At 45.1% G+C, this 144,179-nt stretch overlaps 2 long non-coding RNA genes across 3 annotated transcripts; both read left to right on the top strand.

The window, feature by feature from the left end:
• Positions 1-24,684: 24,684 nt before the first annotated feature.
• On the top strand, positions 24,685-92,327 carry LOC138721812 (uncharacterized). The gene is made up of 3 exons (XR_011337620.1): positions 24,685-24,788; positions 91,283-91,348; positions 92,247-92,327. It is a non-coding gene; the product is annotated as an uncharacterized lncRNA (long non-coding RNA).
• Positions 92,322-96,159, top strand: LOC138721811 (uncharacterized). 2 transcript variants are annotated; one of them, XR_011337618.1, is made up of 4 exons: positions 92,322-92,397; positions 93,202-93,261; positions 93,866-93,916; positions 96,002-96,159. It is a non-coding gene; the product is annotated as an uncharacterized lncRNA (long non-coding RNA). The 2 variants fall into 2 exon arrangements; XR_011337619.1 differs by lacking the exon at positions 93,866-93,916.
• Positions 96,160-144,179: the final 48,020 nt, after the last annotated feature.

Genomic DNA, 144,179 nt, shown 5'->3' on the forward strand with positions numbered 1-144,179 from the left:
AGTGATAAGTGATAGGACAAGAGGGAATGGCCTTAAGCTGTATGAGGGGAAGTTTGGATTGGACATTAGGAAAACCTTCTTCACAGAAAGGGTTATCAAGCACTGGAACAGGCTGCCCAGGAAAGTGGTTGAGTCACCATTCCTGAAGGTATTAAAAGATGGGTAGATGAAGTGCTTAGGGATATGATTTAGTAGTGGACAGTTACGGTTGGAGTTGATGATCTCAAAGGTCTTTTCCAACCTAATGATTCTATGATTCTAAATCAAATGTACCTAGTAAGTCTATTGGCACAGAACATCCCATTTTAATTTTTTTAAACTTAGTCAGCATTCAAAGTGAAGGAAGTTGCAATTAGCCTGTTGGAGATGGGTCTTTCTAGGAATTGCTTGGGATGGTTCTTGTCGCATGAGCATAAACCAGCCATGGACTGTTCTAATGATCTAAAAGTGTGGCTCATTGAGTTCCTTCACTAGCAAGGAACATTATCTGGCCCCGCTTAATTTATTAATGCAGATGAAGCCAGAAATTGCAAGAATCCTATCTTTTTTCCTCCCCTCTTGCTTGGTTGGTAAGAAAAGCATGTCCTCCATAGAATATCTTTGGAAGAGCTAATTTCTATTCTGGTTCACTTAATTTCTGCCTCTCACATGGCATGGTAGAATATTCAACTTTTTTTTCTTAAATCCTTGTTTCTGGGTATAGCTCCTAGATGCAAATTGTCTATGTGGTAAGACAAAGTAAAATTGTTCTGAAAGACTTTGAGAAACCACTGCAGAAGAACCTGCCAACCAAAGCACGTGCAGAAAAGATGCAAGGTCATGGCCAGGTATATAATTGCTAGCTTTTCCTTTTTCAATCCTACTTGGACCACTTGGCATAAGGGAAAGGGTTATATTCTAGTTTTTAGTCAATTTTCAGGCCATCGTCTATTAGTCTTCTCTGAATCCTTCATCCCTGACCCATGCAAAGGCGTACGTAGGAAACCAAGCAGTGATGGACCAAGAAACTGACTGAAACAGGACTGGCTGTTTAGCTTGAGTGAGCTTTTTCCACTAGTGTGGAAAAAAACCTTCTATCCATCTTCCAGTGTTTCAGGCTGTTGAGGACTTCTTTGTAAGTCTGTATCCAATGGTAAGTTCACAGCATGTGATAGTCTTTTAATCTTTGTGAATTATTTTAGCAGCCAAAATGTCCCCATCATTCCAGTAAAGCAAACTTCTTCATTTCCAGCCAGAGCCTTTTATTTCTCTATAAATATTGACAGGAAGGGTGACTCAAAAGATAACTGTATCCAGGACTGTTTGCCACAGTATTACTGCTTCAGATCCCACTGTGGTCACTCCTAACCATCATGCTGTTGTTGCATTTGCAACATAAAAATGTGGTGAGCCAAGTGCGTTTCTTACATGTTATTGTATTATCTGTAAGCCAGGAACTGATATTACAGTAAAGGGTCCTCTGAGTTTGCTTTACCCGAATATGTTGGGTTTTTTACTTCAGGAAAATACAAATAAACTTGAGAGGAAAGGACATTTTTATTGTCAAAGCTGGACTGCGTATCAGTTCCTCTCTTCTCCTTCCTGCACAGCACGTGCCAGATCCCAGTCCCATCTCCAGTGGGCACTGAGCCACCAGCAAATTGGAGCAGTTGCAACAGGCAATCCTGAAGGGCTACTTGTAGGACACTGGCAGAGAGGACGTTTGTTCAGATGGTTCCTTGAAAACCTGAGTTGCAATTAATCGATACTTTCCAAATAAAAAGAGTTATCAGATAATTCCTTCCAGGTGCAGCATGGGTGAGATAGCCACAAGAGAACCACTCTGGAAAAGTACTTTGTCCGTGCAAGGATCATTTCTGCACAGTGCTGGCTGGTGGGATGAAGATGGTTTCAGTTCACATGGTCACCACCTTCCCCTGTGGTTTAGGAGGAGAATTTAAATAGAATATTTTTCAAAAGAGAAAGAGCTACATTCTCCTTTCCCCTCCCCCTCTTCCCACTGACATTTTTAGCTCTGAGTCTTCTGGCTGTGATAGGTGACAGTTGCATTCTGTGGCCAAACAGCTTCCCTCTTTCAGATGAGATAACTCTTGAAAACAAAGCACAACAGGAAAAAGACGGCAAAACCAAATGTTATTTTTATGGGGGCTTTTCCAAGACCACTGCTTTTCTCTTTGCTGTATCTTTGACAATAAGACACAAATAATTTGACTACAGTAAAGGTGCAAACCACAGTTAGGCAGACTAGTCCTCTTGCTGTCTTATTTAGAAAAAAGGAAAAAGTCTGTATGAGAGGCTGAAAATACTGATTTTTCAAGTGGCTCTGTGCAAGATGTGTTTGAATACCAAACATGATGAGCAGTAGAGTTTGAACTGATGAAATATTTAGTAGTCCTTTGTGACATTGATTCAAAATCTTTTTAAGACTGGAAAATATGGTTATTACCAGACCCCCACCCAACATAGAGAAGAGGCCTCCAGTCCAAGGCCTCTTTGTGTCTGTTTTTCAACATCTGATTGAACTACAGAATTTTGTGTTAGAACATGTTCAGTCTTCATTTAAAGTCCCTGAGTGATGGAGAATCCACTATATTTACAGATAAATTGTTGCAATGGTTCATTACCTTCGACATCAGAAGATGTGTACATCATTTCTAGCCTGAACTGGTTGGATTCATCTTACCTAAATTTAGATTTTTTACAGTGTAGCTGTCCACACCTAAGCTAATCACATGAGAGTCCCTTCAGATTCAAAGGAGAGAAAAAGGGACTTTGTGGTGGGATCCATCCTGTTTTATCTGTCTCCTTTGGGATGAGAGTATTCACACTCTGAAGTCTATTGGCTGTGTTGGCTGGATATCTGTTGGCAATATAAGGGACTGGAGTACCGAAACTGAGATGCAGTTTTCTGCTCTTAGACTAATACTGCTTGACACATCTAACAAACATCTGACTGCTGTTAGCCCTTTCTCATCTGTTCACCTTCAGGTGTTTCAGACCCCACAGAGAAGGAGCAGCTGAGGCTCAAGTCTGTTTTTAGTGTCTTGGATAAATTGAAGGGATTGAGCTTTCTGTGTCTCTTTCAGACTTGTCAGGAGCTTTTACCTGAGCTCTTATCAGTTTAGAAACAGCCTCTGTGAAGAGAAGATTCCAGAGTGGTCCTGCTAATGTGCAGGTAGGGCAATACTCACTGTAACAAACACTGCCTGTATCTTTTCTGCTTTTTGCACACCCAGAGTTAATGTTTGGCTTCTGAGCATTCGTAGATTCATAGAATCATAGAATGCTTTGCATTGGAAGGGGAACTTATAGGTCATCTAGTTCAACTCACCTGCAGAAGGAGGACGCCTTCCACTGGATCAGGTTGCTCACAGCCCCATCCAATCTGACCTTGAATGTGGCCAGGGACGGGGCTTCCACTACTTCCCTGGACAATCTGTTCCAGTGTTTCACCACCCTCATTCTAAAAAATTTCTTCCTTATATGTAGTCTAAATCTCCCCTCCCTTAGTTTAAAACCATTACTCCTTATGTGTAACAACAGACCCTGCTAAAACATCTGTCCCCATCTTTCCTATAGCCCCCCTTTAAGTACCAGAAGGAAGGACCATTGAACTGCACTGAGAATTCATGCTGGATCATCAAGGGAAGTTGTGATCACCTACAACCCTTTCAGAAAAAAAACAACTAGTTGTTCAGCCCGGTGTATACTGGTCCTACACCGAGCTGGATTATTCATGTGAGCCACAATCAGCCACACACTCTTCATTTGTCTGTGTAATTATCTGGTACTCAATCCCTTTCCCATCTGTTTACTTAATGTTGTCAGCACATGCTGTCTAGAATAAGTTGGGTTGTATTTTTTTACCTGCATTCTTGCTAAAGTCACCAAAAGCAAGGACCCAAGGACATGTCCTGTCTTCTGGAAGTGCTCCTATGGAACAAGAATTCCCCAGTATAAATAAATTGCTGTGATGTATCATAAGCTACTTCTCTAGTTAAATATCAGTTGTGCCGACTGCAGGGATTTGGGTGCTGTCACTGATGAGGGAGCCATACAGTTCCTCGAGTCTGAGCATTTTGTGGCAACAGCTACTCATGCCTTTTGGCTTTGTGACTTCATTTTTGAATTCACAGATTATGCTTTCAAGATTCTTTTAACTCCACATTTGTTGTTATTTGTAGCCCCCAGATTTTGTCTCCTTCCTTGTTGCTCTCAACACTGCTGCTTCTGTGATGTTACTGCGAGTATTTTGAGATCGACCAACCTAGAGCTACTGCAGTGTCACATACAGGTGCTGCAAAAGGTTAAGGTTTGCTAGACTCTCCAATACTGTTCATTTTGAACAAGCATGCTGCCCTCAAGGGCAAAGGAAAATTACTGTATGAGCCCTATTCATCAAAGTGCATAAGCCAAGAGAATCTTTGCGTCATAGAACTATAGAATTGCTTGATTGGAAAAGACTTTTGAGACCATTGAGTCCAACTGTATCTGTCCATTATTAAACCATATTCCTGAGCACTTCATCTACCTGTCCCTTAAAAAGCCCAGGGATGGTTTAACCATCTCCCTGGGCAGCCTGTTCCAGTGCCTGATAACTCTTTTGGTGCAGAAATTTTTCCTAATGCCTACTCTGAACCTGGACAGAAACAATATCTCTACTTGTATACTTAAAATGTATTTTCAGAGCCCAGAAGTTAACTGTTAGCATACAATCAATATAGCGCTTTTTGGCTGAGAAAAGAAAATAAGGGCAATTGCAAGTCCATCTAGTCCTGTGTCTCTGGCAGTGATGAGAGGTGCAGTTCTAAGAACAAACGTGGCAGTTCTCTGCAGTGTTTTCCCAGTAAACCCCGCATGCAGCCCACAGACTTTCCAAAATGGATTAGTTTATAGGTTCATAATGACAATGCGTGATATTTTGAAATTCATGCATTTCTTTCCCATTAACTTCTCCAATCTCTTCTTGCACCCCGATAAAGCTTTAGCATCCACAATGTCCTCTGACAAGTTCTGCAGCCCAAATCCATATAGGGTGAACAACTTTATTTTTAGTGTATCTCTTGCTTCTTCCATTTGATGATCCCTAATTATTGTGTTGTAAAAAATCATGATCAGTTCCTACTTGCCTTCTTCATTGATTTACATTTTACTGCTTCTGGACAATGTCTGAAAGCAAAGCAGAGGAGAAAGGACTTGATTAGGAAATGGATTTGATATCTCCTCACCTTCTGCTGGCCTTGGAGGCCTCAGAGAGGTGACTAACCATGGAATGATCAGTATACACCTACCCCTGCCCACCACAACCTGTTCCCCTCGTGTGGACATTTTACCTGGAGAGAGTATAATAAGTAATTACACTTCCACCAGGCTGGGTTGTTTTGACACAAAGACTCATAAGAAGCAAATAATGAAAGACATGCAATGAGAAAACAAAAAAATGCTTTCATGGTCCCCACACTCAGTATCTGCTGTGGAACATTCTCTCAACCACAGATCTTATCAAGTTGGCCTGTTTCCACTGAGAGGTATCTTACTGTTCTCCTCTATCAGTGATGTGCACGCAGCAGTTGTGGAATTGATAGAATACCTCATTTTGGTAAGTAATCTCCAGATCTCTGCACTGCAAAAGGTCACGTATTCCTGACGTCTTAATAAGAAACACATCTGCAAATGTTACTGTGCAGAAGAGTAGAAAGCTCTGGTGACTTTGACACGTTGCACCAAATGAGGGAATTGCAATGATACTGGCTCTGGTACGATGGGTGTCCTGGTAGCATCCAAGGTAATTTCCTCTCCAAGTATGGAATACACAGACCAATCAAGAGAAACCCATCTGCTCTAACCTGGATGACTGCGAGGGCTCTTGACTCTCCGTACATCAGAGTCATGACATGTATGATCAGTGAAAAGAAATAGGTACTGCAATCAGATTAAAGCCTGTGGTAGTCTTCTTCATCTGCAGAAGTTCCTGCCCAGGTGTCACGGGCATTTAGGAATTAAGTTGGTGCGGCAGCACCCTAAAATGAAATAAGAAATGCAGGGATAGCAACTGGAAAAATGGAAGGTTTTGTACCTCGACTCCATTCTCAAACATGTTAATGTTTGCCTCTATTTTTGTGTGGCTGGTTTGTAACCTTAAGGCCTAATGGAGAGGAAAGCTGGGCCTATTTCTGAAACACCTTTCCCTTTGCTTTCCAAGGTCTGCAGCTTTTGTGTCCCCCGGCAGCCAGATGCAGATGAATCTCAGGGAAAGGGCAAGTGCTTCAGTGTCTGGGTTATTCAAAGGCTGGTTAGACAAGAGATGCTTAGCTTGTAGGTCTAGCTCCCTGCGCTCATGGAGGAAGACGGATGAGGATTTAAGCACAACGGCGCATGGCTGTATTCCTAGAAAGCCAGTCCCTTCTGTCCTGGCTGGAAATACCAATCCCATGTGTGGGTTGTACCTTTTGTGGAAGTCTGAAAATCGTCACAAGAAATGAAGTAAAAAAGAGGCATCAATACAGCCTTATTTTTAAAGCAAAATAAAATGAGTATCTCCTGTTCTGTTTGATGCTGACTTCCCAGTGACTGCTCCCTGCCCCCTCCACAGTGCATCTTCCTGCAGACTGCCAGATCAGACTGGATGATACTTCGAGGCAGGAGGAGAAGAAAAGACAAACAAAGCAAGAATTTCACCACCCAGCTTACAATATCCTCATGTAAGGGCTGCGGGTCTGTGTCAGACACTGTGCTGTTCCCTCTGGAATCAACCCATGGTCCTAGGTAGGAACAAACCTTTGGGGATTGTTCATCGCCTGTGAGTTGGTATTTGAATTGAAGTATGTGTGGGGAGCTGGCAGAGAGCAGCAGGGAGCAGGGAGTGGCAGATAATTTATGGGTAAGGTCTTCAAAAGAGCTCTGTTCCCATTTGGGACAATGGGAGCGACTGGGAGATTCGCACGCTCTTGCCAATCTGGTCACGTAAGCACAAACTCCCTGATTTGGTTTATGAAGAATACCCTTCAGTCTGACACTGACCTCTAAAACAAATAGAGTATTGCGGCGCGCTGATGCCCCATTCATCACCGGGTGACAATGGGAGCCAGGGCCCGTGAGCGAACAGCGTTTCATTCAGGGGAGGACTGAATTGCTCTGAAACACTCCTTGCAGTGCTGCTTGGTACCAGCCCCACGCTGCCCCACAGGCGTGCTTCTGTGCCCATCCAAGATTAAACCTCCCCCTGGGAGGCCTCAGGATGCTGTAGCATCATGGTGAATCCTGTCCCACAGCGTGTGGGTGAGTTGAGCTGCAGGGTGAGACAGCCAGAGTGATCCAGGGAGAGCCTGGGGGTGGGAGGAATGAGAAGGTCCAGGCCACCAACTCGCCCAGAAGAAATGCCCCACTTTGCAAGAGGTGACTCCTCACCCTGGGCTGAGTCAAGGGACAGTCCCAGAAGGAAAAAGGTTCCTGACATACAGACCCTTTCTGGCACCGAAGGAGGACATAGGGAATTATAGTACAGCCATGGTGAACTGTGATGGAGACGTAGGGAGACTGGAATGAGCAGTGTGTGAATCCTAGCCAGCCACAATGTGCCATTTCCAGATGGGTAGACATCTGCAAACTGACCATAACAGGGACACTAGTATCTCTCTAACTAACTTTGGTGGCTTCTCTGTGGCACTCATCACCTCCAGGATAAGTTTTCTCCAGTTACTTTTTCAGCGCACAGCCTCTCTGTTGCTGTTCCTATGCATGGGGACAGAGGAGACAGCTGGTGGCAGGAGAAAAACAATACAGCAGCCTTGCTGAGGTGGGTAGAGGAACCATTTGATGGCCCTTGGTGGGGAACCAGGCCAGGAGAAGGTTTTCTTTCCATCTCCTGAAGTCAGACTGAGCTGAGTGCTGAAGCGCGAAGGTACATATCATCACTTAGGATTTTTTTCATTCACATTCTCCATCAATGGTTAATTCCCCCTGAATGGGCCTTGGACTATCTGGTGATTGCGTTTGCTGGTCACGTTCCTAGATCACAAAAGCAATCACAGTTCTACATATGTTCCTCATAAGGACCTTTGCAAATGACCAAAGTGAATATGCAGTGAGTCATTCCCATGTGCAGATATTAACATGAAGTGTGCAATTACAGTGATTCCTTAAGCAAATCATCCGTGTATGTACAGATGTGTATGTTCACACTTTTAGCAAGCCCAGCCTTTTCTAGGCAGGCGTCAGGCCTGAGAGAAATGCTCCCACACGTTTTCAGAGGGTGTCGTTTCAGGGATTGATTCTGCCAAGGACTTGGCTCCCTGAGAAAGTGGTCTTGCGCTGGTTCCTGAAAGATTATAATGTGCAACATTATCTTTCAACAGACATCTGTGTTAGCAACTGAAATGAAATGATGGCACATTAAAAACTTTACAGTGCTGTTGCTAAACACTTGCCAAAAAATAAAACCAACCCAAACCCTGAGCTGCTGCTGTAGGTTAGTCTGAATTATGCCTGGAAACAGCATATTCAACATTACTTGGAAACAGGCGCACAGTTGCTAACAAATCTAATTATCTCATCTCCTGGAAAATAAACCACCAGTGCCTTTGTGTAAGGCTCAGGGGTGACCGTAGGTATTGTCCCAGCATCTGGGGGATTAATAGGTGGATTTATGATTTCTGTAGGTCGTGAAATAGCAGTTCGTTGCCAAGTGTGCAGTTGTCTGATCGTGTGAAGATCACCCACCTAATGCTGGCTTGGCCTGTGAGAGATCTCAAATAAAGCAAGCAAGGGAAGCACTGTGAGAATTCGTGGTTTGATTTCCCAGCTCACTGCTCAGAAAAGGACAGTGTTACACGGATGAAATGACCCAAGGCTAGGTTAGTTCTCACCTGACACGAATCATAGTGTAATGATAGGACAAGGTGTAATGATTTTAAGCTGAAAGAAGGGAAGTTTAGATTAGATATTAGGAAGAATTTTTTTCCTATGAGGGTTGGTGAGGCACTGGCACAGGCTGCCCAGAGAAGCTATGGATGCCCCATTTTTGGAGGTGTTCAAGGCCAGGTTGGATGAGGCTGTAAGCGACTCAATCTAGTGGAAAATGTCCCTGCCCATGTCAGTGGGGTTGGAACTGGGTGATCTTTAAGGTCCTTTCCAACCGAAACTATTCTGTATTTCCATGATCTGGTCAACCATGGTTGTTTCAGCACCTTTGATATGGGTAGGTGAAACCTGCATCTTTCTGCTCCTCTGAGTTGTCACCAAGAGGCATCTGTCTGTTTCCAAGATGACAGAAGGAGGCTGGGTAGGAGAGAGGTCTCTAGGACACCTGGGGATATACTACTGAGTCAGCTACATAGGTGGAGCAGCATCATTGCAGCTGCTCAGGCAGCACAGCAAAGCCTGGATGGTAAGCATTGAATTAGGGACCAAGGGCATGGCTTCTATACTAGAAACCTCTCCGAGATCTCCTGCAGAGGAGAAGGTCAAGGTGAGACTGCTACTATCTGGTTTATCTCCCGGGAACTATCATGACCTAGAGGCATGGGCCTTCAGACTCTCCCAAAAAAGTCTTCTCCATGCAAGCCAAGAGGACAATTTCTGCTTCAAAATATGCTGTAATAAGAAGCAATAATCAGGGAGAGCACAAAGGCTGTCTAACATAGGTAAGAAGATATTACGCCATACATCTGAACCACCTTACAAATCTAACTACTTGTAAAGCAGAACTTGAGATCCTTCACCCAGGGCTCAGTAGGTGGGGTATATGCACTGGCACACAAAAATAACAGGGTGAAAGTATGGCTTTTTGATAGTAAGAACATCAGAAAAAGTTCCATATCCTCTTCCCTGCCATGGACATGTATTCCTTGCCTAGAGAAGGATTTAAACCAGGAATTATACAAGTATTTCTCTGTGTGCTCACTAAAGCTCCAGCCACTTCACTGAGAGGGATGTGACTTCCTTATTTTCACTAACCTTCAAGGGATTTCTCTTCCTTGAATCATCCTAGAGTCTCCTGGATCTACCTGGATGTTCATTTACATTTTTAGTATCTCCTTCCTCTGGCAAGGAGTACCAGAGCTGGACTGCCCATTGCATGAAGACACACTTCTTATCTGTTCTGAACCTTGTTTCTCTTAAACTGATTTCCCCAAAGCTGCATGTCTGCCCCAAGAATCTGCCCGGAGAGGGAAGAGCACCGGGTGAACCAGGGTAAATGTGGTGATTGTGCTTCAGAACATGCAGCAGGCACAACTACAGGCTTTCCAGAAGAACTTCCAGAAGGAGGTTCAGTCCAGATAAGACTTGCACAGCCTTCTGGGGATGGCTGATAGGTCAAACAGGAACATAGGGTAATCATTATCTCAACAGGTCAGGCAACAGAAACACAAATTTAGGTGGGCAGGCTCAGTTCTCACAGTTCAGTTGTACCCGTTGTTGTAGAAACCCTGAGTTCCTAATGAATACTCAGGCCCATGGTTGTGTGTAGTGTGATGTGTCATTGTATAATGAATGTATGCAAAAAAATGCAAACACTGCATCAGCAGAGTTTATGTGTGGGTCAGCTCTGGAGAAGCTGAAAGGAGACTGGCTGGACATAGGCCAGTGCAGAAAGTTATTAGAGGTATCCAGCACATATCCCAGCACATTGTGGGCTCTTTGAACTGATAAGCCTGCAGGGCAGAATGTAATCTTGGAAACTGTGCAGTAAATGTGGAAAGAAGCTGCTTAAAATAAGTAAGATGTGCCATCTGGACAGCTCTACAGTATGGGAACATCACAGGGAAATATCATAAGGGATGGTAGAAGAGGACAAAAGATTTACAGGAGACCTGTGATGTTTTGGAGCAGCAGCTGGACACCAGAGAAGATACGCAGAGCACCTGAAAGGACATTGCCTGCCAATACATCAACAACTGAATCTGGCCACAGCTATTACAGATGATATGAGTGGAAATCAGCTCACTGGTTATAACATCTGCATATTGTCTACATGCAAGTGGAGAACTAGGGCAGAAGCCTCTAATGCCATTTGAAATACCTAACAGCATCCCACATGGATGGGATGAAATGGCGCGGGATGCCTGCATATGGAAGCTGAAACTCACCTCATGTCAGAGTCCAGAGATGGCTCAGTGGACCGAAGAAAGTAATTTACCCTGAGGGGCCTGAACAGCACTCAAGCTTCTCAGCTATATTAACCGGTTCTTCTTCTACTACAAGGGGAATTTAGGTGCCAGCTCACATGTAGACACCTAGATGTAGACACCTAAATTTAATCTATGACTATGTTAACCCCTGAGAACTGTTGTTGTTCTCAGAAGCATGAAGAATCATGAGACAGACTTGCAGAGGTGGTCACAATGTGCAGAGCTCACAGCAGGCACAGTCTGCACCACACAGAACACGATACCTGAGGGAAGGGATTTTCAAAGTGGGGCTAGTGAACAGTATTTGCTGAACAGCTCACTCCCCTTGCAGGCATATCCCAAAGAGTTACAAACACAAACTACAGAAAAGGTTCCTAGCTCACTTCATCCTTTCAAAATCTCATGCAAAACCCACACACCATCTAACCGCAGCCAAAACTTTATTCCTCAGGATTATTTATTCTCAGGACTTTTTTTTCCACAATTATTTCTTGAGGGTTTTGTGATAAACTGTGCTAAGAATAACCCTAGTGGGAAAGATGTGGTTTGTCTGAGTGAAAAGGCAGCCCACCGTACTTTGAAGCTTTCCTGTTAACGTCTGCAACGGTGAGATTTATTCTCTGAGTGCCTAAAGTGTGAGAAGCCCCCAGTATAGTGAGCCTGGCTTGGTAACGCGGCAGAGCACAGTATTGTCTCTGCAGGGAATATTCAGCATTTTATGCTTTTGCAAAACTCAGGGACTGTCTGATTTGAGCCTAGAAGTTGCTGCAATCAGAACTATTGGCTGCAAGATTGCAAGTGCTGTGTTTGTTTGCTCAGTGCCATGTTCCATGCTCATTCTTAGAGGACATTGTGTCCACACCATCTCCTGGCCTCTGATCTGTTTTACATTAGCACAGCCATGCCCTCAAACTTAATCTCTTGGCCAAACTACTTGAGCCCTGCTATTTTTTTGGCTTGAGCACCAAAGGCTCAGTTTAACCTTTTGCAATAATGAAACACTCCTTGGGAGAATGCCTGAAGTCTCTGCCTGGTTAGCAATTATTTAAATACTCTGTTATGAATAGGATCAAAGCCTTCTCTTATTGAAACACTTCATTCCCTATGCCAGAAGTTGTCACTGCATGACGAATGGAGAGCCTGTTCTCTTCTCGCAAGTGTGCTCTAGCCAGGCAGGACTGGGCAGCCTGTGGGATGGGGAGTTTAATTAATAACAATATTTAATTTCTACAATGAAGCACTTAGGGGAAGATGAATATTGCAGCAGCTGCTGCCACACAGATGATGCGTCTGCCTCCAGTGGCCAGCTGAAAGTGGCTCGGCATGCGTGAAGAACAGCTCCATCAGCAAAAAAGCATGGTTGCACGCACGGCGTCATGCTGAAGTGTGAGCTCGATAGCATGCGTCTCTGTGAGTTGCCTGAAATATTTCAGCCAGGCCAATTTTTTCTCAGTTACTGAGCAGCGTTAAGTGTCATCGTTCCTCCAGCTGATAGTAGCTATGGAAACCATGACATCACCGCCGACATAGCGATACATAAAAATTCAAATGGCTGGGGACTGGTTGCTAGGAGAGCTCTGCTCGGGAAAGTCATCGGGCAGGCAGCCAAGGGACCAGAGTCTGCTGAACATGTTGTACTTCACCCTGGTGATTTTACTCTCCTCCCACTATTTTCTCTTTCACACGCAAAGCTTCTCTCTTTTTTTTTTTTTTTTTCCCTCTCCACTATATTCATCGTTAAATTATCTCAGAGATTTTGACAATAGGCTAACGAGCTGGTGTAGTACCTTCACGTTACCGGAATGTGTGCAAGGTCAGGAAAGAAAACCATACACTATACTTACCATCAAATAAAAGCCACAGTCAGTCACCTTTGTAGCACCTGGGTTATTATAAACGTACATTTTGGATCACTTTTGGGCAAGGTTTTTCCACTAAGCTTTATGAATACACAAATTAGCAGAAAATCTCTGGCCAAAAACCATCAGATGTGAAGGTAATTTGAATCAAGGATGAGACATAACCTCTGTAGTGTGTAAAACCTTGTATTACAACCACTCCGAATTTGTGAAGTGATGTGTTTTCCAGCAGAATGAGTCACATCTGGCTTCTGAAGAGCCGGTGCTTCTCATCTGGTGGTTTTGGCCCACAGGTGGTGACAGAAAACAAGTGAGGCAAGTTTTGCAGGAGTGGTTTTTGATTAGACCAAAATAGTTTTATTAGACCAAAGTAGTTAGAAAAATTCACCAATCAGGGAAATCCTTTCTCAGGCTCTGAGAGGATTTGATGAAGCAGCTTATTTGCTCCTTCCAGCATTGTTGGTTGGCCTAATGAGGGGTCTTGCACACAGATCTGGTCACATGCCGGTGCATGTATCTCCCTTGATTCTACTGGCAAAGAATGCACAACTGATACGTGCATGCTTGTATGCAATAGATTCAGGGCTCCAGGTTTAAATTTGTGGTTTTATGTACATATAAATGCACACATATATATATATATTTATTTTTTTTTCTCCCAGACTGAAGTGTGACTTGCAGAAGTTGTCCAAGTAGATTTTCACATGACCACCCAAGTACTAACAACTGACAAGGTCTTAATAAAGGTAACATTCACGCTGAATAGTCCTGGCAACCAAGTTGTGACCTATTAAACAACTAGTATGTTCCACTCCAGACACAGCTGCAATTTGACTCATTCATGTCTATTAAAGGTACTGGATAATGCGTATTAGGCATTGAGGTCTTCTAGATCTTCTGCTTCAAGGCAGTAGAAGTTTGAGCTATGAAAACATCTTCTGATGTGGAAGGATGTGCACCATAAGTGCAGCACATTGCTTAATGTGTATTTCACTTGCTTTCTTGTGCTGATATTCCTTTCAAGGAGCCCTCTTTGTCCCACCTGCAGCAGACTTTGCTTGCTTTGCCTTGAGGATCCATAGTTCATTGAGCTGAACTTTAGATCTCCTTTGATTTGGGTACCTCACTCACATTGACACCTAAAATCAAACATCTTCATTTGCTAAAGGCTGCTCCTCCAGAAACTAGAGAACATTATTATGGTACTGGTTTAGTAACACATTTTGGGCTCAATATATCAACTATGATGGAGGAAGAATAAACATAAACAGGATCAGGCTCCATAGCTTTGGAAAACATTTTATCAAAAGCTTCTCAAGAACTCAGCCATGAGAGTGGGCTAGTCCAAGCTGACAGTACTACCTGGAGAGACTTCCAACAGTCAAGCCAGCTGAGTGTCCTGGACTCAGCTCAGGCACTGCAACATATTGATTAATCTAGATGGATTAGATCCTGGAGCCATCTCGCTCTGTATACTTAAAGAAACTCTACTAGGTTCCCTGTATTATGCATGATGGGTACATAAATTTTGTTTCAACATCCCTAAATTGAGTGGCACTGAAGAATAAATGAAGGACTAAGAATAAATGTTCATACCATTGCTGATTCCCAGGTCAACTGGTGCCTCTAGCAAAAATATTTGAGTTGCAGATACTCTGATAGTCTTTCATCTGCACACTGTCACTTGAACTCATTTAATAAAACTGATTGGCACGAATGCTCCATGAACTCTTCCATACATTAAAAAGAAACTACATTTGTTGGTATTCCAACTATTCCATTCAATTCCTGTGCTCCTAGTATCATCCTCCCCAAAACTGAACAGGATACTTGTTGATGAATCTGGAAAGAAGCAGGAAACCCAGGGTTGTCCTTGGGTTTAATTGAATATTTTCTTGCAGAAACTATGGCAGTAGAAGCACTTGGTGATTTTCTTCTCTAGGATCTCCTGCAGGACCAAATTACTCAAAATATGATGGAAGCTTGTACAGGTGTAAATGTAAGCTTTGGGCCACTTGATCAACATAAGAGCAGAAGTCATGGTGTGTTCAGGGCAAATATGAGCAGTTTTATGGATCTGAAACAGACATGAAACAAGAGACTTAGGCTTTTTGTGGACCATAGAGGCTACTCCAATAGGATGGAATGTGTGGTGAAGTTGACTGCACTAAGAGGAAAACAGCAACAACAAAACCCAGAACTACTTAGTCATGAGTGTGCTAACATCAGCATTTTAGAAGATGTATATGCTACGAGAAGTACTCAAGTAACTGAGGTCATTGTCATGGAATCTGAAATGAGTTGCACCTCCAATCCTATCTTTGATGGGTCAGCAGTCCTTTTGCGATCAGAGTCTGGCAGTTGTGGAACATCAACACAGTCTAGACTGGCCACAGGTATGCTCAGTGGTGTGTTTCCTGGATGTCTTCTCATCAGGTAGTGGTCATATGTTTTGTACCACCTTGTAGGAGGAAGGTGAGAGAGACTTAGAAATCTGAGTTCTTCCACTGCAGTCAGCAGAGAATTTACCATCGTATTCCAGTGGAATTAAGAATGAAAAATTAAGGCCCAGGGCTAGACAGAAGACTTTTCACTGACATTCACTAATGTCCCATCTGCTCAGTGTGGTGCTTGAGCTTGATCAGTCTAACGACCTTTTTTCCTCCTTTTGCTTAATTTGATGATTGCGATGGTAACTCTCTTCCATTTTATCTGAAGGTGTGGGTATTTCTATGGGACAAGGCTATTGTATTCCTAGCTTAAATTTAGGTATACAAAATACTTTGGACAAGCTGCTACATATTTCATTGTCATTTTAGCTTACTGTGCAAAGATTTGTCTTTAGTCACCCTGATGGAAAACAAAAAAAAAAAAGGTTAACCAACAGCCTATTTTAATAAACAGAGCTGTAGAAGGATTTGAACGTGCCTCTCCTAAAACAAGGTAGGCATTTTACTATCCATTAGGATACAAGATCTTTGGCTACCTTCCATGGGAATTTAAAGGCGTTAAATTAGCTACAGGAGGGTTTCACTATTGTTCCCCAAATGTAATGGGAGCAGATTTAAATTTACAAGGGGAAAAGCTAATAATTAAAAATTGAACATAAGGGCTATAAAGTACAAAATGGGTTCCCTCAGACTGCCTTACAAAACTTCGTGAAAAGTGGAGCTCCCTGCTGTGTTATGCTTTTTTAGAATGACTAAAAAAAGGTTGTTTAAAGGTGGTTTTTTTTTTCTAATTAATTGTGGCTTTCACGGATCTTACTGCTTATAAAGATGGCCCCACTGTGGTTTCCATTGATTATTTCATTGAGAGTTTCCTCTTGGCTTCTTGTCGTTACCAAAATCACATACAAATAAATAAAAGTGTCAGTGAGAATGTTACGAGAGCTACTGATGCCCCAGATCTGTCAAACCTTAAGCATGTAGGGTACAAAACACAGCTGGCTCCAGTTCCCTCTCTTATTTCATACATTTTCCCCTTTTGCATGCAATGTCCCATGTGCCACTCATCCTAGTATGTGTCAGAGTCCCCATCTGCAGGAGGTCTGTGTGTCGTAGGGATGTGGTTCTTGATCTACCTATATGAACCCTGCCAGTAAAGAAAAAGCCTATTCTTCTCAAGGGTTCCTTCAGACTGGAAAAAACCTTGTCCTTGTCTATTTTCAGCTCTTGATCACTAAATGAGAAAGACCTGTTGACGTTTGTGGCACCCTAGTAGTTCACTTCAGGAGATGCTAGGGATTTGGATCAGTTGCGTTTTTCCTCAGATACTGTAGGTTTGCCAGGTCTACGTGATGGAATTGTACCTGCCCATATATCAGATTATAAGTCCAGGTGGGTCTTGGACATGAGCATGTGGGTCAGTAATTTAACTGGTCACTCAGCAGGAACCAGAAAAGATAAAATGGAGAGGGTTCTGCTGGCAGAGGAGGATCTGCTAGCAACCTGGCAGAGTATGGAGAACTACCAAGAAGGCTCATCCTCATTTGCCTTCTCCACAAAGAAGTCTGAAGATGCAAGTGATATGAAATCCCAGCAATCCCAGATGCCAGTGTAAAAATGCCACAACGCCCCTGGGAACAAAGGTTAAAAGAAAATCTTATTCTCGGTGTGTTCCTGCAGTGGGATTTTCCTTTCTGAACTTTAGCCTGCTCAGCCCAGGTAGCTCCCTTCCCAGAAGCACCTGCTGCTCCCTTTTCATCTATGCAGCCTCATTCATCATGCAGCCTCATTTTCTGCCAGTCACTAGTTTGGTATTGTTCTTACTTATATTTAACTTCTGATTGGTACAAACTCCCTTTTCTCTGTCTCCTGCCACTTTTGTCAAATAAGCAGATGAAATATGCTGCCTTTCAGAGCTGGGCTGTTTCTTTCCCTATTTCTCATTTTCCACCGAACTTTTTCATTCCTCTGAACGTTTCTCTGCTCAGATTGAATTTCCCCCTGTCTTTTTACTCCTAGTGTCTTTTCAGCTAGGTGATATAAACTCCAGGTCTCCTGGGACAGCTAACCTGGTATAAAGAACATCACATTGGTCTATTGGTGAGAGGGTTACGAAGTGCCTGTGGGGAAAAGAGAGTTATCCAGGAAGACACTGTTGTGTCTTCAATAGCACTTCTTCCACATGAAAATATTTGAAGGGCATAGTAATTTTAAGCCTATAGGAAAGCAGAAGATGGGATACAAAGCCAGGTAGGGTTACCAAGGGTAATCCCCAGAGCTTACTTGCATAAGATAAGGGTGTTTATAGAATCGTTGTACATTGGAGCTAATCCCTTTGGGTACAAATATATTCACTGATCTGAAGGACAGTATGAGATGCCAGTGTCAGTCAGGTTGCTCATGGCTAGTATTGGGCTAGGTGTCCTACTGATCCCATAACAAAAGGAGGCTGAGTAAGGAATGGGGAGCTTTTTGTTCAGTACATGTGAAAGCTTTGTTCTGCTGTTTTGACAGAGACTCTGCTTCATCTTTAGCACTCCTCTGCAAATGAGCTGTTTAAAAACATGAGTTTGCCTTCCCCTTTTGGAGAAGGACAACAAAAAGACGAAAGATTTTCAGTTTCTGCTTAAATTCCAAGAGGTGGAAAGAGGGGATGGAAATCTGTTGTTTACTGTTAAGTTGCTGTTATATATAAACATATATGACTAAGTGGCACAATCTGGGCTTAAACTTTCATTATCAGTAATAGATTATTTCTATAATCTATTTCTAAACACAGAGGAAAGTTTCAACCAGACCTCTTGATCCCTGGTGTAAGGACTTGGTGCTTGCAGAGAATAAAGACAGTGAAGTTGGTGCAATTCTCAAACAAAACTGCTGGCAATCTCCGTGGATGAAGGTGTGTTTTGCAAGAGGCTTTTTGCTCAATAAATATCAGTTTCTACTGTTTGCTCCCCTAGCACATTAATCATTAGCTATAGATGGGTGGAGGAGGAGACATGAGTGTTCAGGCTTTGGACAAACTTTTATGTGTTGAAATCATTGGCCAGATAAGAGCTGACAGAACATTAGATTAAAGGCTGTATTTGAAACATTTTCAGTGGCATTACAGTTCAAAAGAGCAATTCGGATTTGCTTCTAGTGCAAGCACCCCTATATCAGCCAGCGGAGAGAGGAATCTGCCTTTCTGAGAGCCCCTAATTCTTTTTTCCATTGACTGGGTAGAGGTGAAGCATCTGATGGCCTAAACTTGTAGAAAGTCTCAGTTTCTCATTGATTTCTTGAATTGTGGTTGCAAACTCTGAGTATTAGATAATCTTCACCTGGCTTGTCTACCTGGATGAGCAAGGCAGTAAGATAGTCAGTTGATCCAGAGTGAAACACCTTCAGCCTGGGAAGTCACTAGACCCAGATATTATTCCAATGTCTCCCTGTCTCATTTCCCCACATGTAGTGAGAAGAGAGTGATCCAAAGTCACTTCCCCATCTCACAGAGACACAGGGAAGAAAGTCACTCAAAAGACCCTTTGATGTCACAAGGGTGCGATGTCCCATCACTAGAAGGAGATGAGTGGGCATAGTGAAGCCATCAACTTGCATTCAAACCATCCATTCCCAATGTACTAGACTTTTCCAAACACACACTACTGGTGTGAGACTCAGGGAAGGCAGTGATTGTTGGACAGGAACCCACAATGATTTCACTTTGCAAAGTGTTTCAGTCGGCAACCCACCAGACTCTTATTGAGTACTCAGCATTTTATTTTTTATATAGAAATAAATGGCAAAATTCCCATGAACTTCAAAGGGAAAGTACAGCCCATATGAAATGCATTGCTATTAGGTGGAAATTACGTGCTGGGCTCTGTTATTGGTGAGATTCAGAGTTTTATTTTTAACTTCTGTATTTTATTTTATTTTATTTTATTTTATTTTATTTTATTTTATTTTATTTTATTTTATTTTATTTTATTTTATTTTATTTTATTTTAGTTTAGTTTAGTTTAGTTTAGTTTAGTTTAGTTTAGTTTAGTTTAGTTCAGTTCAGTTCAGTTCAGTTCAGTGCTGCAAATAAGCCTTTAAGTTTATTCAAGCAAAGAAATAAAATCTAGTCCAGGACAATTTAGTTTCTTTCCACAGTATGAAAATCCAGCGGTTTGGATCAAATGGTAGTCCTGAACACAGATATAGGAAAGGTGGTGCTGAACTCAGCTCTGCTCTGCAGTGCTGATCCCAAATTCAAACATAATCACCTCCAAATGTTGCAGATTGACCTCCACTGAAATGAAGAAGTGTTTTTTTTGGGGGGAGAAGAAGCAGGCCAGAAAATAATAGTTGATATGATCAGGTGAAGCTGTGCTGGGAGGAAGGGGAAGCAATTGCAATGCTCTGCAGGTGCCATGGGAAGGGGTTGGCTGGGCATCAATTTGCACAGGTCACGGCTGGACTCAGCCCTCATGAACCCACTGCTCCGTGACTGCCAGGCTCTCTTAAGCTGTGTGTGTGAGCACAGGACTTGTGGATGCTCCTGGAGCTGTCAGCTGCATCCATAGCTGGCTGCCTCCCCCAGGGCCCTCCTCACCTGTGCACATACTTTGTTTCAAACGCAGACTGCAGACCAGGATCCTCAAAGGGGTTGCTAGCAACTGCTGGTTGATTTATGAGTTACTGTCAGATGTGATGTGGTAGAAGGGGGTTTGCAAGCTTCTTAGGAAGACCAGGCAGCTCTGAAGAAACCTCTCTAGGTCAGGGATTTTGATGGTAAATGCCCTTGCCTAGTTACTACTTGGAAAATTGTACTTTCTGCAGCTGAACATCAGAAGAAACCTGAGACCAGGAGGAAATGGGTGGGCGGTGATTCTTCATGACCCTGTCTCTTGCAGACAGGAACTGGATTGCTACGGGGAAATTATTCCCTAGCTGAGCATTACTGACATTAGTAATGTAGCTGACCCAGCAGGCCCAGTTAGGGACCATGACCACGTTCAACCACATGAGCCAAACCCAAAGTAATAGTGTGCATTTTGAGAGACAGTGCTAAATACAGCAAGCAGATGTGAGGACAAGGGTGAAGGGAAAAGCTATGACAGAGCCTCTCACTTTCCTCTGAAGCACCTGCTTGTAGTCACAGCTGTAAGTGGAGTGCCTGACACAGGGACCGCTCTAATATAGTGATTTCTTTGTGCCTGGCCTGACATCAACCACGTCCCAGCTTCAGCAGTAAGATGTGCAGTGCTCTAAGCAGAGGGAGATGAAGAAGCCCCACGTGCTGCTCTCTGTTCATCCCATTTAAGAGCAGAGTAGATGACTGAAGTGAGATGAATCAGTCCTAACCCCCTTGAATACCTCTCTGGGGGTCAATGCCAGAATTATGATTTCTCAGCATCTTTGCTGAAAAGCTCCAGACCAGTTTTGCAAGCAGGATGTGGCAGAAAGCATCCAGCTGAAGGACTCGAGGGCATCATTTGTCATGGTGATGAGCCACCAGGCTAGAAGTAAACTTCTTGGCTCATGGCAGCTCTGATATTACAAGTGGCAAGGCCATATGCTCTCTCCCATAACCTATGAGTCTGTTCACATCTTGTCAGGAACCTCATTGAGATGCTGAGAGCTACCTATTTATACATCTTATAAGCTTCTGCATTTGTCACTCCACATGTGTGTCTCGTGCCAGGTTTCAAATCTGTAACAGGTCTCTCTGGTTGCCCAGGAAGGTCAGGATCCTTCTTGGCCAAAATTCTCTCCCTCAAGTTTGATCATATTTTCCATTCTGGCTTTGGTGGGAATAGAATTTTCAGATGACCTTTTATAAAACTCTCCCTCTCTTTTCCTTTCTTTACCATTAAATTTGAACAGTCCTAGACCTTCCACACACTGACCCAAGCACTAATCTGGATCCAGGTGGTTGCACTGGGATCTGACATACAGCAGGCAATCACCAAGCCCAAGGCATACAGAAATGTTCCTAGAACAGAAATCCTAGGACAAGATACTCTGTGAAGTTTGCTCAGAAGTGAGTTTTCCTTCTTTGAAAACCTTTCCTCCAGGGGCTTAGCCTGCTAGAGAAGAAGAAGTCTTTTCACTCTTTTTGGTCCAGGGAGGTTATTCTCCCTCTGGACTTGGCACTGGTGAGACCGCTCCTCAAATCCTGTGTTCAGTTGTGGGCCCCTCACCATAAGAAGGATGTTGAGGCTCTGGAGTGAGTCCAGAGAAGAGCAACAAAGCTGGTGAAGGGGCTGGAGAACAGGCCTTATGAGGAGCGGCTGAGAGAGCTGGGGGTGTTTAGCCTGGAGAAGAGGAGGCTGAGGGGAGACCTCATTGCTCCCTACAACTCCCTGAAAGGTTGTGGAGAGGAGGGAGTTGGCCTCTTCTCCCAAGTGACAGGGGACAGGACAAGAGAAAATGGCCTCAAGCTCCACCAGGGGAGGTTTAGGCTGGACATTAGGAAAAAAAAATTCACGGAAAGGGTCATTGGGCACTGGCAGAGGCTGCCCAGGGAGGTGGTTGAGTCACCTTCCCTGGAGGTGTTTAAGGTGTGGGTGGATGAGGTGCATGGTTTAGTGTTTGATAGGAATGGTTGGACTCGATGATCCAGTGTGTCTTTTCCAACCTGGTGATTTTATGATTCTATGATTCAAAGTGCATCTGTACATCCACATGTCTGTATCTGTGCAGAAATGCCAGCTACGGAAAAAAAAACCACCCCAAATTCACCAAAAAAATAAAGTGTTCTCCAAAAATCCATCCCAGCCAATTTGCCTGCCTAGCTCTGCTTTGTGTAGATGCCACAGTGACCCCTCTGAATAAAGGAATGAGTGCTACATCCTTCTGCACTCACTCTGGAGGATTGCTTAGGCAGAGCTGGAGTTGCTCAAGTTGAATTGCTGAACGACACCACTGGCAAGAGAGGGCAGGGGGCTGAGCTGTGTCGGCCCCTGAGAAAACCTGCCCCTAACCCTAGAAGCACCATGAGAGGAGATGCTGCTCTGTTCTGCCCAGCTATCTAGGCTGGTTTTCGGTGATGGATGCTGGCATGGTTCCCTGCTTCGTTCCTCAGAGCGGATGAAGGGGACTTGGCTGGCTGAAGCATCCCTCCCAGGCTCACGTGGAGTGAGGAGTGGCCGTGGCTGGTCCCCGTTGCCCACGCATGTCTCTGGCTGCGTCCCCCCAGCTGGCAGGGCTGGCTGCCACCGTCTTGCTGCTGCTAATAGGATCAGGGCTCGGGGAGGGAGCCAGGGTGGCTTGACGTCGGCCCCGTGTTTCTCAGCCTGAGGAAGAGTCAGCTCATTGCAGAGCATGTGAGAGAGAAACCCGAGCTGCTGTGGTACAGAGATGGATGCAGAACAACAGGGGAGGGCAAGCAGCCAGGCTTCCCCTGGGTCCTACTTGCCTTTTACTGCAGAGTTGGAGTCTGGAGCTACTTCACACCATCCTTGAGTAGAAATCCCTCCTCAAAGAGGTTTGCAGAGGGCTGTGAGTTAAACGCAACTCCTCCTTGGCCCCCTGCCCACGGCTGACTTCGGGCTATGAGTCAGGGAGCAGGGGAAGGCAGCCAAGGGATGCTGTCATGCTACAGGGGGAGATTTGCTTGCCAGAGCCTTCGTCACACTTGAATGCTGGTTGGAGGTGGCTTTTATAGGTGGAAATGACCCCACCGAATGCTACCGCTGGGGCTTGCCATACTAGAGACTTGGGAGTCTTTCCAAGGCAGGAGTGTTGGGCAAGGGATCTTAGTCCTGAGCTGAAGAAATCCTCCATCCTTCACTATGTCTGGGAGCACTTTGCCTTCTCTGGGATGCTAAAGATAGCTCATGTGCCCTTACATCAGCTGGTCAGCGTCATCTGGTCCTACTAAGGGGACATATAGACCTGCTGGACCTGCCAAGCCCTTGACTCATCTCGGTAGCCACTCTCCATGTGACAGATTTGGAAAGAAGGAAGTGTTTCACACTTAGGCATTTCCCTGGCCCTTCTTGTGAAAAAAAACACCCCTCTCTTAGCTGCTTTGCATATGACTAGCTGGTGATCTGGAGGGAAACTGGGAACTAAGGTCTTGCAGCAGATGATTATCTGTAACTTTACTCCTGGGGCTGCTAGTTAATGGGGAAAAGTCTAGCTATCTGTGTGGGGCAGCACCCTTTCTAGAGCATCTTGGCCTGTTTTGTGTAAACCAGGGCAAAGTATACCAGTGCAAAGTGGGAGATCAATAGGTGAGACCCATCTACAGCTAAGTGGAAGGCACTGCAGAGCTGCTCCCAGCATGGGCAGGGAGGTCTGAACCCTGTAGATTTGGAAGTGATCCACTCAGATTACTGTGTAGGCAGAAATTTGTTCCAAGCAGGGCTTGACAGCAAGCTACAAATCAAACCCACACATCTGGGGCATGGAGCTGCTCTAAGACCAGCTTTGCCTTATTTAAAAATCCCCAATCTGGGACACTCTGCAGTCCTGACCCCTTTCAGAATGGTCCGTTTAGAGAGAACTGTGCAATCCATTGCTGAAATCACATAAAATCCAGAAACTAGGAATGCTGGCATACACTTGGATAATTTGGCTCACTGAGTATGACTTTGATTCATTTATTTTTTGAGAGGGAAATGTTTGGCTCAACTGGAGACTAATTCTGTCCCTCTCCTGAAATTGTCTTTAACAGCTAAATCTCAGCTCTCTCACTCGCTCTCATACCTCTGGAAACAATTGAATCAATTCCTTATTTATAAAATGCCTGTGTTTGTGTACAGTTGACAAAATAAAATCTGCCTTCTGTTTTCCTGCCAGATCTCAACAGCATTAGTCTTTGAGGAAAATTTTCAGTTCATTTTGTGTGTGTTTCTCACTCGTTGGCTGCAGGAAAGATGCACTGTTAGAGAAACAGAAAATGAAGTCCAGGGCAAGATACACCACTCACACTAAGGAATTCAGGTCCTGACCTAAATCTATTTTTCATCTGATCTTATATGCAAACACATCTGATTTTCAGAACCCGATGGCTGGGGCTGGACTTGAAACACGACACGGACATCTCTATCACAGTTACAGGGCCTAAAGATCTGCCTTAATAGCTGCCTGCTGACCTTCCACATCCCTCTAGATTAGTTTCAGTTTCTCTGACCCTAGTCATCTGATATTGTAGTGGGTCCACACTCTTTCAGAATGATCAGCACGATGGCACGAAGCAAGGTATCCTCTCACAGAGGGTTCCTCTGATCTATTTTGGACGTCTTCTTTGGTTGAGTAGAATTACACTGGGACGTCGCAAACCTTTAAAGTCTCCTGAGGGTAACTTACTTCCATGAAAATATTCAACTTTGGTCCAAAAATCCCTGCTGCCAGTGCTGTTCCCAGGGTTCAGGGTAAGTCATTGCCTGTGCTTCACGTGCGGGTTCCCAGGGCTTTGCTCCCACCACAGTCCCACCTAGCACAGCAATTCAGTCCCTTCTAGAAGGAAGCAGGGATTTGGAAAAGAAAAATGAGTGTATAAGCAGAACCATTCTGGCATAACCATAATGCCTTTAATTCATAACCTCCATTTGTTTGAAATAACTTCCTCATGTAGACAAGTTGTAAATTCAATTCTGCCAAGAAATCAAGTTAATCCCTGTGTTTCTTAATGCTTATCAGATTTTGTTCCTGGCTTTCTGACTTTGAGAAGGAGCCTTTACAAGATTTTCTGTACCTTGAGTTACCTGATGGCCAGTCATGTCAGGGTACTTCTGTGAAAGTAAATTTTAAAAAGTACTTCCCATGCCAGGATCTAGGCTGCAGAGAGCAGTCTAGGGCAATTCTTACTAACTGATGTGTTTTCACTATCTGAGGAGATTGTGAAACACATCAAATAGGTGGTCATGAGTTGGAACAAACCTTGTTATCCAGCAGCAACCCTGTTCCTCCCACGTGGGAATTGAGAGGGACCTCAGCTACTTTCTAAAAGAGGTCACATCAGCCAAGGAACTGCAAAATGTCTTTAATTGCTTTCAGAACTCAATCTCCATGTTGTGGGTGCATCTTTTACCTCTGCAGCTGGTAACCACCAGCACATATTGCCCCCTTGCTGGAGAGACTGAGCTGCTGCTGTACAGACTGGCTGGAAACCAGTCCCAGCATGAGTATTTTGAAAAGAGCCAGTACAGTTAAAAAAAAAAATCCTGTGAAAAGGAGCCTTATCAACAGGCTGATATAATGTGTAGTTATTTTTACCTCAGCATACCTAATTTTCATGTGTAATCTAAGGTAAACATACCGCAAAAGGAAGGTAGTGCAGTTTTAATAGCAGTAAACTTCACTAAGCCAGCTCCAGGGAAGGGATAATCTTTCCCTTGTCTAGTTTGTTTGGAAAGAAAATTAAACTTGCTTGTTCTCATTGTGTGCTTACCCATTGTATGCGCACTGGTTCTCAGTGCTACAAAGTACAGCTTTTTCTACAACTCAGACCAGTCTATGAACATATTCACTTGCTTTTGCTCCTTTCTTTACATTAAGTGATTAAAAAACCCAAGCGATCTTTGCCAAAAGAATATTTTCAACTGAGTTTCGTTGTAAATGAAATGTGAAGTTGACCCTTGTATTGCAGTAAAAGAAGAGACTTTATTTCTGTTTCTTGTGTATATCCATGGTACAACTTATTTTGTGCAGGAGCAGGAATAATTTCTGCTACATCTCGCAGTCAGGGACTGTATGATTTGTGTTGCAACCAGCAAAGAAGTGCAGCCCTGTCCAGGGAGACCTTGCAGGAGCCTTCCAGTACTTAAAAGGGTCCTACAGGAAAGCTGGGGAGGGGCTCTTGATAAGGGAGTTCAGGGATAGGATGAAGGGGAACAGTTTTAAGCTGAAAGAGGGGACATTTAATTTAGATATTAGGAAGAATTTTTTTCCTGTGAGGGTGGTGCAGCTCTGGAACAGGTTGCCCAGAGAAGTCATGGATGCCCCAATCCTCCCAGGTTGTATGAGGCTTTGAGCAACTTGATCCAGTGGAAGGTGTCCGTACCCATGGTCCCTTCCAACCTAAACCATTTTATGATACTATGATTTGCAGAGGAAGATGTTTTTTGAATGAAACAGGTGGGAAAATTAATATTGTTCAAAACTGAGCCAGGCATACAACCTTGGAAAGCCTGTTGTTTAAAAGTGCTCCTGGTCTGGAAACCAACTGTAAAAGAGAAAAACTGACCATGCTTATGACTCATTCAATGGGTTGATACAGAGTAAAATGATATTGTAGATAAAAGTACTATCTCTAACAGACGGTTAAACCATATCAGTGAGAACATTTGTAGGTGGCTATATCTGTTGACTGATAAGCATTTATGAAAACACATAATAATAACAGCATAATCCTTTATCACCTATTGAAAATCCTGAGGTGTGAATTCTTCCTAGAAAAAGACACCTCACCTTTTGTTAAAGACTAAGATGATGGGATTTTTTTTTGCCTTTTCTCTCGCAAAGATGGTCTAGATGGTACAAACCACACCGATGGAGGGAAGAAAACACACATGAAGTCTCTGCAAGCAGGAGCTGGTAGAATCAATGTGACACAGCTACCTGTTTTCCTGCACTCTTGACTCTTATCCTCCCAAAACTTGCTAGAGGACATGGCAGTGAAGTTTTGGGGTCTACCCTCAGCAGCCTGATTTTTGGGCCAAATCAATGAGATGTGATTTCAATGTGTATAGGGTGAAGTAAAAGGACTAGTGAAGAGAATCTGCTTGGCACCTTCAATGTATCTGCTTAGAGGTGCTCTCATGGAAAAAGCTCGTCACAGACCACTGTGCCAACCTGATTCCTTGCAAGATTTACAGGGACTTCAGACCCTGGTGACATGACCACAAGGTTATTTCTTCTTACGCTATTTAAGCTTCTCCTAACTGGAAAGCATTGTGGAAAGGAGAAGAAAATAATAATAAAAAAAAAGCCACAAGCAAATATTTCCTTTTTAAGCATTGATTCCACATATGCAGGGAATTCTGGGGTTATGGGGGTGGAGTATATTTTCCCCTCCTGGTCTCTCCTCATCCTTAACCTCTCGGTCCTCTTCAACATTTCCTTTCTCTCCATGGTTACTCTACACAAACAATTACCCTGCTGACATGGTCAATGCAAAACTGCCATAAATAAGCAGTACAGATGCAAAGTATTACTCACCGGTGGGGTGACTCATGTGGAGCAAGTTGGTGAAGAGCCATACTGGGGTCTGTGAGTCAGCAAGGCTGCTTTGCTTTGGAGCTCATACCTACCGGGAGTGGAAGCACCTCTCAGTGCCTTTTGTAGAAACTCAGGGAGCCCTGCATGGGTGGCCCTAATGGCTTATTCAAGATTACTGGAAATCAGGGCATGAAAGTCTTTACTCAGTTTTCCTATTGTAATTGGCAGAAGGAAAGGCCTTGTGTAATGATAAAGTGGCCGCTGTGATGAGATGTGGGATTTGAGCCTGAGCCTTCCCATGGTGAGAGCCAAACCCTCTGTCACTGGAAATCAATAAGTTGTTAGAACCTGAACGAGAGCAGGCATAGAAGGTGCAGGTAGCAGAGGGAAAGCCGTACAAGCACTGTCTGGTTTTTAGGGCAGGAAGCAAGCCTCGTGTGATGAGTCTATAAACCCTGAATTTTCTTATGGTGCTGACCCTAACTCAGCCACAGTCCTGAATGTGTATGGTCTCAGTATCATCAGGATGCTCAGAAATATCCTCTGTTTAACCGTTACTGTGGTCTGCTGATTCAGACATTAGATCATCATTCACAAGAATTCAGAGAGCCTACCCCTAAATGATTAGGTTTTCATGGTTATAGATTAAACTACTTTTGGCTTAACAATATAATCGGTCACCACAATGAACAAATAAACGATAAAGGAATGCAGATATGACATAGGAAAGTGATGCGTGGAACTGAGAGGAACAGTATGCAAATGTGAACGTGGAATAGAAATAAACAAATGTAAAACAAGGAAACCTATATTCTTACAAACAAAAGGGAAATATGATGTAGTTTTGTTTGGTTTTGGTTTGGTATTTTTAAGGGATAACAGGGAAGTTGACCGCCAAGGCAGAAATTTGATGTAAGCGTTGTGTTTAAAGACTGAGGTGTCTGCAGGTAGAGGACATTGCATGGATGCAAGCTTGAGAACGGGAATGCAATTGGGGCATCAGATTCCTCTCTTATTTTCTTGAGAAATAATTTAACATATCCTCATCTAACTGAAACAGATGGCTACAATCACACCATTTTATCTTAATCCAAATAAGGAAGAATTTGTTTCCTGGCTTCATGACACTCAAGCTGTTTCTCTTAGCCTTTTCCCCAGGAAAAGTCCCGAACACTTCACGCTTTTGACATTCTCAGGTTCTTAACCTACTGGCCAGACTAACTCACACTAAATTTCCCTAAGGTGTCCATAACAGTTCAGATGTGCTAATCTATAACTCATTCTGCTCTATTTCCAAAGGTTATCATGCATTGTTTCATAGATGATACTGTCATAAGTGCTATTTTGGGGCCTCCTGAAAAAGTTAGGCTTAAACAAGGTGTCTAAAGTGTGTAAAACCCTTCTAGGTAATCATTTGTACGTTGGTCTGATCATGCCAGGTCCAACTTGTACTTACTCCACTCTGCTTGCTGAGCAAAGCTGGGCCATTGCTGTGATGACCAGCATCCTTGCGCTTGCTCGCCTCCAGAGAGCCCTGCAGTTCAGCTCTGATTTCATCCAGACTTCTCTGTTGCCAAACTGGTTGGTTTGCAGGATGATCTGGAGATCCAGGATTAACTGGGAAAGTAGCCCCAAACCCTGGAGGCTGCATTCTGAAGGAGCATTTTCCCAGGACCTGCAGTCTGGAGCCCATGAGGTACCCCTGGATTATGGTGCCTTGGTACCTCCTGCTCCTGTCTGCAGCACACAGCACTGTTGCCTCCTTTTCAGTGAAGAACTGTTTCCAAATCTACATTGTCAAGCTCCAAAAAAAGATTGTCTCACAGCCTGTTGTATAGAGGAGATAAAGTTAGATGATCCCTTACACGACATGAAATGCTCCATGAAACATTGTAAGGGGTAGAATATGAACTTCCTTTAAACAGACTCCCTGTGGTTGCCTAGGGCCTGTGTTTCTCATTGACATCGCTTTTGGTTTTTTGAGCAAGGGATGCTTTGAGAGAACCATTCATCTTCTCTCTTGTTCTTAAATCCCTCCTTTCAATTATCCACCACACTGTATCTTGGCTGTTGTGGTGGCACCTTTGAGGGACTCTTGCTAACCACCACCTCAAAGCAGCAGGTTTGCTTCCCAGAGCAACCTGGGCTCCTCTCCACATTGTCAGGAGATGGTACCTTCACATAATCCCACTGAGCCAGAGGAATAGCTTGCTGGCTGCAAAGGCAGAGGCATGCAGACCTTTGGCAGGCTTCTTGCAAGAGGGAGGGAAATAATCACCATTAGTTGCTCTCAGAGCCAGCATGGTGCAGTAGAGAACGGGTTTGGTTTTGTGGTACTTTGCAGAGGACAATTAGCAGTCTGAGGAGATGTTAAAAGGGCTTGGGTTGAAATGGATGGTCTCATTCATGAAAGAGCAAGGATGAGATAAGGAAAAGCTCTTCTGGTGGAAGCTGAAGGGCACCAGGCATCCTTCAGACCACTTATCCTGGGAGGTGTGGACTGCTTCCAAGAGGTCCAAGAGTGGTAGCTAAGAAATGCACATCAGTAGGCTTTATTTTGCTTTGCAGGAGTCAGCTGCACAGCTGGAAAATGTAATTAGGTCCTTGTGCTGTAAAATGGGCTGCACACATGCTGCTCCAGGCTGAGATTAGAAAGGGAATATGGGAACAGGTTATGTATAGGCTGTTTTGTGGGGGAAAGTGCTTGCCGTGAGTGCAGGAGAACAAGATTTCTTCCAGAAGCCCCCTTCTCTTGAATTGTTTGCCTGATGTGTCCAAGACAGTTAGAATAGTTTGTTATGAACCTGGAACACTTCATCTATATCCCTCACTCTGAGTAGAGCATTAAACCATTTCTTGATAGGAATGGTTGGACTCGATGATCCAGTGGGTCTTTTCCAACTTAGTGATTCTATGATTCTATGATTCTACAGTCTGAACATCAAGTTTACAGGAGAAATTGGGAGATCTAATGAAAGAGCAGACTTGAGGAAGAGAATGGGACAGAGGATTCCAAGCAACAGAAGCACTTCCACAGGAGAAATTCTCTGCTGATATGGGGGTAAGAAACAGAGCTTGAAAAGGATGGTGTGTAAGCAAAGAAGATCTCTTCCCAGCCAGTGAACTGATGTGGAGAGACCTCAGGTTTGCATTTCCTGCATATCCTGCGTGGTAAATTGCCTCTTCTGGAGAATGGATCTTCCCAGATCCAGTTGAAGAATTCAGAAAATTTCCTTTCCAGTATTCTTCCTTCACCTACCAAGTAACAGAGCATGCATGGTATTGTCCTCTGGTGATGCCTCCAAACAGGAGATAACCACTTGTCACTACCATCAATCATTCCTTCAAGCTATAAAGAGCTGTACTTTTATCTACAGGTTCAGATTTTGCTCTGGACACATGTGGGAAAAGTCAGTACATTTCCATGTAAAAGATCTCTTGTTCTTACATTATTGCTTTGTTTGTTTTCTTTTTTTAACCTGGAGAAAGTCCAGCCAAGAACAATAGTAAGATTCCAAAGGTTGCAAAGTCAAGCACCCTGGTACTAGAAGCTGCTAGAAATGAGGCTGTTCACATCAGTTCAGTTTGCTCTCCTGTTTTGATTTCTTTTTACAAGGTCCTGCATATTTCAGCAGAGGGCCCCAACCTCATTCAGTACACTGGTTGCACAGTGAACCAGGTACAGTATGCTGCAAAGCAAACACTTTCTCTTGTGATTAAGGCACAATGTGGGTATCCAGGAGAGGTAAATTATATTCTTGGCTTCGCCATCATCTTTTGTTTGCTCTTGAGTTGGGTGAGATAGTATCATAATGGAAGCATATTAGGTGGCTGAATTATGATGGTGTCTTGGCAGCATGAATTATAGCCTTCTCCACTGTACCTTTTATGGTCTGTAATTTGCAACCTTTGTGTTCTTGCAACCAAGCTTTTTCATAGCACACGTTGTCCTGGAGGACTGGGTAGATCCCTGTTTTCTTAGTGTCCTCAAATGAAAACATCATCTCAGTGAGCATTGGCTTGAGCAGCTCATTGTGATGGTGCCTTTCTCTGCTTGAGGGCAACGTGACCTGATTCAGCACACACAAGAGGCAATTCAGTGTGAAATTCAGATTACAAAATTTTGGCATCTAACATTGAGTGTCCAAATGAGGTCTAGGCGTCTGAGTTCCCAATGTAGTTGATGGAAATTCAATCAATACAGACAGCAGGTTCTGGAGGATAAGTCAGTCTTCTCTAGAATAGACAGAAATCAACTGAACACATGAACTTATCCTGCACTTTACTGTATTGGATAGGGTCATAGCTCCCTTCCCACCATAATGCCTTGTGTCTTTGGGATCACCTTGAGCCCCCTGTACGGGCTCCATCTGCTGCCACACAGGGGTCCTCCAAAGGTCCTTGATTACATCTGCAAGTTGTGCACAGGTATTTTTACTATCCTGAGGCTTGTCAAGAGGCACTGGCTATCTAACTGAACAAGTAAAACAAGGCCCAGCTCTCTGCTCACAATTATGAGGACAAGTGTAAACAAAGGCGCTTACCTGCCTACATTTTAGGGTCTTATTTTCAAGCTAAGTCCTGCCCAGGTTTATTGATGTTACTGAAGGAGGGAAGATGTCCAACTAGGTGTAGAAATGCAGGACATGTTTGCTAAGGGGACTGCCTGCTCACCTTCCAGTCAGACTGTAATGAAGACACTGTGGGTTGAGTTCTCAGATCAAGAGGAGGATGGTGAAGTTGAATAAAAATACAGGTGATGCTCTACTGTCAAGTTGCTTACTTAGGTTTTACTACAAAATATGTGGTGACAGGGTGTTTTTAAAGACATAAACCTTTGCTTTGTAGAGGCTCATTTTAATCCTTGTGGCAAGAAATATATTTCAGGTTTCTGTAATCAAGAAATACACTTCCTTTTTATAGTGCAGGAAACCTAACTTGCACTCCAAGAAGATGGGAATATCATAGAATCATAGAATCATAGAATAACCAGGTTGGAAGAGACCCACCGGATCATCGAGTCCAACCATTCCTATCAAACAATAAACCATGCCCCTTAGCACCTCATCCACCTGTGCCTTAAACACCTCCAGGGAAGGTGACTCAATCCCCTCCCTGGGCAGCCTCTGCCAGTGCCCAATGACCCTTTCTGCGAAGAATTTTTTCCTAATGTCCAGCCTAAACCTCCCCTGGCGGAGCTTGAGGCCATTCCCTCTTGTCCTGTCCCCTGTCACTTGGGAAAATGCAATGATTACATAATAAATGTTAGTTGATCTAAATGATCCACCTTTGTTATGTTTGTTTTATCTGTCAGGTTGATCAGCATTTCCCTTTCTTGTTTGCAGAAAGAACATGAGAGAAATATTACGAATGGAAATGTTTCAATCCACTTAAAACTACATGAAACCAGATTAATGTTATACTGGCAACTGAAGCAGACATTGTTAATTAGCAGCAGCTTAAAATACCCAGACAGCAATGATCTGTAATGAAATAAATAGATCACCACTGTCCCTAGCAGTAGCAAGAGTATTATAGAGCGCCAGATATTCATGTCAAAAGCCTAGGAGCTCATGCGTATTTTGGGACATAGCCTCCCATGACCACATTCAGAATCTTCACAGGTTTATTTCCCTTCTAGTCAATTTTCACATAGAATTTCTTATATTTTTTTTTTCTTTCTTCAAGCAGATGGGCATCTCTTCTGCCTTACTGAATATAAGTGTTGTTCTGATGTGGTGAGAGCTGCACAGAATCTACCTTCTTTTTTTGGGTCAGTGGGGAGAGTAATAAATCAACTCCCAGGCCTTGGAGCTGAGCCCAGAACCCTATGTACACTTAACTCCTTGAAATCAGTTGAAGTTTGGACCTGTAACAAACAGTTGGATCCCAAAATAACTCTGTGGGTATCCCTTAATACCTCTTCTTCCTTGGGACTTGTCACCTTCTGATGGCTGATCTACTAACACTGTGGTTGAGTTATAGTCCATGCAGGGTATGGATTTGTTTCACTTTGGGGCGGAAAAAAAAAAGGAAGCTGAAGTGGTTTTTTAGTAATTCATTTATGTGGTACTGGTTAAGAAAATGGTTTCTGGATAATTTTTTTTCATGTTAACCTCTGTCTCAGTTCTCAGACAGAGAAGGTACTGCTGTTCTCGTAGCCTTTGATATGGGACAAAATTAATATCATAAGGAAATTAATAAAGAGAAAACAATTCTATAGGGGAACTTTCATACTGGCTGGAGGACCTGACTCCAATAGGACTGCATGAAGGGTGAGAGCTGAGCAAGGGTCATGACAACTGGAAAGTGTCTGTCCTTGCCTAGGCAATTGTACTGGGTCTGAGAGAGGAAAGCCTTCCAAAAATGCACATTGTGGGTCTTTCCGACCTTGGCTGTGGTCTGGCATTCTCTCCTCAGCCACACAGCAATAGTACCGCTCGCCTGCATCCTAGTGAAGCTGTCCAGAGTGTCCTGGCACTGTGGTGGCTGACTGTCCAGCCATCTGCCGGTAGCAGCAGGAGCCTTCTGGCTGCCTTGTTGTGGGAAGCACATGGTGACATTCTTGCAAGAGAGACTTCTGCTGAGCAATCGCCCTGCAGAAGGCTGAATTTACTGGCTGTGTTTTAAAAGTTTCCACTGTAGCGCTGAAGGTAATGGGAATATACGTTCCTGCTGGCCTGCTTGCTGCTGATTTGACATCACACTGCGTGGGGGAGGTGTTGGAAATGGGCAAATACTACAGAATAATAAAAAAAAAGAATCTCTGAGTTGAAAGGGAGGAAAGCCAGGAAAGGAAATACCTCAGGCTGAGAAGTACTACTACTGTATCAAAGCCAGCAGCTCCTTACTCTAATATTTAAAACCCAGGAGAGCTGAGGGGGAGGATGCTGAGAATGGGTGGAATTTTTCAAAGGCACCCAATTTCTAGTGATTTTCCTTGGGCGCAGTTTTCTAGTGAATATTCAGTTTAATGAGAACTGACTTTTGGTCGTCAGAAGCACTTCTACATGCTCCACAGCAAATTGTTAAACAGTTTCAGTTTGAAAGCAAAGGATGGAGAGTGGCTGGACAGAGAGGTGACAAGAACCCCTACAACCAAAATCCGATGCTCATTGCTGATATCACTAGAAGTCGAAGTAAAGTGTTGCACTGTGGGTCAGAGAGGTTGTTCAAGGTGTCAGGAGAAGTGAGAGTAAAAGAATGAGGCAGCCTCTTGCAGTGAAGTGGGCACAAATTCCTTTTGGAAACAAGGAAAAGCGTCTTTCTTATGACAGCTCTGAAGCACCCTTATAGAAAAGAAGCCCAGGGAGGGTGAGAAGTCCCCATTTTTGGAGATAACCAAAACTCAGTGGAACAAGGCCATGAACAATTAGATGTGACCTTGAACCTCTGATTAGGACATTGAGCTACAGACTTCCAGAGGTCACTACCAATACAACTTATTCTCCAGTTCTGTGAAGCTGAGACAGAGACTGAATAAAATGAGGAAAAATCGTCCCCGGTTTTCCCCTCATCTGTCTCCTTTCAGCACAGGTGGAGGCTGGTGTTCTTAAGCTTTGGTTTGCTTTGCTTTTTGCTTTTAATACCCCTGCCCATACAGGGTACTGAGATATATTTCAGCTGCTTTGCTTAATCAATTAAGCTAGTTTGAGGTTATTTCAGTCCTCAGTGATACTGTCTTCTTCAGTGACAGTGAAATCAATTGCATTGCAACAAGAAGCACTTTTATTGCATGCCAGCACTTGTGGGGATGTCTTTTGATGCTACAGGGGAACGGAAACAAATAAGACAAGGGCCAGAGAAGGTATAAAGTAGATCTACAGGCCTACCAATGGAAAGACAACAAGAAGAAGTTACTGAGAGGGTTGAATCTTGTTGTAAAAGTGGCATGGCATACGCACAAGGATTTGCTCCCTCTTTCTGCTCCCTTAACCAATCTTGTTGGTAGCAATGGTATATCCTGAGGTCCCAAGACTAGAACCAGGCTATAGGAAGCCAAACCTGTATCCAAAACAGCACCATGACAGTTCATCTGTACCTGGTAAGGAGATGCATCCAGGTCTTCTTCTCAGAAAGTGGTATTATTATTTTTGCCTATTTGGAGGTGATGTGTAGGAATCCAAGAGGTATGGTTTAGTTTGGGGGCAGGGAGGTATGGGGGTCTTTCTTTTGCTGCAAACCCCTTACACACTTTGGAATTATTCATTTGTGTGGGGCCTTGACTCTGCAGCAGGGGCAGGAATGTAAAACATTCCATTGCCCTGGTGGTAACTGGACAAATGCATTATCAGTGCTTGTTACATGTTTGGATACCATGGGGGTTTGCGCGTTATCCTACCCACAGACTCCAGTGGAAAAGTCCATGAAGTGACTTTGCTTGGTCTGAAGTCACCTCCCATCCCTCTAAGTATCTGGAGAGTTAGGAAAGGTCCAAGATGCAGAGTTAAATGAAACACTTGCTAGTATGTGTGCCTTTTCCTGCACTGGCGAAAACCCTGTTCGAGTGGATCCAGAAGGCTTTTGTCCCAAATATTTACAATATGCTGCTAAAAGGAACTGCTGGGTGTGACCTGGAGGCCTTCTCTCCACCTCTGTGCCTGAGGGAGATCCTAAACAATGCAAGGGAGCTGGGCTTCCTGCTAGGCTGGTGTCCTCCTGTGGAACAGATGAAAGTAAATGATCCACAGACAACAGATGTGCCTTATATTACTTAATACAGCACACGGCAGGGGACAGAAGAAGAACCTGCAGCGGATGGACCATCTGAAAACTCTGCTGGGGAACAGCCTTCTTACAGGTCTTGGAAAGAGCTGGGACATGGAGTGGCCAGATCCTCAGCCACGTGCTGGGTTGCTGCAGCCAGCTCAAACTCTGACTTGCTGTGGGTCACCACATCTGCTTTGACTTCACTACAGCCCGTGAGAAAAAGGGGAAAGCTGGTTCTTTGTAATTTATTGGAGGAGAGTACATTTCCTCTGGAGTTTTTGAGTCCTTCAGTGAATCACAGAGAAAGCTCTATTCCTGCCCAGTGCTGCTCTTCTGTGGTTTCAAAAGAAACTGCGCAAAAATGTTCATTCTTTTATTTGTAGAGTCTGTCCCAGTAGGACTTTATTGGTGTCTCTCCTCTTAAATTCAGAGACTTTTTCCTGGCTTAAAAGTAGCTGGTAATTGACTTACAGCTGCCTCTCCACAGGAAATTGCAGTATCATATTCCTTTTTATGTAGCTACATGGTGGAAATATTCCTATGGATTTTGGAGAAAAGGTAGAATGAAGAGTGAGAGTGGGACAGAGATCTACCTCTCGTTGGTCCTGAGTCTGTTTCTGTTTGCCGTGAGGATCAGAGAGGATCAAGCTTTGTCCTCAAGATTGTCATTAATGAGAGCTACGTGGAAATCATAGCCCACCTAAGGCACTTTTGCTTGGGTCTAAATAACTATTGTCCCTGAAATTTTTTTACTTTCACAAATGGTGGTTATGTCTCTTTGTCTCTTTGTAGAGGATGGTGAGAGAAAGATTCTTGCATTCAGTCCTGGCTATATTCCCATTCCATCCCATGGTTTTACAAAAGCCAGTCTTGGTCACCTTGAGTGCCTACGCAGAAAGGTATATCTACACCTTCTTCTGGCTTGCATGTCTCTGTGGATTTACCAACCACTGAACAGTGAAGGAGAAGACAATTGCAAGGCTCAAATCCCATACTCTCAAAGTAAGAAGCATGCTAAGAAACGTAGAGGAGCGGGCAGCCAATGCTAACCCTGTTATCTACAGTTATGAGGGCTAGCCAGCTTCATTCTTCAGGGTAAAACTGACCTCTGGGGATGGTCAGGAAGGCTGTTCCTCCATGGAACTGGATTATACAAGCAGGTGTACAAAGCAGGTTTTATGATTGCAAAGCAGTAACAGCGGGAGGCCCCAGCACTGGATCAGGTTTCTTGGGCTTGGCCCAAGATGCTATGTTACCACAGGGATCACCACTGATGTATGATCTGGTTCAAATCAGATAAGAACAATGGTCTTCTTCTCTAACTTCCATGGATGAAATGCCAAAACTGGACCCTGGCTTAATTCTGCTGGAGTGGAGCAACATTTTCCTCTGTGGATCATTTTGTCCAATGTGTTGCGAAGTGTCAGAGCCATTGGGACGTGAATTCCCATGGCCACAATTTCTTGTGGTGGAGCTGGTGGAAGAGTTGTCTTCACCATTCGTTGCATGATCTCACTTCCCCTCTGCAGCTTCAGCAAGTGGAGCAGCTTCCACTTGGCTATTGTTTAGCCTGGAGAAGAGGAGGCTGAGGGGAGACCTCATTGCTCTCTACAACTACCTGAAAGGAAGTTGTGGAAAGGAGGGAGCTGGCCTCTTCTCCCAAGTGACAGGGGACAAGACATGGGGGTATGGCCTCAAGCTCCACCAGGGAAAAAAAGTTAATGGAAAAGGTCATTGGGCACTGGCAGAGGCTGCCCAGGGAGGTGGTTGAGTCCCCTTCCTTGGAGGTGTTTACGGGACGGGTGGACGAGGTGCTCAGGGGCATGGTTTAGTGATTGATAGGAATGGTTGGACTCAGTGATCCAATGGGTCTTTTCCAACCTGGTGATTCTATGATTCTATGATTCTATAAAAGGCTTTTGTCTTACATTTGGCTGTGTGCAGATGGAGACTTGCTGTGCTACAGACATGCACAGACCACATGGCTGTACCATGTTGCTCAAGCATCATTTTACTGCAGAGCATGGAGGTCCCAGAGCTGACCCAGGAGATGACAGTGAGTGCTGCTAGGTTGTGATTGAGGAACCCTGTATGCGACACAGCCAACCTTATGACACTCCTGTCTGATCACATTGATTCAATTTTGCGTTAAACAGCAAAGCTATGGAGAAACTTCAAATCAGAAAACCCCAGGGAAAAGGACAGGCAATTTCTAAATAACTGAACTTTCTTGAGGTTTCTGCTCAGTGTTTTGGCTATTCAGCTATGAGGCTGGAGAACAAAAGGCTATCAGTGTTACAGAGCAGTATAATTTAAAGTTTTAACTCCTGGGACTGTGCTGAACGGTCAGGCAGGGGCTGCTGAAGAGCTGTGATATGAGATGAGCTAATCCAGAGAGCAGCTCAGTGGGGAGGCACATGGCATTGGGCTGGGCAGGGTGAGTGAGCCCTTGGGAACCTGTAGTTTTATCTCCTCTGAGATGCCTTGGCTGTACGTACAGGACGTGGTGTGCCACTGGAATTGGAGACGTCACTGCCCTGGGGGGAGCAGAGCTGTGGGTGCTGAGCCAAGGCTTTGGCAGGTCGGTTGCAGCATAACTGGGTTGGCTACTCAGACGCTGCAGGAGCCACACACACTACCAGTCTGGGAGGAGACCTTTAGAGCTGAGAGCAGCCAGGGAAGGCACGTGCGTCAGCTACATCTTAACTGATGAGCTATGCAGGTCCTGGGCATGGGTCGCCATAGAAGCACAAGGCTGTCTGTCTTGTTAGATGGTGAACACAGAGTCCTTGGCATAGCCCTACTGGCGTTTCCCAGGCACGATTTGGATGTTATCACAGGCTGGAGACACCCCTACCAGACAGCAGCAATGTGGCTGTCCTCTTTGAAGGACAAGAACATCTCAGCTGAACAGATGCAAACAGTGCTGCTGCTTCCTGTGTCCTTGGAGCTGGAAAAGGGTCTTGTGCCCACCTTGCTGGCTGGTGCAGCCAGGATGGTGCCAGGGTGCAGAATCAGGGCTGGCAGTCAGGGGGCTCCTGGCTGTCCATCATGTGCTCAAGACACTTCACATAATGACCTCCTAGAGATTCGTCTGTTCATTTATAGTCACCTCTGAACTCTGCCCAGCTTCCATGAGGTTAACACATGCACGCCCCAGCCTGGCAGTTGCTTAGGAATATTTAGACTAGGTAGGATCTGCACTGAGAAATAGCAGTTGAGCACCACGTTACTACACTTATCTCCTGCAATGTGGGACTTTAGAATCATAGAATCATAGAACAACCAGGTTGGAAGAGACCCACTGGATCATCGAGTCCAACCATTCCTATCAAACACTAAACCATGCCCCTTAGCACCTCGTCCACCCGTGAACATCCACCCGTCCACACTTTATTGGAGTACTTCTGCTTTGTCCTGATTTAAATTTCCTGACAGTGGTGCTGCCCCATGGCTCTCAAGAACCGCTGTCGTTTGAACAGCACTTTGCAAAAATACAAGCTGTGAGATTTCTTGGTGCCACTTGGGGTTGCTTGAGAAAAAGCAGTGAAAAACTGCTGCTGGCTACCGTATCACAGCACAACTGAGCTGCAGGCAGACCAGCCTCTCAGTATTATTGCAGAGTTAAAATTGATGAATAATAGGGCTAACAGAATAAGATGAAATCCTTCCTTGCACCGCCTGGGGAACAGGAAATTCTGCACGAATGAGCGCGCAGAGGTGAACAAAGCGTTAAACCCTGGCAGAGCAGCTGCCGCTGACCTTCTGGTCCCAGCACCACTAAACAAAGCTCCTGTTACAGCTGAACTTTAGTACCAACTTCTGCTGCTCCAGGGATCCTCGCAAAAGTACATGCCGAGCTGCAATTAGTACTGTGCAGCTCGGTGGGGAATGGAGTTGGAAAGAGGATGGCAGGGTGGTGAAGCCCACAGAACCCACCATGTCCTCTTGCTGAGCTCTCCCAAAAGCCATTCTCTACTGTAGCAAGTAGTTTAGGACTCCTGAAGCTGGAGGGTGCCTCCAGAACAAGGGACTCAGTAGCTGCTGATTGATATATCTGCCAAAACTTTTTGAATTTCTGTTTAGACTTTTGACCTTCACAGCATCCTGCAGTAATGAATTCCATGGATTAATTGTGTGCACTGACAAAACAGACTCATGGAATCATAGAATCATTTAGGTTGTAAAAGACCTTTAAGATCATACTTCCTTTTGTGTCTAAAATGTTCTTAATTGCAGGTTTTCTGAGCGCTCCTGGGTCTCCTGGCATGGGAAATAATAAACAATTGTTTAACATTCCTCTGTCTATCCCTGTTCATGACTTTACAACCTCTAATACTGAATCTTCAGAGAAGTCTTTCCTTCCAGTGGAAGAATTCAAATACGTCTAGTCTCTTCTCACATGGGACACTTTCCTAGCCCATACTTAATGCTGGGCATCCTTGATGGCCTCCTGCATTCCTTCCTCAGAAAGCAGATTTTGAGGGACTTCCCAGCAGAGTTCTTACAGGTATGGTCTGCACCCTTAGCATGGCATAAAGGTAAATAAGAAACATTTTCAACTGATGGCACTTCTCATGCTCCATTAGGGATGATGCTGGAATTACACTTCACAGAAAAAGAAGTACTTATTTCTGTGTGAGATTTGATGAGGAAGATGAGACAGAGTGGACATGTGGCATTTAGTGTCTCCTTGTCTTTATTCAGGCTCCAAAACTGTGAGGGAGAAAATAATTTGTCCTGTGAAATAATGATAAATAAGAATCAGCAGATTTGTATAGACACACATTAGACAACAGGTGCAAGAACATAACAAGTTGAGATTGAAATAACAATAAACATCATCTTAAATCTTTCTGCATACAATTGAGTTGAGCTGTGGTGTCTGATTTTGACAGTTTGAGCTTGAAATTTGCCCTTATCCAGCTCAGTGCTTTTTATGCAGATAGTTTATAGTATGCTGAACTCCAGAGCTGTACATCACGCACCTTTGGCTGCTCAGGTCAAGAGCAATTCTGCTAATCCTCCTAGCCTGTTGCCAGCAGGGGGAGGAAGGTGGGAGCTATGTGGTTGCTGAAGGTGGACATTGCTCCCTAAGTGAACAGAAATCGAGGGGAAGTATCTTCGGAGGCAGGTGGGTTAGTTGTCAGAGGTTTGGAAAACAAGTCTTACGAGGAGTGGCTGAGGGAATTGGGGTTGTTCAGCCTGGAGAAGTGGAGGCTGAGGGGAGACCTTATTGCTCTTTACAACTACCTGAAAGGAGGGTTGTGGAGAGGAGGGAGCTGGCCTCTTCTCCCAAGTGATGGGGGACAGGGTGAGAAGGAATGGCCTCAAGCTCCACCAGGGGAGGTTCAGTCTGGACATTAGGAAAAAATTTTCCCCGAAAGGGTCATTGGGCACTGGCAGAGGCTGCCCAGGGAGGTGGTTGAGTCACCATCCCTGGAGGTATATAAAAGACGGGTAGACAAGGTGCTCAGGGACATGATTTAGTGGCAGATAGGAATGATTGGACTCGATGATCCAAGAGGTCTTTTCCAACCTGGTGATTCTATGATTCTATGATTGCATGATAATAATACATATCGACAGGGATGTGTTTGAGTTCAACGTTAAGATCAGCTCATCATTGCTAATATTGTTTCCTGGGCCCCAGGAAAGCAGGGAGCCTGGAAGAACAGGAACTTTATTGTTTAGCAGTTAGGAGAGTCTTTGGGCTTTCTTGTACCCAGCCTAGGGGTGAGAAATATCCCAAAGTGGTTGAGCACTCAAGTGTATGGCATGCAGGCCCTTAGGAATAAAAGAACACGCAAATTACCATACTGGATCATTCTGGGCATGTAATGTCCTGTCTTGGCATGGTTGGTAGCTTCAAGAAAACTATGGAGAAACAAGAGGTATGTATGCTGCTTCTTCTTCCAAGAGTTTCTCTGAGCTTTTACCAAGTAGTGTTTGTGGACTTACCCCCTCTGAAACAGGATAACCCTTATATTCCCTCAACATCCAGCCAGCAGAGGCAAGAAACAATCTCTTTATCACACATCTGTTAAAACCTATGCAATTTGGTTTGGACCAAACTACCTTCTGTGGAAACTGGATTAATCAGAGAGCCTCTGCCCTCTTCTAAACAATATTTATTACATGGAATGGCTCTTCACCCTTCAATAGATCTCAGATCCAAACCGACGTGTACCTCAAGATGGCCTTGGGAAGGAGCAGGATTGTGGCTTGGAAATTGTTTTGGTTATACCACAGGTGAGAGATGCGGTTTCCACTTTGCAGGAAGAATTTGTGAGGGTTCCAGGGTTCCTAGCTGAATTGCATCATCACTGGAGATTCGCTCCAATTCCTGAACTTCATGAATCTTCACCTTCCATTTCGAAAACTTGTGAACCTGATGGTTACTGGGGAAGACTTGAGAGCATAGTACAGGCATAACTAGAAAGCTTAAAGCCTCAAAATTTACACTAAAAGCTGACAATTCTTGGTTTCAGAATCCTGCTATGGGTAGGTGTGGGAGGAGATGGGCAGTGCTACTGGTGCTTTTAGCAGTAACATTGACAGCATTAATGTTAATGAGACCACCATGGTCCAGGATTTCATTTGCATTTGCTCCTTTACAGTAATGCATCCTAGAGAACAGTCTCCTATAGGTGCTGCAGGAGTGATGCATGAGACCACTCTGCCCCAGAAAGCTCCTGGTCCAAGCAGAAGGGCTCTGTCTTGCAGTAGCTGATCCTTCTCCACAATGACCTGAGCCCATCCCTCACATTGCAGATTTTCAGCTTCTGCCCTTGCCCACCTGGGTTATCAAAGCTAATGAACATGGAGGTCTCACTTAAATGTCTGGGATTCAATTAGCTCAGTACCTCCCAGAGACTTTGGGGAGCTCATGGTGGTAGAACCTACCCCTGTTTCTTCATGAATTATTGGTTTTGCAGAAAGGATGCTGGCGGCAGAGGTAGAGCAGATACATAGAGAGGTGCCTGCATCACACTGAGCTTTTTCTCCGTGGGTGCCTGTCAGGAGAAATCGCTGCAGCTGTCTAGGAGATTTCTTGCCTCCCACTGCTAGATCTGTATGTAACTGGTGACAGACTGGTGCGCTGAGTTCACATGTACCTGGGATACAGTGGGAGTAATTTTGTCATGTTAGGAGCTCCCATACATCATCTCAGGTCAGGAGGACTTGCTTGCACCACTGCCAGTATTTGCCAGGAGCTGAAATCATAGTATTGGTGGCAGCGGTGGGCAAGTTTTCAATATGGTTGATGCTGTAGAAAGCTGCCAGGAGTGAGTCCTCACCCAGGACCTCTGGGAATGTGCCTGGAGACTGGCTCATCCCTATTTCACACCACTCACAGGCCACCCCACTCTCTCAGTGTTCCCCTCCAGTCCTGCCTTTCCACTGACAGGCAATGCTGCCAGGAGACTGTGTGCAGTGGTGGGAACCGAAGCCTGGGCTATTCCTGCCTAGGGGCATCCCCCTCTAGAGCTGGTATGAGGAGCACTTGCTGGCTTCCCAGAGCCATCATTACAAACTGAAAAAGATTGGGTTTTTTTTAAGTCTTTTGAATCAATCACCTGGTGCACTGTGTGATGTAGTCTGAACAAAAAGTGTATGGAAGAAAACATACCCCAAACCCTAACCTGCAACCTCAATGGTTGCTTTGGACCTCATGAATTACCAGTATATGCGTGACTAGCAGGAAAGAGGATGGGGAGATCAGAGGTCCATTAGCGATTCCCTACCCCCAGCATATGGCTAATTAAAATTTCTAATTAAGGCACTGTAGGGGTGAAGAAAGGAAGCTCTTGGCTGAAAGTCCCCCTCCTTTTTCTGTATTTCCTTAGATAGCTTTATAAATTTCCCCCCTAAATTAACTAATTAATATCACCTAATCAGTTAATAGAATTAGCTAATTAGATTGCTTAATGGAATTTCTGAAGAGCAGATTTAGAAGCTCTTAAGGAGACTTTAATCACTTTTTATCTAGGAAGCGGGGCACCAGTGCCTGCATTCATTCAGCAACTTAGAGCCACTGCCATTATCAGCAGAACTTTTCTGAAAATCACTAATCGGGCTTCTTTCTGCTTCAGACTTGCAGCTACAGTCACCCAGGCTTGAAAAGCCAAGCTTGTCCCTCCAAAACTACTGCCCTCAAGTGCTTAGCGTGGTATTTTAATAGAATATGTGATGGGGCAGAGCGCTTTGAAGGTAACTGATGTCCCTGCAGGAGCTGGAGAGTTTTGTTAGCCCATGGCATTTTCTCACCTTGTTTGCTGGTGGTGTGCTTAAGTGGTACTGAGTGATAGCAAATCACTCTCTCGGCCTCTGCAATGGTTGTGTTCACAGAGGTCAAAGTTTTTTCCCAGTCTACTCCGCAGCAGGTTGCAAACAGCCTCACAGGCACACGTATGCCCCTGACAGTGAGACTGCAGCAAGGGAGAAATACATGTGCTGAGAAAAGCAGTGCTGGGTGAGCTTGCTCCTTACCATGAGGACATGGATGGCTTGCAACTACCCCCAAAGATAAGGCTCTCCAGGGAGCACAGCGCAGCTCCAGCAGGTAGTTATTTATTTCAGGAGAAGAGTCAGAGTAAGGTCTAGGTTTGCAACCGTGTCCATCTACAGGTAGGTTGATCTTGCTGGAACATCCAGAGATATTCTGGCTTTGGGCACTGGGCCTTACTACTTCTCAGTGGTGCAAAGTTTAGCCTGGAGAAAAGGAGGCTGAGGGGAGGCCTCATTGCTCTCTACAACTACCTGAAAGGAGGTTGTAGAAAGGAGGGAGCTGGCCTCTTCTCCCAAGAGACAGGGGACAGGACAAGGGGGAATGGCCTCAAGCTCTGCCAGGGGAGGTTCAGGCTTGACATCAGGAAAAAATTTTTCACGGAAAGGCTCACTGGGCACTGGCAGGGGCTGCCCAGGGAGGTGGTTGAGTCACCTTTCCTGGAGGTGTTTAAAAGGTGGGTGGATGAGGCGCTGAGGGGCATGGTTTAGTGATTGATAGGAATGGTTGGACTCAATGATCCTGTGGGTCCTTTCCAACCTAGTGATTCTATGATTCTATGAAAGTAGAAGTGAAGACTGGAAGATTCATCCCTGCTCTTTGTGGACCCCAGATGAGAAAGAGAGATCTTTGTGATCCAAGGTGAGCTTAGATCATAAGGTCCCTCACAAAGCCCAGCATGAGAAAATGGGGGGAAATCTACTGATCTGGGAGAGCTCATCATGTTCCTACCTCCACTCCAAGGGCTAGATCCTGAGTGACATGCACTGCTCTCTGGGCTTGCTGGAGCTGAGTTGATGTCCCCCAGCCTAAGATCCAGCTTTGTGCAGCACTGGGAAGGGAGGCAGGGATCTGGTCTCCACACAGCATTGCTAATGTGCCTTTGAAAAAATTTCCAACCCGGGTGCAGCTTCCAGCCTCCATGTTAATTGGCTTGTTATCAGGGAGGCTGTCAACAGCCACAGCTGAATGTGGGATATATATTCCCCACTGGGTCTGGGATTCCGGTGCCTGTTTCAGGCAGAGATTCAACCTGGTCATTTGGGAGTCATTCAGTTGTCTTCCTCCTGAGCAAACTATGTCCACCCTGCAGCAAAAATCATATTCACACGGTCTGAACTGCAAACTCTGAGGGTGGTTTAATCCATCCCGTTTTTTGACACCACGACCTGAGGTGGGTGCAGATATATTGATAGTGTGATCTGTTCTCACCCTGAATGTAGCATGGGGTAGGAGAAGGACTCAGTGTCAGCTCTCACCAGGGAGGTAACACTGTGCCTCTCTGTTGGCTGTCTGAATGATTTAATTAAACAACTATGCTGTGTTAAGCTCTCCATACAATGACATGCTCTAGGAAACCCTAGCAGGTCACTGTTTTTCAATGATTGTCAAGGTGAGTTCCTTTTCCAGGGTTGCCCCTCTTGCACGTTAGTCAGTAGCTAATAAGGTTGCCCAGGCTGCAGCTCCCATGGGTGATCAAGTGCATTTGACAGATATGACATGAACCTGTGCAAAAACAGCTGCAGAATGAAGATGGGCTCCTGGAGAGAGATCAGCATCTGCACGGGAAAAATAAAGAATGACACCAGACCAGGACAGCGGGCAACATTGAGACTTTTCAAGCTTGTTATCCTCCTGTGTTGGAATGAAAACAAGGCTTTTGAAATATTTCCCTGTGATGTGGTGTTTTCTTGAGCTGCAAATGCTCAAGTCTCTGCCCTTCCATGCAGTTATTTTGTTGGAGAGGTGATATGCTATGCCATGTAGTTCTTCTCTCAGAATGAAGTGTGAGTAGAATGGGTGTTTGACGGATGGTGAGATGGAACCCTGTAAGTCTAGCTTCAATATCTTGAAATTCCACATCAAGTGAATAAACAATTAGAAGGCTTTTATGAAGAGGTTTATGGTAAAATTAGTCTTCTCCAGTGCAGACATCTTCACCTGATATCAATACTGCTCCCTGTGGAGAAAACCAAGCATTTTAAATATGGTTATTTCCTTCGTCCTTGGAAGACAAGGAGAGATGCCAATGAATGGACCCCATGCAATGATCCCTCAGAGAGCAGCACAGAGTTACTGGAGCAACCTTAATGTCATAAAGCCTCATCTTTGATCATCTAGCTGTTCACGGGCTTCCTTTGATAATACCAAGGAAAACATCATTCAAGATTCTCCAGTCCCCAATAACTGACATTCAGAGGGACAATCTAGGAGGACTGTAATGAACTGATCTTCTCCAGCTAACCAGTGGCAGTGTTGGAAACCAGCAGACATTGCTCAAATCAATGCACCTTATTGTACTGTCAGAGCATTACGGACCTGGTGGTAACCACTAAGAATTACTGGGGTTTGAGGGCAAGGGCACCAATTCACATTATTAGGCATCAATAAGTTGCCATAAAGGTTTTGTTATATTAATAAAACTGTTTGTGTCCCCTACGAGGCTCCACATCCCACCTGTATCACAAGGCAATTGCCTATGGCACAGAGAGGAGGAGCTGGAGGCTTTCTTGGCACTAATAATAGCCTGAAGAGTTACAGTAATTTTCTGGTAACAGCAGTGGTTTCCCTGACATGGAAGTAGTGTGCTGATTGAACAATTATTTATCCTCTGGATGCCTGGTGGCGTGTTTCCTGATGGGCAGATAGATCCAGGTTTGTTCCTGGACACTTGAAGCAGGAGCAGCTTCATGTGCAGGTGTCTGCTGCTGTAATGCTACCTCTGCCGGCAGCTGCCTTGGTAACGGGGAGATGATGAGAACCATATGGCAACAAAGCCGCCTCACTGTTCCAGTAACATCTCTTAACCCTTTGGAGGGCATCTTCTTCCAGGCTGGGTAACACGGCAGGTTTAAATGGCTGTACTGGCACCAACTAGTGCAGCATCTCCCCTTTGACGCTGGTCCCTTGCTGATGCCCTGGGAAGAGAGGGAGAAATACAAGAAATCTGAAGTGGCTCTTTCACCTCCCTAATGGCCCAACGTCTGGCAATAGGTGGATTAGCACCTTCTTGATCCATAGTTTTGTGTTCCATGTGTCTTGCCATGTCGTTGGGGAAAGTGTGTAGTTCATCAAAATTTCTCCAGTCGCATGCAGCAGCTTGTACCCCCTGGTGTATGAGTTTGTGAAAGCAATAGGAATATTATTCCTTCTAGCTTTCCATGGAGATTTCTTAGACTGTCAGGTGGATTCCTTTTGTACTCTCTTGGCAATGGCAAAATTTATTTCATTAGGAGTATCAAAACACTGCTGGAAAATTAAACCGCAAGCACTGAAATAGGCTGAAAATGCTTAAGAACTGCTGGATTAGACCATCCCTACTAGTTACTAGATGCATAGAGAAAAGCTGAACCAGAAAAAGGTTAGATAATATTTTAATAGGAAGCTTCAAGTCTTAAACATTATGTTGTATGGAGTCTTTCTGAGGCAGTGCCTTTAGCTCTAATAAGCCCAGATGGAATTTTTTTTGAGGGAATTGCCTTATCACTTTATGAGCCCTTGTGCATTTCTAGCATCTACAACATCCTGCAGCAGAGTTCCACAGCTCAACTGCACATTGGTTAATAGACCGTATCCTTTCCTTTGTTTAATCTGTCTGCCTGTTAGTTTTACCAATTGGTCTCTAATTCCTGTACTGGTAGAGGCCACAGACACTTGGTCTTTATTTATCTTCTTTGACCTACTGATGGGCTTTTAGACATCACATCTCAACTTGAAGGTAATGAAACACTGGAACAGGTTGCTCAGAGAGGTGGCAGATGCCCCATTCCTGTAAAAATTCAAAGTCTGGTCGGGTGGGGCTCTGAGCAGCCTGATAAAGTTGAAGATGTCCCTACTCTTTGCAGGGGGGTTGGGCTAGAAGACCTTCATGGAGACTTCCAAATCAAACTATTCTATGATTTTATGATATTCTTTCAATGACTCTCAAAGATAGAATCATAGAATCACCAGGTTGGAAAAGACCTCTTGAATCATCGAGTCCAATATTCCTGTCTCCCACTAAACCATGTCCCTGAGCAACTCATCTACCCATCTTTTAAACACCTCCAGGGATGGTGACCCAACCACCTCCCTGGGCAGCCTGTTCCAGTGTCCAATGACCCTTTCTGTGAAAAATTTATTTCTGGTATCTAGTCTGAACATACCCTCGTGGAGCTTGAGGACATTCCCTCTTGTCCTGTCCCCTGTCACTTGGGAGAAGAGACCAGCTCCCTCCTCTCTACAACCTCCTTTCAGGTAGTTGTAGAGAGCAATGAGGCCTCCCCTCAGCCTCCTCTTCTCAAGGCTAATCAACCCCAGTTCCCTCAGCCACTCCTTTTAAGACTTTTTCTCCAACCCCTTCACCAGCTTCGTTTCTCTTCTCTGGACACTCTACAGAGCCTCAACATCCTTTTTGTAGCAAGGTGCCCAGAACCGAACACAGTATTCAAGGTATGATCTCACCAGTGCGGAGTACAGAGGGAGAATAACCTCCCTGGACCTGCTGGTCATGTTGTTTCTGTTACAAGCCTAGATGCCATTGGCCTTCTTGGCCACCTGGGCCACTGCTGGCTCATGTTCAGTCAGCTGTCAACCAACACCCCCAGATCCTTCTCCTCCCAACAGCTTTCTAGCCAGACTTCTCCTAGTCTGTAGCTGCACAGGGTTGTTGTGCCCCAAGTGCAGGACCCGGCATTTGGCCTTGTTAAACCACATGCCTTTGGTCTCTGCCCAGCGGTCCAGCCTGTTCAGATCCCTTTGGAGCCTCCCTGCCCTCCGGCAGGTCGACACTACCTCCCAGCTTAGTATACTCTGCAAGCTTACTAAGGGTGCAGTACTTAGTCAGCTGCCTGGCTGACTAGGATATGCCAGTCCTAGTTTAGGTGATCGTTATACACTATATTATACAAAGGCTGTTCCACAGTGGTGCTGTACTCACCCATTCCTGATGTTTTGTATGGAGATGGAGAGTGAGGTGAGCGTTTAGGACAGCGAACACAGTAGGAGTATGGATGGAGATTTTGACTGAAATACTTATCTCCAATGTCTTCTATTTGCACAGGCTTTCTAAGAAAAAAAGAATGAAATTTTCTTATTCAAAACACCCCTAAAACTGAATACCCCAAGTAGGGTCTGGTTTGTGGCTTAAGTCTTGTCCAGGGATAATATTCTGACCCAGCATAAAATGGTTAACACTGAAAAGCTAAAATATCCCTCTATTGGACAATCTTTCTGGTGTGTTCGTTTTCACAGGCTCTGACTTCTGCACTCCTTGAACATATGAATATCTTCTGGTTTCCAAAATTGCAGGCTTATATTAACTTTCCCCTAGTCAGGTCACTAGCAAAGCTGTGTAAACAAATGACCTGTACACATAATCTTACTTGGTTCTCTTATTGATTTTACTCTGCTATATGACTGCCAAATATTAGCAAACCTTCCTTCAGAGATGGAGAAACTTCTGAAGGCTTCTTAGATTGGGTGAGTCAGAGGAGACTGAAAACAGTCTGCTAATATCTTATGATCATAGGCTGGGGTGGAGGAGTTCATAGAATCAATCATAGAATAACCAGGTTAGAAGAGACCCACCGGATCATCGAGTCCAACCATTCCTATCAAACACTAAACCATGCCCCTCAGCACCTCGTCCACCCGTGCCTTAAACCCCTCCAGGGAAGGTGACTCAACCACCTCCCTGGGCAGCCTGTTCCAGTGCCCAATGACCCTTTCTGTGAAAAATGTTGTACTGGCTTTGGCTGGGACAGAGTTGATTTGTGTTGTAGTGTCTTGTGTGGTGCTATGTTCTGGAGTTATGGTGAAAACAGTGTTGATAACACAGGGATGTTCTAGTTATTGCAGAGCGGTGCTTACACAGAGTCAAGGCCTTGTCTGCTCCTCAGTCTGCCCTGCCAGATGCACGAGAGGTTGGAAGGAGACACAGCTGGGATAGCTGACCCCAACAACCAAAGGGATATTCCATATAATATGAGGACATGGTCAGCAATAAAAGCTGGGGAAGAAGGAGGAAGGGCAGAATGTTCAGAGTTGTGAGATTTGTCTTCCCAAGTCTCATGATGGAGCCCTGTTTTCCTGGAGATGGCTGAACACCTGCCTGCTGGAGGGAAATAGTGAATTAATTCCTTATTTTTCTTTTGCGTTACCTGTTAAACTGTCTTTATCTCAACCCACGAGTTTTCTCACTTTTACCCTTCCTATTCTCTCCTCCGTTGCACTTGAAGGGATTGAGCAAGTGTCTAGGGGTGGGGCTGAGGTGGAGTTAAACCACAACAGGAAGACAACTACATTGACACAGTTACTAAAACTTCTTCAAGGAATGTACTGCATGATAGCATGGTATTTTGATTTTGAAAGAGTAAATGTTGCATTATCAAGGAGATGACAACTAAGTGGACCAGATCACTGCTACGTCTTGAAAGCCATTCATGCCATGACTCAAATGAGTAGAGCTATTTTGAATTGGGTTCCCCAGAGACTGGTCTTGCTCTGTGGCTACTTAGGATTTTGTATAAGTCATTTTGCAGTGACATAGAATATACGGAGGTGAGGAGTCTTTTACAGTGCTAGAGATGACAAAGAAATTTGCAGGCTAGCAAATAAGGAAGATATGGGTTGCTCATACTGAGCGATATGGATTGTGTACTTAACTGGTCATGGTTCAGCAGGATGCTTTTAGTCCAGCTAAATTGAAGGGAATCCCTCTGGGAGTGAAGAATGCAAAGCTGTGCTTACAGAAAAGCAAGCTCGGTGTTCGAAGCAGTGTCTTGAGGAAGGTCCTCGGGGTCATTTGTGATAACCTCTCAAGATGAGCCCCCACTGCAATCCCGGGGGTGAGATGGGGTGGGGGTGGGTAGTGGGAGGGGGAGTGGGGGGAAGAATAACCTTCAAATCAGTTATAAAGGTAGGTCATGTCAGCTGGGACACGGAAAGCACAGCATTGGCAGGAGTTCTGTGCTAAGTCCAGGCATTTTAGGAGAGCAAGGGTGAAGAAGAGTTCAGAAAGATACCTAGAGGTGGACAATGGTATCTGGAAATCAAAGAAATTCAACCTCAAACTAGGCACAGCTTCCTAAGGCTGGAGACAACTGAACATAGGGCTGTTTGGAGAGAAAGAGTGGACTGGACTCTCTCCAGGCAAGCTGCCCAGCTTATGTTGTAGGTCATTTTTGAGGAGACATTAGTTAAGGGTAGAGCTGGAGGAGTGGTAGCTTCCTGGATCAGTGAAGTTGTGGCTGTGACCCCCCATTTTCCCCACTTCGTTTCAGGTTTGGCAGCTGCTGCTAGTCCCCGGTAAGGTCAGCATGATGAGCTTCAGGCTGTTCTGAAGTGTGCCAGGAAAGTGTGTACAGGATTCTTTGGGTTTCCTAAGGAGAAACCAGTTCATGACTTGCTGGCCCGTGATGCAGGAGGCCACTTAGATGATCCAATGCTCCCTTACATCAGAGATTCCTGTTGCCCATGTGTGGGCACGGAGATATGCATACTCAAGTGCAAATGACTGTGCAGCTTCGCGTCCCTGGGATGCTCAGCCCTGCTGTTGATGTACAAGGGCAGCACCATGACTCCTCCGTTCACTCAGCCAGACAGATTTTATTTTCTCCCTGTTCATTTGCCCTTCAAATTCTTTGAAGCACGCAATTTATACAAGCGGGAGCTGGTTGCCTTCTGCTTCCCTCACAAAACAAAAGGAGAGACAGAGGGAGACAATTGTATATATAAAGAAAAAGCTCCAGAAGAACAACCTTACAGCTGACAGCTCAGACAAGGTCTCCCCCAGGGAAAGGAATGCACTATATTAACCGTGATACACTAAGGAGCCTTGCGCATACATCACTTTCCAAAATGTTTTTAAAAGTTCATTAACTTCCAGTGGAAAGTTGTGGCTGCATCAGTTGCCTTCCAGCCATTTTCGCCGACTCTTGGCCCTGACTGGGGAATACTTTGTTGATTTAGACGGGTCTATTAGAAAGTTTAAGTCCACTGGGATATATAAAAGACAAAGCTTCACTCTCCTGAACATTTCTTTAGTGCAGCACTTTAAAAATTGCACGGAGAGCAGGCTTTGAATGCCTTGCTGCTTTTTAACGGCTGGACTTTCAGCTTGAATGTTTCAACTTGGTTAGTAACCTGTAAATGACACCAATAAAAAGGAATCTGAATGGGGAAGGAGGAGAGAAAGAAAAAGATGAGACACATCCAGCATTTCTACTGCTTCTGGGAATTTGTTTCGATCCAGTGATAAAAACACCTGGCACCCAGTGAGGACCATGTACTGGAAAATTGGATGTGACCCACTTATATGATGGAAGAGTCTTTTTCTTTTTTTTAGGGGGGGAAGGCAGGAAAAGGAGTATGTCTATAACATCAGCGAGAACAGTGAGGTGAAATATTTTCAGGACTGTCTTCATCTCTTTTTGGAGGTGCTTTTCCAAACCAGCACTCCTGAACTTCCAGATGCGGATGAAGCATCACCTATCACCAGTGCCTTGCCAAGGCTAGGATCTGTGCTACCCATGCAGAACTTGGGGACACAGTGGCAATACAGCACCAGCTGGGTGCTTGGGACCTGCCCTCCTGTGCCCTGCCCTGATTCCTGCTCCTGCTGCCATCCAGATTGCTTTTGCTAATGTTTGGGGCAAATGGAGGAGCAGACCCTGAACCATCAGTCCTAAACACCTTGTAAAAATGTTAACTAGGGTTGGTTGCAGATTTTAGGGAGATAAAAATTGAACCCTCCCCCTAATAATTATATTTTCTATTGTTTTTCCTATTTCTTTCACAATCCCACCTGCCAAAATATCCTCAGACAACATATTTTCCCCTCCTTTCATTCTCTTTTCCTTCAATTTGATGGTTGCAACATTAGAAAAAGAGGAGGATTAAAAAAAGGAAGGAGATACTCAAGCTGTCATCTTCATTTGAAAGCGAGAACAATACAAACTGTTTGCTAAATGTGTTTAATGTATTTATCTTTTTTTTTCCTTCATCTTCTCAATCAGACTGAATATTACTTGGTGGCCAAAGAGATACTGTTGTATTTTTCTGGCTTTGACATATGTTGTATGCCATTAAGCCTAATACATATTTATTTAAAATATTAATGCAGATGACTGAGTGCTGCCTGGCTGATAAGCTTGTTCATCAGAGACTTTTATGCACATTGTCTTCTGTTGCTCACCAAGCCTCATTCAGAAGCCTTGTTGGAAGGAGAAATATACTGGAGAGTAAAAGTTTGTTTCTTACCCTATAGGAATTTTTTAATTACCATTTTGACAGAGAACAAGTTTAACTGGCTCTTCAACCACAGACTATAAGGTCATTGCTATCACAGACCATAAAGAAGATACAAAAATGAGGTAATAAAGTATATGGGCTGTATATGTCTGGTAATTTAACATTATTCTTGTAACCCTGTGAGTCACCTGTGACTAATTTAAAAATGCTGATGCACTTAGATGAAAGCCAGAGTAAACCACCTAAATCAGAGCCTGAGAGCAGTAAACACGGGGGGGTGAGGAGGAGGAGGGAGGCAAGGAGTGGATCCAAGCTTTTATCTGAAAAGGTGCAATCAAGATGTGCTTTCAGCTGTCTGCTTTGCACAAGCATCCCAATGTGCTGTTCACCCACTGCACGCCTGCATGGTGCCCAGGCAATCGTTCACCAGGGCACAGCTGAACCAGGTCACATTCAGAGGGTTTTGGGTAGGCACTGGCTTCCAGGCGTGACAACCAGTCCTAGAGGGTGCAAGTCCTGGGCTCCTGCTGAATGGGCTGTGGGAGTTACTGGGTACCTGGTCCCAGGGCAGCATCCCTTCAGCAGTTTGCTAAAGCTGTTTTATCCCAAATAATAAGAAGGAAAGAGACGTGGGTTGCTGCTTCTGCTATGCAGTGTGCAAGAGATGCTGCCTGCTTCAAATTTGGAGTATTGCTCTTTCAGTTTCTTTTTTTCCCTTCCATGTTTTGCTGCCATGGGGTTGTTTGTTTTTCAGCAGTCAGTATCTTGGGGCCGGAGGTGGAGGAAGCTCTCCTTGCAGGCAGGCAGTATTTCCAGGTGGGATCCCCAAGCAGGCAGGTGCTAGGGCTGGGGTACACAGCCAGGCAAAGATGCTGACTGCAATGATGCCCATGGGTCCTCCATGTCCCTTCACCAGGGACACTGAGGTTTCAGCCACGTTACGGAGTCATTTTGTCCTGGTGAAACTGATGCAAAAAAGCTCAACCCCCCAAAAATCCTGTTTGTCCCCATCCACCCCAGCCCTGCATTCCCACTTCTTGCCTGGTTGGGACCGTGGAGCAGATCACCCTGAGTTGAGTTGGTTCAGGGAAATAGACCAGAAGGAAATTATTTGTTTGTTTGAAATGTTTTCTGATGGCTTAGCTGTCCGAACCAACTGCCAGCAGAAGGAGAGCAGGTATCTCCAGGAGGGAGGATGGGGTTGCCATGGCAGGCATGGGGTGCAGGTTGGGATCCCCAGCAGTGCTAGACTTGGTAGGTTAAAGATTCAGGGAATGTTGTACCCTTGGAGCGATCCCTTCCTTCCCCATTCTTCCTAGTCAACGCAGCAAGGCAATGAGACCTTTTGCACATTGATTCTGTGCACTTTGTTTCCATGAAAAAACAGGCACCAGAGGTGCATTTTTGGGTATAATATGTCAGTTATTTTCTACCCACAAATCCAAAAGTTCCAGAGTAGCTCTAATCCAAAGACAAATATTACTCTTAATATTGTTTTGGGTTGTGCATTGTTTTTGGTTGTTGTACTGGCTCCAAGTAACCCAATTCTGGAGCTTTCTTTAGGGCAGAATGAGGTGAATTTGTGCTGTTGAAAGCAGGCCAGGAAAGGAGAGCAGATATGTAATCGCGGAGGCTGGGGACACTTGAAGGAAACAGCGATGGTCGATAGATATTGATTCCCCTCTTCAGTGCACTCAGTTGCTGCAGGCTGGAGAAGAAAAACCTTTTGTTCTTGCTGGGAAGGTGCAGGAGGTACGTTGTGTTTGATGGGGACAGGAGCAGATGGGCCAAGGCTTTTTTTGTGCTATCAGGCAAGACAGAGCCTGGTCAGTGGTGGGGAGGAAGGGATTCTGCCATGCTGCACAGCCCCAGACCCCTGTTTTCTGCTGAAGTCTCAGCGAAGCAACCTAAAAGAACATTACCCAGGCCTCTTGTGGGATTGCATAGCCCATGGGACACACGCCATTTGATTTCAGAGACCAAGCCATGCTGGCTGGTGATAATGGGGGAGGTCTGTCGTGACCAGCTTTGCCCTCCTTGTAAATCTCCTCCAGGCTTCAGAGTGGTTCTGCCCTACTGAGTGTGGAATCCCACAACTTTCAGGATTTTCTGCAGAAGATGGTTGCAAGAACAGAGACGCACAGTTGACTGAAGGATGACATAGATGCAGAGTCCCTCAGAAAAGATATTGAAGTAGGAGCCATAAGGGCTATTCAAAAGACCCCTCAGGGCAGGTAGGAGAGGACTGGACCTCTTTTACAGGCCATGTTGGTCCTCCGGCTTTCAGGACGCAAGGCAACCCACTGAGTAAAACATCCTCCCTCATTCATTCATTCCTTCCTTGACACAGCTGTCAGACCCATCGTGCCATCTCTGGACCAGGAATCTGGAAATGCTGGTTTCTTGCCAGTCCCTGGCCTGGCCTGTGGTATGATTTGGGTTGAGTCACTCCACCTCTCTCTGTTTCTCTTTCCCCTTAGTGCTTTGTCTTTTTGGATTAACCTACGAGCTCTTTGGTGGCAGCGCTGCGTCATATGTGTTTGTTCAATGTGTAGCACAACAAGACACCAAAACCCACTGTGACCCTCACTGCAATGCAGATAATTAGGATTTATTTCAGACATTCTTCACAAGAAAAGCCTCAGTATCAAACACCTGCAATTTCTGCCCTTAAAAATGTTGCAGCGTTTGGTTTCAATATGACACAGTGTGAAAAAGGTGACTTGGAAACAGGGTTTCCTGAGTGTCTTCAGAGATTAACAATGTCTGACATAAGGTGACAGATCTCAGGGAAAGATTTCAACATTTTTGACATAAAAGATAACATTTTTCAGCTAAACCCTCAACATTTACTAATGATGATTTGAAAGGGAAGGGGGAAAAAAGAGCAAGCTGTTTGCTTAGACTTCATGAAAAATAGAAGAGTGTAATTGAAAGTCATGTTTTTGAGCCAAAAGTTATGTTTTGACATTTCATTAAGAAATATCTCTTGCTTGCAAGACATTGGTCAACCATCTCTGTTCCTGAATCCCAACAAGATACGTAGTGCTGTGCCCGTTCCAAGCAACTTCCTGCCACAAAGACTAATTCTTATCTCTCACTTTTGATTTCTTTGCTTTGAAGCGTATGTTTTGAGAAATGAAGAGAAACCCTAGGAGCAAAATTGCCCAGCGTGTGACTTTCTGACATATAATCAATTGTCTGCTCACTGTCTACAGACTAGCTGTGTTAATATGTCCGTGAAGTCCTTCAATTTATCAGATGGGGCAGTAGCATCTCCAAATCTAGAGCTGGCTGGCAATGATAGAGGGGAGCAAAGTAACTGAATATAGCCACTCTTCCCCGGAGTAACTTATCATTCAGTCTATATTCATGGATTAGCCTGTGCTGGTTTTTTCAGCCTCTGACTAGACTGCAAACTGTGCATTGGTTTATATTCAGGATGTGTGAAAACCTGAGCTGGAGTAGGCAAACTGTTAAGCAGTGTAGGGTAATGAGGTGCTGTTAGATAATATCTTCTGGTGGAAATTTTGGAAGAAAAACTTGGCTGAACTTTATGGGTTAAGCTCTTTCTTTTTGGTGGATTGCTGACTGAATCATCTAAAAACATTTAATTGTCTTATCCTATGGGCAGCTGTGACACAGGTGTCATCCAGTTTTAAAGAAAGACCATGTGTTGAATCTTTTCTGTATGATTAAACCACATGTGAGATGCTATCATAGACCTGTCAGGAAAAAAAAAAAAATCTTAGGGCGTAAATGTGGACCTGATAGAGCCTTGGAGTTTTAAAATATTTGCATTAGGGATGCTCAGCACCAGTATAGGAAACAGGCAAGGAGCTGGGAAACAATGACTCACTGACTTGAAACATCACGTGGTGAGGGCAAGAGGATGGTGGCAACTGAGATGGCCCAAGATACTTCTCATCTTTCTTCCAAACCCACAGCTGGACCATGGGAAGGACAAGTTTGCCCTTTGTGAGCAGCCAAGCTTTCCCCCTTGTTCTGCCCTTTAGCAATGGAAATCAGAGCATTTCTCTGCTGAGACTTTCATTCTTTATTCCTTTGCTTGTTTTTTTTTTTGTTGTTGTTTTTTTTCCCCTGCTCCCTTTTTATTTATGTGGTTCAAGGAGTTTAACTGGAGAGAGAGTTTCACCAAAGGAGGTGAGCTGAGCAACCCTCATCTGTGCCGACTTTCCCGGCCGACAGCCCCCGGTGCAGCTGGAGCTTGGACTAGATTAAAGAAAAATATTATGAGGATTTTTAATTTCCCTGTGTGGATTTGGGAGATGAAGAGCCACCACGAGAGAAGTTTGCCAGGGGCAGTGGGTAGATGAGAATGTCAAGCCCAGTGAGAAACTACTGAGAAGTACTGGAGCAGCATTCTTATTCGAAAAGAGTTCTCATCTCCAGCAGTCACTGCTCCGGGCGCTGAGCTGGAGTACAAAATGAGATCCCCAGGGTCCTACCAACAGGACAACATCTAAAGAACCCTGCTCAATTATAGTCGTAGGGCTGTTGTCACTCCTGATCTCCCCACGTTCTTCACGTGAAAGGAATGAAACATAAGGACAGGGGCTCCTGTGCTGGCTGCCCCATGCAGGCTGCAAGGTGGGGAGGAGTGTTTCCTCCGGTGAACAAACCCAGAGTAGAACAGGAGAAAGATGTCAACACATAGCTTCTTCTAATTGTTCAGTGAAAAAAAAAAGAGTTTTTAAAGCTTAAAAAAAATGTATTCTTGGAGTCCACATGAAGATATGTGTTCGCTGATTTCAACCAAATGTAGCAGGAGGTGTACCAAAATCTCCTAAATGTTCAGAGAAAAAAGAAGGCTGAATTAAAGAACTCACTTGGGTAAGACTCCTAATGCATGCCCCACAGTGAGAACAAGGATCACCTTTTCAAATATCCATCTTTCAAGCTTACCTCTCTCTCCTACACCAAAATCCTGGGACACAGATGCAAAGGAAGCCAATTTTCCTCAACTTCTGCTTCCTGCCAAATGTTCAGGGAGTATCTGGCTAACACTTGGGATTTTAGAAACAAAAAATGATCTGAAGGCTCAAGCCCCTCTTGCACAACAAAATGCTGGAGTGTTTTGGTGCTGCTCAGCCCTTCTCATTGCACTGGTTAACTTGAATTAGCTTGTTCGAGAATGATGCCTTTTATCTGGTTGTCACGTGCATGCTTAATGTGGACAACAGCAAGAAGAATAAGCAGAAGAATAAAGGCCTTTGATGGGGATTTATGAAGGTCACATGTTTTAATTTTGTGGAGGTAGAAGTGTGCACTCAGAGGGCTCATGGGAAAGTGTGTTTGACAGGAACCCATAAGTGCAGGGACCTAAAGAAAACAGGGACAAAGAAGCAGTTCAGGGGTGGGGAGACAAGAAGGAGGCAGATGCACCTTCACTGGGTGATCTCTCCCCTTTGGGACTAGTGGATCTTTAGGATTTCTCCCTAAAGCAGAAGACAGGCTGGGAGCTGGAGATGTGTGGACAAGTCTGTGGTCAAATTGTCAAATTACTACTAAGGTTTGGTGTCACAGGTGTTTCAAGGAGCCATTTCAGATGCTCCATCACTGGCTGGTTACTGAGTGCTGGGCTGACACAGTTTTTAAATGTCTGAGAAGAGCTTTTGTGAGAGGTGAGACCAGCTCCATCAGCACTGTGTGGTTCCCAGCAGACAGAGTGACTCCAGACGGCACAGATGTGCTGCATCTATTACACCCACCAGGAGAGACTTCAAATGCAAACAATGTCAACATTTCCCTGCAAAACTCAGTCCTGTGGGGTCTGTTCAGTGGAGACAGAGCACCTGCAAGAACCACAGCAGATAAGCCCAGGCCGAAATAACCCTTAGACCCCACTGCTAAATAGACCTTTCTTAAGATGTTGGGACTGGAGGTGGGACAAGCTAACACTTCTTCAAGGCCTGGAAACAAGGTGGACAAAGCACACCTTGGGATTTATAGAAAGACAATGAGTTGGTGCAATAGGTGAAGGAGGGAGACAATCTGCAAAGAGTATGTCTAAGTTGTCCGTTCCTGCAGTGGAGAAGAGGTCACAGCCAAAGGCACCATGGGTACCGTTTGCTGTATCAGTCTTGGCAACAGGTTTTTGCTGTGTTGGCTGCTAATTTCCCATGAGAAAGCTCCAGCCCTAGCACTGCTGAAGAGAGCACATCACTGTGTTGTTTAAGACAGGGATGGGAGATGGCCATGCCTGCTGCTTTAAGGAGAGAGGCTAATCATCTGATCCCTGCTGGTAACATGTAACTGCATTTGCCAAACTCCTTTGGTTCATAGCAGGCAGCTACTTACTGGATCCATAAAGCTCTCTTGCACCAACTGATATGCAGGGAGAACCCTTCCTCACTCTTCCCCCATCTTCCCATTGGCCCTGCTGCTCTCTTTCCCATCTTGCCAAGGTCATATTTCTTCCAGGTCAGCCTCCCATCAGACCCTTGCCAGGTCTGCAAAAGCTACAGTAAATATCATCTTCTTCTGTCAGAAGTGGAAAGAGTCAGTGATGAGTTACAGAAAAATGCCTGTGAAAGATCACAGGGCAGACACCGGGTAACAGAGAGATCTTGGGACTCTGTTCTTGGATGCTCTCCTTCCCACCCCTGTATCTTTTTCCCCATGTTTCCAGGGTAAATTGTCCTCCTTCCCAGCACTGTGGGATGCTCAAAGCAAAACTATGATTTTCCAATTCTCTCCCAGTTGAAAGAATGTGGTGCACACCTATCCTTACAGCAAAGAGTGCTCTATTGAATGCTGCTTGGCTCCAGCCTTAAAGCAATTTAGCAATCTGCCATCTTAAACCATCTAATGACAACTCTTCAAGCAATTTGAAAATTGCGGCTTTCAGTAAACTCTCCAGCTGAGTGAGAGCTAGTTTGTATCTCATCTCCTCTGCTCTCTTGGCAGGGCCTGGCACTCACAATGAAAGTCAGTCTACTCTCCGTCTGCTTGGCATAGCGCTAATGCAAAGGCAGGATGAAAAGAATCGGTAGAAGAGTGTCTAAGTCTACATCTATACTATTAAATAAAATGGGCCAGGGCTTGCTGCCTGGCGTGGGCATCGCCTGGCAGAGCTTACATGCCCATGCATAGCTCTCCACCTTTTCAGGAGAGAGAGCCTGCGTCGAAACAACCCATTGAGGAAGCATCCTTGGCTCAAATATCAGCCTGAACTTGGGCTCATGGCAAAAATTCAATAGCCAGAGCTTGTCCAGGCAATGTGCTCCCAAGATTCTGGCCTGGCTGATTGCAGGATGTGTTGGGGACATACCTCAGTTTACCAAGTTTGATGATGTTTAGGCGCCCTGATGTTGACTATCAATCACATTTGCAGCCTTGGCTCCCTGTCGCTTTGCCAAAGGAGTAGGCAAACCCATGCATTGTGGCTTAGCACCTAACATTCGCTGTGCAGCATGTTTAGAAGCTCCAGCTGAGATCCTGGAGAGGTATAAATGAGTATGAGGGATCTATCCAGCTGCTTTGCCATCAGAGTGGGTAGAAATGGAAGTAAAAGATCTGAGGTACTCCATGATATGGGTGAAGAAATGAGGCCTGGAGGGACCAAAGAACTCCTGGAAATGTTGAAGGAGAGTGATCATAAGGAGCTGTGCTGTTATGCTTTATTAAGAGTTGGATGCTGGCTGAGGAGAGATGGGGCAGGCAAGGTTGGGGTTATCTCATCTCTAATGAAGCTGTCAGGGCAACAGCAATCAGAGCACATGTACTTCCCAAAAGTAGGGTAAATCTGGCAGAAGAGATTACATTTTTTGACACATTCAAACCCGCCTGGGAAGCTGACGGCATTCTTGCCTGAGGAAAGAAAAAATGGATAAAAGATATGGCATATTACACGTAAGGCCAGGGCAGTAGGTAGATTATAGGAAAGGAGGCAGTGTGAGGATAAGGTTTCACCCCGTGATGGTGAGGAAGGTGCCTGCTCTGGCTCAGATCTCTCACCCTGCACTGCCTCATTGCATGTTCGCACAATCCCCAGAGGATCCTCTTCCTGCATCACCTTGGTCACACAGAAATTCATCCTCACCGTGGGCACTGGAAGCGAATTCCCAGGTCCCCGTATCTGTCTCGTCCACAGCTGGCTAGATCTAGCATTGGAAAAAGGGAACTGGAAGGGTGAGAAGTCTCATACCCCAACGGGGGAGACTGCAATGCAGGACTACAATGAGAATGGATGAACAGTGCGAGCAGGGCATAGTGTGTCTGTGTTGGCAGCTGGCTTGGCTGGAGACATTGATGATAAACTCAGTAGAGCTCTATGAAAGGAGAAAGGAGAAGGAAGAGCATCAGGGATTTTGATTGACAACAGCTTGGCATTCTTAGGGAATCCAGTAAAAGTGCTTTGGCCAAAGCACTCAAATGGTGCACATCAGGACGGATTTCTTGTTCTTAGGTCAATTAAGGGCAGAAAAAACTCAGAGGCTCCTGTTCATCTCTGGTTCACCAGTCACAGCTCATTTCTGGCACAAACTGTACGAGTCTTGTCCTAGTAAAACACGTGGGAGAAGAACCCCCTGTATCTCAGTTCTGTGATGGGGAGCGATATGGGTGATCAAGCCAGTGTGTGGGCTGCCTGCCAGCAGTCATGTTGCTTATGGCTTATTGTGCCGGAGGATGTCTCTGGCACCAGCTGCACCAGGGCATATGTGCTCAGCCAGCTGGGGGACCCTGCTGGGGGACCATAGCATCACTTGCTGCCACCACATCCCCTTTCTGCATGGGGTATGGCAGCCAGAGTCAAAGCCTGAATGCAAAGAGGGTTTTGGCTCCAGATCTGCCCGCTGTGGCTTGGACTCCTCAATGCAAACTGATGAATTCCCAACCTGATGCTGGAGTGAAACAATCCTGCAATTAGGGAAGCAATTTGATTGCACAGCCCAACTCAAGTGTTATCACCCCAGCCAGCTCCAGGGACGAGCAGAAACTGGATCTGGGCAGAGGCCAGTGAGACTAGCATTGGGCTGAATGCTCATCTCTGCTACACTTGGAACTCGGGCTTTTATCTGTATTTCTTTACAGCTTATCGTGTTTGCACTAGAGATTCGCAGATAGCAATCTATTAACAGTAAAGTGAATTAGATCACTGCCTGGTTATTTCACTCAGCGGAGGCCAAACGGCTCTTGTCCATTCAGGAAATTTGTGTTACTTTATTCTTTCTGTGCATGAAAGCATGCCACTCTAATTACCTCCCGTCTCGTTCAGCCTGAGCAACTCTGAAACGTTTGCAAGGCAGGAGGAGAGCTATAACCTCATTAGAGCATGTTATCGTAAGAGATCAGACACTGGCAGGGGTTTGTTGTGACGAGCCTTTCACAGATGTGTTCTTTTGAAACTACGAAATGGGAAGAGAACTCTGAAGTCAGTGATGGGGATCCTTGAAATAACCCTCTCTGGTAGCAAGGACCATAAGCAAGCGCATCCCGCTCTTCTCTGTCTGCAAGGGAAATCTAGGGAAAGAGGGGGAGCTGTGGGGATGCAGCATGTAGCTTAACACCCTAAAATGATCTATTTGTCACCAAATCACAGCATCATGAGAAAAATTTTTGAACATGCAGGTGAAGGTGTGCCAAAGTAAACATCTTTCTGGCAGCAGATAAGCCAGCAGCACAGGGCAAGCGGAGCAGGCTGGCAAGCAGCAGGTGTGTGGGTTTGGGGTGTGATGGAACCTGGCTTTGCTGCTGCACAATCCCTTTCCCAAACCCTCTGAGGTCTGTAATCCAGAGATGCTTAACAAATAGGTTTTGGGCTTTTGCCCCACCCCCATAATGAATATTTCAGATGGAAGCAGAAACTTTTTCTCCCTTCTAAACACAGCAAAGTAATATATCAGGCAATTCAACTGATTCTTTTAAGCCATTAACCAAATTAACAAAACCTGGTATATTTCTGGTTGCACGTGGAGATTTTTCATTGAAAAGTCTATCTCATTCTGGGTTAGGAAAGAGAAAATTTTAAGAAGCCTCATACTTGCCGAGAGGAGTGACCATGTGCAGGAGCAGAGCAAGCTGGCTGTGATGGGGAGTGCTGTCCCCAAAGACACTTTCCACACCTTAAAGAAGCAGCCTAGCAAGAGCCAGCAGTGCTGACAGGGAATTGGGACCAGCTAGTCAAGGCAACTGAGCACAGCCCTGCCACAGCACCTGCTGTACCAATGCTTTAAAACACAAACAGTGCACCTTCTTGCTAGTAGACAAGCCTTAAACATGTAAGAAATGCCACTGAGCAGCTTCCCAATGAATCTAAATCTCTTCATTTGTGTCAGAATAAACTTATATGATCCTTTTTATTATTAGTTGTTGGAGAGAAGCTGAAGACATTAATGTTTAACAACGTCAGCGCCAATGAGCTGCACACGGCTGCTGGATGTGCCAAGCCCATCTGGCAAAGGTGCAAATCCCACCTCGCCAGGAGTGCCTGGGCAGATTGTGGCAATTTATTGATGAAAGCAGTTTAATGGGATGTTAATTTAAGTCATTGGGACAGAAATGTCAAAGGTGCAAAGGGGTTACTGCAGAGCCACAGATATCCCAATATTGGCCCCATGGGAAGCATCCATTGGAGCTTGTGGGATTGCAGCATGGGGACATGAAAACTGCTGCTTGGAGACACTTTGCTTGGTGGATACACCCCAGTCAGAGATGCTGCAAATGGAAATATGACTTTCTCACTGTTTCAGCAGCTTCTTAATGTTCATTCTGACCCCCACTCATGGGAATATGTTTGTCTCTCAGGCACGAAGAGCCAGGACAGCCTCACACAACACTCATTCCCTTCCCCATACCTGTTTGGGTTCGTGGGATGCAGTTTCACCCTCAGTCGGTGCTGAAGTGAAACAATGAAGGCCCTGATCCAAAGCCCTCTGAAATCAAAGGGAGGTTTGAGTTGTTTTCTTTTTTTTTTTTTCTCTGCCTTTGACTTCTGCTGCTTTGGATTACACTGATACTCAGCAGTTTCCAGCAGGTGAGAGTTGATCAGCATTGGGTGGTAGCCAGTCAGTCTAGCCAAGCATCTATGCATGTAGATAAAATTTAGCAATGTTTTCCAACAGATTTGTCTTCAAGCTGAAGGTCCCATTCTGTCTCTTGACCATTGTCCAAGCTGAGGGAGGTCCTGGCTTTAAACGCCACTAATATTGGGAAATACAGCATGGACCAGGATAAAACTCACCCAGTAGCTGTGCACACACGTTCCCCTCCCTCAAACATCTACAGGAGACACCATTGCTTAAGTCATGGGCAACCTTCTCCCTGAATTTCAGTACATACCAGTGAAGCCTTTGTCCTTTTCCACCATCGGTTTTTTCCCTCAGAAACACCAGGGCTAGGTGTGACTTTCAGATCTGATTTGGAGGCAGCCATGCAACTGGCTTAATATTCAGGCAAGGACCCCAAATACAGTTTGAGGGGGTTTCATAACCTGTTATGTGTAGTCTTCAGCTTTACTCTGAGCCCAGGAGGGACAGAGAAGTATGGGTCTGACTTTTCTTTGTCATGTTTGTTTCTCTTTTCTGTGTTTTCCATTGGAAACTTTTCTTGCAAGTGCCCCAAAGAGAGCCTAGGTACTGAAGTCCTTAGATGAAAAGTGGTCAGGCTTTAGTTGGGCCATATGCCCAAGTGTTGGCTCCTGAGCCCTGAGCCGAAACTATTCAACTGCTCCTTGCTGTGTTGTGTGGAAAGCTGAGGAGCTCATCCTTTTCTAGGATAGATGCCATGACTGCTTACATGTTGGTACCTACAACAAATATGCATCCCTGACCTCTGTGTCTAGAGCAGACTAGAAAACACAAACACACTCAGGCAGACATTGATTACGAGAGAAGAACAGCTTTAAGATGGGGAAAGGGAAAATTCTGCTCTGATGGACACATCAAAGCCTAGAAATGGGTCAGGGATTGTTCCCAGAGGCAGGACAAAAGGTGACTTTTGCAGCAGTGGAGTCTCTGAGTCTGTCCCATTGCCCTCAGTCTCCACTCTGGCTGGCGAAGCTGTTGCAAAACTGTCTTCCCATCTAAGGCTCTGGCTTCATGTCAGCCCAGCACATGTACAGGACGGCTTCCAACAATGTAGAGCCAAACGATGTCTGCAAAACCTGAAAGAAGCCAGGCTGCTCCCAGCCCTTTTGGCTATTTGGAGAGCAGAGGCCACAACGTGACAGAGGGTAGGGGATAGATGGCAAAAGAGGCAGAATCTTCCTTAGCCCAGAGGAACTAAGTGAAACACGGTGGCTTTGAAGCCACGTACCTCTTACAGTTGTGGAGTGATTTATTGAAAGCTTAAAGAAAGAATTGTTGGGCACTCTTTGTTTCCATGGTACCATAAAAAATGGATGGGAAGCGACTGGGCTGTCTTGTTGTTTGAATGTTTCATTGGCATGTCGTGGAAACCTCCAGAGGATGCCTTGAGGGCATGAGAACCGGCTGATGGAATGTGCTAGTTTGTTAATTTAATAGGATACAGCGTTTTCCCTTAACACAGCGCACGCCAATCAGGGTGGTGAATCAGGTCAGCACATCTTCCCTGTGCTGGGAGCGCTAGGACCCCTCTCTCGCATCGCATCTCCTGTAGGATGCTGAAGTGCCCCAGCCCCTCTTACAGCATCAGGCAGGATCAGGCTGCAGGAGAGATTTTGGACTCTGAAATGTCTGGTGGGAAATGAGAAACAGTATTTCTGCAGTGTGATAGCCAGTCTGAACAACGTGGTTGTATGCAGGCAATACCAGCCCTGCTGGCTGGAAGAGAACAGATTGATGTGCACATTGGTAGGAGTATTAAAAAGTGTAGGTTGCATGTGGTTCATTTGGGACTTTATCAGTTAATCTTTCTGGACAGTTAAGGAAAAGGCATACCAGATTTATTTGCAATTAGTAAAATTATTATAGCATTTTCAAACCAAGCTGCAGAATGCCATGGTCAGGACGTAACTCCCCTAAAACTCACAAGGTGCTTCTTCAAATCCCACAGAAAGGATATCAACCTCTAATAAACCGTACATACAATTTTAAAGTCCTTTCTATGAAACAGTAGTATTTTAATCCCTATCAAATTCTCTCTGTGTTTTCAAAATGAGATTGGTGAATCTTCTATAAATACTGCATGTGAGTGCATACATACACGTGTGCGCATACATCCTACAACCCAATGCACAGGTCTTTGCCTCACCCGTCACTAGAGGCGAGTCCAATCCTTCTATTGAGCTGAATGATTAAAGTCCCATTTTGGGAAGGGTTCAATCCTGCCACAGACACAGGCTCTTCAGGGGATAAACATAATCCAAAATTAATTGAATTCAGTTGAGCTCTGCTCATTCAAACCAGCCAAAGACATTTGAACTTGCTGACTTACCCCATCCCTTCTCTCCCTGCTGCAGCCAGGAGATGATCCCGGCTGTAGATTTGCTCTGAAATACCCAGGACATCTGCAATTGGTGTCTTCAAACATTTCATACTTCCTGAGGCTTATGCAGCTGTCCTGCAAAGCTCCAGTGTGCCACTGGGCATGGACTTCATGTCAGCCACGTTCCTGCATGCTGGTGGGAGACCCTGCTGCTGGCACTGATGTACTTCGACTGCTCTTTGGGAAAAAGATCTACCAGATCCAAGCTTTGCACATCCTTCACCTTGCTGCGGTCTCTACCACATACAAACGCCTCCTGTGCGTGGGTGGCTGGGCTGGCCCCACTCCAACTACGACATGCAGCCAGCCGGTTTCATTTTCTGCTGCCTGATGGCTTTGTGCTTGTCTTATTCCCTCTGTATCTTGTGCGTTCTCAGAGCACATGGCTGGGTTTCAAGCTTTTTGCCCTACGCCAGAGCTCTGCTGCTCCACCACCCAGGGAGAAGAGTGGTGTGACATTCCCATCAAGGTGCAAAGGCAAGATCTCGTGGAGCCTTTTTTTTTAATAAGGTAAAGAAATTACTAATTTCTATAGAGAACTTGCTGTTGTGTGGGAAGCACTCTCCTAGAAATCAGAGTTTCACCCTCAACCATACAGGCCTTGAGCATCCTGGAAGAGAGTTTTTGTGCTTTGAGAGGAACTCCACCAACCTTCCCTGTGTCACCCCAGCTGCTCCCAGTATGAGCCAGGAGGATAAACATGAAGTGAGAACCTTTTCTAGAGGGAAAAAAGGGAGCAACTGTCACAAAAATCTGACCGAAACTCATTCCCAAACAATTCATTGCCAACTGCACAGCAGGAAAGCAGATCCAAATGGACAGTTGCAGCAGTCGTGTTTGATCTCTTACACAGAGGAGGCCAGAAACTGCGTCTGTGCCAAGTCCTGCACTGCTACCAATGGCTCGCGGCTGAATGGAACTCTGCTCCTGGCAGGATGACTGCTCTTAATTTAATGACTAGGTGGTGAAGAATGTACCACACCTCTTTCTAATCAGCTATTAAGTGCTTTTGGTGTTGCATTTACTTCATTTGACTTCCATCGCGTGCTTCCCTGTGGCTATATCTGTATTATGGTGGGTAGCTGTGGGCTTGAGTTAGCAGAGTTGAGTGCCTCTGTCATTTCTGGGGCATTTCTAAGCCAGCTAAAACCAGTATGTGTAAAAGCTCAGGCTAACTGCAAGTGTACATCCAGACCACACAATACCCACTCAAAACTGAACCAAGTGCCTGAACCTTTTGGAGTTCCTCCAACAGTTGTCCTGCTTAGGGACAGCATTTTAAATAAGAGAGACTATATGACAGTCTGCTCAGGGAAGAGAGTTTTAGATGTGCATGGACTGCCTGCTTTGGAATAGCATGTGGATATAACCAAACAGATTTCAAATCACCCCGGTAGCCACCTTTCCATGGTACCAGGATGTATCACACAGATTGTAAAACCTGCTAAGAAACAAGAGAAATTAGCCCGGTACTTTTTTACAGCTACTGTTCCCTTTTATGAAGCATTTTCTGGTCTGTTTGCACAATGTTCTAGTGCACAGAGTGGAGAGGGAGGTGCAAAGCTGTCAAGGGAGAATGTTACAAGAGGTTTTTTTCAGCAGCATGACTGCAGGACGATTGTACTGCAGCTCTGTAGCACACTGTCTGTAAGATGCTTCAGTACAGCCGTAGAGACAGATGGCTAGTGCAAAGTGAAAAATCTAGTTGCATCAAACACTCTCCAGCAAGTACTCGTCAGGATACTATGCAAAGCATGGCTAATCAGCACCTGCAAGTCCATATGCACATGTCCCATTAAGCATTCTCAACCATGTCCCTGGACTGACAGCAAATCCAGACTTTTTTTCCCTTGTCCATTTTAACTCCAGAGGTTTTGAGAGGATGAACAGCATCTTGTAGCTACAAATTCCCATAATATGTCCAGTTTGGCATCCTCTCCAACACGCGGCACTGACCTTTGCGGTGTGATGGATACCAGATGAAAAGAATTAACCATTCCTCTGTTCTTATTTAGTTAGGAAGCGGTAACCTTTCAGTGCTCCCTGATGTACCAGATATGTCAGAGCATCCCACTCTGACTTCAAAGGAATGTCACAGGAATAGGCAGAACAGAACCAGTAGCAAAGTAATTAGTGATTAAATCAGGTAGGGCAGTTCCCCTGCTCTGTTTCCTAGTGCCACTAAGTGTATTTCCATTAATGTTAAAACATGTGTTAAAAGATATTGGACACTGAGAAATGAAGCCCTCCTAGAAAGAAGTGGACACCACTTTGCTGTGAGTTCACAGTGAAAAGTCTTTGAAAATTCACAGCTGTGGGTTCACAGTAAAGTGAGGCAGAACAAAAGAAACCATCACAAGGAATGGATTTAAAGCCTGCTCCAGGGAACGTTTTTGTCTTGTGTGGATATTTCCTATGCAGGTCAGTTTATCTGAATTTAAATACAAGAGAATCAGACTCTTTGCCTGAAATCCTGTTCTTGCTATATGGTGGCACATAGGCTATTGGCAATATAAATGTGAATAGTTCCAGAGCAGTGGGAAAAATGAAGTCTGGCTTCCCTTAAATATATCGAACTAAAATAACTATTGTTCCTCTACAGCAAGAGATACTCTGTCCACTGATTTATCATCCATGCTGATGGTCCAGCCAGTTAACCATGCTAAAACACCAGCTGGCCACTGCCAAACACTCCTGGTTGCTTTTCCCTTGTTTGCTAGTAAACCATTTCTTTGTATTAGCCCAGGATCTGCGTAGCCAAAACCTGAATATGATGCACTCTGCTGATAGGAAAAATATAGAGAGGATTTATGCTGCAGAACTCCTGTTTCTAAGCCCTTCTAATATCCCAGCCCTTTCTCTGCAAAGCTAAGCTCCTGCTGTACATCAAGTGCACATCGGCTTCCCAGTATGAGTAGAAGCATTCCAGGGCACCTTTCTCTAAGAAGGCATTTCACATGGCACCTCTACAGGATAGAGAAGGACAAGGAAGAGTACAGGCACCCAGCTCAGCTATCTTGCTCCTATCCAATTGCTTTGGTATTTCAGAGAGATTGGCATTGCATAGATCTTGTCTATGACAAGAGCATCAAGAGTTGCAGGAATGCCCAGGTGGTGGCCCTGCCTGGTCTTTGAAATCTGCCTTTCTCTTGATTTTGTGAATTGTTTTTGTATTGGTGCCCATACCTCTGGGTAAGCATTGCCTGCCCCTAATATGTGGGCAAGAAGGAGTGGTGGGTGGTGGATTTGTTGTGGACAGCAGGTCCACCAGGTCCACTAGGTCCACCGTTGTGTGTCTGCACTTGCCTTAACAAAGGGTTTTGTCCTGCTGCCCACAAGGAGTGAGAGCTACTTACAACAACCACATCCAGGCAGCTTCAGTCCATTTATATTATGTAAGGATCTGAACTCATGTCTGCATTAGTAGCATGTAAAAACTGGAAGCCTGCTTGCGCTGTCTACTGGTCTGTCATTCACTGCTCTGCTGTTTAAAGGCTCTATAAGCTTGAAACAGACAAGGGAAAAAATATTCCTGCAAATTGCTGTTCAAAGTGAGTGTAATTAGCCCAATAAACCACATTCATGCTACCCATGAGCAGAGAGCTGGATGCCAATCCCTCTATGGGAGCCCTCAGATTTCTGTGCAACAAAGCTGACAAAAGTCTCAGTTTGGAGAAACAGGGGAAAAGGGTTGTCACCCTAACCCCTTCAGCTTTTCAGACTGTGAGTGCCTCAGGGCAGGACACACTTGGTTGTTTATTTTGCTGCTTAAAGGGCACTGGAGCTTTGCTGCTCCTTCCAGGGGCAGCACAGTGACTGCTAGGTTAGCATGGGCTGGTTTTTGTTTTTCTCTGTTCTTTCCATACCCTAATTTCAACATCGAACAGGGACCAATCCTGTAGCAAGCACAGAGATGGTTTCTTACTGTTTCCCTACGTGACGGGCACAGGATGCCCAGCATCACGCCAGGATAAGAGCTGGCCCCAGCACAGAGCCAGCCTGACCCGATTCACCTCGCTGCTCCAGCAAGGAAGGTGTTGCTGACACTGTGAGGGAGCACAGGCAGTGGGAAGGAGGGGTAGATGAAGGGAAACATGCACACCTGCACTTCTATAAATAAGAGCAAATGGGGATGGCACCTGCTTGTAGGCAGAAAAAAAGAAAGGAGAGATGGAGCAAGAGAAGTAATGGAGGAAGATTTCTTCCATGAACAAAACCTGTAAATGGAAAAACGATGTGTTTCCCCTGAAGCCTTTGTTTTGTCAGCGTGCAGGGGGCATGAGTTGTCTCCTTCTTGTGCAGGTGTTTAGTGAATCTCATGGCTCACACAACAGATTTAAGCTTGTGGCTCTTCCAGCTCCCCTCTTTTTTCTCCCTAAAGTGCCCTCCATGCTCAGCTTTTCATTCTTTCCATCTCCGGCTCTAATTATCTTTTCTCTCCTGCTGCTTCTGATGAATTGCTCTGTTTTTTCATATCTTTGGGGCCTCACTGCTTCTTGGGGAGCTAAGCTAGAGAGTTATATTTCTCATCCCTCTCAGTCATTACGAGAGACAATCCTCTCAGCTGAGGACATTCATTAAACTGATTTGGAATGCTTGGTCTATCTTCACTGTGTGCTTTTGCATTAGTATGGAGAAAATAATTAAAACGCACAGGAAATGTAGGTTGGAATAAAAAGAAAAGCTGGCCCTAACCTTAGGAAATTTGGGGCAGAGTACCCATTTAGTTTTTAATAGATGTCTCCATCAATACAATTGTAAAACATATTTGAGTGTTTTCTTCTTCTTTACTCCCGTGTCTTTGTGCAGTTTGGTGTGTGAAAGACACAGGTGATATGAACCTGCACTCAGAACTGCATCCCCCGAAGTCCTAAGGTCACCATAAGACCTTGATATTTGACAAATTTTTAATGCAGATGTGGTGAGGAAAGGACTGTTATTTGCTCTATGAATCTGGACCTCTCAAAGATTCCCTGATGAGCCTGATTCCAGAAAATGGGGATTTAAGGGTGAAAAATATGGAGAATATGAAACACACCAGATGATCTTTAAGGTTCTTTCTGACCCAAACCGTTCTTTGACAGTGCCAGGAATGGTTTTTTATTCTGCTGGTGAAGTAGAAAAGCAGTGCCACAGATACACTCTGCAGGGAGTGGGCACAAGGACAGAACGGTTTCAGTGGGGAGGTCAGCATAGATCTGGGGGCCATGAGATCTCAGCTCTGCCACAGCCTCTCTGAGTAAGAAGCAAGCCACCTCCTCTCTGTTGCTTATCCCCAGTAGAAGTCTGTTAACAATTTCACTTTTTGTCTTCTTCATATATTGGTCTGAAAATGCCTTGGAGCAGGGATGGCTTGTGCATTGCACAACACATGATGCGCAGCAGCCCGAAATGAGGTTTGAATGGTGCCGGTGCGGCTACCAAACTATGGGAAAGTTTGGTTTATTAAGATGCTACTGAGCCTCTTCTTGTCCTTGGAGGTGAAATGGCCACAGCTTGCACAAGCCAACGGTGCCCAGGAGAGGCAGGGCACAATTAGCCTGGCCTGATGCCATACTAATGTGCCTAATTGGCTCTACGTTTGTGTCTGTGAGTTGGCAGCCCTGTAGGCATGTTTCTAGCAGAAAACCAAGTTTGCTTCAAGGCTTTGCAAATGAATGGACTGCCTTGGAATGAGTTACACTAAGATACCAAGCCAGTGCAATCAGGGATATGGTTTAGAGATTCATAACTGGCTGAAGACCAGTGATGAAGAGGACAGTACTCACCAGTTCCTACAGCCTCCCTCCTGCCATAGTCTCTCCATCCAATGAAGAATTGTCACAGATTTTCACCCAGTTCCAGAATTTCCACCCAATCCATCCGTGGAGGGGCTTTCCATCAGGCCAGAACTGCTGATTCCCTCACTTTGCAGGATCCTCATGACAGGTCTCAGCGGAGGGCGGCAGGCAGGATCTTGCAGCAGAGGAGAGGCACGTGTAGGTACCATGGCAGAAAGAGCAAGTTCACTTTGTGTCAGCTCTCTGGTCAGGTCACCCTTGCTGTGGATGTCAGAGCGATGTGACATCCCTGTATGCATGTGCTCCTCCTGTTTCTCAAACAACAGCAATGGATTTTGAGAGTGGGATTCAGGTGCCTTTACACAGATGTCTGCATCCTAGGCTGTTGTCTTTGCTCCTCAGTGGAAGCTTGGTCAGTGGTCCCCAGGGTTCAGCTCTTCCTAAAGGAGGTATCACCAGTAGGGCAAACAGATAATATACTATAAGTGCTTCTCTCTCTGCATTGTCTATCATGGGAGCAGGAATGGCTGGCTCAGGTGGAGATGTCCAAGCTGCAGGTGTTTAAACTTCAGCTGCCTAACATGACAGACAAGCCGCTGGGGTCTGGGATGGGAAGACAGGGTGAGCAGAACACCTGGTTTGGGATACTTTAGCAGCAGTAACCCATCAGCAGGCAGAGAGGAGGGCTTTTTTTTGAGAACAGTCCAACGTGCATGAAACACCTGTTCCAGCTCCTTGCATGGAGAGAGAATGCGTGTATGTGTGAGAGTGTGTGAGTGTGTGCATGCCAGCATGGGTGTGAGAGAGACAGAGATACCCAAGGAGAGAGAGGGTGGGAAGCAGGATGAGAAGATTTAGTACAGCTTGCAAGGTATGTCCTGTACTTGCCTCCTCTCCAAGGTCTTGGCATCAGCACATTTCTCTGCAGAGAAGCCAGAGGTGCGTTCCTCCAAAGTGATACTCTATCAAAGAGGAAAGCCATTTACTTTCTGCTGGCTCTGCAAATTTTCAGTGCCTGCAACTGCAGGCTTAAAAGTTTATCTTACTGGAGGAATTTATATGGGGCTGTGAGATGGGCTGGTGTTATATGGCTCTAAGTAGTTACATGAAGCCTCTGTGGGCTAATAAAACAGTATTAATTGTGTTGCTAAGGTTGCATTTTAAACATTAAATTATGGATGGCGTGATAGCATCGTGAAACCCAGCATCTTGACATGACCTAACCATTATCTATGGAAATGGCTAAAATGCCTTTTTACAATGTACTCTGGTTGATTTAACTCTTTGAGGTGACACTTCACATTAAATTATCTCCTTAGGCAGAGGGAGAGCAGTGAGGGCTTCTCCTTTCTCCTCCCCCTTTGCCAGCATCCCTGCTCTCTTCCTATGCTGTTTCTGAGCTGCTTTTAACCTCCTCAGCCTACTTTCACATAGAAATAGCAAAGTGGGGTGAAAGCCTAGATTGCATACCATTCCCCACTTTGTCCTGGGATCTCTGATGGTGAAAAAGAGAGGACCCTGCCAGGCACAGAGAACAGTGGCAGCAGGGGATGTGGGATTGCAGGGAGAAGCTCAGATGTAGTCCCATCGCTGCGGAAGTGGGTGCTGCACCGTGGAAGGGTCCCTGCCAAACTCTGCCCCCAGACAAAGGAAGAAATCACAGAGAGAATGAACCAGCCCCTGTTAATCTAATTAAAGGGGTGAGCTCTAAAAGCTGATTACATCACAGCCAGTGTCAACAGCAATTCTTCCCTTGCTGGCTGTTTTAAGGGCAGGGGCAGGGCTGGCAGTAGAGCCTTTCAGGGCTGGGGTTGGCATGTGCTGCCAAGGAGGAAGCACAGACAAATATTTGATGGATTAACCACTGGAGGCAACTAGCCAAGGAGCAGATAGATATCCCCACCAAGCCAGGCAAGTCCCACTGCCAGTGCCCCCTCCCTTGTGTCACCCAACCTGATATTTTTCCTCGCGTCTTTTGCAGCAGATCAGGCTCTGTGCCCCCGTGGGCTCTGCAGTGGGAGCCTGGCTGGTGTCATGCTCCCATCGCAGCCTTGTGAGCCCCTGTCTCACACCCCCGGTGTGCAAGGTACAGCTGTCTGGTGAGGCTGCTGCATGGGATCCTGCTGTGCCCAGCATCCCACAGCTGATGGGTGAGACTTGGCAGCTCAGTGTTTTCAAAGCTGCAGCTCTGATGTGTCCCTGCTGACCCTGGTAAAACAGCCGGCGTGCAACTCCCACTCCCAGGTCCTGAGCTGCTGAGAGCCCCAGCTGGGCACCAGCCACTAAGGAGGTTTCAGGAGAAGCCCTTGGCTCACCCCAGGACTGATGCACTCAAGCTGAGGGAGAAATTAAACATAGAAGAGACGCTGCCCTGGGCATAGGAGGATCTCTGATAGAAAGGAGAGCCCCGTGCCTGCTTGGTTTCATCCCACAAGCCACGGGACCTGTCTCCTGCCCTCATTGATCAGAAAAACATCCATGTACTGGTAGACATGGAAATGAAATGCAAATCTCTGCTGTTAATGGCTCACATAGCACACCCGTCCTCTGCTCACCGTGGCATTGTGAAAATACCAATTGTGGCCTCAATGAATCAGACAAAATAAGCAAAGGGCTAAAGCTTGTGGTCTGGTAACCTTCAGTTTTTATATTAATAAAGCTACCTGATGAGGTCTTTATCAAAAGGAAAAAAAAAAAGCCTTTCATGTGTTGCTGTCCCCTGACAACATTTTGACACTAGAGACCCATCATGCCTCTTGTCTTATGGAGCGCTAATTTATCCTAGAAGCCAGTAGCAGCTGCTCATGTTACAAGTGGGAATTTCTTCCCTTTGTTTTCCTCAATGTTGCTGTCCTGAACTTCAATTCAAGGGTTGATTTAAGTGGGTCTGTGTTACACACTGATGAGATATTTCCAGTGAGTGAAATGACTTAACGTGGCATGTTTAACACCTTTCGGGGATCAAGCTCGCCACTCATTTCTCGCCACTTCAATAAGCTCTGCTTTATAGAGCTAACAATCCGAGAGCTGAGTTTACGTGGTACAAAGTGCACCCAAGGGAGTTACACTGGTGCAAAATATATATAAGAATCTCATCACGTTTATGTTCCTCGCAGCCCCCAAAGGCCTCTGTTACAAAGCAGCTGCCTGGGAAGCCAAAGTGTTACACAAATCAGCCCACAAGAGAAGAGTCCAGAACAGGAGCCCGAATGCCCTACAAAGCCAGCAATAACTTGAATATAAAGAAGAAATGAGGAAGCCTTGCCACAAAGACCTAGAGGATGATTTATGGGAAGTGTTTGGGAACAATGTTTAAAATTTATTTAAGAGTTTAAGGGATGAGATTTCATAGAATCATCTAATGGTTTGGGTTGGAAGGGACTGTAAAGATCACCCAGTTCCAACCTCCCTGCCATGGGCAAGGACACTTTCCACTGGATGAAGTTGCTTAACACCTCATCCAACCTGATCTTGAACACCTTCAGGGATGGAGCATCCACGACTTCTCTGGGTAACCTGTTTTCCTGGGAAATATCTCTTCCTGAAGCACAGAGGAGACGTACTGGTGGGATAAGAGAATATAACTGAATACACAGAAAGATCAATCATGTCCTTAAAGCAGCTCAGCTTTCTTGCATGCATTACAAAACTGTTAAGATCAGAGTTGCTTTCCTTTCTTAAGAAAAACACCGATCCTCCATTCAACCAGAAATCCTCTGCTGGTTGTCTGGGACTGGCAGCCTCTTGGTAAATAAGCTCAAAAGCTGCAGATCTGTGGGGAGTTTGGATGCCTGGTTTGACTCAGGGAGGATGCCCTCTCCAGCATGATGCTCTTGAGTGACAGCAGTGCTCTGCTAGCTGGTCCATCTATGCAAAGGCTGCCTAGCTGATCTGGGACAAGCCAGCTGGCCCTTCTGTTCAGGCGAGCAGTGCATGACTGAAGCCTGGTCCGTGGCCAGGCTGTGCTGGTCAAAGAAGTCGGGATACACAGAAGCAAACCAGCTGGCTCCAGGAACACCACCCAGGGGTGAAGCACAGCTCCTGAAGGCAGAGAAATGCATCCCAAAGGGGCTGAATCCCTCCTTGACCTGCATGTTGTTGGAGAGCAAGGGTCAATTTTCCATAGGTAATGGGAGTTTCTTGCCCTGTTCCAGCTGCTGCATCCCAAAGAGATGAAAGGCAAACCTCTGGCAAAAATTACAGCGAAGCATGGCCTAAATTTTTCTTCTGTTCCTTGCTGAGAGGGGGTAGCTGTAATCCTACGTGAACCGTAACAACCAGGCAGCATCTGCACGAAGTGCTGAGATGTGAAACCACTTCTCCCCGTACAGCTTTCTTCCTTGTTTCCCAAGCTGACAAAGAGGGCTTGGCATGTCTTTAGAGCTGCAAATTCCTTCTGTTCCCAAGGCCTGCTTGCCCTCCTGTCTTCTTTATTCTTCAGACCACCAGGACAGGGACACATGCAAAACCAGCCCTTCCCTGATTCTGCATCAGTGGTCTCCACCTCACTTCAACACAGACTTGTGACCTTACAAACAATCCAGAATTTCCTATCTCTGTTTGAATTTTTTCTGCACAGGCTTTCTGTGATTTGCTCAGGAACCCCAGCAAGTATCCATCAAGGTCATGCCCTTTCCAGTTGGCATTTGGTGGGTGCCTCTACTGGTTGCTAGAGGTCCATTAATCACTACCCCTGGCAGATTCACAGAGAGGTGATTTACTTCTTGGCCTTTTAGCAACAGTCAGTTCATGTCTTTTCTGACCAATTCCCTTAATACCTCTTCTTCAGGTGGTGGCTTGTAATATCTGTCTCCATAGAGCATTGGTATTGATGAACATCTGTATGACTGCATGTGTTGTGCCCACATGTCTAAGTAAAACACTGCTAGTACTCAGCTAGTGACAACAAGAGGAGATCACTCCTGTTGATGAGTGACCATCTAAAGATTTAGGAGGTTGGTTTGGAGCAGCATCTGAGAGTTCAGATGCTTCTCTGAAGCTTAGCCAAACCCCTTTGGCCTGGAAACTGAGCTGGGAAATATAATGAGATTAGGCTGTCAAGTGAGATTTATGGCCCATCCTTCTTCCAGCTGGGTCAAAAATACCACAAGTTCAGCCTCTTTGAGAGTGTATCAGTGCCTCTGCTCTCAAAGTCAGGGAGGGGGGACAGGTGGGGTTCCCTTTCAAGTCAGTGGTTGATTATGAGTTTGGGGGAAGTTCAGCTTGTGCTCCAGACCCATCTGTAGCTGGGGCCATCTGCATGCTGATCACACCCTGGGGCTGGGACTCACCCTGACTCCAACAATGAAGGCAACAATTAAGGGGGCAGCAGATCTTGAGGATACTGCCCCAGTCCTGCTGCTTGTCAATAATTTGTAAGCCTAGTTCCAAATCTCCTTATAGAAACTAGATTTTGCCTTCAGCTTCAAAGGGTTCTCCTCGCTGCTTTGCCCGCTGTGCTTCCAGCTCAATTAAAGAAGCAATGCAACACGGGGATGCTCCACTGCTGTCACTGGCAACTTCCACACACTTTCTGTTCCTGCTTAAAAAGCCGAGTTAGCTACCATTTTAAAACTGTTTAAGTCAGTGTGTACCTCCTTCAGACTGATATGAGCTACTGCTCTATTGCATGAGGAGCACAGCTACCAGAGAGGAGAAGCACTTTCTATCAGGCAGTGTCGGGGGACTTGGGAAAGTCATCTCAGTTGGTCCAACTGGTGCTAAAAGAGGGCATGTACCCATACCCAAAGCCATACTCAGGCCATACAACAGGGCACCTTTCAGGATGTTTCCATCAAGCCACAATTTCTGTCTCTCTGAATCAGCTCAAATATTGGGAATTGTGAAGAAGTGAAGAATAAAGCAGAAAATGTCCTTATACTGCTACAAATGTATCTAGTGCTTCTCTGTAGACTCACTGGATGATTCAGGTTGGAAAGGACCTTAGGATATTCAAGGCCAGGTTGGATGAGGCTTTTAGCACCCTGATCCAGTGGGAGGTGTCCCTGCCCATGGCTGGAGACTCGGAACTAGATATCTTTAAGATCCCTTCCAACCCAAACCATTCTGTGATTCTACATTGCCATCAACAGAATGTGTCATTTTAGTCCCACAAGGCAAAGGGAAACAGGACATTGTGGAAAGAGGTACAGAAAGTAGTCTCACTTTTTCTGTGTTGGACTTTGTATAATTGTACCACCAAAACTACTATATAATTATAAATCAAACTAGTAGCCACTAAAGTCAGCACATGCTAGCAACTGCTATATATCAAGAGCATCAGCCATCATCACAGCCCGTGGGTATGCCTAGGAAATTCAATCATGTCCCTTTCCAGTGGTCCCTGAAACCCAGTTCTCTTGGCTCCCCAGGTTTTTATTGCATTCAGTATAAGGCAGTTTTCCTGCAAATATCTTCTTGGAAGCTGAATTTGCTGGTGTCCAATAAGATGTAGACCCCCAAAACAGCTGGTGTTGCTTGATTCTCTAGTGGCTAGTTAAAAGATAAGCTCAATATTGTCACCTTTATCCAGCTTCTTTTCCTTAGGACTGGTGGGAGTCTACTGTTGAGGTCTGACTTGGTTCAGACACAGTGTGTGCACAAGTTGTGTTTCCCAAAGAAAACAGCTGAGAAACCCTTTGTTTTGCACAAGGTCTCCTTTTGGGCTTTACAAGCATTTTCTCTTCTCCCATTAACTGGCTAGCACAAGCTGCTCATCACCTTCTCTCCTTGTCAGGGCTGGTACTAGCATGACTTACAGTGTGATGGTTTATAGCCACAACAGCATCTGAATTACTGATCATTCACTTTTATAGTGTACTGTGGGAGGAGGAAGCTTTTCTCCTTAAAAACAATCATTTCTCTTAATAAGCACACCACGCAGCAGCAGGAAGGAGCAGAGCCCACACGTCCATCCTGGTGTGGGATGAGCTCATGCTAGTGCCATCCCGATTTCAGTGGATGCTGCAAAAAGCTCTACAAATTTCTCATCATAGTGGGTTTATACAGTGTCTCCTTTCAGCCTTAGGCAGAGAGAAATAGATGTGAGGCAAAAAAAAAGTCCTTTTCTTAGCTATTCTGGACTCTAGGCATATTTTGCCTAACCCCTTTTAATTTTTTCCCTGGAAGAAGCACTCCTCAGACTCAAAACAACCTGATTCTAACTTTTTTCAAAGAAACAATTTTAATTTTTCAGCACAGCTTTCCAATTCACAATATATTTTGCTTCCAGAATTCTTAACGGGATTTTTTCCAAACAGTGCTCAAAATAAAAAGCATTTCTTTTGTCTCCAAACAACATGTTTTTAAATTCTTGATGCATGAAAATCTCCCAACTTTTGGCTTCCACAGCACAATGAAAGGAAACATTTGGAAGTGTTGAACTTGCCAGTGGCCAGCAAAACTTGGTGGGTGAGCAGCTGCAGCTCTCAAGAGCCTCTTCAGCAGCTGTGAGCGGGAGCTGTAAGTCAGCTCTGTCCACATCTGTCACCAGAGAGTAGTATTTTTGCTACTTTAAGGAAGTTTTAGCATTCTTGTATTTTGCAGGTTTCCCTCAGCTGTGTGCAGTGAGTTTCAAGGGCAGACCAGGCCTTTTGCAGGTGAACAAGAGCAGATGTTCTGCTGCCTGGCCTCACCTGAGCCTCTTTCTCTGCATTTGTGGGAATGTCAGTGATCCCAGCAAACACCCCTCGGCCCAAAGGGTCTCTTTATGGGGCAGATGGTCCCCATGTACCCAGAGCCCTCCATGGGCCGTGTAGGGCTGCAGCCTGGTGGGATGGTAATGGAAAACACAGCTGTGGAGAGCAGCGTTGCCATATCCGATGAGGGAGAAGCACCTCTGCTCCCTTTGCCACTTCTTTCCCTCTCTCCCTTTCTTTATTTATTTTTAATCCCCTATCCTTGTTTCCCATCTTTCTCACTCTTGCCTGCTTTTCTTCTTTCTCTTCCTTTCTATTTCTGTGTTTTTCTTTTCCTTTTCCTCTCTCTTTCTTTTATTTTCTTCTTTATCTTTATTCCTTTTCCTTCTGCTTTTCCACACTCTTCCTTTTTTGTCTTTTCCTCCATCACTTCTTTCCTCTTCCTTTCATCCCTTTTCTCTTTTCTTCCCCTCTCATCCTCTCCTTTTCCTCTTTCTTCACGTGTCCCTCTCTCTCTTTTTTCCTCTTTTTCCTCTCTCCTCCTCCCCCCTATGGCTGCACCCCCCAGGGCTTTTTCTTGGATGCCACTCTGTTCACAGCCATCCTGGAGGCATCAGGGAGCTGTGGACGGACCCCAGGACCTGCAGTGCCTCAGACCTCATTTGTGAACAGCAGGGTGCTTTAATCAAGGATTTACCAGCATGGCTCCCATCCTTGCAGAATCACAAGGAGACCAGAGATGTGAGAGGGAAGAAATTACCCCCAGGCCTGAACCACCTCTCCCTTTGTCACCTTCCTGGGGAGACTGACCTTGTCCCAGGACAAATCCCCTTTCTCACTGCCTTGGAGCTGTTGTCATCCTGGCTGCCCCTTCCCCAGTGCTCCCCAGCAGGTCCACCCCATCACCTGCTCCCACTCTGGCTGGTGTCTTCAGGGCACAGAGGGTCTTTGGACTTAAAAGGTGCAAACAACCATTTGCTTTATTCTGCAATGGCTTGGAAGGTGGTTGGCAGACTAATTGAGTATAGCTTGGTCTCAGTTCTTTTAATTATGTCTTTATAGTCTTTTAATTAGCTAGAATCCTACTAATTTAAACCACTTTTGTTTGGAGAGACTTATGCTGAGCAGCTGTTCTCACTCAGAGCTTTCTCTGGGTTAGGAAGAAGAGCCTGGGATGTTTGCTTCCCTCCTTTAGCCTGTTTTTCTTATTTTGCTGCATCAGCAAAGGGTTGCAGAACAGAAACAGTTCCTCTGAGATAGAGGAACGTGACTTACAAATAATTATTTGTATCTGAAACCTGCTTAAGGGATTCAGACAATAAACCAAAGCCATGGTGTTTCCCTTTGCATACAATACTGTTCCGTTTTTCCTTCAAACGAGGCAGGGATTAGAATCTAGACCAGGATAACAAGTTCATCTGAAAGGCAGTGCTTATCCAAGATAAGAAAGGTTCTTGGCAGGCAGGATAACTTCGAGGGAAAGCAATTAGAAAGAGGGGTCTGGGCCTTGCTATTTTATGCCCGTTGCATGCCAGATTGCTGGCTGCAAACCAGGTTTGTGCTAGGTCGAGGCAGTCCTGAGAAAAAAAAAAAGATTCCCTAGTGCATAGCACAAGTTAAGACACCAGAGGTTCATGGGGGACTCATAAGCTTCTTCAGCTTCCCTGCCAAGAAGGCTTCAGCAAAGGTCTCCTCTGGAAGGTGACACTGAATCCTCTTTGTCACTGAGCTCCAGAGAGAAAAAAAAAGGATTTGCAAAAAATGCAGCTTTCTACATCAGCACTAGCTGATACTTCCAACAGTGGTGGGAGTTGAAGGGCTCTGGACCTCAGGGCTGCTCCTCGGCTGCCAGCAGCACCCATCACCTTTCCATGTCTCGGCTCTGCTCTTGGCAAGCATGGGGTATTGTCTAGCTTCAGATTTTAACAGGCAAAACAAAAAGAAAGGCTGTGCAACAGCTATGAGGGATTACCAGCGTGTATCATGCTGTCCTGCTCTGCAAGCAAGAAGCATGCTTTAAAGCTCAGGATAGGCGTTATTGATTGTGTTTAATTGCTTACGTCCTGTGCCAGGCAGGGGCTCCAGTGTGCCAGGAGTATTACAAACACACATGGAGGATGATCCCTGCTAAAAAAGGAGAGCCATCAAAGTGCAAGGCAAGAGACAGCAAGTGGGAGTCAGCCTGTTTTTCTTCTTTAATAATACCTCCAAAACATTAGGCTTGTGAAAGCAAATATTGAGAATGATCCAGGGAACTGAAACCATCACAGTGAGGCAAGCAGATAGCCCTGCTCTTACTGCAGGTCAGGAGGGAGGTGGGAAGAAAAGGGAGAGCCAAGGGGGAAAAGTGTCACCGTCGTGTGGCTCATTATCTTGACTGTTTTGGTTGCAGTCTAAGTTTATAATCCAGACTCTGTGGTACTATAGGAGCTCATTAATTTGAAGTCTACTTCAGTGAGTCAAACACAATTAAGAATAATCAAAGAAATGTCATCGCAAACTGCACTTCATGGATTTCTTTTCAAAGTTATAGTATCACTGTAATTATTTGTGGTATAAGTTCATAGTGCTTCTCTAAACAGGCTGTGGTCATTCTTGCAGACAGATGAGCCCTTTGTAGTAGGCAAGCTGGCTCCAAATACCGCCGCAAGTCCTCAGCTGGTCGCTGCCAGTGTTTTACAATTAGAAGGTGGTTTAGCAAAGCACAGATAAAGACCAGACTGGATTCTACACACAAGAAAATTAGCTGACCTGTGCAACTCAGCGCCAGCTGTTGTGGAGGTTACAGAGTACAGTTGGACCCAAGTACAGACAAATTTATGGGCGATAAGAGTGCTGCAATGACTCTTGAACACACCCATTTGGACACAGACCTGACATAGGACATCTCTAAATGAGTGTTTGTTGAAGGATAATTCAGTGGATGAGATATATTTTATGTATTGTACATTTCCCTAAGCAACCCCTACCTGTCACCTGAGTGATGGGGTGTTCATCTGCAGAAATCAGTATACAGACACAGTCTGAGGATGGAGATGAAGCTGAGCAGCCAGTGCTTTGCTGTGTGGATAACAGCAACCACAGCATGAAGAAAAGGGGACAGACCTCCCCTCCCTTCACCTCTGTGAGCCAGCTGCTGTGTACACTGGGAAGCAGCCCAGAACATAAAGCTGGTGAACAGATAGGTGGAAAACAGTACTTCAAAAATTTCCACTGACCCTCTTTTTCAAGGGATGATTATTTCTTTGAGTAAGTGTCTGTTCAGTTGCCAAAACAGTTGGGAAACCAGATACTTCATGCTGCAGTACAACCAGTTCCTGTTTGCTGGTGTTGAGATGTCTTTTGGGAGAATTTTTTTTAGTTTCCACCTGCTTTCAGCTCAAGCATGATTAGATCTAATTTTCAATTGAGAGAGGAGAAAGAATACATTTATGGTTATGCTAAAGACCCCTAGAGCTGTAAGAGAGGACTTGTCAGCTTGAGAAATATGTGCTCTGTGAGGCAGGGTCCACTGAAGGACACTGAACACCGGGCTGGAAGAGGGGCTTCCCTTGCCTTATAGCACAGCTGGGAGTAAAGTGCATGCAAACCTATGACTGTGTGATCTGTGTTGGTTAAGTCCAGTAAGCAATTTACCCAATTTAAAATATGCAATAGAAACTTTTGTGCCAGATTAAGCACAACTTCTCTGTTCATCCATGATAAGGTTTGTCGGAAGGTGTTGCTACAAGAAGCCTTGGCTGTTTGCTGCCTGCCAAGGACAGGATTTTCAGTGGGTTCAAGGAGAGTTAGATGCTCACAGGGAACCAGATGCCTGTCTTATGTCGACTTTTCTGTTTGCAAAGGCACCTCTTTTTCTTGGGTGGGCTGAATTTTGCCAGCTGCTGTCATCAGTCAAGTTTACAACCTTTGCTGAAGCTTGAGGTGGCTGCATAGGTGGCAACACAAGCACCCTGCCAAGCACCAGGTGGAAAGATTCACACCTCCATGATGGCTTGTGTTTTTTCAGGTCTTTTGCTGGTCCATCCTTCAAATTCCTCCTGAAAGTGTGAGTCTGCCTGCAGGAGGGAAATACATGCAAAAGGTTTAACTGATTGCCACCCGTTAATTGTCTCGTAGTGATGGCCAAAAGCCACAGAGAAAATTGTTGGTATTATTATTATTACCGCTAATCATAGTAATGATTCTCTATGTTACGCTAGCACCTCAGGTGCACGATCACCATGTCTCAGTCAGCATCCAGTCTGATCTATAAAAACTAGGGACATTGTAATCCTAAAACCAAAACTAAAGTATTGGTAAGGATTACCCCAAGCCAACCTGAAACTAAGCCACCAGCTGAGCAAACCTCTTCCCAGCCAGAATCAAAGCCCCATCCTTAGTCAGCCACAATAAAGAGTCAGACTTTTGATTGCCTTTATTTGCATTTCTTTCCCACCACATCAGTCATTCCCAGAGTGCCCAGTGTTTCTTGCTGCAACCTGTAGAGGGAACTGTGCAATATAGCAAGATGGTCCAAAACAGTCTGGTATGTCCCCTTCCAGGAAAGGGTGTTCCTCGCCCATCCACTCCCTCCTTAAGCAGATCTCACATTTTCCACTCTAACCGCGGGATTTCAGGTGGGCTGGCATCAGACCGGGATTTCCCGTACAAGGCAAGGTACCACACACATCACCAGCTGTAGGCAGAAACTAGAAGATGCAAAACACCATGCAATCTCTTTTTTCTCCCTGCCCCCTCCCCTCCTTTTATTTTTAATGAAAAACATCTAGTTGGAGGTATTTGTCCATTATTTTGACTCATGGCTTCTTAGTTTTTGGGGGCTGCCAGTAACAAGCTGGGAAAGGGTTGTTTCAGCCCAGGACTGAAGCGTCCAGACTTCCCAGGCCCTCGGCCAAGGGGGAGCAGTGCCCAGATTTTATGGAGAGAGCACTGGGCTCAGCGCTATGGCTGTGGTTTGAGTCCTGTTTTATTGCCTCTCATGACACTGAAATAAAGTGACTCAGGAGATCATGGAGCCAGAAGAGCCTTACTTGCCCTATGGTTGAGCTGCAAAGCAGAGTCAGCATCATGACAAAGCAAACCCGCTTCCCTCCATCCAGTGCAGGGTTACGATGCTCCTTGCTGGAGGTGACAGTTAAGACCACTGGCAAAACAAAAAGCCACCCCGACCATGCAAATGTGCCCATCTATTCCAATCTGCCTAGCACGAAGCTCGAGGTTTCTTGCTTTTGCCCAGCAAGGCAAGGGGCCAGGCAGACTTTCTTGGTCATTGCTAGCTCTGCAGATATTTTCTGACTGCACAAGGTGTCAATTCTGTCAAACTCTGGTTTTGCTGATGTGGCGAAGCATGGCCTGACTCAAAGTACCTTGAAAGCAGCAGAAAGGTCTAGCTGAGGCTGGAAAAGCCAGTTATTTGAATTGACTTTTCTCCAGACAGTGGTGTTACAAAATAAACAAAACCAAAGCTAGAAGTGTGTGATGCTGAGGTCTGTGGATGCCAAATCTCTCCCCTGGGATTTGTCCCCTGAAGAAATTCCTGCATATCCAGAAAATGAAATCTCCCTGGAATGGGCCAATATGTTGCTGTGGTGGAAGAATATCCCCCAACTTGCATTTCCTTTCATACCCCTGGAAAAAACCACTAGAAAACTACAAAAAAACCCCAAACCCAAACAAGCAAACAGACAAAAAAACCCTCAAGTATTTATTTGGTGGCACCTACAAGCTTAAAAAGGAATTGAACTGGGTTTTAAGACCTACAATTTTTACCATTTCTTTGAGAACTGCAGCCTTGAGCACTCTGTTTGCTCTCTGCCCTACAAGATGGAGCAATGCAGGGGTTCCTCAATTTTTAGTTTTGTTGTTTTCCTAAGTCAATCATCCTGTAAAGGCAGGGAACAAATCACCACAACTTTGCTGAGATTTTAAAATTTACTCACCTGCACATCCCCTTTTGTGTAGTGGAGAGAAAAGCCTATCCTGTGCCATGACAGCACCACTTTCACTCTCAAGTACCTTCTCCAGATCTTCACCCCATCCCATGAAGCAGTGACAATTCTTTCATATTCACAGCCATGGGACCTTTGTGGTGGTGGGACGTAGTGTGGCTTCAGTAAGTGAATTGCAGCCAGCCACACACTAATGAGAGTCTTCATAGACTGTGGTGATGACTTTTATCCAGCCCATTTTCAGGGACAGAAGCAGGGGTGAAGTGTCAATCTTTCCTCCTGCTCTTTAGCTCTCCAAAGGAAGCACCATCCCTTGCTGACATTAAAGGCGACAGCGAAAGGGCATGAATATAGGCCAGACTTTATATAATTATATAGAGAAGAAAACTGGGATGTCTCTTTGTAGAGGCTGGGAATGTTCCACTGGAAAACTAGGTTAGACTGAAAAAAAGAAAGAGCCTCTGTAACCCAGAAATAGCCAGGAGGTTTAAGTATAATTTTCCAGTCCTGTGTTATTATGGTGCTAATTCAGATCTGAGAAATAAATGTAGGTAAAGGTCTCTCAAGGTCAGGAGGAGAAACAAATCACACCCACAGCTTCTTTTTCATAAAAAATCCCTTGCCTTGATTGAACAGTCTCCATTTACATGGGACTGGCTCCTCTCACTGTGTGTGGGTTACTATTTCTGTTTAAGTGATTAATATAGTAATAAATTAATTAATTGAGAAATAAGGCAAATTTTTCAGTTGCCTGGAGCACATCCTTTTACCTGGAAGGTAAGTTTCAGGACCAAGTAGAATCTGGAGGTGCTTCACATGTCCCAGGAGCTGAGATGGAGGCAGTGATTCTATGAGCACAGAGTTGGGAGGAGGGACTCGTGGGTACTGCACAGCCAGCAAGGAGCTGTGATTTCAGTTTGCGTCCCTGCAGAATTCCCTTAGACAGCAAATGACGGCACAGCTAAGGCCAAGCCAACCACCTCAGAGAGCCCCGAGCAAGTTCAATACAATGTTTGTTGCTCTTTCAAGTCACAATTCTTTTTTATTCATATGAGGCTAATGAAGATTATCTCCCTTCGTGGACCACCACCATGCAAGATGCTGCACAAGAAGAAAGCGCCTGTGCCTAACAGGAAACAACCTCAAAACCACATCAGCACTTATCCACAAAACCCAGCTTTTTGCTGGAAGCAAAGTGACTGGAGCCACCACCGTCTCTGCCCTGTCATGGGAGTGGATCGCTGCTGAGAAATGTCAGCAATGCAAGGAAGGAGGAAGAAGTCAGCACAACTGTTTTTCTGGGAAAGCAAGACATTTCCCTTCCACATTTGAAACATGAATATTTAAACAAGTGCTAGGGAGTTGGGCAAAATAAAATGAGCTGTGCTTGCTCACACCCAAAGTCTTGTTGCTTTGGCATCTTCTAAGCCTCCTCTTAATGTGAGCTCCTAAACAGAGCGTGTACCTGTGGGAAAGGATTACCAGCAACTGGTCTTGTTTCAGATTGATGCCCAGTTGCTACCTCAGGGCGGTGCTTGTGTATCTGGTGGCAGTTTCATCATACAGCCACCCTGAAACCCAGAATCTGGTGTTCAAACATGAGACAAGGAGTGAAATTCATGGCTTTAAAGCCAGAGCTCAGAGCAGGAAAGCGCAATGCTAAACCTGGCTGAAACAGTGTGACTAATTGTATTTTGGGGCCAATCCGATCTTCATTTTCTGTTTTCTTAAGAGTCAGATTTTCTTTAAGACTTGAATTGTTTCTATCTTAATTTCCTCAGGACATGGATCCTGTGCAATCATCATTGTGATGAGAGAGTTCAGCCCTTGCTTGTTACAACTGTTCACCTCTAAATGCATCAAGATGAAATATCTTTGGCAAACTTGAGCAAGGCTCAGGCTAGATACAGGTGGGTAAGAAGTTATATTCCTAGATGCCAACAAAATCTCAGTTTTTGAAGAAAAGACCCTCAAACTTCAGATCTCACAGCAGGATTTTCACTCTGCCATGTACACTTCAGGTCTTTAAAGGTCAAAAATGACTTAAAGGCCAACCAAGATTTGCCCTGGCTGCTACAGAACACATTGGGTGGCGCTAAGTGAGATGTGAAATGAAATGAAGTCACAAATACCAGTGAGGTCAGCTGTCACAGTGGGACAGCAGGCAAAAATCACCAATCTTGGAGATAATCCTTATGTTTTGATCTCCTGCATCACTCCATGCTGGGATGGGAGATGAGGGTGTTGCATGAGCAGTTTAGTGAACAGATTTGATGAGCTGGAAGAAGGTGAACATCTTTGGCTTAAGCTAACAGAGAAGACCTTGAAACCATGGCTATTTTATCATCTGGGAGCAATACAGCTGCAACCTCAGGCCAGCAGCCTTTGTGAATTTTGGGCCCTAAAGAAAGTGGGAGATAAAAGTTGCCTTTGATCTTATTGGGCTGGGGTTTTATTGCAAAGATCTTCTTTGTTCATAATTTACTGCAATTGCAGGTTGGAGAAGGGTTGGGGGTAGATGGGAATTGGGGGAAATGGAGCTACACATCTTGTGGGTCATTTTGAAAGCTGCATCTCTGAGCCAATACGAATGTCTGTTAGGTCACATGAGGGTGGGACTATTACTCCTGCCCTCCCTTCTCCTTTACAAAATATATCCATGCCTGAAATTGCTCAGTATCAGGGACCTGTCCAGAAACCTTTCCTTATCTCTTGACTAATCATGCCTAGATGAGGCCAAGCTGGAGCTTGCTTCATCTCACAAAGGACTAAACAAACATTCTGGCTCCCAGTGATGCAAACTCCAAGTTGATTTTTCCAGTTACTCAACTTCTCTCTCCCTACATATAATGTGCTGAACTTTGAAATAAATGCCTCTCTCAGCAATTTCAGCAATTTATGTCAAGAAAATCTGGATGCATCAAAGTGAGAGGTAATGTTTTCTGACACAGCACAGGAATAAAGCTGCAGGAGTACATGTAGCTCCCAAGCCACTGTCTCAGCTCTGCCGCTGACAGGGTCTATGGCCAAGGGCAAGGTGTTATAGTTGAACTGCCTGTTCCTCAGTTTCCCCACTGCTGAAAAAGGGAAAGCAAAGGAAGTAGAACAATAATATGCATTATACCTGTAGAACCAATGGAAGCTGCCTTATGAAGAAAAGGAAACGTGGACTCTGCTGTCTCAGCAAAGAGGAAGTTTCATTCTCAATTTGTGCTAAGAAATGCAGCATGTAAAGAGGTGTTGCTGATTATTCCTAAGAATCAGCAACATACATTGCATTCAAAGAGCCTTTTCCATATGCTATTTCTGTTCTCTTGGCTGCTTCCCAACATGGGTCATTACCTCCTGCCTCTTTCAATTGCTCCGCTGCTTCTTTCCTATACAGCCTCCCCCTTCCCCACCCAAAATGCCTGTGCAGAGTTGCAAGAAGCATGGAGGGCTCAATCCTCAATGAGACTGAGTGCCCCAGTGAGAGCTGAGGGCATTCAGATATTCATGAGAGCAGCACCTAGCTTGAAGAATCAGACCCAAAGCTCCTATTTTTATGCAAACAGCCTTGCTAATGAGAGACAGCTCTCCTTCCAAACCCCTTGATGAGAATCCCAGAAGCCTAGAGGGTCTGAAATCCAGAGCATCCTTGTGATTTATCTAAAAAAGAGGGAAATTCAGGAAATTAGCAGTGCTTTGAGGTTGCCTTTTTTCAGCCTACAAAGGCTGGAGTTGATGAGCAGATCTTTTAGGGCAGTATAACCTGGCTTTGACTTTTTACAGCAGGAAACAAAACTGCTCAGCTTTGGCCATGACATTCCCAACTGCAAAAGCGACGTGTTTGTCTTACTGCTGCTCACTATCTGAATATACCTCGAGAACTGCGGGGCTCCTACCCTCTCTGTCCACTGAGCATCACCTTGGAGAGGCTTACCCTGGGCTGGGAAGCTGCCACCAACACGAGCCTGGGTCTCCACCACCCATGCCCTCAAGCAAGAAAGGTTCAGCCTGAATTTGAGACACCCCTGTTGGAAACCCCAGACTTTGATGAGGTCCTGGAAAAGGAATTAATTATGTTCGCACATTTCCACAGCACCTTATGAGGTCCTCTTTAAGGCAACCTGCCTTTTAACCCTTTTATCTTCACAAGAACTATTTCTTTCCTGATTTACAGATAGAGAGACTGAAGCGTAGAAGAGCTAAATAAATACCTTCAGTGCATTCACACAGATGGTCTGTGGCAGAGAACAGACCTCACACAGCCCTCACCAAGTCTTTGGTTACTGTCCAGAGGAGAAAATTGTTGTTCTGGAAGGAAAAGTAGAGTGACCTTTGGCTTCCCATACACTTTGTCATGTTATTTGTGTAACATCTTCCACATGAGTGAGGCGTCTTTTGGTCCTTGGCCCAAGGCAAGGCTCTTGTGGTGTCCTCCAGCCTGAGGCGGTTTGTTTTCTCCTTTTGTTTCAGAGCCAGGAGGAAAATGCTCATATGGAGGTTTGCTCCCTGGATCCAGCTCTAACTGAGACATCTCTTGTGAGTACTGCCGGGAGAGTGGCATTCATGCCTTTGGCTTCTGGAGCTCAGCTGCAAGGCGGAGGCACTGATCAGAGCTGAAGTGACCTCAACCAACCCGAGCCAGCAATTCCACAGCCTCATCCAGCATCTGCAGATGCATGGACACGTTCCCTCACAACCTAGATACCTCCATCTCAGCTTCTCTAAAAGGTTTTTTTCTCCTCTGCCTGCTCCTGTAACCATCAAAGGAAATTTTGAGCCTTCGTCCTAACTCACAGAAGCATTTTTCTGAAGTGCTGCACTGAGCATGAAAATAGTACATAAAATCAAATGTTTAGTTAGCAGTGCAATGGAAGAGGAAGGTTTGGGCAGGTTTATTCTTTCCCTCTGCTTTTCCTGGATACTCTCAGGTTTTGACTGGATTTTGTCCATATGTAGACCAAAGTTTCCCCATTCCCTCTCTCCCTTTGAATTCACCTTAAGTAAACAGGCATGTATGTGATGTATATTAAGGCTTAGACCATATAGCAGTATTTGTGGCATGCAGTGACTTGCTACTGAGGACAGTTTACTTATCGTGACATTGATAAGTATGCTTTTTATATATATATGTAATAAATATATCATATATAGCATTATATACATAATATATATATAAAACATATAACATTATATATATAGCATTATATATAACATTTCACAGAATATATAATGTTTCACAGAAAGTATCATTGGGCACTGGAACAGGCTGCCCAGGGAGGTGGTTGAGTCACCATCCCTGGAAATGTTTAAGGGACAGGTGGATGAGGTGCTAAGGGACATGGTTTACTGATTGATGGGAATGGTTGGACTCGATGATCCAGTGGGTCCTTTCCAACCTAGTGATTCTATGATTCTATGATATAAATGTGTTTAGATATATGAAGTATAAGCACACCTCCTGTTGTGGTGCCATCCAGCGTGAAGTGGGCAAACACAGAAGGCAGGCTCCTCTCCTTCCTGGGGTTGGAGGTGATGCGGCCAGTGACCTCCCTCTGGATCTCAGCTTCCCTTAGATCAATGGAGAGGTATGGAGAGACACCTTGGGCTGGTGGTTTATCCACTTTTTGACATGGGAGGAATTTCCCTGCAAATGCACCTGTACAGTCATTTTGCAAATGGGGAAGTACTGTGCCTGGCTGGCAAATCACCTGGGTTGTAGTTAGCAGGAGACTTCAGGAAAGACACCAACAAAACCTCTCCCCTTCCCAAAAATCCTTTAGTAAAGAATCCTGGAGCTATATATGATTTAAAATCACACTGAAGCTTGCTGGTGGATGCCAGGTTTCAAGTCTGACTATGAGTCAGCCCAGGATTATCATCAGTCCAGAATTTGTTTGGGCCCCAAGGTTAAAGTAACTTCTTCTCCACGAGAGAAGTTTTGGTTTCCCTCACCAAAGGGAATTTGCTGAGGATTTTTTTCCTGAGGGTATTTCCCTAGAGCCAGCTGATGGGTCTGCTTTCCTTGCTTGGTATGGCTTCCTACTACTGCCCAGAACCTGCCCTGCAGCCTCCAGCACGCTAACAACCCTGTGTGCTCTTGTGGGCCCAGGCAAAAGCTGTTCATAGGGAGTCCTGACTGCAGATGACCTTCTGGTTCAGCTGGTTGCACTGCTGTAGCCTGCTGGTGTAACTTCTGCCTTGAGGTCAAAGCATCTGGGATCCCCTTAGCACTGTTGTGTTCTCCATTTCCCCTGTGACAGGGAGAATCAGTGCTGGAACAGAGCTGTGGGTCGCCTAAGGAAGGATTAAAACACAAGGGAAGGAAGGAGAATATTTGGTAAGCAGCACATGTATGGGTTTGGATGACTCATTCCTACCCCCTGTTGCAGGAAAGGAGTCCTTGCCACTGTTCACCAGCCCACAGGGATGTATCTGGCCTCATCCTGGGGGTAAGCATGGGTTTGACCAAATTAACTTGAAATTGCAGCATATATTCAACCCCCAAGCAAAGAGTTTCAGGCAGCCATGGGCTTCTGCTCCCCTTCTAGTTGCTCCCTGGAGATGGTGAGGGACCAGGCGTGTGTCTAGATCCATCATGGGGAGTGTGCAAAGTGCTGACACAATCCAGCAGGAGATGAGCACCACACCACTCCTACCCAGCAGCCTCACCCGTGAGATACATGCCAGGACTCCTGTGAAACACCCAGGAGCTAGCAGGGCATGATGGGCTTCACTTTGTCCTGCTACTTTGACCTGCAGGAAGGATGTGTCCCAGCTGCCTGACACCTTAATGCACCTCGTTGTGGTGAAGTGCAGTGGGAACACCTGGGCTGAAGCTGACTGGAAAGGGCAGCAGGAGGCTTTGGAGTGACTTCCTTGGATCAGGCCTTGGGGAGAAGTTGCTTGTTTGAGATCTGGGGAATGGTGTCAGTGCAAGAAGCAGAGTCAGGCATTGGTGCTTGCTTAGTTAACTGTGGCCTAAAGAGGGTTTCTAGAGCACTGGGACACCCAAAGGGACACATCCTCAGCTGATGTAGCTTTCTCAAAATCTAGGCTCAAGCTGCTGAGCTGCTTCTCCTCCACTGAGTTTCAGACCTTCCACAGGTAATAACAACCCCTGAGCAAACATACTCTTCTCTCCTTGTCCGCAACACTGGTTTGGGGCTCCCCAAACCCCACAACATAAATTAATCCTGATAGAGATAGTCTTCAGAGGCGAAGTGCAGCTGTACACCTGAAGTGACTTGCAGCTGTGAGTACTTGGATGAGCCCCATTCGAAACAGAGAGGGTCTACTTGTAAAGACAAAACCCGACCTGTAGTAGCAACACAGAACAGGAATTTCTCCAGAGGTCAGGAGGAGCTGGCTGTTGCATTTTTACCTCTTCATCTGTCAGTACCATATACTTGGCAGGATTGTTAATAAAGAATCTGAGTTGTTTTAGCATAGAGCTGGAAAGAAATGGTGATTTCCCCCAAACCACTCCCATCACAGCTGCAGAGAAAGCTCCTGATCCCCCAGATGAGGCCTGGCTTGTCATCACCGTAAGCTCTGGATGCAGGTGTCCCTGGCTGGCAGTGCCCACTCTAAGCTGCCTCAGCTTTCTGAGCAGGGAGCAGACAGCCCCGTCCCACAGCCAGCAGGATGGAGAATGGACCTGGAGGATGAATGCAGGAGTTCGCGTGGCTCTCTTTTAAATGAGATGTCACATCAGCATCACACTCTAGGGTTTGCTCAGACCTTAAAACTGGAGCTCTGCCCATTATAAATATGAGAAGGAAAACTCAGGGAGACAAGTGTGCAATGCGGTTCTCTCACACACAACCACATCCACACAGCCTGCCTAATGCTTTCGGAAATGCGGAAAAAGGGAAAGCCTTCTAATGGTGCAACAGAAATAATTCTGGTATCTTTTGCTATTTGGAAGATTCCCTTGAAATTCTAATTCACTTTTTTCCTTTAATTTCCATTCATGGATACAGGGATCTCCCCTGGAACCACTCTAACCCCACCTTTCCTTTGTTATTTTTGGCATTGTATATTTATAGAAAGCTTTAGTGTTCCCCCTGCCTGGGAGTGGATGGAGCTGTACTTAGATAGGAGCCCTAGATGTGACTCCTTAGGTTTTGCTGGCACAGCTGCTGGATGGAGGGAATGGATGAACAGAGGTACCAACGACTCCCATTTGAGATTTCTCTATGGCCCAAATGACTGTCCCTCATTTCTTCTCCATCTGTGCCACTCAGAATGAATAAATGAAAGTAGAAAAGCCAGCTAAAGGGGTTACTCTGAGTTCTGTCTCTGAACGCAGAGCTATTGCCCATTGGTGGCTCATGTTGCTTCTTGCACAGCCTCTGCCTGGCTCCACTGCCACCCAGGGCCAACAGCTTTGGGCTCTGCTCCTCTTATCTGGCAGCGGTTCACATGCAAATCAACAGCTTAATGGCTTTATGGACACTAGATAAATATAGAGCCCAGCTAACAGACTTTTCCATGGCACACAGGCAAAATCATGATGTCCTGTAGCAAAGATGCTCAGCGCACACCACTGCTCTGGACCAGAGCCCTAGACAGAAAGCTCAGTAAGGAAGGGAGGACATTTCAGTAGAAGAATTTCAGTGAATGCTTCCCTTCAGCTTCCTCTATAGAAAGTGGATCTGATTAATCTGAGGCATCCCAGCCACACATGCTGGTCACTTTATAGCAACCACGGAGATTAAATCCAGCTCTTCCTGTGCTGGAAGCGTAGGCACTTTATTATCCAAATGAAACCTGACTTCCTTAAGCAGATACAATATGGGACTTGTGACACACAGAGAGCCATCTGGAGTCCATCCAAGTCATGGCTGATTTTCACACACACAAATACACCAGCTACAAGCCACCAAAACCTTCCCACTATCTGATTTCCACTGTCACCTGCTCACTTCCCTTGACTTCACCACCCGCAGCGGGACTGCTATGAGTCCTGTTATGAACAACATTTACATGAAGACCTGTTGCTCAAACTAAAACAAGACTGTTGGGTTAAAGCACTGGCATCCAATTAGACCCAACAACATTAATCAGCCTGAGTGTGGCAGCATGTTTAGCAAGGCTGTCGCTACCACTTCTTTTTATGAAGTTGTTCAGGTGGAACTTTTCTGAATGTGTCTTTTTAATGTTGATGCATATGTTTCAAAACCACAGCCGATGGTGATGGGGAGATCTTTCAAGCCAGCTGCAAGAGGAACCTGGCCTCAACCAGTGCTGTGCTGAGGCACAGTCTCCCACCTACAGGGCCTGACTCCTGTCCTTCATTGAGAGGCAAAGAAGACCTAGGTCTGCTAAAAAATAAAAGTAAAATAAAGTCCTGCCCTGCAAATCTGCTGCTGATGTCAAGGAGAATTCTGTGTGGCTGCAGATTAAAAGGCAAGTGGGAAGTGCAGGGTTTGCCAGGATCCGACGGAGCACACAAGCACAACAGAAAATGTACCCCATGCACACAAACACATTCTCCTCCTGATCAGGACCTCAAGCCAATGTCAAATCACTTTTATTTGGGCCTTTATTAGCTGGTAGCAAAACCTGCTTAGCTACAGACCAAGGTCCTGGGCTTGGAGATGGCAAAGATGCCACGTCCAGATGTCGAGGCCCCTGAGGCTATAGCCTGCAAGAATGGTCCTGCTCCCTGCAGGGGAAGAGGAGTGGAGCTCTGGGGTAGCAAAGGCTGCAGTGTGGGGTTGTATGCTTGAATCCTACCTGGAGAGTGGCTAGACAACATGCAGGATATGACAGCAGAAGGAAAGTCCCTTGGACACAAGGAGCTAACTCAACACAGCCCACAGCACCAGATCGCTCTAACAAAATGATTCTGATAATTGTTCCTTGCCTCCTCACCCCCTAGTCTTCCAACATGCCAGTGTCATTTGTCCTCTCCACCTGGATCTATCCTACCCTGGATGTGAGCATCACTGTTAGGAGTCCAGCATCCCGGTCACCACTGATGGCTCTGGAAGGAGATAGGTCCCTGTAGACAGCAATTCTCAGTCTTGGACTCAGCCTTCCGCAGAGAGGTTTTATTCCTTGCATTGGCCTACAAGAAAAGCCTGTGGTGACCATACTTAACAGTTGCTTCCCTCAGTTAAATTCTCATATTGCATGGCTAAATCAGGATCCACATGGCATGCAAAGCATATTTTAAGTCATCTCCTAAAACTTGTTTTTGGGAGAGCAAGAAGACCTTAAGAGCAGGCCAATAGCAACAAACTACGTATTTGGCTCCGTGCACTAAGACTTTTCCTCCATGAAGCTTCTCCTCCTTAGAGGAGTTTCAGCCAAGTAAAACTTCATCCCAGATAGTCCTGGGGAGACCAGGAAGTTCTGCAAATACAGTATGTTGTGATTAACAACATATTCATCAATAATAGGTTATATGACCTGACAAGTATTGATTCAGCAGTGCAGCATCACATTTGCTCAATACGTAGGTCACTCAAGCACAGGCACTTCAAACAAGTGTGCAGTGTGTCCTGTCTGAGCTGCAGGTACAGTGTGTCCCTTCCACAAACAGGCTGCTTGGGTCACTCCTCCCACCTCCTCGGTTCACTTTCATCTGAGGTGAGACATCACTTTTGTTACTGTCCTGAGTTAATGATAATTCCATCAACATTTGGGATAGGGGAGTTTTGCATTTTTTTCAAAGTACAAGCATAAGATTGACATGTGTTTTTTCTCCCCCATTTCCATGTCTTCCTCTCCTTTTTTGGCCCAAGTACGTTTTTCATTTGCTCTGGTTGTGGGGGAAACAGGGAAAGGGCTTCAGCAACTGAGGTAAGTGGGCTTGGATGGGACAGAGCCAGACTGAGAAGTTGAAGGATGGGAAAGGTTTTAGACCAGGAGAGTTGAGAGATCTGAATTTTGCAGTGAGAAAGGTGAGAATGGAGAGCAATAAGACAAGACACTATGGGATGTGGGTGCCCCGTTCCTCCATCCTTCCACCTCTTCATCCTTCCACCACTCCACCCCTCTTACCTTCTACTCCTCCACGCCTCCATCTCTCCATCTCTCCACATGCACGCAGAGGAATGATCTCCCCCTGCCCCACGAGGAGCAGTGAGGCATTCGTCTCCCACTATTTTAACCTCCAACAATAGGGCAGTACTAAATACATCCCATGCTGTGGTTTCACTGATGGGTGAAGAGTCTACACGTACATCAATCTCCGCTACTGAGGTAGACTATGAACCAGCCCTCACCTTGGGATTTCTATTAAACCACCATGCTTGTAATGCATGTAGTTTTTCTTTCTTTTTCAATCCCTTCTCTCCAACCACAAGCACCTTTAGGCCAGCTTGTGAGGGAAGAGGAACTCATGTTGACATTTTTTCTTTCTCTTGTGGTTCCTCAGATGATTCATAGAGAATCTGGGACTCGTGCACTTCCCACTTAGGAAAAGCTGAAATAAGACTACAGGGAAATTCTCTGGGTTCCCTCTTGTAAAGTTTTAAACAGATCATCCCATAAATGGAGAGTCCTGAAGCTGTCTACTGTCTAAAGAAAACTAGACACTTCCTTCCATTCAAAGAGGCTGTCAGAAAGCAGCTATGCTTCGTATAGCAATAACAATAATAGAAACACCGATTTTATTCTGGTGCTTTTATGGGCAGCCAGGAAACAGGATGAATTTTTCATGACAAGTTTGGCAAAGAAATGCAGTGTCTTAGGTTTGCTTTTCCACTGGGAAGGAGGGGGGGACATGGTGGAAACAAGTAACTTGATATATTTCAAACCACGCAGACATTGTTTAGCTCATATCTAACCTTCCTGAAGCACTACAGACACCCATAGAAAGGAGAGAGAAACCCAGCATGGGCTGCTACACAGAGAAACCTTGTGTTTCACAGCCTGTTTCACAAGGTTTTCTGTTCAGGGTCTCCAGGGTGTGAGGGATGGGAACAGGTGTTTCTGGAGGTGTTGGGGTCTGGGACTAGTAGAAGTAGTTATTTAGTAGTAGTCAAGTAGTCACCAAAACACCTAAGCCCTTAAAATAATAATAATATTAAAATAATTTTTAAAAAGGGTAGGATAAGGGGTAATGTTCTTAAAATGAAAGAGGGCAGATTTAGACTAGATAGAAGGAAGGCATTTTTCAGTGAACGTGGTGAAACACTGGAACAGATTGCCCAGAGAGGTAGTAGATGTCTCAGCCCTGGAAGCATTTAAGATCAGGTTGGATGGGGCTCTGAGCACCCTGATCTGGTTGAAGATATTGCTGCTTATTGCAGGGGGAGTTGGACTGGATGGTTTTAATGTTTTCTTTCAACCCAAACCATTCTATGATTCTATGACTAGGACCCAGTAGCATCAGGCCATGTTCTGAATGTCTGTTATGTCATGCCTAATCCAAATCTTGAGACAAGACTTACTACCCAAGAGATCAAAAAATCATGACTTCTTCTGATATTTACTTGGTTTAAGCAGTGCAGATGTGAGCTGCTATCAACTTTCTTTAAGGCATTTTATAGTGTCACAGCAAGGCTGAAGGAGAGACCTGCTACAGTTCTGATTTCTGCTGACAGTGAGCAGCTCATTAACATCTTCATTAAACTCACTGTTGGATGGTGATACTAATATGAGTGATTAACAACATTACTGATATTTTAACATTGGAAATTTAAAAATGAGTCATTGGTCGTCTCTCAGATTGCAAGGTTGGCTTGAAGATTAGAAAACCTCTAGGTTAAGGGTTTTAAATTTTTCTTCCCAAATATGAGGGCTAGAAAGCTACTTTTTTAAAAAAAACAAAAGCAATGATTCCAGGATCTGGGCAATGGAATAAAGCCCAAGAGCTGGCAGCCTGAGAGCCTTGAATCCTGCCACAGAAAAGATCAAAACGCTGGATTCCCGTAAAATGTGGTCTTGATCACAGGATGCTCCAGTGGTTTATTTTGTCTTGCGGGCTGTTAGCTGAATGAAAGAGAGTTTCTCATGGATGTGTCCCAGTGCTCTGTGTGTGCTTGGTGTGTGTTTGAGAAGCAGCTCAGTGTTTTTATCTGCTGTGTTTGGCTTGTTGAAAAACAAAGGAAAAACTGCAACACCATGTAAAGCTCAGAAGCAAATGGTAACATTAAAAGGCAAAGACTCGTTTTGGGATAAGGCTGTGGGACTGAGCAGAAATCTGTTACGCATGCTGCTCTAGTCGTAACTTTTTGTAATTCTGCAAGGGATCAGAGAGCAAAACTGTTGACTTTGCTAAGTGTTTTCAGGTCAAGCTTGGGGGGAAAAATCTCTTCCACACACCAGCTTTCTTATGCCAAGAGAAAAAAGAGCAATGTTCCACTCTGTGCAGGGTGAGAGTTCTCCATTCTAGGAGAGGACGCTGCCCTCTAAAGAGACCTTTTGTGTTGAGATGGGGTGGGAGTGGTGGCATAAGCAAGGTAAGAGCTTGGACATAGAGCTACGGGTATGCAGGGTGACACTGAGGTATTGTGGATGGCCACTTCCACAGCTGATAGGAACTGTTTGCATCTGGGATGCAGATTCTGGGTGCTGAGGATACCCTGCTTGGCACCTCAGCCTTGGTACCAGCCAAAGCTGCCGTGCTGAATAACTTGTGCAGAACATGCTGAGTGATAAGGAATAAGAAAATCCAAAGTAGCATTTCAGAAGTGTGCAAAGCCCTGCTCAAAGTACTGCAAAGCCCACTGCCCCTCTGCCTGGCATGGCCTGCATCATCCTTCAAGGCTCCCAGCCTTGAAAACCAAAATGTGCAGCACACTGAAAGAAGAAAATGAGGGGGGGGAAGAAGGAAATATGGCTTACAATCTACCCAACTCAACACCAGTACCAAGGATGAAGGATGCTGGCATCGATTGAGGAGAAAGGAGGGAGGGAGGGAGGGAGGGAAGGATGAGTAGTCTGGATTCATGAGATACAGCCTCTGGATCGTGTCAAGTTTCGATCCATGTAACATATGGGCAGGTAACTAGTTAAAATAGACTGTACTTTCTCTGTGATATGGCCTTGAAACCAACCTGACCATCCTGATTAAACATACACACACTTTAACACACACACACACACATATATATATAAAAATAACTTTATTTAGGAGAATTATTTATATGAGGCTGTAGTATCTCAGGTACACCATAGCAGGATCTGATATCATCCACTTAGGCTTGCATTAGGAATAGCTTGGAGATTGGAGCAAGATTTCAACATTTCCTTCAGAGATCTCCTTGTCCTGAGCTCTGCATAAGCATCACCTGCCAGAAAGCCTCATTATCACTTATATAAGGGAAAAATTGTATTAATCCAGCTTTTGTAGGGAAGGTAAAGGCAGAAGACAATTTGTATTGTTACTGTTGTTCTTCTCTTTGTTGCAAGAGCTTCTGCAAGCACCAGGATCTCCTGTTTCTGTGTGTTTCATAAAAACACATTGAAGAAAGTGTGCCGGCCTTATGTGACCTACCAGAGGCTGCCAAAGGAGCTGAGGCCAGAGCAGGGATTAAGACTTTGGTTCTCAGCTCCCAGTCCTGGATTCTCCTTATTAAATGACACCTCATCATTACAATAATGAGATCATCCCTGTTATTTAATTACATTCTCCCTGTTGCTACAAATCCTCTGTGTAGCAATCTAAGCACTTGCTTTCTAAGGTTAGCAGGAGCGCAGAGATATGTTTCCTGCCTTGCTCTTAAGATGCATATCACTTACATCTGGCCTGACATCAGCTTTTTCCTACTGCAGCCTTGGAAAAACTGAACTCACATGCATGCCCATGCTCTGAGCAGCAAGAATGCCAATACTCACCTCCTCATTCAAAGACTAATTCTGTAAACCTGTGAGATTTCTGAAAGGTTGCTCATACCAGGAAAGTGAAGTGTCTACAAGATCCCGGCTTCTGGGGCTACATCCCATTTGCCTGTTGCAAAGATACGGCTCTTCAGGGTGCCAGTCCAGAAGAATTTCCCTGCTCCAAGGGAGTTCAGATGTGCTGAGACATGACTCTTTGCTCACTTCTCTTCTTTTTTTTCCCACTTTCCTCTATTTTATTAAATCACAGGAGACACTGCCTCCAGGAAGATCTGTTGCTTCTGGTGCTGGTAGTGCTGCAGCAGAGTCTGGTCAGCTTCTCACAAACCATCATTAGCTTCTAACATGCGGGAGAATATACAGGCTCCAAGAAGAGTATTTAGTTACAGGAATCCGGAGAAGATTGTTTGAAGGGCTGCACCACATCACTGCTTTGTTTGGAGACTAGGCTTATGGGTAGCAACAGGAGCACTATAGGAGGACCACATGCTAACCACCAAACACTACAAATTTTCCCCATGAAATGAATCATAGGTTCATAGACTCAAAGAATGGTTTGGGTTGTAAGGGACCTTTAAAGGTCACCTAGTTACGCCCCCTGCAATGAGCAAGGACATCTCCAACTCAATCAGATTGCTCGGAGCCCTGTCTGACATTGCCTTAAATGTTTCCAGTACGAACCCCTGAGGGACACCACTTGTCACAGATTTCCATCTGGACATCGAGCCGTTGACCATTACTCTCTGAATACGACCATCCAACAAGTTCCTTATCCACCCAACAGTCCACCCATCAAATCTATATCTCTCAATTTAGAGAGAAGGATGTTGTGGCAGACCATGTGAAAGGCTTTACAGAAGTCCAGATAGATCACATCTATTGGTTTTCCCGTGTCCACTGATGCGGTTACCCCATCATGGAAAGCCACTGGATTGGTCATACAGGATTTGCCCCTGGCGAAGCCCTGCTGGCTGTCATTAATCACCTCCCTGTTCTCCATGTGCTTTAGCATAGCTTCTAGGAGGATCTGTTCCATGATCTTCCCAGGCACAGAGGTGAGGCTGACAGGTCAGCAATTCCCAGGGTCATTTTTTCTACCCTTTTGAAAAATGGGGACTATGCTACCCTTCTTCCAGTCACCAGGCCAGTAACTCCCCAGGCCAGGACTGTGTACCTGGGCAGACTGGGAGGGACTAGCATACTTTCCAGTAATGAAATAATTAGCAATTAAGTCATTAATTAATATCTCAGTTGGATTTCCACCAGCTCGTGAAACATTTTCCAATGGCTAGGATCAGTAAAGGATCCTCTCTTATTTAAGTCTACAGTAATAATGCTAGCAGAAAAAACTCAGAGGCGATCCCTCCTACATCCCTGAGAGTTGTAAAGACTTCCCGTCAGACAGACAGATGCTGCCTTTCTTCCAGACATCTGGAGAAGGATGCTTTGATGCTGATGGTGGGAAATGTTCTTGGCTTGCTCTGGCTGGATGAGAAACCACTGCTATCTCAGACAGTGATTTTGCCGTGTCTTTCCTTACAACAGCAACTGGGACTGGGAGAAATCACGGACTGGGAGAGAAATGCCTCTCCATAACTGCATCAGTGTGCAAAGGGGGAATATCATACTGTTAGTATCCACAGTATATCTGTGTTTGATCTAATCAAAGCTCTCTTGCTTTCTCTCATCAACATATGGACTTGAGACCTTTGATGGGTTTGAACAGCAGCAGTGACTCTAAACAACCAGCATGCTGGGAAAAAAAAAGGATGTAAAATACCTTGCTTCTCTTCATTATAATGCAACTCCTGCTGCACACAGACAGAGCTGGAAGATGCTGAAGTATGAGCTTTGCTCACCACCAAATCATGTTGTGACCCAGGCATGCAGATCTTAAAGATCCATGGAAGTTTGGTGGGCTGGAGGAGAAGTGACTGAGCACTTATCCTCCAACACCATCACCCATCAGCTGGCAGCATAAGGAGGAATGGCAGAGTCCAAAGAAGAAACATTTCCACTTGGAACTCCACACGTTGTGTGCAGCACAGGGTGCAAAGTTTCTTTGAGGACATTGCTGGGTCAGTGTCCTGGTCTGGGAGCAGCTCAATGACAGAGTGATAAAAACTGATTAAAGTAAATCAGGGTCTTTTTTTTCCCACCTCATGCAGAAAGAAAACAAATTAAAAACATGATGTAGTATTTTATTTTAACCCCACCCCCCGTTTCCCAGAATAGAGGAAAAGGGAAAGTGTATTTTACACACGAGCAAACACAAGGTCTGCTTTCCACCCAAGTAAGGAGTTCTGTCTGTGTGCAAAAATCCCTGTTTTGCTAAGAGATCATCTCCTACTAGTAATCAAAGACAAAAAGTTTGGTGGAAAATTTCCAGCCAGTTCGAGCGCCAGTTCACAACCTTGGGGTTAGCTATCCTGGCAGAACAAATAAGCCCATCAGACACTTTGATCCTAAAATAATACAGCCATATACTGCCTCAGACAGACAAGTTGACTCAAAGTCCATAGTTTAGAATGTGACTTCAGTGCAATAAAATCAGAAAGGAAGCAAGAAACTTGATGCAGAACAGCAATCATTAACCTGTAATGCTGCTGCAATGAATATCATATTTGTGTGCCTGGGGTGGTCTTTTATGTACACGTAAAGCAGCGTCTACATGTACAGCACTCTGTAAATAAATAATGCACTGCAATAACAGTTAATAAAATATGCTGGATGGTGGGGCAACGTGGCTGTTAAGCTGGACTTACGCTGACAATTCAGAGATTTGATTTATGAGTTTGAGGTCATTATGGGAAACATTATACCATAGTTTTGTCATCCTGTTGCCATGTTTTTCTGATTATTTGTATATTTTCCTGTTGAGCAAAGCAAGCAGTGTTCCATCATACTACAGACTTGAAGGCAGAAGAGAGCAGCACGGTCTTTTCCTTTGTGCTCCTGTAACTTCTTGCCAAACTAGTGGTTTTCCATTTGTGGTCTGTGAGTAATGGTGGGTTTAAAGGCTGTTTCAGAGGGGTCTGTGAAGGTGACTAAGTATGGTAAAAGGAATTTTTTTTCAGATGTCTCCACATGATACCAGATTAGAGAGTATCTCTGAAAATATTGAAACCTATTTTGAAGGTGCCAAGGAGCAGGACCTTCTTTGATTTCATTGCCACCGTTTTTGCATCTGTCTTTCCTTTTGCTTATCTCTCTCTCCAGACCTCTGTGTTTTATTTTGGCTTTGTCCATCAGGAGATCATTGTGCTATGAGAGAGGTGTTGCCCTAGTGAGGTGATTTGCAACCTATGGCCCTAGGATGCCCAGAAGGATAGAAATATCTCCTGAGGCTTTCATGGAAGGGGCTGGGAAAAGGACATGAGCTTCCAACCAGCTGGAATTTGCTAATATTTGCATTTTAAAGGACAACTCATAGGGGCCACGAGTCAACAAAGGTGGAAAACATCTGTCTTTAGTAAACAAAAGATCTGAACTTCTCTAGAGTTATGCTGTGCAGCACATTCAACAGTTCTCAGCTCATTTTTTTCTGCACTCTTTCCAGATTTACAGGATTCATATAGAAGTTCAGGCACCACAGCTAAGTGTATTACTTCAGTCATCCCTCACTAATCCTGCCTACAAGAGTAGTAAGAAATTGCCTCTTCTCACTGACTGGGTCTACTCTTTCTACACTGACAGATCCTAAAAGCTATCCTCACCACTATAAACTCACACCCTGTGGACTAGCACCAGGACATCATGAACTCTCATGGAGCTGCTGACCTTCAGTGGATGAAGTACAAACATTCCTGGCACCTTAGTTTGCCTCTGGCTTTGGTAAGGTACATATCGTCCAATGAATCAACCTCAGGGCTACCCCAGTTTTAGTTTGCCTGCTGCTATTCTTCATCCTTGCACCAATCATTGTAGTATTATCTGGCAGAAGTGATCTAGATCGTAGAATCATCCCAGTCTGCTCCTCGCATTTGCAGTGAATACTGTAGCCCACTGCACCTACCAAACAACTGTGGCAGCTCCTCCACACAGTACTGGCTGTACTTGCCTCTTGCCATTAATATTAGAGTCTAAACTGAGAAGAAAAGGTGAAAAGTCATGTTTCTAATGTATAAAATTGAGACAGGAGACGAGAGACCAGGTTTCCACACTGTCCTAGGATCTTCCTCTACCAAGAGGGAAGTTAAGGGAAATCCTTTGAAGATCTTGAGATGAACACCATGGAAGAGGCTAAAATGCTGCAATAAGGTCTCCCCAGAGCATTCTTTCCTCCAGAGGTTGTGGCCAAGGCATACTGACCAGGTATCTGAGATATTGTAATATCATTGCAATCATCGGCATTTCCGTTCACTCCTGTCTTTAGTGATTCAGCTTCATTAGATACGGCTCTCCCGTGGATCTGAAGAAGTAACACTTTGGACTTCTGCATAGGGACCACAGCTGGGCTGTCACAGTGGGACAGAGCAGATGGGTGAGGAGGCAGGTCCAAAGGCACCCGGTTAGAAAGAAGCAGCAGTAAGGTCTGTACCCTCTGTTCTGGTTGTTGTTAGTGGACACCTAATCAATGCAGTAAGTGAGCTGTAGGGAGTGATTCAGCGTGGCCTAAAGAAGACATCTGCAACAACTAAGATGAATCATGCCCTGCATATCTGTTTCTGCCCACTGACTATGAAGGGGACCTTGAGGGATTAACACAGCTGAGGGCATGTCTGAAGTTAGATGGGTGAATATCATCCTCACTGACTCTTACCCAGCTTCACTGGCTAAACCCAGGTCTGTCCCTGTCCTGTTAGCTGGTCCAGAAACTCCATCTTGAAGGTCTCTTACCTCTACTCCTCTGCTAGAAAGGCTCCAAGAGCCAGCCAAAATTATATTCCTGAGACAATTAGAAAAAAACCACACCTTATTTCCACTTATGTCTCACTTTTGTTTTGCTAGGCAAAGCAAATCAACTTCAGTCTCCTGTCACCAGATCCTGCAGCCAGCCTTCCGCTGCACCTGCTCCAGTATAAAGTTGCATAGTGACAATTCCCCATCAGCAATGATGTTTGGAGATCTCTATCAAGGCAGGTGTTCAGCAAATGGTCTCTTTGTAGGGGAAATACCCCACTCTGCTAATTGCCAGCACAAGAGCTGTACAACACAGTGACACAAGGCTTTGCAGCTTAAGGCTCTGCATGAGGGGGGTATAATCTTCTCCTGCATCTGAAAGTCGTTTTAAAAATGTTGTCAACCATTTTCACAAAATGGTCTGTGGAAACAGGTTGCAATACAAAATATTCCCACTCACATAATGAAGTTGGAATGGGGGGGCACCTTGGGTTGCCTTTTCAGTGGTGTGAGTGAGCAAAACCATCACAATGAGTGTGATGACAAACATCAGATAGACCAGTGCTCCTAAAAACTGCCATATCTGCAAGTACAGAGGTAGAAGCTGGAGCCAGACAACAGGCATAGACTGTGTGTGGCAAAGGAGATGGGGATTTGATGTGTTTGATCTCACTACCATATCCTCTTTTAAAAAAGATGGTACTTCTCACTGTGCTTCTTTCTGGCTTTACTCTGAGACAGCATTTGGCTAAAGTTTGCCTTTACCACATGAGTCAGAGAGATGTACAGGTGTCAGGTCACAAAGAGTATAAACTGCCTCCTAGAAATTAACTTGATCCTGTCTCTACTTAACTTTTGCATTTAACCATTGGAAAGGATCATCATAACAGGCATCAGTGAAATGACAGACAAGCAGAAATCTGCATCCTTAGCTAGAATGACTTTCCCTTACCTACCTCCCCTCCCTGACTATTGAAAAAGCCTAGATCTGAGCTTTGCATCTTGACTTTCATGTTTGCTCACAGCTAAAGAGCTGAAAGGCCTTGGTTTTGAGAAAGCAAGTGTAATAAAGCATCTCCTTGGGCAAGAGGAAATTTGCAGTCACTGGCATCTCACAGGCCATGTTTATTTGTAACTGATGGAAAAAAACCAGGTACTTTGTTCACCCTCTTGTTGACTGCAGCACGGAGACAGATTATTCCCAGCCAGCTTTCGTTTGATTGCTCCTGCCACGCAGCATCTCCTGCAGCCTGCAGATGCAGGGGCTGGTTTATTGTTGGAAGCCAAATGGGTGCCAAAGATAAGCTTTCTCAAAGGAATGTCCTCTCTGATCTTGCTCTTCCTCTGGCGGCAGGCTAATAAAATAAACTCGGCTGTACACGGGCCATGTGCGCGGAGTCCGGCTCCCGGACGTGGAATTCCTGTCCCTCGCCAACTTTCCCCTAAAGCTTCATTATTCCAATAAATCACGGAGCTGAGTTACGGGGCTCTGTTTAGTGGGGGCTGCTTTTAATTGCAGTTTTAGGAACTGTGGGAAAGGAGAATTAATGCCATATGCTTTTTAAGCTTTCAGACCAGTCGCGGGGTCTCGCTTTCAGTTTTGGCTGGGATTCAAACATCACAGCGAATTTTCAGGTTCCTCTGTGTCAAGCCACAGCAAGAGGGGGAAGGGGAGGAGGAGAGATGGTGGAGGGTGAGGGAAGGTGCTGCTGGGTGGTGCTGTGTTGCTGGGATGGAGAGATAGGGAGAAATAAAAAGGTGCTTCCAGAGGCAAGGAGAAGCACTCCAGGTAAAATCCATCTGCTTTATGGCCCTCAGCACAGAAAACAAGGCTGAAATTGGTGAAAAAGAGGAACACAGGGAGAAGGGGAATGGAGCACGAGGTGCTGTTTTTTTCCTGGACATGGACTACTCTCACGCTACTTCTTTCACTGATTTGCCTTCCCACAGTGTTCTCTGACGAGTGATGTGATGCCTTCTCTGCTTCTCTCCCCGCTGCTGTCAGACTGTGCTATGGGTGTGCATTAACAAAGGATGAGCTTGGAGGATGTTCAGGGTAGGGCTTATAGAATATAGGATAGACTTGCCCCTGAAATGATGGGGCAAACGTCAAAAGAGACCCAGACACTCTTTAGTCATTTGAAACCTTTTGGTCCCAGCCACCGCAGTGTTGGAGAATGTATTTCCAGGTGGCTCCAGCACAAGAACGGAGAACTTAAGGCTGCTCTGAGAGGAAAAAATTCATTCAAATATAACCTTTTCTATGCCCTTCAAAGGAATGGAGGACTCTACCTAGTCCTCTGCTTCTTTCACACCAGGGCTTTAGCAGGGACAGTCCTTAATGCTGATCTGTGTCAATCCATAACACGCAGTAACTGTTCAGTGCATGTTTCTTGTGGGAAGAACAGTGCTCAGATCATGAAAAGCTTTGGCCCTAGCAAGGAGCAGCCAAGCAGCCACAAAATAACATAGACTACAGCTCCTGTTCCCTCTGTACCTGCTGTGTCTGTGTATTCCTTCATGAGAGACACTGTGTGACTCTAGTCCCTCTTTGTTCAGAGATGATGTGACTTTGCTCCCCAACCCAGGTGAGCACCAACCACTTGTTTACTCATCAAGGTCTCTGATGAGATTTGCAGGCTCATTGCACTCAACCAAAAGCTGACATTTGCAGATCCTCATGATTCCCTTGCTGAGGCTGAAAAGGTGGCATCTTGCCTTTTCTCATGGGAAACCAGGACTCAGCTGTTCCTTTTGCAGGTGATGGAAGTGATGAAGCCCTTAGCCCTTGAAAGCCTGGTTCTGGAGTGTGTTGAAAAGCCTTTCCCCTACAAATCTTGCCCATGGTATACACAGCAGTTGCTTCACCTAAAACAGAAATAAGACCATCTCTACAAAAGGAAAGATAGTATTTTGTCAGCTGCAACCAAGGCAAGTGAGACACTGAATAGTGAGCAAGGTCCCAGCTGAGCATGGAGGTCTAACAAATAGAGGAAACCTCTCTCTTTTTCACCTGTTGCTGGGACCTGCAAAATACTGTAACATGGTTATGTTGGGGCACCATCATGAACACAGGCTTCCCTCCTCTCTTCTATTCTGAGGCTTTTTTAGCACTGGTTTAAATATCCCGAAAGCAGCATGGAATGTCTTAGTCAATGGAGTCATGGGGAAAGACAATTCTCTTCCAGGTGGGAACCCATCCAGCATGTGTGGCCATGCAACTCTTGTTTGGATGTGACTAATTGTGATAAGTAGTCATCAGTGGTAAATAACAAAAGGCTGATTCCAGCCAAGCCAGAGGTAATAATTTGTTAGCTCCTTTGTTAATATGGTATCTGGAAGCAGGGATCTAGCAGATGACTCAGCTCTGATGGGGGGGGAAACATGCGTAATGTCACAGTGGTTACGTGGGTTTTCCAGGTTTGTGGGTGGTATCACCTATTCTAGATGTTGCCATCGATGCTACCAAACCAGCTCATTCTGAAATTTATCCAGAAACCAAAGCCCACTTGCATGTAATGTGAGAAGGATTGTGATGTGCATTAAAAAGGGGTCCAAGGGATTGTTTCTACTAGCTCCGAATAGGAGTAAATACCTGATGACTTCTAGTTCTTGCCAGTTACTGGATGTGACTTTATTCTGCAGAACAATAAAATCTCAGAGGTGCTCAATATTTTTGAGCAAATCACCCTCTATCATAAAATGTATTCACAAGAATACATAAATTTGCATGAAGAGTTTTCAGTGAAACATTTTAACAAATTGCGTTTCCTCAGTTTCACTTAAAAAATGTTAAAATGTTTTGGACATAGAGAGATATTGTTTAAACTTGTTTTGATTAATTTTGTATTGCATTGCAATATTAATTTAAACATTTTCAATGTGTGTTATATTTTATTGTGCTGGGATTTATGTTGCATGTGCCTTTGTTATGTTCGGGTTTGATATTGCCAAAGTGAAATGTTTCGGTGGTGTCAGATTGAATGGCTTTCACATTCTTGTTCCATCAAACATTTTAAAATTTTATGGTTTTGTTCAGATTCAGAATGATAAATCGGAAGCAAATGTGGACATTTCCCAGAGGACAAAAATTCTAGTTTCCCGCCAACTCTGCCTCTGTGTTTAGGAGGAAACCATCTTTTCTGGGCATTAAATCTTTGGAGAGCTGGTCTGTCGCAGCTCCACCGCTGCCCTGGGCAACTCACTTAGGGCTTGACTACATGAGGAGAGAGACTGGAACAGCTACCCACAATTGCCCAAAGAATGTGCATTTACTCCATATGAAGGGTGAATTAATCTCTAGAGCAGGTCTCCAAGCTCGGCCACTCACCCTGAACTCAGTTTACCAGGAACTCTCTGCCCTAAACAAAATGACAGTTGAGGTCAGATGAATCTTCTTTTATGCTAACTGCAATAGTTTTTTTAGCCTGGAGAAGAGGAGGCTGAGGGGAGACCTCATGGCTCTCTACAACTACCTGAAAGGAGGTTGTAGAGAGGAGGGTGCTGGCCTCTTCTCCCAAGTGACAGGGGATGGGACAAGAGGGAATGGCCTCAAGCTCTGCCAGGGGAGGTTTAGGCTGGACATTAGGAAAAAATTCTTCACAGAAAGGGTCATTGGGAACTGGAACAGGCTGCCCAGGGAGGTGGTTGAATCACCTTCCCTGGAGGTGTTTAAGGCACAGGTGGACGAGGTGCTAAGGGGCATGGTTTAGTGTCTGATAGGAATGGTTGGACTCGATGATCCGGTGGGTCTCTTCCAACCTGGTTATTCTATGATTCTGTGATTCTATGCAAAAGGAGCCCAAGGTGAGGACCTCAGCTGAAGATGTCCAACGTTCCTGTGATTAATCCCCTTCTAGTATCTGGTGCAATGATGAAATTTGGCCCAGCCTGAGAACAGCTTACGCTCATGATGCACAAAGATTATGCCCTTGTCATCCAAAGTCTGGCAGCTTCTCCGGAGCAAAAATGGGGCTCCAACCTGGCCCCAATCCTGATCCTCAGGCAATCAGGTCTTAAAGCAAGGACTGTATCATCGTTTGGCCTGGATATGGTCTCAAGCTCTAGAAGTGGCACAGCATTTTAAATTCACACCAAATTTTCATTCCCCAGCCACTTCCTTACATAAAAAAACCCTCACCCTTAATCTATCTACCAGCACAATTTGTCATCTGTGAAATGAGCATCAAGCTAATTTTTCTTGCCTCAGCTTGGTCCACCTAGACATATCGGGATCATCTCTTTCTTTGTGTACATATTGGGATGAGTAGAAGGCATCTTTGATCTTTTTCAGACCTCAGTAAAACCCTGAATAGTTGGCCTTTGGGTTTCCTGCATCACGGAAACATCTTCTTTTTGTGCGATTAAGCGTAGCAATTTTTAAATAATTAAAAAAATCTCCCTGCAAAAAGGGATTACTTCTTCTCTACCAATTTGCCCAGTCACACTATGCATCTGATTTGTAGATCTGGACTTATAGCATCAAGCTATTCAATCTTTTAGGACAGTACTGGATACAACTCTTAAACATCCCGTCTTATTGATGGCTAGGATGGAATGTCCATTCATCTCATTCGAATCAAGGTCCCTGCCAATTAGAATCATAGAATGGTTTGGCTTGGAAGGGACCTTAAAGATCATCCAGTTCCCACCCTGCTGCCGTGGGCAGGGACACCTCCCACTGGATCAGGCTGCTCAAAGCCTCATCCAGCCTGGCCTTGAACACCTCCAGGGATGGGGCATCCGTGACTTCTGTGGGCAACCTGTGCCAGTCCCTCACCACCCTCACAGGAAAAAAAATCTTCATAATATCTACTCTAAAGCTGCCTTCTTTCAGCTTAAATCCAATCCCCTTCATCCTATCCTTGCATTCCCTGAGAAAGAGACCCTCCCCATCTTTCCTGTAGGACTCCCTTTAAGTACTGGGAGGCCTCTATAAGGTGTCCCCGGAGCCTTCTCCTTCTCCTTCTCCTTCTCCTTCTCCTTCTCCTTCTCCTTCTCCTTCTCCTTCTCCTTCTCCTTCTCCTTCTCCTTCTCCTTCTCCTTCTCCTTCTCCTTCTCCTTCTCCTTCTCCTTCTCCTTCTCCTTCTCCTTCTCCTTCTCCTTCTCCTCTCCTCCCCTCCCCTCCCCTCCCCAACCCCAACTCCCTCAACCTGTCCTCATATGGGAGGTGTCCCAGCCCCCTGATCATCTTCGTGGTCTCATCTTCGTGGTCTCCTCTGGGCTCACTCTAACAGATCCATGTCCTTCCTGTGCTGATAACTACATTGATAAGTAGATTCTCATCATGTTTTGTGGAGGGTGTCCTGTCCATCATTTAGCAGGCTGGTAAACTGAGAATGAGGGGTTGTAGAAGAAAGGACAACCAGGACTAGAGCTGATGGTTCCTCATCCTAACTCTCTGGTCTGTGCAACAGCCCTAGCTACATCTCTGGAGGCAGTGGAGGGAGGGGATATGAGGAAGTGCTGTCAAAGACAGACAACACAGCTGTCAAAGTTTTGCATTTTAGTTCACCTCAAAGACCTCACCGATTCATTTTTGCAGTGCCTTTGTCTTATTTTCCTTCACATGCAAGTTTTTTTGAAACACTTTCTCATTTGGGGAGCCCCTCAGGGTGTCTGTGGACGTGAGGGACAACTCCTTCCTCCCCTCTACATCCACAATGGACTTGCAAATCCCTTTAATGGGACAAGAAGTGTGATGAGCTATCTGTACTCCTCTTTCTAGTTGCCCACCTTGCTATATATTAGTCAAACCAGTGCAATACTGCAGAGTCTGGGAGCTGAACCCCAGATCTCCTCTACATCTTCTGACTTGTTTTTTTTAAAAGCTATGCAATTCTTTGCACTTTTTCCCCTGCTTCTTGGGCTTGTTAAATAACAAAGCAAAAGATAAAAGCTCAAATAAAGTTGCAGCTGCTTGGCACCAATCCAACTTTTTAACACCAAAGGGGTGGGCAGGCAGAGAGAGTGAGCATGTGGGTTCTCTCTTCTCACTCAACAGGGGAATAAAAGCATCAGAAGGGGCTGACTTTGTGATTGTCATGGAAAGCCACCGGACTGCTTCCACTCCTTGTCTTTCAAAGCCATCTGGGCAGCTACCCCTCTTCACTGCCCTTCTGCTTTGGGAAACAGCTCTGAAATGGGAGGTGTCCTCTGCTGCTTGCAGTAATATCTGCTTGAGGTCTGGGATTTCTCCTCTTCACAAGGCTTCTTTCACTGGTGCTACAACAGGACATTGGTGATGCTGTTCTGGGTCAGAAAAGAGAATTAAATGGTATTTCCCATCAGCCTGACAATCACCAGTCCCCCTCCTGTCCACATATTGGGTACTGGATGAGGCTTGAACTGTATCAACAACTCAACAGTGGTTTAGCTTCCCCCATGCAAGAGAAGCAAAGGGATTTCAAGGGTAAACTGGAGTATGAACATGACTATATATACTGGTGGTTGTTGGATTGTGTCTGAATCACTTGACAGCTGGGGCCCACAGGTATAAATAAACAGGGAAGTCATGCAAAGACTATAGACCATCAAGGGCTGTGGTTGCATGAGACAGCAGTACATTTAGGCAGGCTTTTTTTTCTCTTTATAAACCAAGACCAAGTGCTGTGCATGCAGAGCAAAAGGTCACAGCAAAAGCCATCCTTTGACTGATCAAACCAACAGCACCATGATGTAAAGCAAGAAAAAGCACAGATCTTATCCTCCAGCATCACTCAAGGCCAGAGGTAATCCTCTCATGAAATCAGTCCAAAAGGAGATGAGGTAGAGTTAACCTCTCTTTGGGCAAAATTACCACAGCAGCCAGTATGGCCAAGAAAGAAAATGAAAAATCTATCACCAAATTACCTCCAAACCTCTCCCATTCCCTGACATTCAGCACATGAGCTTTAGTCCAAGTGCTCATCCCACAGCCCAGCCCCCCAGAAATATCCTATTAACAGCTTAAGGGATGTTAATGTTAACTTAAAGCCCTCAATTATCTGTGGAGAATTTCATTTGGGCAGCCCATGAAGAATTTAACTCCCTTTTCTGAAGGATGAGCTATGTCCAACTTTGCTTCAAAGCAAACCCACGAGTTTAAGGCCAGATCTGTGGTGGGGCACTCATTTTGAAACAAAAATGTCTGAGTTTTATCAAAGACTGACTTTCAGCAGCAGGATGAAACTCTGCATTTCAGACTAATGTGCTGCACTTGCACTGACGGCACAAATGGAGCAAAACCCAAGCATGTTTATTTTGGTACAAAATTTACTTACAGAAAGGCCTCCAGAGCACTTGCTGTATGATTTAGAGCAAACAGATTAATTTCTGGGTTTCCATTTCCTCTTCCTTAAAATTAGGGTGATGCTATTTATGCATTTTTCAGTTTAAATAGCAGTTAGCAGGTGCATCAAGCCTGCACGCACTGCAGTCCCACATTTTACTCTGTGGTCATCAGAGGGAAGGGGATCAACATCTATGAAAGGGACATCAAACTCTCCCTCAGTTTGGGTGGCTGAGTATAGTCACGGTAGCTTGTCATTTAAACTGTACTAAATAGACTATGGAAAGAAACAGGTATCTACCTAGACTGCCATCAACATCTATCTTACTGAAAAATGAATCAGGGCCTTAAAACATGCTGCTCATCCTCATGTGTAGGACGTGGACATCATTAAAATCTTGACATTAGTCCATTAGCTATGAATCCCAGCAGAGCACTAGCAATACCTTTTAGACCCCCAGAGCCTCAGCCATAGCAGTGGTTTATTGGGGTATTTGCCACCCCTATAGTATAGGCTAAATTATTAATGGTACTTGCAGACTTAAAAGCAGAGTAGACAGAGGCTGCCTTTTGAATGCCTGTGGCTGTGAGGAAAGAGGTAATTTCAGAGGGAATAACTAAAACTGCACAGCACAAACTAAGAGAAACTACTTTCCCTGTCAGGAAACCAAAACTAAACAAGGGTTAACTGGGCAGAGCCAGCACTAACTGTAAGTGGGAGGTTTGGGCTTTATTGTATTGTTGTCATTAATTTCCTTCCTTTTACTTTCAGTAGATGAACACAGAATTATTTACTTTAGACACAGCTGAGTCCCACTGAGGTACACCAGAAGAAACATTAGGAGTAATAGAAAAAAAACAGCTAAAGGCAGATGGATGATTTCTGGAACTAGCATCACCGAGGATCCGTGCTATTTTGTTCTCTCTGGAGTACACAACAACAATGCAGGTTCTCCAGAACTTTGTTGGCCCATCTGTAGGGTGTCAGGAGGGATGAGCCGCTCTCACTTTATAGGACATAAGATGTTAAAGTTACGCCAGCTTGTCTTGTTTAATCATGCTTTTATTGCAGAAACAACTAAGAAAGCCTTGGTTTGAGTGGTTATCAGTAGGTTCCAGAATTAATTAATTGGACCAGATCATGCCCCTTGCTGCATATCTCTGCTCAGAAGGTGGCTGTGATCCCATTCTCATTTTTGCATTTTGAAGAGGGTTTTTTTACCCACTCAGATATGGGCTAAAGCCCTGCAGAGGCAGGGGGTGGAGGAGAGCCTGTGTGACTCTGCCTGAACCACTCCCTTTCTTTATACGTTTCCTTTCCTCCTACTATTTGCCTGCCTCAGCTAATTAGATTATTAAAACATGTGCCTTTTGTGCAGCTCCAGGGACAGTGAAGACCTGACCTCAGCCGGGGGCTCCAACACAAACACTTGGTCTGGAAGAAGGGATGAGCTCCCCACCTCCACCCAGCTCCCCCATCTGCTCCCTGGGACCTTGTTTATCTTAACGCCAGCTGAGTTTCCCAGGGAAACCTAGTACAAGGCATTTGCCAGACATTCATTCCTTTGTGCAGCTGAGCCAAATGTATTGCTGCCGGACTACTTCTGCAGAAACCACGGTAAATTCACCAGGGCTCATCGCTCCCCTCCCTAGGCTGCTTCTATAGGGCAGCAGGGCATCTATGTCGTGGTGTCAGTGGAAACAGGCTTGCAGAAAGGCTGGGAGCCTCAGCAGAAGCCAAAGCTCTTCAGACTCCTGGCGCATCCAAAAGTCAACGCCTCATTGCTACACGGCTTCCCTCCCACCCAGGTTTCTGCGCAGCCGGCCAGAGGCTTTATTTATGGGCTGGGATGCTCAGCAGTGAAATGGTTAGAGCTCTTGGCATCGGGGGTCATAATTACCCGTCCAAGTCAACACCCATTGAGATGAATGGGAGCACACCCTTTTCTGCGGGTGTTATTGTTGCAGTCTGCCTGGCTGCAGTCTCAAAGGCGAGAGTTTACCTTGGTTTGCAACCAGAAAGGCTAGAAGCAGCCTCTCTCTCTATCTCTTTTTTTTAATAAAAGGAAAAGGAAACTTTTGCTTTTGCAGATTTGTGGGGTGAGGAATGTGGGGGAACAGTGAAGCAATATAATTCAGGCCTGATGGTGCTGAACACCTATGAAATCTTCTGGCTTTGGAGAAGTTGGAGTAGTATGGGCACTGAACTCCTGCACTCATTTCCTCAGATCTTAGAAAAGGCTGAATCTAATATGCAGGCTGGAGATGCTAAACCCCCAAAACTGATGACGACAGGCTGCTGCAGGAGCACCCCAGGATACAGTCACCATCCTAGCAGCAGCACCATGTTTGTGTCCCTATGACAGCTGGAGATGGGCTATGGCTGGGACTGCTGCATGTTTTGGACATCCCTCCCTCCAAGGGCATCTCAGCACACTCCCTGCCTTTCCCCCAAAACCATTCTGGCCGGGGCAAACCATGAGCCATGGAAATAGGCTGATTTTGGATGGGGATCTGAGCAACTTGATCTAGTTGAAAATGTCCTTGTTCACTGCAGGGGGGTGGACTAGATGACCTGTAAGGGTCCTTTCCAACCCAAACTATGTTCTATGACTCTAACTGGGACAAGGGCCACCTCTAGCCTCAAGGTTCCTCAGCCATCAGGTGTTCATGTGGGTGCAGCAGAGGAGCTGCCGATCCCACAGCGGAAGAGATGTTCACCCTGCCTCTCTCTCAGAAATTGCTTTTCCCCTGAGCAGAAGGAGTTGGCAGGGAAAAAAGTAACATCTGCTTTTTAATCTCCAATTCTCATTCTGACACACCTTACCCTTTTCGGCACCCATCACCATTCCCTTCTCCCAGCCTGGGAATCCACAATCATGGCAGCTAAAACCAGCTGGGACTGCAAACCAGTGCCTGGAAGACCTGTTTGGAGGAGAAGATGTTTACCAAGCAGCCCAGAGGGACATCGCTCCACTACTGTGATGTTTTTTGTTGGGATAACAAACTCACCTCAAGGGCTCACGTGTACTTGAAAGGATTCAGTGGGAGAAGCAGCACAACAGTGATCCTCCAGGACAGATGCAGACTGCCATCAGAGGAGAGCTTTGGCAGGGATAGTCTGGAGCAGTTCCTAGAATAAAATAAACTACCCTGGCACAAAGGATTTGTTTCCTGATTATACATTTATCAGGGGTGCTAAAGGCTGCTCACAGCATCACTGGCACGCATGTAATCCATGGTATATAACAAAAAGCAAGCAAAATTATCTTCATCACCTCACCCTATCCCCTTGTGGCTTCTTTCCCTCTAGGGTGCAAATAAGAGTTGCAAATGTCCATGTGCCAGGGGTTATTTGCAGGAAAAATTATGCTGGCTAGAGGTTTGACTGTGTTTTTATCCATGCTTTTAAGTGTAGTAAAATAAGGCTCAGCTACAGGTTGCCTGGCATGAGGCAGGAGCAGCCCTAAGGCCTTGGGGTGCTTGGGATTTTCATCCCCTTTGAGCTACCCTGTATTTGTTTGTGTAGTCAAGGCCCCAAAGGGATACTAGTTAGGATGCCTTGTGTGTGTAATGCAGACACACACATGTACACACAACCACAACCACAAGTGGATGGATGACCCCAGGGAAAACTGTATCCCATAACCTTCTCCTTCAGCTCCCAGAAGTCGCAGGACCAGGACAGTGGTGGCATCGGGGCACTCCATGGGAAGGCAGCACCTGTTCTTGGGGACCATGCTCCTCCTGAGCCACAGCCAACGTCTGTACTCTGCAAAAATCACACCTCAAGCACAGCTGCCAGCACATGCAAGTCCCGTCAGTACAAAATCAGGAGGCAAGTTCCCAAATTCCCAAGGTGAGAAACAAAGCCATATACAACAGTCTTATTTGCTTTTCTTTAATGGCTACTCTTAATCATAAAGGATTCAAACATGCTGAAAATAAATTCCAGTTAATAAAATCCTGTGAAGTTGTGTACTTTGAATTGAAGAGGTTTTGCTTTAAGAAAAAACATTGGCTGGGACAGGATTGTCCAAGGAATTGAGAAAGCTGGGTGGCGGTTCTGCAGAAACAAAACTACTTTTGCGCCGAGTGCAGTATGTAAACACCTGAGCGGCCCCAAGAGCAAGGGAGTTAACTGAAATCACACGGTCTTCCATAAAACCTTTAGGAATTGGATATGAACTGGTTCTGTGAGCTGAGGTTAATGCAGATGCATAATAAATAAGTGAAGAGAAATTTAGTTGCAAAGATACGCTCTCCTAAGTAAATCCTTATCTAAACACATTGCTCAAAAGCAATCAGACTGTGCTGCAGTGGCTGTGCTCCCCATTATATTTCAGAGCCATAGCAGGTAAAATATGATTAAAACCCCTTTACCCATCCAGTTAACACCAAATAAAGGGGTTTTGCCAGCCTCAGAAATGTGTATGTTTGTAACTAGAGCTGCAAATCAAAGTCTGCCTGGAAAATCATTGTGTGGCTGTTCTTACTTTTGTGCAGCTATGACTTTGTTATCTGCTGTTTGTTTTTCCTGGTTCAGCTGAGTGTCAGGCAGTTTGAGTGAAAGCAAAAGGTGATGGTGCTCTGCTGAAAAATAAACTGCTGCTCGAGTGATCATGGGCTGCTTTATAGCCAGTCTGAAAACAAGAAGAACCCAAGAAGAATTGGTGTAAATACCCATGTGGAAAAACCACATTGCTATGGACACGTGCTGATGCGAGCTGCATTAGCATCACTCTTTAAATTCAAGTTTTGGCAACAAGTTGTCTGTTTTTTTCAGAGCATTGACAGTGGAACATGCCCACAGCAGGGTAATCCAGACCACAGGCTCAGCACCAGCAGCTTTTCCTCCTTTTCCAACAGTTCCTTGCCCTCCTCCAGATCCCACGAGAAGGGCGGGAGACATCTCAGGTCTTTTTCTGCAGGGTGCTGCCACGAAGTGCCAAACTGCAGGCGATGCAGAGCGTGGGTGAGACCCAGCTGCTGATGGCTCAGCACCGGTGGGCCATGGGTGAGAAGAGTGCTAGTGCACGGATGAGTCAGGTTAGCTGGTGGGTAAAGTCAGTGTGGTTTCGTGGTTGGAGCGCAGGCCAGCGCAGCAGAAGAGCTCAGCTCTTGCTCCATCTGTCACCAGCTTCCTCTGCGAGCTGGAGTGTTTATTCACACACACGAAACTTGGAAAAGAGCTCAGAAAGCTGTTTTCTTTCAAACCCATCTGACTGCGGGTAGGATTGAAATGATACCGTCAAGAGTGCAAAGCAACCTCCCTCTCCACGGTCATGCCCACGTAATGGAGATGCTTTCTGCTCTGCTAATATTTACAGGCAATATATTTGGTCAGACTCTAATGATCACCTTTCTTGCTTAATAGGACTTCCTTCTTGTAACCATCTGCAGTACTCATATCCTTGGCTGTCAGCTGTGTAAATTTGCTGAAAAGCAGAACTGCACAAAGAACTGATAGGGGAGGGAGGGGGCAGACCGGAAAAAATAAGTGTATTTGCTGTGAAACCAGAAATGAACATTTTCCACCTAGGAAGGGGGAAATCAGCATTTTAATGAAATAACTTTGTTTCAGGCCAAACAAGCACTTTGTGTAGCCACAGTGATCGCTTAAGTGTTTTTCTAAATTTTTCAGATACTTTATTAATATGAGAGATGCTTCTACTAAAAAGTAACATTTTTTTTTTTTTCGCTCAGGAACGATTTCCTGAAATTGCTTTCAGTCGGTGAAACATTGCAGTCAAGCCCATCTGCATATTTTGGAAGAAAAAAATTGCCTTCTTCCACATCGCTTCTTCTCTGGCTGTTAACTGTATATTCACCCATTTTATCCATTTTCCTTGCTTCCTCCTTTTCTCCTGTAACAAATGTGAATTTCCTGTCTGTTTTGGTTTTTTTTTTTTTCCCTGTCTAACCCGTTATCTGATCCGTGTTCTCTCAGTCCTGACCTCTCCTTCCTCCAGCTGACCTTCCTGTCACACCACCGATATCCATTTATCTTCTCCTCCCAAAACCTACCTCTTCCCGTTTTCTTTCCCATAGCCATGAATCACAGAGCAGCAGAGGAGGTGGGCTGCTGGGCATTATAGGAGTAAGAGCAGGAAATAAGGAATAATCCTAACCCAAGCTGTACAGGGCTGGGAACGGAGCCTTGTTGCAATATTCCCTGAGTGACATTTATACTTTCACAACCTGAACCAAAACTCTGGCACCCACATCCTTAAATTGTGGGTGTTAATTCAGCATTGCTCAGTGTTCACTCCTGAGGACGTGGCCTTAAATTAATGAGGTCACTTCATTGGTCCTTTCGTGACACTCATCACTTTGGTGATGATGTTAGGTGCCACACATTGGGCACAGGGACTCTGCCCTCCAGGTCCTCATTTGTCCCAGTGCGATGTGATAAGGTCTTTGCCAGGCTCTGCAGGCTTCCCAGTCTGCTCTGCACAACAGGCATCTAAAGGTGGCTTGGAGCCAGCACCGGGTTGTAACGGAGATGTGGTGTTCATATGGGCAGTATCTGATTGTGTGCAGCAGGCAGAGAACACTAATAAAAGGCAGTGCTCTTCGGAGGGCAACTTTGCAAGCAAACAGGACACAAGAAAGAAGCTAAATATTCCCTTCCCCCTGGAATTCTTTTGTTCACAGCTTGCTGCCATCCTCCTTGACATAAAAGAACAAAGCAGTAGGATATCTCTGGGATCCAGTGATAGGACATGTGGGAATGGTTCAGAGCTGCACCAGGGAAGGTTTAAATCGAACACGAGGAGGTATTTCTGTACCAAAAGAGTAGTCAAACACTGGAACAGGCTTCCTGGAGAGGTGGTTGAGGCCCCAAGCCTGTCAGTGTATAAGAGGCATTTGTACAATACCCTTAACCATCCTTTCACTTGGATAGCCCTTGAGTGGTCAGACAGTTGGACCAGATGATCATTGTGTGTCTCTTCCGACTGAAATAGTCTGTTCAGTTCTATCTACCTTTCATCAAGTGGATGGGCAGGAATTTGAGTTCTCGCCCCTTAATAATCATGTTTGGGTTCTAGAGGGCTAAATTTTCAAAGCTGCACTTGCTTTGGTGTTTCTCAATCCAAATACACAGCAAACCTAGAAGTATCCCCTGGCCATCTGGCTGCTCAATGGGCACAGCTGCTGACCCTCCTTGAGCTGCGAGTAAAGCATCAGAGCCCACCACTTGTTTAACCCACCAACTTGGACCTTGCCAATGGGGTTGCCTCAAACTGGGAGCCCCAGCCAGCCCTGCAGACACAGAGCAGCGCATGAGGCTTTTGTGGTGTGGAGGATTGTATAGCGCTGGAGTTCCCCAAGGCTCAGGGAGTCTCCGAGGCAGGGAGCTGGCATAGCTGCATGTGCTACTACCCTCCTGGGCAGCAAGGTCTGGTTAAACACAGCAACGCTGAAGAGGAAGTGATGGGCATCCTGGGGGAAATGGTGGTCACTGAGAAGAGTTTTGGTTTTGTCTGAATTTTCCATGGAAAAATTCCCCCTTTTCAGAGAAAAGCTTCATGCCCACTCATTACGGAGAAATATATCTGTTATCATATAAACATACATGCACATTAATATCTTAAATGTAAACACATCTCTCTGTGTGTATATACACACATTTATATGTATACATCTACATAGACAGGATCTGGGGCATTCAGTGCCTGTTCTCCAGTAGCAAGTGTTTCCAAATTACAAATTTTCCAATTCACAGTGAAATTCTGTGCAGAAAAAGGACAACTTTAAAATCCCTTTCCTGAAACCCAATATTTAAAAGAAATTTATTTTAACAGAAAATTTCCAACCATTGCTGCTGATTAGCAGTAACTAAAGGAATGGATGTGGGAGAAGAGTTATCTTCAAACTCTAGCAGGGGGGCTGAGGTTTTGCTATTCATTCTCAAGCCAGTTGCCATAACGGAATAAATGGCTCAGAAGAGGAATTTTTCTGTCATAAGTATATCTGTGCTGGGGCTTTTGGTTCTGGTGGAGAAGGGTGTAAGCGTTGCTGGTGCATCTCGGTGTCAATTGCCACCTGACACAGCTTCAGTGAGTGTCTCCACTGAACCACACATTAACTGGTAACTCTGGTGTGTCCTGGCCTGACCTCTTCACTTAAATAGGCTGTAGTTCTCCTTACTTTCTGTACCTCTGCAGACTCTCTCTGGATGTGTTTGCTGCTGCTGTGCCCCAGAAATGCCATTTCGTGGTACAGATGCACTGGCGAGCCTTTGTGGCCATCATGAGTTTATTATTTTTCTCTTCTAAAGTCACATTGCAGTGCACTTACTTTGCAGGAGCTCAAATCACAATCACTCTTCACTGTAGCACAAGGAATAAACAGCTGCAGAGACAAAACAATACAACTTCTGCAGGTACTTCCCTGCCTGAGGTTTTTTCTTTACATTCTGCCGACTTTATTCATATACCCCAAAAATATTCTATGTGTTTCTCCTCCTACACAGGGTTTCTCTTCTAAACCACTCACTTATCCTCCATCCTCTAAAGAAGCTTCTTTTCCCTGTGCAGGTTCTTCAATTTAAAGGATGTCTGTGTTACAAAAAAAAAAAAAATCCTGCCTCTTTGTTCTTACTTCTACACAAGTTTCCTTTTAAGTGGCTGGAGAGACCTTGATTCCTCTAAGTGCCAGAACCCTTTGTCAGGTTGGCTCTCTGATCAGACTCCTCAGTGGAGGTAAATCCCTTGCCAAGCTTTCCCACATTTAGCCAACATCCCCTTTGAGTTGAGCCTTGAAAAACTGGCTTGTCCTCAGCAGCAGCTATCTCTTTGTCCAACAGAGCTCCATTTGAATGGGTAATGATCAAAGTTTAACGAGCTTCTTTTGTGAGTCTTATTCTAGGTAGAAGGATTTTTAATATTTTTTTCTTGTGGGTTTTGGCTCAAAAATATGTAGGCAAGAAGGGAAAGCAAAGAGCTCCATACCCAAAGCAGACTTTTCTGCTTGATACTAGCCTAAGCCCTTCCAGAAAAATTACACCAATAATTCAGACAAGCTTCAAGGAAGAGAGAGACAGCAACAAACCATTGAATTTGGGTTTGAGAATGTCCTTGGCTTGTTTGGATCCTGAGAGTTTCCAGCTACAATTTCACCTTTGCCCACTTCATTTCTAACCCAGCTCTCAGGTGCTGCATTTGTGCCCAATTTCTGACCCTTCCAGGAGCAGAGGGTTCTTAATTATCAGTCTGAGACTAGAGAGAAGGAGTTTTTCAACTTATTGTTTACCTGCACTGGAATAAGCTCAACCAACCCTTTCCCAGAGGTCCACAGACCTAAACAAAAATGAGTCAAACGCTGCTTGCCATTTTGGCAGGGAGGAAAAAAAGATAGTTAAAGGAGGGGAAGCCACTATACCTCCCATCCCTGGCTGCACAAATTCTCAATTATTTCAGGGTTGACCTCTGTGGGTGGAGCCCAGGCAGCTTCTCCAGCTGAGTCTCTAGCTGGAGCACTGGGGAGGGGGCTGCAGGTTGATAGCTGTGCTGTCAAGGTAAGTCATTTGCCAGAAAATCAGATCGTCCTTCCTTCCTTCCTTCCTTCCTTCCTTCCTTCCTTCCTTCCTTCCTTCCTTCCTTCCTTCCTTCCTTCCTTCCTTCCTTCCTCCCTTCCTCCCTTCCTCCCTTCCTTCCTCCCTTCCTTCCTCCCTTCCTTCCTCCCTTCCTTCCTCCCTTCCTTCCTCCCTTCCTTCCTTCCTTCCTTCCTTCCTTCCTTCCTTCCTTCCTTCCTTCCTTCCTTCCTTCCTTCCTTCCTTCCTTCCTTCCTTCCTTCCTTCCTTCCTTCCTTCCTTCCTTCCTTCCTTCCTCTTTCTTTCTTTCTTTCTCCTCCAGGGAAGGTGACTCAACCACCTCCCTGGGCAGCCTGTTCCAGTGCCCAATGACCCTTTCTGTGAAGAATTTTTTCCTAATGTCCAGCCTGAACCTCCCCTGGCGGAGCTTGAGGCCATTCCCTCTTGTCCTGTCCCCTGTCACTTGGGAGAAGAGGCCAGCACCCTCCTCTCTACAACCTCCTTTCAGGTAGTTGTAGAGAGCAGCCTCAGCCTCCTCTTCTCCAGGCTAAACACCCCCAGCTCTCTCAGCCGCTCCTCGTAAGACCTGTTCTCCAGCCCCCTCACCAGCTTTGTCGCTCTTCTCTGGACTCTCTCCAGAGCCTCAACATCCTTCTTGTGGTGAGGGGCCCAGAACTGAACACAGGATTCGAGGAGCGGTCTCACCAGTGCCGAGTACAGAGGGAGAATAACCTCCCTGGACCTGCTGGTCACGCCGTTTCTGATACAAGCCAAGATGTATCTAGGCTTTAAATCTTGGCTCAGTGTCTTGAAGACTGCGGCAGAATGGGAAGTATGTTAACCCCAACTGGGGCAGAAAAGCCACAATAGGAAGCTCTGAATTATTGGAAATCAGGCCCTATTATTTCCTTGTTTAGTTTTTATGAGAATTGAGAAGAAAATAACAAAACCAGGGCCGCTTTCTGCAAATAGTTTGGGCTGTTTTGCCAACGGGGAGAGGATATCTTCCGCAGTGTTGAAGCAATCTGTGGCTGTGGTCTAACAAATGCCTTGCAAAGTCTAACAAATGCCTAGAGAAAAAAAAAAAAAAAGGGAGAGATAACGTGGCTGCTTGTTTACATTTGCCTGGTGAAAATCCTCTGACAGATCAGTTTGCTGGATGGAAGGACTGCATAGGCTGACTCCTTCACCTATGAATTCTGCTGCTTGTGGTCTTGAGGTGCTCATTTTCCAAGTACTGAGGTCTAGTTCTCAGGCTATCCCTTGGGGAGGACCACAAGCTGTTTTTGTGATCCTGGTGAGGACACCTTGAATGGATTAATGTCTGACAATTGTCAAGAACATAAGCATGAGTCAGAGATGCCTATGCTGGCTTCCCACACATCTATCCACTATGTCACCTCAGTGTCGTCAAACTTCTATTGCTTTTACTGCAGTGCTCTGCCTGGGCTTCACAGCTAGTTTAGGAACCCCTAAGCAATGTGACATGAAGCTGGGTCTTCATCTGAATCTGTCCCACAGCCATACCTACAGCTGCTAGGAGAGCTCTTCAGACCCAGGAGTGCTGTCCTCATGCTTGATCTCTGACCTGAGATGCCAGCTTGACTCCTGCAATAGCTTCCTTCACATCTTCTAGTTGAATGGAGGCTCATATATATTTAACAAACCCTCTTTGCAAGCCTTATGCCAGACATAAGGGCGAACCTGCCCTTCCTTGAGGGCTGGAGGCAGGAATCAGATAAAGAAAACAGCCTCATAGCCAAAACTATTATCTCTGTGAAACAAATATTGCAACACTCCACCACTGTTAGTGACACTGTGGGACAAATTGTCATCTTACTCCCTCCAAGGAAGAGTGAGCCTAAAAATTAGATCACTGTCTCACATCCCTCCCATGCTCCATGGATCACTCCCAGGTACATTAGATCAATTTAATGGGACCTTTGTGCAGATTTTGGAGGTGTCAGGAGGAAAAAGCTGGATGCTATTTTTATCTGATTATTGTCCAAACAAAAGCCAACATGACAGACTTCAGAATTAAAGCAGCATTAAAACCAGTTTGGCTGCTTTATTGCCACCACCTGAATGAATGAAGCACCTGGATGGAGAAGGCAGGTCCCAACAGACCACAGTTAGACATTTGGTAGCGATATTGAGGGCATCTCTCAGCAGTTGACTTGTTAACACTCACGGGCATTTCCAGACAAAGCGTTTCAGTCACTGAACACCAGTTAGCAACGCCTGCTTCGATGAATGCACCCATGTCTCCCATGTCTCTACTTTCTCTCAGTGCTGCTATTTACAGCTTTCCGGCAAACAGCACTTAGTGTTTAGCTAATTACTTTGAGAGAGCAGCAGGGTTTCTGGGACTGCAGATTTCACAGAGTTTCTATTAATATCCCCCCAGGGCTTCCAGGTTTGTGTTTCCTTGGAATAACACTCCTCTCTCTCTTTGCCAGGGCCACTCAGACCTTGTGCACCCACTCTCTCCCAACCACTTAACATGGCAGCTAGGTGATAATTTCCCTTATCACATAACCCTTCTGATAAACCCGCCTTGCAACAGTGGTGAGGGCTGGAGCCTGTTTCCCTTCAATCTCCCCTGGCTCCAGTGGAGTCTAGAGCCTCCCAGCAGAAGAAGAGCAAACACCTTTGGCTGGAGCCAGGTGGGGCTAGAGTTGTCTCACCTATTAAGGCGTCTCTTAGCTTGCTGTTCTCAAAAGCACACTGCCTTGAGCTAAACACCACCGCTCCACAGGGCATGAGGAGGGGCAGGCTCCTAAAAACAGCTCCCACAAAATCCAGCAAGCTCCGTGGGGAGACTCTGAGGTTGTTTAACAAGAGATGCTGAAGAGAGAGATGCAGCACTGGCATCTCTAGGATGCAGCAGCCCACCTTGGACTGGCAACCTACTCTACTGTGGGTGCCCAGCCAGCCTTTCCAATGGCAAAAGCAGGAACAAGAAGAGCCTTGTTTTCCCCCAAGAATGGAGAGACATGAGCACTGATATAGGAGAGCCCGAGACATAATGCTGTAGATACCAAAGGCAGATTTAAAACCCTCCATGGATTTGCAGCATCCTCCTACTGCTTGCACACAGCCTTGACTGGAGGTGAGGATTCAGAAGGGGCATGTGTCCTGGTTTAAATAGCTCATCTGGCTTTGCCTTAAATTTACAAGGATTACAGTGAATCAAAGAGTGCAGGGCTGGTAGTTTAAAAAGTTTTTTGTTCCTCTGAATTACATGAATCCTAAAAGACCTTTGGCATCAAAAGGACCATTAACCCCTGCTACTTTGTTTTTGTCATAAGGGCCTTGTTTTTACTCTCTGTTGCACGATCTAAATCTTTAAGTCAACAGAGACAGGTCTGTTGACCCCACTGCACTTTATTAGTCTGATAGTGGAGCTCGTGACCATCCTCTTTCGAGTGATTTTAGATAACTTGAGAGAGAGGTAAAAAATAAAGAAAAGATAAGTACATGTGAAAATGTGCTAAAATGTATGTTTGTCCATGAATTCTCCTGGTAGTCTTTGTGCTCTTGCGGGCACAATTTTATTTTTTTTAAATAAGTTTTTCTTCTCACTTCTTCTTGAGCAATTAACAGGTATAACTCACTAGGACAGCTGTGGAAACATCATACTAATTGCATTAGCAAGAAAGTACTGTCCTATTCTACGCAAAGAGAGAAAGGAAAAAGAAATTTCTATAAACCTCTAATTACTTATAGCTGCAGTCACAGGCTGTCCAGCATCTTCTTGAAACCAGTGACAATCCAGGAACTCAGGTGGAGATTTCACTGTTCTTCTACAAAAATCCAACATTGTGTTAGTGTAAACTAAAGATTTGCAGGCAATAAAAAGCTGTTTTGGGAGTGGTTGGCGTGGAGGCTACAGGCGACAGCTGGTGTCTGATGGGGCTGCCCTTTCTAGCTACCATCTGGACTTTGCAGAGGACATGCAAGAATAAGCTACTTATACCTTAATAAAGAAAAAGCCTGTAAAAATGGGATGGGGGGGTGGTTTGGCTACAAAATCACTTTGCAAATAAACAGGAACGTGAACTGGGGCTTTCCTGCTCCGCTCATGTTAAGGCAGGGACTGCAGCTGGAGACTGAAAGCACCTAGAAGTTTCAAGAATATTTAAACATTTTGTGCCTAATGTAACAGCCTGTGTTATTTTTTTTTTTGTTTTAAAAAAAGTTTGTTTACTATTATTTAATCTTAGCAGGTTCAGGAGCTACAATGCACCAGTGAGGACTGATTCTTCCATCCACATGAACCGAAAGGCTGAATCACAGAATCATAGAAGAGTTTGGGTGGAAGAGACCACCTTTAGATTATCATCCAGTTCCACCACCCTGCCATGGGCAGGAAGACCTTCCACTGGATCAGACTTAATACCTCCAGGGATGAGGCATCCACAACTACTCTGGGAAACCTGTTCCAGTGCCTCCTCACCCACACAGTAAAAAATTTCTTCCTAATATCTCATCTAAATCTCCCCTCTTGTGGCTTAAAACCATTCCCCTCATCCTTTCCCTGCATACCCTGATAAAGACCTTCTTCCCAGCCTTCCTACAGGTCCCTTTAAGTACCGGAAGGCTGCTCTAAGGTCTCCCTGGAGTCTTCTCCAGGTTGAACAAGCACAACTCTCTCAATCTGTCCTCACAGAGGAGGTGCTGTAGCCTGTTAATCGTCTTCATGGCCCAACAAATGGTTGTTGCAGTCCATGGAGAAAGGGATGCTAATGGCCAGGGTTGCAAATTAAGAAGGAAATAATGCAGGAGAGGAATGAAGAGTCAACAAACACTAAGTGCAGGTATGACTGTGATCTGCCATTGGCACATGGAGATGCTTATTTATGCTCACTTCAGCAGCATTTGGGTGGACAAGTTTCCCCCCCTCACTTCAGAAACAGTAATTTCACCAGGACTGTGTTTTCCCAGGGCTACTTGACACTGCACAAGTAATGTAAAGTTGGCATAAATAGGCATTAAACTCACTTTAATATCAAGAGGCCTTTAGGGCCTGTTGATTCCAGCTCTTGGTTTGCTTATCTTGAAGGAGATGTGGGTGAAGTTATCGCAGCAGAAATGTCAACATGTGTCAGCCTAAAATAAAAGGTTTTGGTGGACCAGGCTCTGCCCAATCTGCCAGCAGGTGTTTTGCATTGTACCTATGCCCCATTGGACCCAGGGGAGCTGCAAAATATAATCCTGGTATTGGTAGTATTGATGCCCAAATTGGTGGCGGGTTGAGTTCAACGCCAAGCAGCTGAGCTGCAGAGGGGGTTGCTTTTCTGCCAACAGAGATGGAAGCTGCAATGGCTGTTCCTGCCTAAGCTTAGCTGTCACAGCCTTTATTTGCTCCTCTGGATCCCAGCTCTGCTCCCTTCCCATCCTTGCAGCTGGCCAAGGGGAGGCAAAACTCATTGCTGTGCCACACTGGTGCAGCCCCTGCCTGCAGCAACCCCTTCCCAAGGGAATTCCCATCTGAGGAATTGCAGGTGGTTTCCAGTCCTTGGAACACGACCTTGTTGGGAGCCTGGAGGCACATGATGCCACTTGTTCCAGCTCCTTCATCCCATCTCATTTGCTCTAGGGAGCAACATCATGTGGGAGGCTATTTGCCAGTTTTACAGTGATGCACCCCTTCGTCTTCTCCATTTTTAGTGTGTTTGCCCCCAAAATCCTTCCCCACATTTTAGAGCACATGCTGCCCTGTTGCAATTAACTCACAGCATCATTTAGATGTAGAAAAAGAAACAATAGCAAACCTTTTGCTCTCTTTGTAGTGCTTAAGCCATGTTTCAACTCCTGTCTCAAGCAACTTGGCTTCATATTAGCATCAACGTTATCCATTATCTAAATGCACTGGGCCATAAATGGGGAAAGCAGCAAGCAGATAACCAGCAACATCAGATGCTACACTGAAAGCATTTTGTTCCCGATTAAAGCCAAAACATGTGTTAAGAGCTATTGAGGGAAAGTGCAGAGCATTTGATTTCCCTCTTTTGCAAACACATTCAGAGGAAGAGGTGACGAGTTTATGGAAATGGCTGCAATTTGCAGTCAAACGTGGTGCATGCATGAATAGGAATTGGAAGTGAGGAGCCAAACAAGCAATACGCTGCATGGATTTCCTCCAGCAATGCTGACAGAGTTAATACAATTTAATTAGCCCATCTTTGAAGAACCCTATCCCTATCACCATACTTTTTGTTTCCTAAGAGAGAGGTGGTTGGTTTATTTAGTAATTCCTTTTTCATTTTCCTTTCTATTCTATTCAATTTTCCTGGGGAAAAAGTACCTGAAGATCCAGGGAATTGCCTCTCCATGCTCTCTCATGGTTTTACCATGAGGTAAATTTATGTGTGTCAAAGTTGTTCCTTATGCCAGTGTCACAGAAATAGGAGTGTGTGGGAGGGCTGGTGGCTTCTGCTTAGTGGAGTTGCCAAAGATTGTGTTAATTAGCAATTGGAAAGACTTCATATTTGAGGTATGGAGTGGTCCAAATCAAAGCTTGTCTATACACTAACAAAGGCTATTCTCCATGGATCAGCTGCAAAGGGACATTTGGACTGGGGAATCAAAGCATATGGCTAAAGTAGGCTTTTTGAGAGACCTCCAAAGCTTGTGTCTGGCTTAGGTTCAGGCATGTGCATCACTCATCCCTGCCACAAGTGAAATGAACTTTTATGGGCTCTGGCAACATCTCCAAATTCTACCTGAGCTCGGGACCATTGATGGAAGTTCATGGAAGCTGCTTTGCCTTGCAGTACCTTAAAAGCTCCAGGCTGCTTCTTACACCAGTGGCTGGTGACCACCTCCTTATGGATGTCTCGGGGCTGGGCTGTCCATCATTTTCTCTCTTGTGCTATTTACACTGCTGAAAAGCAGAAGCAAATCACAGCTGAATGTAGCAGTGACAGCAAGAGGCTGTGACAGACCTTGGATGATGGGAGGTAAGTTTTTCACTAGTCCAACTGCTGTGCGTCTGTGCCAGTGGTCAGTTGAAGTAAATATGGCATATGTCCCACATATAACCTGGAGCCTGAGCTCTCTCATCCTTTCCTATGCCTCAGACTTAACCAAGAAGGAATTGTTTTGCTCTGCTGTAGACCCAGCAACACCCTATAGGAAACTAACATGGGAGCATGTTGAGGAACCTCATCCTTTGCAAAGGTTGGAGATGCCAGAGGTGCTTGTTCCCTTGCAGCACCATGGCATTGCTCTGTGTGATGGTCAGATGTCCCAATCTAGCATTGCCAGGCTGCAGCAGCTCCAACGTCTTCTTGACAGCTAAACAAAACCATCTTAATACCCTCAACATCACGTACACTGAATAAGGTTTTTATTTTTAGGGAGACCAGCTAATCTCAAGCATGAGGGAAGGCTCCAGTTATCCACATTGTCTGACATGCACGGCCTCATGTTGGAGGGAAAGCTGGAGACCAGCTGAAATGACAGCATCTGAAGGGACATACTGCATCTTCCAGCATGCACCCAGGTGCCAAAGCTATGGACAAGACCTTTTTCAAGAGGACTAGCATGTTGATCTTAGTTGAAGTAGCTCATTTGAGCTGGAACGGGTCAGGGACTGGCCTCTAGAGCAAACCAGCAACAGGTTTGAGGTGAGAGGGTCTGGATGGAGGGTGACAGGGTCCGGATGGAGGGTGACAGGGTCCGGATGGAGGGTGACAGGGTCAGAAAAAGCAGGTTGGGAACATCTCATTCAGCACAACAGAATCCAGAAAGAGATGCATGTTGACAGTCTGTGTCTAGCTTTCGACAACTGATATGGCAAATTTGGGCCTGTGCAAATAACTAAGAGCAGATGTGTCAAATGGTTTTTATTTCCTAGAATTAACACTAGACACAAGAACTCCAAAAGAAGTTTCCTGTATATCCCCACTGTGGGAGTCTCCTTGACTTTCTTATCCTTTCTCTTTACTGTTCCTAGACCAGATACTGCTTTCGCTCGTGCTAGAATAAATTAATTTGACTGGAGATTTTCACCAACACACATGAGAGCTGAGGAGGACTAGCTCTTTTCACACCATTTGCTCTGTACACAGAGATAATGAGTTTGTCTGTTACTTGCCCATTTTGCTTTTAGTCTCCTGTTGCAAGTCTTTTTGGCGCTGAGGGCTCACCCTATGACATAACATCTCTCCGGATTTCCGCTGCAACAGAAATGCTTTTGAGATCACATTTATAACTCTGTTCACACAAAATGTGGCAGTTTTAGTTATATCAGAAGACCAGCCTGACCCTGGCAGCCGCTAACACTGTGATTGGAATAGTTATCAGACAAACCATAGTATGTGATGTCTGGTTGTGATGCTGTGGCAATGGAGGAACAGTAATGCCGTAATGCAATCCAGGCAGCATCGGTAACGATAATCAGTAAAGCACAGCCTCACAAAGACAGACAGGTGGAGTAGGATTCATCTCGAAGCCAGGCACACAAGTCTGAGCTAGCCATCCTGGACTCTCCTTATGGCCCATGGGGAAAAACAGGTTCTTTCAGAGAGTGACTCATCCCATCCGAAAATAGGTCAGAGGAACCACTCTCTAGCAGCATCTGACTCCTCTCCACGGGCTATAAAGGGAACCTGAGGGAGTCGAGTTCAGATTTAAGCAACTTATTTTCACTTGTCTAACATTCATGGGTATGAATCTCAGCCAGTCTGTGCAAACTTTTCCAGAGCCCTGTCAAAGGGCTTTGGACCATGGTCTGAGTCAAATTCTGTATTTCCCAGAAACACCCTGAATGTAAAGAGTCGGGCAGAGCTGAGCCAGAAGGAAAACTGTGCATCTTAGCCCTGTTTTCTAGAAAATAACAAGAGACAGGCAGGGCATCCAAACAAGGGAAATCTGTCTTTCATTTAGAAATCTCGAGAAGTGTAAGGCTCTGCAGAGTTTGGTGTGGCAACTTTTTTCCCAGTTATCCTTCCAGTGAAGATGAGGTCACGCTTCTCACTGTCACAATTCCTGGGACTCTCATCATCTTTCAATCCAATGTGTTTTCCTTCCTCTGGATTTTCCCCTTGATCTAAAATATGTCAAAATCAATGAAAATCCATGAGGCTCAGTAAGGCACGCCAGCGCTTCGCAAGAATCCCTCCCTGGGAGAAGGGCACCAGATTTCTTGTTAACTCCTCCCTTCACCCTCTCTCAGTAGAAGCTGATGACAGGATTATTTTTTTATCAAGATGCAGATACTGCACACAACCAGCACAAAAGATCAGTGATTAGCCTTTGGATAAGCAGCCAAGACTGCTTTTTCTTGACTTTATCAATCTGGTATTTGAATTTCCAGGGAGCTTTAGTGAGTGGTTTCTTTCTTGGGAAGCTGAAATCTGTCTTTTTAATTCTCATGCAAAGTTTCTGCTAACTTCACTGGAATTAATCTCTCATTCAAGATAAAACCAGATAGCCTTCCATGAGTTATTTGAGATCAGGAAGGTCTTCAAGTTGCCAGGGATTTACTTTTCCTTCCTTTGCCCCACATTTTGACACAGCCATAAAATGAGAATGAATTGCTTCCTTGTGGAATTGAACAGGGACAAAAATATCCAAAAGCATGTGGATGTTTACCTGCAACCTACACATCTGAGTTTCCATTGAAGACCTAGGGTGCAGTTCTGTAGCTAAAAGGCAGACATCTGGTCCTGTCTGAGATGCCTGATGGCATCAAGAATGTCTACACAGGCCTGGCAGGTATTAAACAGGAACTGTAGGAAACTCTTCTTGAAATCCCCACCATTTAGTAATCATCCTACAGAGCCTAAATAACCCATTTACTCTTCAGCCCCAGCAAATGATGAATCATTTAAGCATTCTAAAATGCAGTTTGACTGGGTATCTCTTGATAGGTCATGAGTACCTGGTGTTCCTGTAAAACTATAGATCTATGCAAGGATCTTGCTCTTCTTCACATTCTCTTTAAAAGAAATTTTCAAATTCAGGACTGAACTGCTCAGATAATGGTTGTTCATATCTGCAGTGAAAGAGGGGATTTTTTTCTCCTCTCCTTGTGGCCCTCCAGTACTGCTTCACTGACTGAGCGGGAGCGTCTTAAAAGCTACGTCTCCTAGCGTGTGAGGAGCCAAAAGACCACAGCCTCCTTTGAGTCCACATGCATTGGTCCCTCCTTGCAGTTTCTGTGGCCTTTTAAACAACAAAATCCCATCAAGTCCACCTCCATCAGTCTTCAGTGGTTTGGAGGAAGAGCAGAGGGTGATTTGTAAAGGCAGGTCCATGATACGTCTTTCATTCAAAGCAAAACCCACCCTTCCTTGTCTTTGTGATCGAACCAGTGCTGAGGGACTGAGCCAAGGGACCATCATAAATAGGAGCAATGAAGCTCCTGAAAATTGACCAGGTGGCTTTAATTTGTAGTGTGGATGTCAGACTGTAACATTTTGGCACCGAGAATAGCCCTCCACATGTTCAGCACTCCACTTTCCACCTTCCGACCTGCAGCATCCCTGAAAAGCTGTCACAACTGCAAGCCTGCAGTTCCTTTCTGTTGCAAAAGCAGATGCAGAAACTGGGATGAGCATTTTTAACAGCATTTGGTGATTTTCTTACCTACTGTAACCACAAATCCAGGAGGCAACATGAGGACCCCATTAATTCCAGCCAAGATTTGCAGCAAGATTCCACCTCCAAATACTTCGTAGAAGACAGTAAAAGCATTGTGGGATCTCCAGGTCGGAAAACCAACTAGGTCTTGGTGAAGCACATTGATCCCAACCTCTGTTTGCAGGCAGAGGTTAAGCTGAGCAGTCTCAGGTCTTCTTAGCCGAGAAGCGTAGAAGCAGCTGCAGCAGGACAGTAAAGGGAGTCCTGGCATGTCTCACAAAGGAAAATAGAACAAACAAACATGAAGCAGTCAAGTTTTGGATATAGGGATCAGTCAGCCGGGGAGGATTTACTTTGCCAGTGAGCAGGTCTTATCTGCACATTCTATTTTGCTTCAGTGTGGAGGAGTCCTCAAAGGCTATGCTGCCCAGTAAGACCCTGCAGTCTGTCTTTGGTGTGCAGGCAATTCAGTGGAAAGCGGTGCATTTATTTTTGGCTTTTTGTAGTAATTGTGTATTTGTGCGATCATCTCAGGCAGCAAATTTTGGACAGTGTCCTTAAAAAGATAAGACCTATCCATTTCAGTAGGGGAAAATAGTTAGCAGGGAAAACCACTAGGAGCTTTCTGTTATGTGTCTCGTTCTTGCGAAAGCTGCCTCCTGACACCCTTGGAATTAAGCCAAGCATCTGTCTGAAGAACAGGCACCTTCTTCCAAACTGCCTATCCACCCCAGTCAGGTATGTTCCTTCCAACCCCTGGGGACACTGCAGGCAGGTATTTCCTGGGCCTGGCTGTGGTTCCCCGAGTTATTCCCCATTATCTGCCACCTGGGATTCAACACCCCATCTGCTGATGGGATCCTGTGACCTCTTTGAGCAGCTTCAGACAAAACCAGAGCCTTTGTCACGGCTGAGAAGTTTTGCATGAAGCATGCTCAGCAAACCTGTCTATTGGCTGACCTTGGGGAGGGAGCTGTAACACCAGGGAAGGGAGAAAGGCAATTGTCTCGCACTGGCACAGCTGCTTACTCAGGGAATATCTATTCAAATTCAGGAGCAAACAGATGGTTTTCTCCCACTGACCAACCCATTCTTGCTTTTCCTTCTGACACTGCCAAAAGCAAGAATGATGAATCTCCTCTCCATCCTAAATGGATATTTATTTTCCTCCGTGTCCTAGATGGTGATGGTGCAAAAGAACAAGTGACCAAACCCAGCTGGCAAAAGGTGGATAACAAAGTTTCTTGACCTGTTGACTTGAGTAAAAGTGCAGCTTTCCCTGCCCGGGCTCAGGTCTGACCACCCCACCAACACGCACAGCTGTTCCCCTGCAAGGCTGCCGGCCATACACAATGGGAAATGGGAGGCTTGTGACAGAGCCAGGGACTGAATTGTATTTCAGCTCGGGCACATCCTTGTGCTCTAAGCCAAGAGGCATGCAAACTGCTCAGCAACGAACAACTGCTCCAGCAGCCCACAGTCCAAACAAAACACACGTGGGCACATCAGCCACTGACCCAACCCACCGTGGAGGTAACTGTAAGGCTGTGTTATCGCAAAGTCAAAGCTGCATCTTCCGCTTGGGAAATTTATATCATTGCTTTGTCATAGTAGTTATACAGAGGCAAGAGACCATTATCCAGCGATTATGTTCTATCTCACTGATGTTATCTCTTAATTACACACTTGCAAGTGCTTCTGCTTGTAGGGTGGGTGCAAGGAGAAAGGTGAAGTGGGGTTGCCTATGTGGGAAATATGGAGTATCTAAGGGACCTGCACCATTGTTAAGCCTTAGGATACTACAGCACAATTGCACTTTTGCACCAGACAACTTTTTCCCTGTCTTGGCTCAGGAATGAACTTCAAATGGTGCAAATGGTGCAAGTGGTGCACATCCTGGACTTCATCATCAACACATGCAAAACTCTAAAAGGTCCAAAGATGCTCAGTATACCCTGAAAAGCTGAATTTTTGTGGAGAAGCACAAGAACGATCATTAAATACACAGATATTTTCTATCTCTTTTTTTTTTTCTTCAGATTTTCGTACAAATCAATGGCCATCCAGGAACATCTGGTCCATCATTACATTGCACAACATGACCACTCGCAGCTTGACATCGCCTGCAGAAACAGAACTTGGAACCACCCATCCTAAAAAGCATCTAACACTTTAGCAAAAGAAGCCACTGGTGGCTGCCAGACCGTGGTGTGTGGCACATTTGCAGTGCTGCTTCTTTGCAATGTACGGCAGCAACACACAGAAACATCTGCTTGTGTATTATGGCATGGATGATTTTTGTAAAGACTGGACCGTGGAACTTGAAAGACAATTTGGCACATAAATCAATCAGATATCAATCTAAATGCTGACGCGTGTCTCTGTCCCTTAATTCCAAGTTCCATGTTCTCTCTACTAGACTTTGCTGTCTCTCTAGTCTTCTAGACATTATATTTTGGATCTAGAGCCACAGTTCCCTGTTTAGGACATCAGCACAGCCTCTAATTTTAATATTTCCAAGTATTGCAATTAGCTGGGTACCTTCAGCTTGGCTCAACTCCAAATTCTGATTGTATTTTCTGTCACCCACATAGTCACATTGGTACAAGCCCGTGTAGCTCTCTGGCTGAAGGTGGGCCTCATGTCTTTCCAACAATGTCAAGCTTCAGGCTAGGCTTTATGTAGCAGTGTCGTTGGAGTGACAGGAAAATCCCAGAAATACCAATCCTCTAAAAATGCCCTTTGAGCACTGACCACAGAACTGACAAGGGTTTGACTACCTTTAGCTCTCATGGGGCTGAGCAATGATCTGACCTTGGCTCTGGGACCTGAGATATCTCTGCTTCAGACTCTCCTGCTATTAAAGCCGTCAAGAGATAGGGATATCTCACACCATAGGATGTGCCACCTACCAATGCTACTTGCTTTTTATGGTATCAGTGTTATTTTCATTAAACCTTTGGTGCCTCAGCAGGCTGCTGATCTTTTAATATGCTTTTCAAATTGAAAACTCAACTGAGAGCTATGTACAGGATCAGAGTGAATGATCTGCCTTTAGTTCCCTGGTGGGACACAGACTTATGCTTCTGACCTGACTGGTAACTGTGACTACATGCCTTCCTGTGTTTCACTGTTGCCTAAAAACTCTCTGAGATAATAAGCCTTTTTGGCTCATTTCTTCTTCTTTTTTTTTTTTTTTCATTGAATGTTTGAAAAGTAATTATACTCAGCATTTTTTCCACTGTGATAATATTGGAAATCTTGTCTCTTCAGAGTCCCTGGGCACACATCAGTGCCTCGTCACAACCTGGAATGTTTTCTGCCAGGAATGATGAAATGTGATGGTTCCCATTGAAGGGTATTCCTCCCAGATAATTCCAGTTTCCAGGGTCTCAGGCTTTGAAGATAAACTTGTTGCTTGTTTGGTTTCCTAGCAACTTCTGCTCCTCAGCAGAAATGCATTCCTGGGACCCTGCTCACACAGATGCTTGGAGCTGAGATGTGCTGTGCTCCAGTGAAAGCAACTGGCTGAAAACATGGGAGTGGAGCTGCTGTGAGAAAGCTAGGGCTGGATCAAAACCTCTGATTAGATCCAGCAGTCTCCCTTGCACTTGATGATTAAACGTAAATCTCATTTTAAATTAAAACAACACATCTGTTCAGCTCTGAAGGTGGACATAGCTTGGATTTGGCTGGTTGTCCAGGTCCTTGCTGGGGAATTTGGCAGTGATCCCACAACACAACTAAACTGATAAACCTGGGTCAAACAGCTTGGCCTTCACTGGAGCTTTAATCTAGGCTGAGCTCAGATGAGAAACCCAAGGATCTAGCTTGCCATGACACATGATGGGGCAATCATTACCACTAGTGAGACCACTTAGGTGTAAATCCAGAGATAAGAGCAGATTTGGCCACCTGAAAGGCATGTGAGTGTTAGCCTTGGCATTTTAAATAAGTTTAAAAGAACAAGGGGCAAGCCCACCTTAATCTGTGTCTTGCCTGGTTACAGGTACTTATTTCATGATTTCTTTTGGTATTTGAAGTTCAACCCATAATTCAACTTTTATTTAGGTGCTTCAACTCCAATGTCCCAAAGGAACTCTGCAAGCTCAGATTCAACTTCACAGAGCTGCGTTCAAGGTGAATGATGGGCAGACCTAGAAGATATTGAATCTGATTCTGGTTTGTATCTTACTTGTTCTAATGTTTTCTGAGGTGTTTCTTATCAGGTACCCGGTGGGGAAAAAAAAAAAATCTCTTTTCAATTTATGTTCTTGTTAAGAAAGTAAAAGATGATCAGTTCTCCAGACTAACAAAACAATAACAAAAAGAGCAGCACTTGATATCAAAGAAACTTCTAAAAGGACCTTGAAAGTTAGAGTGTTTCAGCGTGTGAGGTGCTGTAACAAAAAACAGGAACAGGATAATCCTATGCTAAACAACCACCACTTAAGTAGCTGCTGCGTGGAAGGAAGAAGCCCCTTGATTTTCAAACAGGCAAGGCATAGCTAAAATGATTTGCAGCCACAAGAAGCAATGACCACTTGATATTGGGGCTGAACTGGTGTCTTCTGCCTCCCAGAACTGGTGTCTTCTGTGTCCCAGAATTGCACAGAGACTCATTCTGAATTTGTCTTATAAATCTAATCAGATCTGTCAATGATCATGTGAAAATTTTTGTCCTATTTCAGTTAAGTTGGGGCATTCTTTTCTGAGGATAATCTTTAGCGAATAGAACACTGCATTGTTACAGCACTGTATTATGGTTCAGGGAAAAAAACCTGAACATAATGTTCAGTCTGAATTATATCATATTCCTGTCAAGGATATTCCTTCTAAGAGCTGACACCTTTTAATTACCTCTGTGAGACTATGGGAAAAATGGTATCCTGGGGAAAAAAAATGCTTGGCACCCACTTTGTTAGTTTTAGCTTGATGTTCATTTCTAGCCACTCATATAGGGCTGAGTCATAGAAGAGAAGCCAGTAAGAGAAACACGAACAAGCTGTCTGGCTTAAGAAAACTGGGAGCCATTTAAAGTGTACATTGCCTCATCTCCTAGTTAGCGGCAGGAGCTATTAGAGATTCCAGAGAGCTTGAAACTAGGAACGGCATTTTTCTACCTGAACAGTTCAGCAGACAGACTGAACATGGGATAAACACAAGCTTTGGGAGTGAAAAAGGTCTTCCTAGGCAGTTCTAGAATCAGATGTAACATTGGAATCGGATGCAATCATCCCTCACCTGCCCAGGGCATCTCTAAATCTCACTTGACAATCTTTCCCTTCTGTCTTTAGGCAACATTTTTCACCTCCGCTGAGCTAGCTTGAAACCTTTAATTTCATTCTGCCTATTCTTTTAAGAACATGGTGGGGCAAGTGGAAACTAATCTCCATGTAGAAGAAGGTCGGGGGTGGGAGGAGGGCATTGCACGAATATTAAAACATTTGCAGTTGTAAAATGTTCGATCATGAACAAAACCAGCACACCTCGGGCAAGCAGCGTGATGCCAGAGCCACGCTGGCATGCAGAGTGTCAGAAGAGTTTTGGCAGCAATGCTTCAGGGAGATGCATGCAGTGTCACATAGGTGGGCTTGCCAGGTTAGAGTTCTGGGCTAAGCAGGAGATGATCCAGGATTGAGATGCTTTGGAGGGAGCATACAAAAACCCTGAGTGGTGTAAATCTGGAAGTGCAGGAATCTGGTTCTCCCCTTGCTGGTGAGGCTGGCGTACACCCAGAGACAACATTACAATCCCTTTTAGACATCCATCCTCTCTGTGAGAGTACTTTGATTTGTCCATGTTTAGTAAGGGATGTTCTTCCTTTCTGGGCTAAACCACTTGCATCTCGGTGTAGAGGAGAAAAGCTTTTGTTGCAGATGGTGACACAGGATGCACACCCCCCTTGGCTGAAAAGTGGAAGGGAAGAGGTCAGGTCTGAGCAAAGCACCTTGTTCATGCTCTTCATGCTGATAAGGTACCAGAAAACTTGTATAAGACCTATCAGTAGATGAGAATGTGCCTGAGGCCATACACTTAGTAAGCTCAGAGTAAAAAGGATACTCTCTGATGAGTACATGGAATAGTTTAAGCATTGAAGGTTTCTAAAGTTTTTCAGGCTGTCAGGGCTTGAGGGAGGTGAAACACAGTAAACCTCTGAGGCAGGGACCACCAATGCTGCATTAGTATCTAGTGAAAACAGGAACTAGAATATGTTCAGGGAAGGGGAACAGAGAAAAGTGACCCTGGCATTTCATGGAAACCAATTCTCTGCTTCCCACACTGATGCGCATCATAAAGTCTTGGTCAATACATGGGAGAAGCTAGGAGAGTGGCTTGCCCCAGTATTCAGAGTCACAGAGCATTTCACTAGGAATCTTGCTTTTGGAAGCCTTGCAACTCTAACTGAATCTGTTACCCTAAACCTAAAATAAGAGCCTGTGATTTATGTTATGAAAGAGCTGATGTCCTGTAGGGGAGCACGATGACTCCGATGACACTGGCAGACTTAGGATGCGAGGTTTCGGAGGAGTTACAAAGTAGAATGGGAAAGGTGAGGACGTGGTCAGAGAGCTCAAGCCAGGAGGAGAGGCCACCACTAAGGCAAAGCATCTACTACAGAGACCTCTTTGCCAGCTGCATGATTTTGGGAAGGAGCTGCTGGTGACACAGAAAAGCAAATTTCTTACTGCATGCAGGCAGCACAGGCACACCGCCCTGTCCAGGTGTTCCTCCAGCACCATTGCAAATACCTGCTGAGGAGTACCTAAAAGGACAACCAGATCAGGGTACCTCAATTTCCCAACTGGAAGGATGAGATAACAGTGCTCGTGACTTTTGCAAGGGGCTTGATCCCCACTCACAGGCTGTGCCAGCTCAGAGAACACAACAGCTCTCATTGCTTTGATGGATTGTACATATTATTTCACTTCCTGGCCCATTCTTTTATGCAGCATGTCTGGTTAAGAAGATACAATATCCTTGGAGAGTGCGGTGGCTGAGAACTTGGTTTTAGCTTCCCCTTGGCACAACAGTCCTTTACGGATGGCTGTATTGGCCCTGCCTTGCCATGGAGATGTGTTTCTCCTCAATGACTTTATCTCAGATGAAGGTGAGAGCTGTCTCATTTTTGAACGCAAGGGGATGATTCAGTCCTTTTGTGAGAGCTGATCAACTGCAGTAAATAAAGTTGCAGCTTGTGGGAGTAACAATTAAAGCCTATTATAACCTGCTTAACTAGTCAGGGACTGAAGTGCCTGGAAGAACTTGCTCTGTCCTTCCTGAGTGCTGTTTTGCTTTACTCATTTGCCTGATTTGGGAAAAAGATTGTATTCTAAGGGAGTTAGCTTACAATTCCTGCTCTCACAACCAAGGCAATGGTTCCCAGTTCTTAAGGGTGACTGATATGACAGGGAAATAAAAAAGTTTTCCAAGTGATCCTCTGAATTAAGTATTTTGGTTCATGGGACAAGCAAAACATGTTCAGAACAGACAACACATCATAAATTAAACCATATCACGTTTCAGCCCTGTCTCTGAATGGACCAAAACTGCAACACCAATGCTTTCATTGGAGACACTTGGAAGACAGACGAGTCTCTGTGACATCTCCACATGCGGATGTGCTTGAGATGCTTGGTGGAGGCAATAGCATAGGCTTCTTGCTGGCTCATGCTGAAAGATTTGGAGAAGAGAAAATGGAGGCAGGGAGCCCATGTCTATATGGAAAAGGCAGGGTCTGGGCTGCTGAGACCTGTGAGCTGATGACTCACAGGCAGGATTTATGAATGCTGAGCCATGGAAACTGCCTGGGTGTCTGATTGCCCCCGCTGCAAGGCAGGAACACTCCAGAGCCACCTCAGCTTTTTTTCTCCTTTTTTTCTAGAATAATACACTCATGACAGGGCTTATCTCCACTGACTATTGTGCTGCATTCAAGAACTCGAAGGGAAATAAAAACATGCCTTTTTTCCTCCTTCTTTCTCTTTCTGGGAGTCCTGCTCATGATCACGTTCTTTGCATGCCTTCCAGATATGATCAGAAAGGAATGGTAGCTTCTCCCAGCTAAAGGCATTTGTTGACTTGTGTAGCTTCTTTGTACATTGCAGTGTTTTTATTTGAGGCAGCACTGGGACAGATGGTGCATCAGTCGTGGTCTGCAAAAGCCAAGGGAGCCCATTGGGCTCATGTGCTTGTGGCATGGCCACAATTTACAAATAGGAGCTGGGGTTTCCTGTTGCAAAGTGGGTGTCTGTGGGCTGCAGAATTACTATAACCCATGGCTACTCGTCTGGGATTTTAGGATGCCTATAACTCTTGGCCAAATAGGCGAAGTCCTCAGATGCCACAAGGGTAGGAGGTTCAGGAGGAGAAAGGGGACGCATCATGGGGAAAATCTCTACCAAGGACAAAGTTGGCCCTGATGTCCTGGCTCACTGTGCCCCAGGCCTTTCTTACAGCTGCGTCAGTGGGGGACAAACAGCCTTCAGCATGTGTCCAAGTTTAAAATTAGCCGATCTCTAGGTTCATGTGCCTCTCCACCACACACAGAGACAGAGAAAGACACTCCTTCACTTTGCTGTTCTCCCCAGCAAGCCAATTCAAAAAGGGGAAAGGTGTACTTAAATGTTACACCACTCTGTTTGCAAGAGTAAGACTGGTAATTATTTTCTCTCTGCTCCTGGGGAAGGGCCAGCAGTTTTCATGGAGGAAAATGCCATCAAACCAAACCTGAAATACATGCGTTGGAGATATAGTACTTACTCAGAACGGGATGCTCTTGGCTGAAATGCCCTTGTTTATTTTGCTATGGAAGGTCTGGTTTGTACAAGACTTCTCTTCCATCTCTATGGACTCAGTAGCATTTGTAACCTCCTCCAGTTGGCAAAACTCTTGTCCCCCCTCCTTTCCATCATATAAGATGTCCACTTGCAAGAAGGACAGGCTGTGGGTCTGAAGCTGGGGAGCAGGTCTAGTAGCTGACCCCTTGGCCTCCCTAGCCAAGACAGAACAGTCAGCCAACAAGAGAAGCATGGTGAGAAGATGAATAGAGAAGAGGTTTATATTGTTGTGCAATGTGAGATGGGGCAGGTCTGGCACCGTGGTGTTACTGGCTGGTGCCGAGTACCACAACTTATAATCAGTGTCCCGGAGACGAGACTACATGTCCCCATAACTACTCATGGGGGAAACCATGAAGGAGGTGGCAGGGTCATCCTTGCTGTTCCCAGACTGATCCAGAAGCTCACCCATGCTAACCCAGTCTCTTCCTTCTGTGGTTTTAGCTCTGAGCCTGCAAACCCTGAGGCTTCTGTGACTCCAACAAA

Source organism: Phaenicophaeus curvirostris, chromosome 6 (genome assembly GCF_032191515.1).
Source record: "Phaenicophaeus curvirostris isolate KB17595 chromosome 6, BPBGC_Pcur_1.0, whole genome shotgun sequence".
In the NCBI taxonomy this organism is placed as follows: Eukaryota; Metazoa; Chordata; class Aves; order Cuculiformes; family Cuculidae; genus Phaenicophaeus; species Phaenicophaeus curvirostris.